The following is a 139,425-nucleotide window of genomic DNA, read 5'->3' on the forward strand; positions in this document are numbered from 1 at the left end:
AACATACCTATAAAAATCCACCATATAAATGCCTGTGTCCCCAGAAATGAAGCTAATAAGAAACACCACAACAGAAAGGAATCCAAACTTATCATCAACACCTAAACTAAAAAACACAACATTAAATAAGTAGAACATATACATTATTATACACCAACTACAAACAAAATAAAATTATACAATTACTAAAAATCACCTTAAAACCACTCAATAAAAAACTTTCAAAAATTGAAAACTGCATCTAACAAAAGCCACCTAATTAACACCCAAAACTCAGCTAACCAAACAAACCCTACCCAATCTGAACCCCTACATACAATAAACAATACCCAGTAATACATATCAAAATCTATTTTAATTGATTCTACCTAAAATACAAACCCATTCATAAAATCATCTTTATTCAAAAACCAAATTTCACTTAGTATACAACACAAAAAAAAATCAAACAACACACTATGTACCACCAAAAAAATCTAATATTGAATAAAAACCACATATAAATACCTCTGCTTACTAAATATTACTACCACTATTTATATTTACCTGTATCTGTATAAAAGCATATCTAAAATTAAAAAACATTATTTTGACCTCTAAGCCAAAGATATACAATAAAAAATAAAATGTCCTTAAATTACATTATAATATGATATCCCCCTCATCTGCTTTATGCCCAAACATAAATTCTGTAACTTTAAAACTAAAAAAGAAAAAAATTCTTTGAACATACAATCTATATTGTATGTGAGGCTAACACAGCCTCACTCAAATTCTCTCTCAACTCTATTGTCTAACACAGACAACAAAAAATCCATTTTTTACTTTTTTAAAATAACTTCTCATTGATTAGCGAATACAAAATAATTGCCAAAACTGTTACAACTTATAAAACTATTCAACTTTACTCCAATCCAAAAACCCAAGCTACCACCAAAACACCCCACGGCTCAAAAAGATCCACGCCACAGCCCAACTCCAAAAACATCCAAACCACACGTGCAGAAAAACCCTTCTAAAGCTCCTGAGCTTTTCTCCACAACAAAAAAAAATCTAACGTTATTCATCCTTTTTTTCCTCTTACCTACACCCTACTTATTAAAATAAACATTTTTTTTTTCACTTTTCCTCAAAAAAAAATTTCCTTTAAAATCAATTAAAAAACGGACTGAAACCTGACTTCTGTTAAGAAATACATTCACTTTAAAACATTTCCTCTCAGATTATCTCAAATCTTTCCGAGGTTTGGATCCTGTTCCAGTACACCAGAACCAAATCAACCTGCTCTGGCTCTGGAAACATCAGCAACACCAAACCCAGAGCACGAAGCACCTCGCCCTTCCTACCCCGCTGTCCCTCGGGCCTGTTCTCTCGCATCGAGCGCTGGGAGCCAGGTTCAGCCCCGAGAATTGTCACATCCATTTCCTCGGACATTCCAGCTTCCACGGGGATATTGCGGGGACCCCCTGCATTCCATTCCCTAGTACAGCACCAAGACAAAGTTCTCACTCGGCCCACGTCTCCAGAAAATCGTGTGCAAGGCTTAAACAAACCCCGAGGCTTGAGAAATACGGTCTGCCCAAAAAGCCCAACTCTGCATCCAGGGGAAATGAACATCACAAACAGATTCATGCACCCCGGATGCACGGGACGCTGTCAGCTCGGATCTGCAGTTAACTCGGCAATGGAAAAACCTGAGCTCGAAGCCCTCATGTGAGGGTGCAAAAGGTATTGGACACAGTTTCTAGAAGGCGCCACATCGTTATTTAAAGGCGCGGCTCGGCTAAAGAGCAACACCGACAAAGCCCTCAGACAAAAAGCCTGGACGGTCGGGCTTTTCCCCCTCCCCTCCTCCCAGCGGCTTTTGCCGGTGCACTCTGAAGCCGATAAGCCACCAGTGTCCCCCAGCAGCCCTCGCCGGGACTCGCTCCCGGGCTGGCGCCGCTCCAGGTGCGGGGGGACCGGGGGAGCCACGCGAGCCCCGGCAGCGGCGGCACTCGGCACCCGGGGGCGGCCCCGCGCTCCCGGCCCCGGAAGGAGCGCAGCTCCCGGCAGGAAAGCGGCTCCTCCGGCGGGCGGGGGCAGCTCCGGCACCGGGAGAACCCGGCCCGCCCAGGGGCACCGGGACCGGCCCGAAGGGGCCCCGGCGGTGCCCGAGCCCCGTGCCCGGGGCGAACAAAGAGGCCGGGACGGACACAGCTCCGCGCCGCGGCTCCCGCCTGCCGGCCCGGCAGAGCCCGCCTCTCCTCCACACGGCTCTGTCGCTCCCTGGCAAGAGAAAATCAAAAAGGAAAAGGAGAAAAGTCCCCCCTGCGAACCTGCACTGGCTTACTTGCTCCGATGCTGCTTCCAGACACAAAGGTTTGTCCCTCGGCACCTCCTTTAAGCAATGCTCCATGTCCAAGTGCATCCAGCTGTTCTCCCAGACCCTACAAGTTGCTCCCGGTATCGTTCCATACCCCCAGATACCCCCAGGGAGCCCACCAGAAACCCCTCTCCTCCAACTGCTCCGTGCCCAAGCGAAGTGAGGTAAACCCACCCCCTAAAACAGCCCCGGGCAGGACCCGCCTGTTCTTTACCTTAACTGTTCACACCTGGGGCTGCTCTGAGCGCTCATCAACCTCACTGCTCACACCTGGAGCTGCTCTGAGCGCTCATCAACCTCACAGTTCAGTTTGTGCTGTTGCCATCCTACAGGTGAGGGCAGGGGCAGAAGGAACTTGTTGCTCATTCCCTGGACGGCTCATTGTCTGCACCTGACACACTGGGGCACCAGACTTTCCTCGCTATGGATGAGGACACCTCCCCTCCTCCAGGTGCCCAAGGCTGAAAACGGAATTCCACCTCCACAATTCCATGTGTTTGAGTTTCATAATTCCCAGTGTAATTCCCCATGGATCATAAGCCATCACCTCTAATTTTTCCTCTAGAATCACTGCTGACTTGCCTTTCTGTGGAAGTGCTTGACACATCAATGCAGAGTTCAGGGGCTTGTTTATGGCTTATCCTGACGAGCACAAAAGGGTCATTGTTTTGGTTCCAGCTCTGAGGTTTCACCTCCAGGCCGAGAAATGCCACTCCAACCCCATCCCAACCCCAAAGCAATCTTTACTGTATTTGCAGCCCATCCCATTGTGTACCATTCTATGGTTGCTTCCCACATCTACAGTCACTATCCCCTCAGAATAGCGTTTGCCATCCCAGCCCCAGTGATTTCATCTTCAGTCCCACAAGCTTTATTTGACTGCCAGCTCTTGTGCTGCGCTTCTGCCTCCACATCTTCCCAGCAGTGCCACATCATGCTGCTTTCTGGCTCTCCAGGCAGGATCTCTGTTTTAGCTCTAGCTCTAGCTCTCTGTGGTTTGAGCTTAGCTCTTGAACCCACATTCCAGCACCAACCTGACCATCCTTACTGCAGGAACAGCTCTGCAAGGCCCTATCCCAGCCCTCACGGTGATTTCAGCTCCAGCCACGCAGTTCGCATCCCGGCTCCATATTTGCTATCCCAGCCCCACAACAGTTTCACCCTAAACCCTACCATATTTCTGTCTGCTCCAGCTCTGCTTCCTCAGTTCCAGCTCCTCAGCTTCCCACTGCCGGTGGCTAAAAGCTGCTCCTGCTTCTCACTGCAGCCCGGGGCTGTCGATAAGGCCACAAATCAGTTATCATCATCACATCAATGTCTCTAGGAGTTGTCCTACCCACCCTAATGGGAGCCCAACTTTGGGGACACTTGAGGCCTCAAGCCCAACAGGTACCTTCCCCTTGCCCCTGGGTCTCAGCCCAGCACTTGCCCAAAGGCCCCCTCACCTCCCCCAGGCAGCACCAGGGGCTGGGAATAGCCATTGGGCCCCTGCTTCCCCATCCCAAAAGGTGCCCTTGGGCTGGTTCTCGGGCCCTGGAGCCCTTCCAGCCCCCAGACCCTCAGCCTCTGCTTGGTACCAGCGGGCAGGGGCTGCTAAGCCCCCAGGCACCTCCTGCAGGCCCTGAGCTGCAGCTCCATCCCCTTCCCCCATGGCATTTACCCAGCTCCAGCCTCAGTATTTCCATTGCCCCACATTGGTCTAGGCCTGACTCCAGTGCCAAGGTCTTTATTCCACATCCTGGGGCTTTATGTCTCCACTGGCCCCACAACGGGTGTTTCAGCCCCAGCCCCACAATCGTTACTGAATTTACATCAGCTATCCAGCAAAAAAGCCCCTAAAATAATTAATAAATAATATTTAATAATTATTTATTAATATTTTTAATTAATAGATTAATAAATATAAATATAAAAATGTATCTTATTAAAAGTAATTATCATTATTAATAATAATTTTATTATTTTAATAAAACGAGCAAAACAAAATAATGTAATAAAGAAAATCATTATTATTTTAAATAAAAGCAAAATACAATAATAAAATCGCAAAAAACCCAGCTTTGTTCCCGATATTTTAAACACTATGTTCAATCCAGAAACTACGAAACAGCTTCTCTCTGTGTCGCAGAAGCAGGAGCTCGTCCCCCTGTGCCACTCCCGACCCCGCACCCGCCTCCGGCCGCCCGAACAGCCCAGGGCGTGGCGGAAAGAACTGGCCACGACCGGCCCCGCCGCCCCAGGACACCGCCGGCCCCCAGATGCTGGCCCCGGCAGCCGCGGGGGTCCCGTCCTGGCGCTCCCCGGATCGCGCCCGCGCAGCTCCCGCCGCCGCTCGCAGCCTCACCGCCGAACTAACGCCCGCACCCCTCCAGCGCACGCTGTTTGTGCCCCAGGGCCGGCCAGCACAGCCGATCAAAGCCCGAGGCAGCGCCGGGCCCGCGGATCCCAGCCCGCCCGTTCCCGCCGCGCTCGCCTCCGCGACCCCCCGCTGTCCCCTCAGGCCCCGCTCCCGCGATCTCGCCCGCTCCCCGCCTTCTCCCCGTTTCTCTGTGAGAACCAATGGCCGGGACCTGAACGGGGAGCCCCTGCCCACTCTTCCCAGGACCCAACAGCACCTGCCGGGGCTGCGGCAGCACGGCTCCGCCGGCTCCCAAAGCGACAGCGGCCGGAGCGGCGCCTCAGCAGAACGGGGGAGCGGAGCCGGGCTGAGGGGCCGGGCCGCGACTGAGCGGGCTGAGCTTGGCGGGACCGCGCCGGGATTCAAAGGACGGCTGTGATTGGCCAGAGCGGAGCAAGGCGGGCCGGGATTGGCGGAAGCTTTGAGGCTGCGGCCCATGGGAGCGCGAGGCGCTCAGGTGGGCGGAGCCAGGGGTGCTCGCAGGGTCCACTGCTGTCATTCTTCTCAGCCGCCGGCCTGCACGGCAGCAGCTTCTTTTAGCGCTGTGTCCCCGCTCGAGCCCGGCCGTGTCACTTTACACACTTAACTCTCTTTCACCCCTCCCTGCTATTTACAGACACCGCTCCGCTCACTCCCTCCCCAGGCTCGGCAGCCGCGGAACTCCCGTAGCTCCCGCTGCCGCCTCCCCCCGTCACCAAGCGGAGCAGGGCAGGGCCCCGGTCGGGGCACAGCGGCAGTACCGCTCTGTGCCCACAAGGCGGCAGCACTGCCGCAGAGCTCAGCATAACATAACTGAATCAAAGGGAGCTCACACGAGACGGGAAAGAGGAAAGAAAAAAAACATCTGTGGAGCCCAAAAGCAGAAACTCTGTATCCGTGTGCACTAACGTCCATCATTTTATACATTTCCATTTTTTCTTTACATTTGACTTCATCCCCAACAGTTGTCTAAGAAATAATGTTATTAAATCTTTGTTTCTCTTGGTACACGGTGAGAACTTGGTGTTGCTCTGTATGTGTGGCTTTGGCTACACTTGTGGACATGTAAAGTCAGTACTTGGGAGTCCTCTGGACACATAATGGGCAAAGTGTGTCAGAAGGCCCCGGTGGATAAATTGCTGTTCTGTACATCTGTAGTAGTGCTGAGTTTTCCTTTGGTTAAGGAGACCTTAACCACTTTCACTGTGGGGAAAGCTGATGGACCCCCGACTACAGGGTGGGGGTGATGGTGCTGCCTTCTGCATGCCTTTCCTTTGTGGACACAAACCAGTGGAAAAGCAAAGCCCTGAAGCAACCAGGATCCTCCTGTGATAAATGTAACCTTGGATAAAAAATTCGTGAAAGAATAAATAAGTATATAACTAGATTTGTAACAATGTAAAAAGTATATAAAATATAGTGTGGCCGAAGAATTTCCCCAAACCCAGCAGTAACTACCCATTCAGGCGGTAACGACCCTAGGCGATGTTCATCAGCCTGAAAGAAAAAGCAGGACACGAACAATTAAGCTAAACAAAGAAAGGAGCCAGGCCGAGATGGCCATCGACTCCACACCGCACCTGGGCACCCCTTCCTGCAAACCCCGACTGAAGATGCAATCAGGCCGGACAATAAGTGGAAGCCCAGCCGAGATATCTGTCGACTCCACACCGGACTTGGATACTTCACTGTGAGAGCCCAAACCGAAGATAAAATCAAGAAGCACTCAGGACTTTTTACATACGAGAGGACTCTGCCCAGTCGTCTATTGATTCAGTTCCACGGTTCCAGGAAATTCATTCAACCAGCCATCTAAACTCTTTGTTGAACAGTAACTGCTCAGAGTTTTGGCCTCAGGACACAAAATCCCTATAAAAACCCCGGACAGTCTACCCTTCTTCGTAGATTTGGGAACACCTATACCTTTGGGTATAGACCCCTGTCCACCCAGCGCTGCGCTGTTTATTTTATTGTGGTTTTTCCTCGTTGTTTATTTTTATTATAAAAATTGTTTTATAATAAACTGTTCTTTTATTTAACCTAAATTTGCCTTTGCATTTATAACAGATTGGTGCCGTGACTCGGATCGGAGAAACTGCGGGGAATCTCACTGCCCAGGATGGGTACCCCCGCTGATTTTGGTGGCCTGGTGAGTTGAGAGCCCCCGTAGCTCGTTCCGACGTCCGAACCAAATTTAGGCTGAGATAAAAACCACAATAAAAAAGAAAAAGATCCGGATCGGAGAGCTTGGGAAGGCACGGAGCCTTCGGGAAGCCGCGGCTTGTTTTGCTCGTAAAACGTCTATTGTGCACAAAGACACCCACGCAGGAAAATAGCTGTAAGTACTGCTGGTTGAGTGGGCGATCGGGCGAGTGTGTGAGACGTGATCTGATCACGGGGCGAGTGTGGACTTCAAGGCCGCGTTTCCATCCTCCCGCGAGGGAATTGGCCGGCCGCGAAGGAAGCGATCCAGAGTGAAAGCTTTTTTTCTCGACACACACTTGTAAAAACCTGAGGCCGAAGGGTGTCTCGGGGGACTGATCGCAAGGAACTAAAAGGGGAAGGATACGTCCTGTCGAGCTTGGGAACTGGTAAACCCTTTTAGTTAACGGACCCAGGTAGAGGTCCGGAAGAGGATCAAAAGTACCGATTACAAGAGACCTCAGCTCAGCTCGCTGAAGCGTGAGTATCGGCAAAATTTTGATTCCTAGAGTAAGTACACAACGCAGAAACTGATATCGACTCACGGAGAAGTCAAAGACAGGTAAGAAAATATATTTGCGAAGTATGGGGCAGAAAAAGAGTAAGCTTCAAAGAAGAAGCACAGGGAAAAATTCCTCCGATCAGGGGGAGGAATCACCAGACATCCCGCTGGAAAGTCCCTTGGGGTGGATGCTAAAACACTGGGAAGATTGTCCCCAGAGGAAGGGGAAATCAAAGGCAAGATTGATACATTATTGTATGGAGGTTTGGGGAGGACAGGAGTTGAGAAGTCATCTCACTTGGCCAGTGTTAGGCACATTTGAAAAATGGACGTGTAATAAGTTATTCTCCTATGTGGAGAACAAGGTCCCCTCAGATCCTGAGGAGAAGGAATATGCTATGCTCTGGGTAAACGTCAGAGTAGGGCTATTCCCAATAAAACAAAAAGAAAAACGTGAGTCGAGAGCTGAGTCCTGGGAACCCCTCGACCACTTACCACTCCCATATCATGGACCGGCGGGACCTTCCTCTGCAGATCAAGTGGTGCCTTCAGCACCCTTGGGCCCCCGAGACCAACCCACTGAGATACGTGTGTCTCAAGCGGGAGACTCGGGGCCGGCAGCAATGCTGGCAGCCCTTCCCCTTTCCCCGCCTGCAAACACCGTAGCCACAGCAGCCTCTTCGGAGGTTTCTCCTGCACAAGGCTGGGGATCACCCTATCCGTCCTTGCCGGTCCAGCCGCCACAACCGGGACCCTCCCATACAACGGAGGGGATCCCTCCCATCAGCCGGGTGGCGGCGGAGTTCCCACAATTGATAACGGGGAGGCAACCCACAATCACCAACTCCCCTCCCGCAAGTAGAACCCGTTTGAGAGCGAGAATGATGGATAATGAATGGGGAGAGAGTGAAGAGGGGCATCGGTTGTTCCCTCTTAGGGAAGTACCGACGGCCCCGGGAGTGATCAGTTTTGTGAATGTCCCCCTTAACTCTGGAGATGTAAGGGCATTTAAAAAAGAGATGGGGTGGTTGTTGGATGATCCTTTTGGTGTGGCTGAGAGGTTAGACGAATTTTTAGGGAGTAGTATTTATACCTTTGATGATCTTATGGCAATCCTGAGATCATTGTTTAATCAGGAGGAAAGAAAGATGATTAAACAAGCCGGTATCAGAGACTGGGACAGACGCAATCCACAGGGGATGCCAGGTAACCAGAAATGGCCTAGTGTAAGCCCGAGCTGGAATGCACAGACGGAGGAAGGCAGACGGAACATGAGGGATTTAAGGAGCATAATTGTACAAGGTATAAGAGAAGCGGTCCCTAGGGGCCAGAATATTAGCAAAGTTTTTGGAGAGTGTCAAGGGAAAGAGGAACCACCCACTGAATGGATCGAGAGATTACGGCGAAGTTTACAGATTTACTCTGGGACTGACCCAAACTCTCCTGTGGGGGAGGTTCTGTTAAAAACACAATTCATTGCTAAATCTTGGGAGGACATTAGGAGAAAATTAGAAAAGATCGAGGGGTGGCAAGATAAAAGTCTTCAGGAGCTCCTAAGGGAAGCTCAAAAAGTATACATGAGGAGAGAAGATGAGAAGCAGAAATTGCAAGCTAAGGTTTTAGTAACTGCAGTGAAAGAGGTCCAGAAACAAGAGCAGATGCAGGGTAAGTTTAAAACACTACCCGGAAAAAGTCGAGGTTCTCACCGGGCAGCCCCGGCCCCACGGAGAGAACCCCCTGAATGCTACTACTGTAAAAAGGTAGGACACGTTCAGTGGAATTGTAAACAAAGAATAAAAGATGAGAAAATTTTTCAGGAAGATTAGGAGTGTCAGGGGCTCTTTAATTTGGGGACCGGAACATCCAAGGAGCCCTTGATAAAATTAAAAGTGGGCCCCCAACGACAGGAGGTAAGTTTTCTTGTGGATACTGGGGCAGAGAGAAGTACCCTGCAAAAATTGCCATACGGATGTGTGGCTAGCAGAGAAAAAGTTTTTGTAATCGGTGCAAAGGGAGACCCCTTTGAAGTACCTGTAATAAAAGATGTGGAAATAGAATCTGAAAATAAAATTTGCTTAGGGAATTTACTATTAGTGGAAGAAGCAGATTACAATTTGTTGAGAAGAGACATGATTGTCGCTTTAAGAATTAATATCATGATTAAAAATTCTGAATTGGTGGTGAAAATATTTAAGTTGACTCCTAAAGATGAGGAGAAAATAAACCCTGAAGTATGACATTCAAAGGGAGAGGTAGGAAAGCTAGATATCAAACCTATCAAAATAGAAATCGAGAACTCTGAGGACCCTATAAGGGTTAAACAGTATCCCATCCCGATGGAGGGGAGAAGGGGGTTGAAACAAATAATTGATGACCTCCTAAAAGGGGGTACTTTAGAACCTTGCATGTCTCAACACAACACCCCCATCCTGGCTGTAAAGAAGACGGATGGCAGCTTCCGATTGGTCCAGGACCTACGAGCGGTAAACGCTAGGACCCGGACTAGATTTCCGGTGGTGGCCAACCCCTATACTTTACTGAATAGACTCACACCAGAAGATGTGTGGTATAGTGTGATTGATTTGAAAGATGCTTTTTGGACTTGCCCTCTGGATGAAAGGAGTAGAGATTATTTTGCATTTCAGTGGGAGGACCCAGATACAAACCGTAAGCAACAGCTAAGGTGGACGGTCCTCCCCCAGGGGTTCGTGGAGTCTCCGAACCTTTTCAGACAAGCTTTAGAACAAATGTTAACCCAATTTGCTCTTGAGGACAGGACAAAGCTTTTGCAGTATGTAGATGACTTGCTAATAGCTAGACCGACTGAAGAGAGCGTGAGAAAAAGCACGATTGCCTTGTTAAACTTTCTAGGAAAGAAAGGTTTGAAAGTCTCAAAATCCAAGCTGCAATTCACAGAGCCTGAAATAAAATACCTTGGACACTGGATATCTCAAGGGAAAAAAAAATTGGACCCAGAGAGGGTAGCAGGCATCCTTGCATTGCCTGCACCAAAAACAAAAAGGCAAATTAGACAAATTCTAGGGCTCTTGGGATATTGCAGGGAGTGGATTGAGGGTTTCAGTGAAAAAGTGAAGTTTTTGTATGAAAGATTAAACACTGACAAGCTGAAGTAGACTGAACAAAATGAGTCTAATTTCCAGAAATTAAAAACTATTCTTATGACTGCCCCGGTACTAACTCTACCAGATACGAATAAAGAATTCCAGTTGTTTGTGGATGTGAGTGGACAAACAGCACAGGGAGTCCTGACTCAGGAATGGGCAGGCAAAAGGAAGCCTATAGGGTTTCTTTCAAAAATCTTAGATCCAGTCAGTCGGGGTTGGCCTACGTGTTTACAAGCAATTGTAGCAGTGGCTCTGTTAGTGGGAAAAGCGAAGAAAATAACTTTTGGGGCTCCCCTGGTAGTTTACACTCCCTACGATGTGAGAAACATATTGCAGCAAAAAGCAGAGAAGTGGCTGACTGATTCCAGGCCTCTAAAATATGAAGCCATCTTAATCAGCTCACCCAGTTTAGAATTGAAAACCACTTCTGCACAAAATCCTGCTCAGTTTTTATTCGGTGAACCTCTAGAGAAATTAGTACATGATTGTTCTGAGATCGTGAAGCTGCAGACCAGAATAAGACCGGACTTAGAGGATCAAGAGTTGGAAGGGGGAGAGAAGTGGTTTGTAGATGGATCTTTGAAAATTATTGAGGGAAAAAGAAAATCAGGATATGCGATAATAAATAGTGCATCCGGAGAGGTTGTAGAATCTGGTCCTTTGAAAACAAGCTGGTCTGCACAAGCTTGTGAGCTCTATGCTCTCCTGAGAGCCCTCCGGAAGTTGAAAAGAAAGAGAGAGACCATATACACAGATTCACGGTATGCTTTCGGTGTGGTACACACTTTTGGGAAAATTTGAGAAGAAAGAGGTCTGATAAATACTAAAGGAAAAGACCTAATTCATGGGGAAATAATCCGACAGATTCTAGAGGCTGTCCGAGAACCAAAAGAAATATCAGTTGTCCATGTAAAAAGACATCAGACAGGGTTGCAGTTTCAAACCCGAGGTAACAACCTAGCCAATAAAGAGGCAAAACGAGCAGCTCTGCTCACCGTAAGTATTCCCGAGGTGACTCCGGAAAAATCGCCTGAAATCCCCATGCTCCCTTCAGAGAAAGAGATTGAAGAATTCAAGAAAATAGGGGGAGTCATGAAACAGAGAAAATGGTGGTTACCTGATGGGAGGGAACTAATCCCGAAGGGAGTGGCAAGGAGAGTGTTACAAAGACTACACAAACAGACCCATTGGGGAACTCAGGCACTGGCCGATCAGTTCCTGAAATTTTTCGGGTGCAAGGGGATTTTTGAAATTGCCAAGCAAGAGGTACAGGGGTGTGTAGTTTGCCAAAAAGTGAATAGATCCAACTCCAAACAAACTGTTTGGGGAGGGCGTCCTCTCTCATACAGACCATTTGAGAAGATCCAGGTGGACTTCACCGAATTACCAAAAATCGGTAGATATAAATTCTTATTAGTAATAGTTGACAAACTAACGCACTGGGTAGAAGCCTTTCCCAGGGCAAGGGCTACAGCCCAAACAGTATCAAAAATTCTATTAGAAGAAATCATCCCTAGGTATGGGATAGTGGATTGTATTGATTCGGATCAAGGAACTCATTTCACTTCAAAAATTATAAAACAAATTTCAGAAGCCCTGGGTATTAAGTGGCAATACCACACTCCCTGGCATCCTCAGAGTTCAGGGCAGGTGGAAAGAATGAACCAAACACTTAAATCCCAATTGTCTAAACTCATGATAGAGATGAAAATGTCATGGATTAAGTGTCTCCCCCTTGCTTTGCTAAATATTAGAACAATACCCCATTCTGAAACGGGTCTGTCCCCTTTTGAAATGTTGTATGGGATGCCATACAAACATGGAATGCCAGTAGGACACCCTCAAGTGGAGGATGTGCAAATACAACCATATCTCATTGCTATCAACAAAAATTTACAAGAATTGCGAAAACGAGGACTGATCCCCCAAAGCACCACTCTGGGATTCGCAATACACCAGATACAGCCTGGGGATAAAGTCCTCGTCAAAGCTTGGAAGGAGCTTCCCCTCACCCCCCATTGGGAAGGACCGTTCCTTGTTCTCCTGACCACAGACACAGCTGTCTGGACCGCAGAAAGAGGTTGGACACACTCATCTCAAGTAAAAAAAGTAAAGGAATACGACACCTCCAAGTGGAAAGTCACCACCCCTCCGGGAGAACTGAAAATTAAACTTCGGCGTCATCACAAATGACCAGTGACGACCAGATAAGTTGTATCAACCCTGAGTGTGATTGTTTTCCGTTTATACATTTTAAGTGCGCTTATTGTAACCAGATTTGGGTAACCCACTGTTGGGGAGGGTACAAACCTAAGAGATTGTGTACAAAGTGTCTAGAAAAAGAACAGGATTTGACTAGCCGTCTCTTAATACTTGCCACCAGGGCGGGATTGTTAGAACTCGACTCTCCTGAGTGGTTCCTACTTTTTCAAAAAGGGGTAAGGGGGAAGCTAGACTCCAAGGCAGAAGCTTTGGAAATCGAGTGCCGAAAGACAATAAAGGTACCGTGCAGGACAGACACGATTAAGTCGTCTCGGTGGGCTGCTTTCAAAAGAAGGTACGCCATAAGGACTACAAGGGCCCCTGAAGAATATCCTTGCTGCCGAGAAGATAGTAATCCCCGCCGTATATTTTTATATAGGCGAAGGGCAAAGCAGAGGGATACACCGGTAAGGAATCCTGATAGTCCTGAATCTAGCCATGTGCTTGACCAAGGGAATGAGTCCCGAGGTACCTCTGGGGGAGCGTCCCCTAGAGAAGTGTGAGCAGTGTCAGACTGCCACAGATGCCGGACGAATAATTGACTGTCCTCCAGAACAACAAAAGGGGTTTTGTTTATCCAACGGCACTCGGTATAATCTCTGTGAACTAAAGGGGGAGGTCTAGTGTTATCACTCAAGGGCAAGTTTTAAAGACGGGCAGTCTAAAACTCCTATGAGAAGAAAAACCAAAGCTACCCACTTCAGGTATAGGAGAGAAGTGGGAATGCTTCCTCCGATTCCAATCTGCAGCCAATGTAACAAAACTGTCTGGATAAGAGGAAAAAGACAATCCACCTTTTTAGCATATTATAAAGTCAACCCTTTATGTTACAATAAAGCAAACTTAAAAATGTGTACCATAGGGAGGAAAGTGTATTGAGAAGGTAAAAATTTAAAACATGAAGAGAAAGCCTCCTTTAGTAATGAACCGATAATTGATTTGTTGAAAAGTGATGATGACCGAGTATGTTTGCAATTCAACCAAGTGTTCTGCTTCTCCAGAGATGAGGAAGAGATGGACCCTGAAAACAAAATAAAACAACTAACCCTAGAATTAAAGAGGCGAGAAGTGGAAATTCGGAAAAAGAGACTAGAACAAGAGAGGCTTAACTCTCTTAGTGAGCACTATGAGCAATTAGAGAGACAATACAGCAATTGGGGATTGCCAGCCCCCAACCAGAATCTTTTCATAGACCTAATGCAAGAAATAGCCACAGAATTAGGTCTATCTAACTGTTGGATCTGTGGCGGTTTAAAATCGGCTGAAAGGTACCCTTGGAAGGGAGAGGGACTCACCCCAGAGCAACTCCTAAAATGAGAAAGCTCTAAAATGTCAAAAACAAAACGAAGACCCGAGGGATGGGTTATAGACCAAAAGATAATCGGTACCGTCTGCATTAGCAGAGAAAGAAAAGAATTCACTGATTTAGTAGGCTATACCCCGTGTGTAAGCACACTCACAGTGAATTCTGACAGTAAATCAAAAACTTGGCAACCTGAACCACCCGCGGGCTATTGGAGTCGCACCCGGGGTAATCACTGCGAATGAGTTGAAATAATTGAACTATGTTGGTACAAAAGCTCCGGGGCCAATCCCTTCCAAGCACTAGAAGGCCTGAAAGAATATTGGGATGATCCAGCAAGAACAAACAAAGGCTGGGAAGCTCCCGATGGCATTTACTGGTTATGTGGCAAAAAAGCATATAGTGAACTACCTAAGAAATGGAAGGGGTCTTGCACTCTCGGAATAATTAAACCCTTTTTCTTTACCCAGAACAGAAAGTAAATTGCTGGGAGCTCCCCTCTTTGAAACATTAAATAGACAAAAAAGAGAATTAAAACAGGAACTACCCATGGCAGGAGGCAGTCAGAAATGGAAAGAAGAAAAATGGCCTGCCGAAAGGATCATTAAGTATTATGGGCCTGCCACTTGAGCAAACGATGGCAGTTGGGGTTACAAGACTCCCATTTACCTTCTCAACAGACTTATCAGGTTACAAGCAGTAGTAGAAGTGGTTTCCAACCACACCTCGGAGGCCCTAGAACTCCTAGCGAAGCAACATTCACAAATGAGAGCCTTTGTGTACCAAAACAGATTAGCTCTCGATTATTTGTTAGCCGAAGAAGGAAGAGTATGCGGTAAATACAATGAATCCGAGTGTTGCATGGAAATAGATAATTATGGAGAGACAATAAAAGGACTAGCTGCCAAAATAAAAAAGGTAGCACATGTGCCCGTTCAAAAATGGAACTCAATTCTGCAAGCCTCCTGGTGGGACCAGATATTTAGACAGGGGGCTTGGTGGAAAAAGTTAGTGTTCTTTATATCTTGTTCAATTGCCGGAATCATCTTTCTCCCGTGTTTGATTCCTTGCTTCATCAGGTTGATTCATTCTGTTGTGCAAGGAATGCAAATTGCCACTCTTCCAATTGACCCAGAAAAAGCACCAGGGAAACCCACTCTTTTCTCTAAACTAATGAAGTTAGAGGAGAAAAGAGAGAACCAGAAAGCAGTTGAAGCCTTAAAGAAATTTGAAAATAAAAACAAACCTTCTCAAGAATACTGTGAGAATTCACTTACAGACTGGGAATAAGACAAATATAGTTAAAACTACGCAGTTCTCCCTCACTAAAAATGAATGAAATAACACGAATTTTAAATGTGATAAATTATTAGGCAGGGGACTGTGATAAATGTAACCTTGGATAAAAAATTCGTGAAAGAATAAATAAGTATATAACTAGATTTGTAACAATGTAAAAAGTATATAAAATATAGTGTGGCCGAAGAATTTCCCCAAACCCAGCAGTAACTACCCATTCAGGCGGTAACGACCCTAGGTGACGTTCATCAGCCTGAAAGAAAAAGCAGGACACGAACAATTAAGCTAAACAAAGAAAGGAGCCAGGCCGAGATGGCCATCGACTCCACACCTGGGCACCCCTCCCTGCAAACCTCGACTGAAGATGCAATCAGGCCGGACAATAAGTGGAAGCCCAGCCGAGATATCTGTCGACTCCACACCGGACTTGGATACTTCACTCTAAGAGCCCAACCGAAGATACAATCAAGAAGCACTCAGAACTTTTACATACGAGAGGACTCTGCCCAGTCGTCTATTGATTCAGTTCCACGGTTCCAAGAAATTCATTCAACCAGCCATCTAAACTCTTTGTTGAACAGTAACTGCTCAGAGTTTTGGCCTCAGAACACAAAATCCCTATAAAAACCCCGGACAGTCTACCCTCCTTCGTAGATTTGGGAACACCTATACCTTTGGGTATAGACCCCTGTCCACCCAGCGCTGCGCTGTTTATTTTATTGTGGTTTTTCCTCGTTGTTTATTTTTATTATAAAAATTGTTTTATAATAAACTGTTCTTTTATTTAACCTAAATTTGCCTTTGCATTTATAACACTCCTGAGAGGGCCACTCCGTTCCAGCAGCAGTGCTGAACACACTCCCCCTCTTCTCCCAGCCCTGGCCAGCACTACAGCAGGCAGAGGAGGGAGCTACCTGGGGAAAATGGAATCTTGGCCCTGCTCCACCAGGTACCAACCTCTTCCTCTGCCAGACAATGTGCCTTCACACAAAAGACGAGTCCCCAAAGGATGGGCCTTGCAGGCTCTTGCCTTGGAGTGGGAGCAGCTCCAGCCCGCTTTTATTCTGGTGGCAGCTTGCTTCCTCCCAAGGTAGAGACTGGTGCTCCCAGGGTGAGCACTCCCGGTGAAATGGCCAGGCCTCCCAGCCCTGCAGTTTAAAAATGACCACAGACACACAGAGAGAACCATGGACAGGTGAGAAAGAAATGCTCCGTGAGGCGAGGCTGGCTTGAACAGCTGCATCCTGGGCATTGCTTTGCCGTCTCCCATCACCCAGCTCTGCAGCCAAGAGGCCCCTGTGGTCTGTAGCACCCGCCTGGTGTACGTGGGACCGCTCGGGGAAGGCGGCCAGAGCAGGACGTACTGGGGACCCGGCTGCAGCAGCCACGTAGAAATGCTGTGAGGTCCAGAGACACCGAGCGGTTCGGCCAGCCCGGGTCACAGCCACGCTGGAAGGGGAGAGGAAGCTGAGAGTACGGGATGGGATCACACTTTGTTCCAAGGCAGGTAAATTCCCCATCATTTTTCCTTGTTATTTTGAACTCTAACAGCATCAAACACTTTGTGCTTCTCTGCGTTTAACATACAGGTTTCCAGTGAGTTGGCTGCTCACGGTTTTTCTCTGTTTCACCACAAAATCGGTTGTAAGATCTTTTGGATCAAATCCCAACATCTCCCTTTACTCGTGGATTAGGAAGGAAAATGTTGAAATATGCCTATAAAATACCTGTGAAGAAAAATCAAAAAGGGTTGGGGTGGGCAAGTTTTTAAAATGCAAGTAATCAGATTTCACTCCAATGAACTTGACTGTTCAGTGAAATGGTTTGATAATGAAATCATCACATACACACACACACAATATAACCGTAATACATCTACTAGACACATCTCAATTCTGTACTTGATTATATAATGGCTTACACCATTCATAAACAACAATGGGCCAAAAATCACATTCAGTTTTCTGACAGTGACATTAAGCTTTGGCTGAAATAAAAGTCAGGTTTGCTACACTGCATGTGCGCAAATCCACAGGTGAATCACGAGCCCCCGTCCTTATGGAGTTCCAGCTCCTCCAGAGAGGCTTCAAACCTCACCATCTCAGGCAGCAGTTTCTTGAGCAGTTCAATTCCCCCGGCAGGACCCGCTCCCTCCTCATCACCGCTGCTCACACCTGGGGCTTCCCTGAGCCCTCATCATCCTCACAGCTCCCCTGCCGGAGGATGTTTTAGGGGGAGGGTTTCTCTCAGCTCACTTAGGTATGGAGCAGCTGGAGGAGAGGGGTTTATGGTGGGCTCCCGGAGGTGTCTCATGGAACGATGTTGGGAGCATCTCGTAGGGTCTGGGGGATCACCTGGATGCACTTGGATGCGGAGCATTGCTTAAAGGAGGTGTCAAGGGACAAACCTTTGTGCCAAGAAACAGCAGATGAGCCAGCGTGGATTTGCAAGGGGGGACTTTTCTTCTTCCACCTTTTGACTTCATTTTGGCATTCTCTCCCCAGTCCCCCTAAAAAAAAAATAAAAAATAGGGGCTATCAGGATAAAAGGAGTTAAAATTGAGGGAAGAAACTGCTCCTCCATTATTGTCTGTGTTTAAATTGGGGGGAGTCCCCTTTCACCTGTGATTTTGAGGGTACAGATAGCAGGAAAACCTGCCTATTTCTGGGTGTTAGGTATATCAGTTGACAGGGAAACCCTTTGGTCGATTTTAATTGGAAGGGGAAAAATATTGATGCCATATAATGGGTTTGATTTGAGGGTACCTCCCTCATTGTCATCATCCTGCGGTTTAAACTGAGGAGGAAGCCTGGTTGTCTGCCCTTTATAAGGGTTTGGATTGTGGTAAAAATCCCCCTTTTCCCGTCATTTGAGCAATTTAATTCGAGGAAAATCCCTCCTTTTCTGCTGTTGTAGGGGATTAAATTGAAGGGTGGAGCACACACTTAGCAGCGGCTTTACATCGGGCTGTGCCGCTGCTTTTGAGAGCGCTTCTGCCCCCCGGCACCAAACGTCTTGCACGGGAGCACTCCTGGCATTCCCCGGGGAATTGCTGAGGTGCAGCAGGAATTTGGCGGCTGGGCAGCCCCCGGGGAGCGGCAGAGCCGTGCTGAGGCGGGGCGAGCTCTGCCGGGCCGGCAGGCGGGAGCCGCGGCGCGGAGCTGTGTCCGTCCCGGCCGCTCCGCCCGCTCCGGGCGCGGGGCTCGGGCACCGCCGGGGTCCCTTTGGGCCAGTCCCGGTGCCCCTGGGCTAGTTCAATATAGTATATAAATATGAATATAAATTTGATAAAAATAAGCATTAAAAATATTTAAATAACCATTTAAGGTGAAGGGGATTTTTTTTTTTTTATTTGGTTACAGGCCGGGCTTTTAAATAAATAATATAGAAATGAAAATATAGAAATCTATAATAAAGATATAAATATAGGGAGATATGTATATATAGACATAAAAAAGAAATAAATACTAGTAACAAATATATACAAATAGATTAATATTCAATATGAAAAATATATGGATAGATGTTAATATATTTTAATATCTATTATGCATTATATATGTGTATAAATACAGAAGATCAATATGATAGAAATAAATATTAAATACATTTAAATGAAGGGGTATTTTGTTTTTTATTTGGTTAGAGGCGGGGCTTGCTAAGTTTCGATGGGGGGTTTTTTGGGGCGTTCCTTGGAGAAGAGTTTTTGGAAGGGGGTTGCACGCGTTGTTTCTTGCCTCGCTTCTCTGCACTTGCGGGGGCGCGCCCCGCCCAGCCCCGGGCTGAGCTCTGCGGCAGTGCTGCCGCCTTGTGGGCACAGAGCGGTACTGCAGCTCTGCTCCGAGCCGGGCGAGTGGGGCCGAGCCGAACCGAGCGGAACCGAGCCGAGCCGAGCCAAGCCGCACAGGCCGGGCCGAGCCGAGTCAAAGGGGGCAGGGCGGGTCGGGCCGAGCCGAGCCGAAGCGGGCCGGGCCGGCCCAGGCCGAACCGAGCCGAAGTCGAAGCCGGGTCGAAGCGGGCCGCGGCAAGGATCCCGGCTGAGAGACGTCGGCACCGCTGCCTGTCGGCGCCCGGCCGGCTCGCGCCTGGCCCCGGCAGCGCTGAGCACACAGCCCGTGTCCGCACGGCCGGAAAATCCGCGGAGAATTGCGCCGGAGCGGCGTCGGCGTCGGGGCGTTTGTCAGGCAGTCGAATGCACGCACCCACCGCCTGGGGTCCTTGCAGTTCCCCGCCCCTCAGCGCGTCTGTCTAACTTACTTGCCTGAACGAAAAACCGGACGACGCCGACCGACTCCGAGCACTCCGCCCGATTTTCCGCCGCCTTTCCCGGGGCGAGGACGATGGCGGCGGGGCTCAGCGGCTCCGTAGCTGGGTGGCGGCCGCGCCTGCGGCGGCAGGCATTGGAGTCGACGCCTCTGCCGGGGTCCTGCCGGCCGGCCGCAAACTCCAGTGTGGCAATAAGCCCGACCCGGCTCCTGCGGGGGGGTTCCAGCTCGGCTCGGTTCGGCTCGGCTCGGCACGGCTCGGCTCCGCACGGCTCGGCACGGCTCGGCCCCTTCGGCTCGGCTCGGCACGGCTCGTCCCGCCCGGCCCGGTTCCGGCTCGGAGCACAGCTGCAGTACCGCTCTGTGCCCACAAGGCGGCAGCACTGCCGCAGAGCTCAGCCCGGGGCTGGGCGGGGCGCGCTCTGCGCGTGCAGAGAAGCGAGGCAAGAAAGGGCTTCCTCCGCACTCCAGGTGGGTTTTTTCTTCAAAAGCATGCCGCAAAGTGTTCCTTCTTGTCCCAAATCCCTCCCCGTTGGCTTCAAAAGTGATATTCCCATGGGTTTCGAGGCAAAGTAGTATGGTAAAATAATTCCTGTGTCTTAGTTTAGGGCAAATTTGGCAGAGAGCTTTTAAATGAGGTTCTCCTAGGAAAGCAAAATGTAAACGACTTCTTTTTTCAGCTGGTTTGGAAAAGAAGAGATTTTTTTGGAGAGAAGTGGAAAAAGCTGTTTATTTAACAGAAATTGAATAATATTAAACAATGAAACTTTTCAGTGTTCGATGGAATGGCAAATCTAGGAAGAAAAGTTTTTTTCATGTGGTGTAGCTCATCTCGCTCAGGTTCTTATCGGTCCCTTCGGCGCCGGATAGTATCGAGGCCGAGGCCCCGGCCTGAGTTCTCGGGCTCTGTCTGGGTGTTTTTCAGTCTAGAGCAGGTTTGCACAGATCTAAGAAAAAAGGAAAAAAAAAAGTCCAGGGAACTTTCTTGTCTCATCTAGCTAAAAGTAACTAAAAGCTAAAGAGAAGCTCTGTCTTGCAGTCTGTCTGTGCTGCAGACCCCACAGTCCAGGAGCAGCATGCGGGGGAGCGATGCTTTCTTTCAACACAAACTGCGCATTTCTTCTTCCTCTCTTTCGTTCTCAGAGCCAGTCTTAAAGGTGCAGAACTTAATAGATAGCATAAACCAGGCGATTTGGGATACCGGTATCATAAAGTCGCGCCCCAGGACACCTGTCATAAATGTTTTACGAAAGTGTTAAGGTTCAGTCACAGGAAAATGGGACATGAATTGGAGTGCTTGATATAGTTAAAATTCCTAAGAGAAGCTGACTCTCATGATACTACCAAACAAATGACACGGACCTCAGTCTTGTAAGGATCTGGCTCTTCACTTGGGGTATGGCATGTTTTCAGAAGTGGACCGAACAGTTGTCTGCTAGCCAGGCGTTGTTCACTGAGAATGACCTCTGAAAGGCAGAAATGCAGCTCGGGTACCATATTTGAGCGTGATTTGTCCTGTAAAAGCAAACATGAAGTCCAAATGGCTCCATAACACACCTTTCTTCGCAGTGGCGCTTGAAACATTGGCCCAGTGGTTCTGCCTGATGTCCAAAGAGAAATTTACTCACCGCAGCTTTGGGCCCAGGGCTTTTCTGTCTTTTTGCCATGTTCCTCTGAGAAGCATCTCTCCTTTTATGTTTTTTCGCAGACTTGTAAAAATCCCAGAAGGAAAAAAAAATCAGAGAAAGCAAAGGGTGTTAGATACATTGGTTCTCATAATGAAAGCCCAAAAAAAAGAGAAAACAAATCTCTAACCACCAGTATTAGTGGTCACTAGAGATAAAGAAAGGGGTCCCCAGAAACGTAATGGGTGGCTTATCACTTAAAAGTTGAGTAAAGCAGTCTCTAACTGGCACTGTCCCAGGTTCACTGTATCCAATGCCCCATTGTATAACCCAGCACACCTCCACAGGCTCTGGGCTGTGAGCCAAAGCAGTCTCCTTCTCAGCTTCTGGGAGTGGAGCCCAAACAGCCTCAGAATCAGGGAAACTGGTAACTCTGCCTCTCATGGGTGAGCAGAGAGGCAGAGGTTGGTTGTATTTAAAATGCTCACTAGAAATAACAAAACTGGAGACGTACTGATCACAGCAACAGTGGGTCCCAAACATGCGCCTATTACTTCTGTAGTTAACACTAGAGCCCAAATTTCTGTGTTGACCAATACAGACTAGTACAGGATTTGAGAGCAATAAATGGAATAATTAAAGATATTTACCCATTGGTAGCTAATCCTTGCACACTGTTAACATCCATAAAAGAGAAATGTAAATGGCTTAAGGTAGTTGATTTAAAAGATGTCTTTTTCTGCATACCCCTTGACAAAGAAAGTAGGAAACTGTTTGCCTTTGAATGAGAAAGTCCAGAAAATGGAAGGAAAACTCAGCTCACCTGGACACGACTCCCACAAGGATACAAGAACAGTCCAACCCTATTTGGAAGTCAGCTGGGGAAGGAGCTGGAGATTTTGACCAAGAATGGGCGAGTACTGAGAGAACAATACCTGCTGTTACAGTATGTTGATGATGTACTGATAGCTACAGAAGAGAAAATAACCTGCATAAATTGAAATTTTAAATCAGCTGGGAATGGGAAGATATAAGGTGTCTAAAGAAAAGGCACAAATAGCCAGGCAGACTGTGATTTACCTGGGATGTGAAATCTCACAAGGGCAATGTAAGCTGGGTACTAATTGTATTCAAGCTATTTGTGCTATTCCAGAACCCCAGAACCTACATGAGCTACAAGTTTTCCTTGAGATGACAGGGTGGTGCCGTGGATCATGGACTATGGACTAATTGCAGAACCCCTGTATGAAGCCCACAAGACGCAGCTGTTTACCTGGGGCAAACCACAGAAGGAGGCCTTCCTCAAACTGAAGGAGGCATTGACAACTGCTCCAGCGTTAGGATTGCCAGATTTGTCCAAAGATTTTCACCTGTTTGTGCATGAAAGATCACACCCAGCACTGGGAGTGCTGACCCAAGGTTTGGGAAGCTGGAAAAGGCCGGTGGACTGCTTTTCCAAACAGCTTGACAAGGTGAGTGCTGGATGGCCTTCTTGCCTGTGGGCAGTTGCAGCCACCGTGATGCTGACACAAGAAGCCAGGAAACTCACGATGGGGAGACACATAGATGTCTATGTGCCACACATGGTGAGCACTGTTTTAGAACAAAAGGGGGGCCATTGGCTATCTCCAAGCACGATGATGAAATTCCAGGTAATCCTGACTGAGCAGGATGATGTCACACTAAAGACAACTGACCTCTTGAATCCAGCTCTGTTCCTAGGTACCACAACTGAAGAAGGCCCATTAGAGCATGACTGTGTAGAAGGAATAGAGGACACCTATTTGGCAAGAGAAGACCTGAGAGACATCCCACTGGAGCAAGCAGAGTGAGAGCTATTCACAGATGGAAGCAGCTTGGTGGAGAACGGGACCAGATACGCTGGATATGTGGTAACAACAGTCAGTACAGTGGTGGAGGCAAAAGCATTATCAGCAAATCCAGCTGCCCAGATGTAAGAGACGGTCCGAAAATTCCCTCATCTGTCTCACAACCGTCTCAAGGACAGAGACTGAGACCCTGAATATCACAAGGGACTTGGTTTGGGGGTTTGGGCCTAGCTGAGATGGATGTTTGCCAAGTGATTGTTTGCAGGTGGTTGCACGGTACACTGCTCTCGTTCCTGCTGGTGAGCAGAGGCTTGTGCGTGGTACCCTGTGCAATGGGTTTTCCACGACACCTTGCCCTCGTTCCTGCTGGTGAGCAAAGACTTGCAAGACATGGATTGCTCTGTACCCTACACCTGCTCCCCACACAATGGAATTCATCACAATGATCACCAATCTCATCTGGTTTTGGCTCTGCGCCCCTCGCTTTGCGAAAGACTATAAAATTATACCCCAAACTTACCTGCCTTGGAGATCTCCCCAACAGACAGAAGGCTCTGCATCCTTGGACAGCTGAGTGGACTTCGACGTTGGTAGCTATAATCCCCTTACTCTCTTTTCCTTATGCTTTGCTTTCTCCTCTTTTCCCTCTATCGCATTTTAGTGCTGATGAGCACTCAGTAAAGTGTGTTTTGCTGTTTAAGTCCTTGGTTTGCTGATAATCTTTTGTACTCTAAGACTAACTAAAAGAACCACATCACGAATCCCACCTTGCGGATCATGACACAGGGTCCTGTACTTTAGAGGTGAACTTCTAAACATCAGAGAATTTCCCCAAAACCTGGCCCATTTTCTCCCATGTTTTGCATGTCTATTCACCCTTGGGAGCGAATCTCTGAATGACCTCCCTAGAAATCCGTCCCAACTCTCAACGTGGTATGGAGCCCACTGAGTAGGCCTGGCAGACAGCAACAAGAACACGCTTTCCTTAACTTACAAAGGGAATTCAAAACTCTCAAAAGCTCTTGTAACAGGCCTGAGGGAGGAAGAAGGGGTGAAAAGCTGGGGAAAATCATCCTTCCCTGTTCTCCCTGGATAGCAATACTGAATAGTCACCAAGAGGCCCTCACTGCCCTCAGTGTTGTCATAAACTGGTGTCCCATAATACAGCAACAATCCTGATTGCTCTCCTTGCTCTGAAAAAACTCCCCATAAGGAGCATGTATGGCAATATATACAGCTAGGGTCCACACCCACATGAACAGTCCAAGTAACATTGTGACCGAATATAGAAAATGCTTGGATCAAACCTGTTTCTAACCTGCTCTGGGCAGATCTGTGGTTATCTCACCCCTTTGTGCTCCCACACTGCGGCTGAATTAAGGCAGTCCTGGTTTAGGAATGTTTTTCCACAATTTAGCTGTTCCCACGGAAACTTCAAACCAGGCTGCCAATCACTCACTCCCTCTTCCTCTCTCTCTTTTCTGCATCAGTATAGAGAAGAGAACTGGAAGCACAAAACGTTGTAAGAACAATTTACTGGAAACAGCAATGAGATATGAAAAGGACTGGTAAACAGCAACCATGTTAAATAACAGAAATTATACAAAAGAGAGAGTTCTTCACATGGAAAAATGCTTACCCATGGAGCCTAATCCCATTCACTGCCACACCAACCCTGTCCTTTTGTCTGCTGCAAAAATTAACCCTGTCCTGGCTGGAACATATTACCAAATTTTCAAACATATTACCACAAATTAATATTGAATATAATAATGAAGCATAATAAACACAAAATAGCTTTTTAGCAATTTTTATTACAGTTTTGGCTAATTGTAGTACATAGATTATAATAGGTTTTTGTACCAAGAACAAGTAATTTTTGCTATCAACTATAAAGCTCTGCAAATTCAAAAGTACTTTTACTCCTAAAATAAAAACCTTCACAACACAGTAACAAAAAAAAAAAAAAAAAAAAAAAACTGTGGCCAGTTCAGCAAGCCACCAAACAGAATCTACCTTTTGTCTCCAGGTCTTTCTGGTTACTCATATCTTCCTTTTACCAGCAGCGTTTTTGAGAAAAGTAGTCTTGGCTTTTCATGCCTTAGCACAAAACCATAAATTTCAAGACCATCCCAAGAAAAGTGAAGGGGAAATAGACTTTCAGAGACATCAGGCACACTATGAACAATTGCCCCAAAGGCTTGGGAAAGAAGCAGTAATTAATTACCTGTCCTGAGTATTGCAGCTAAAAAGGCCAGTGCCATAAACTTGTTTTTTCCCATTAAATACCAAAACAGCATACAAAAATATTTCTCCTGCTGAATTTTTAGATCAACTAATTTTTGCTTAAGAATCACATGAAATGCTTTATCTTAAACAAATATTTTAATAGATATGTAAATATTCCAAAGAATCACACATTGTCTGAAATAATTTCACAGATGGTGACCAAACAGCACTAATCAAATGGACAATCTGCTCTTGTTCCCATGCTAAAAATACAGGAAAAAAACCCTATCAACCCAATATACGCAGCATGAGTGACAAGTACAACCAGGCCCCTGTGTAGACATTTTACATTTCACAGTTTTTCTTCAAGTACAGGCTCATGGTAATAGAAATAAATAAGGTGTTGGGGAATGTTCTGACAGCTCTACTACATTACTTTGGTCCTATACTTTCTTTTGAAAACGCATCTCAAGGATTTAGAAGCACATGTTCTTCCATCCGAGTTTTATATGTAGAGATTTGACAAAATGGGATTTAACTCTTCTGTGCATACAAAAGGGTTCTCATTTTTACTTTTGTCAAAGTTAGGGAAGGTCAAATGAGTCGTGGCAAACTTTGATTGTACATGCTTTTGAAAAGAGCTGGAGCTCCTCAGCAAAGGATACAATGCAGGGTTTTACTTCACATTTTGAAAAAAATTCAAATAAGACAGTAGTTTCAGGCAGGTAAAAATTTCAGTTGATTAACAGGTTTATATTTAATTTAGCTAGTGAAGTACCACTGGAATTATACATTAGCTGTAGAAATTCTATTGTTTTTTTCAAAGAAATATGAACAAAATTATAAAAGTCACAGCAGCACCTGAGCTCAAAGAGCCAAAAGAAGTTGCAATTCTACCTATCTGTTTATTAGCTGCTCAGATAAGGATGTTTTGTGATAGATCAGATGAAGAAATCTGATTGCTGGCTTTATCAGGAGCAGCAGACAACCCAGGGTGTGTCACTGCTTGCCCTGTCAGACACCACCTGGGCAGTTGTGTGCTGCATTTATTATTTGATGCAAACACAACATGAGGCATGATCTGCAGGACCAGTCCAGCCAAGCGAAAAACAGTCTCCTTTGCTACCAGGATTAAGAAAGTGACCTTGTCCTAATAAAATAAACCAGAGTCATTCCTGAAGTAATACTGCTGACTCTGTTCTGGAGAAAGAACTTAAAACACAGTTCACATTGATCCTGTCAGGAACAGGTCACTTTTAAAAAGAGAAGTGTACCAATATATATATATTTACTACATGTAACACTTTTCAATGCCCTAAAAATAGTATGGAAATACTTACTAGAAATTATAGAATTTATTATAATTTGAATATAGGAAACATCTATGCATAGAAAACTACTCTTTGGAGTTTACCTCATTCAATAAAATCAGCCTTATTCAAGTTTATTTGGCTACAATAATGCCAGAAAATAGCAGGAGTAATTTGTGATGGCCTACAAGAAACTATTCAAAATTAGCTGCAATAGAGTAAAAGATTCAGGAAAATAATAACCCCCAAGGTTAAATCCAAAATAAACAATGCCTGTCATGTACAGCGTGCCTCTCACAGAGGCATTTCCTCTTCTTTCTTTCACTAAGACACAAGGCATGCTTTAATTTTCATTTGATATTTTGCAGAGGCCAAGGAAATCCTCTGCTGTGAGCAGAAAGGGCTGCTGGTCTCCACACACATGTAAACACTGCTATATTTATAAAATTAACCTTGCAGGGGTGCAGCCTTAATGAGGTGACTGGCACTGAACAAGGAATCACTGACAGCTTTTTATTTCTTAATAGAATACAAAGTTAAAAGCAGTGAGCTAATAAGGTATATTAAAAAAATATTATTATCTAATGCTTATCAGGCTAGAAAATTTTCAATTACTATTTTGTATCCCTAATACGAAATTTAAAAGATAAGAAGGACTAAAGAAAACAAAAGTCAAATGTGTATAATATATAAAAACACCAACTGACTACATGTTATGAAATACATCTCACAAGATGTTACCACAAAACAGTCCCACATTAAACTCTACAGCAAGCTCCAGACCACATGGAGGCATCCTTTCTGCCTCCACCACTGCAATCCAGCTCCAAAAGGTCTCCTGCGAGTCAGGGGATAAAATAATCTAAAAACAAGACAGGAGAATACCATTTCAGATCAGCACTTCCCACATTAAGAAACCTGAAAGAACTGCAGACATTTCATAAGTCACAGGGAAGCAATGACTTCATCATGGGATTAAGATACCTGTTTAAATTATTTCAAAGACTTCTTCCATCATTCTTACCTGTATATATTGATCACCTTTCTGAAAATTTTTCACATATACACACACACACCACCACATTGTTTAATTTGACTGCAAGCCATTTAACTTTGCAAACAGCAGTTAATCCTTATAAATTAAAATTAAAACTGAAACCTATGGAACACCATGTGTAAACATTTTCCTAAAACTCCTTAATACCAAGCACATTAGAGAGCAGCTAAAGGAGAAACCCTTTAAACGTCTATTTAAGCATCTTACCCAAGACTTTACACATGGTGCCCATGAACTGCAGTGCTGTCACCTTCTCCACTTTGCATCTGCATCTGCATCTGGGCCTGCATTCTTGCAATCATCTCCTGCATGCGACGGAGCTGGAAAAGCAGCACAGATGAATTCTGTAGCTTAATCTCACTTCAGAATATAATTCTTCACTGTCACTACTCTAATATTTATTTTTATTAAAGAGGGATCACATATCTGCATTTTCTTTATCTGACAGGTAACGATCTCAGGTTATGGCATCTTCTTTTATTGCATTTCATCACTGAAGAGGCTGGCATTTACTGAATGAAATAAATAGGCTTTACTATTGTACTGTGGGATGGGACTTCTAAGGGTCCCTAAATGGAATTCTCTGATGTTAAATGTATAAAAATTATGGTTCTGAAGTACTGAACAAGCATTTACACTTACTAAAGTTTATCAGAAAAAAAGCAGCCTGGTAATGTCCCTCCAAACTACTCCTGTATCTGTCATAAAAAAAAATTGTCAGGATTATTCCCCAGCTCCCTGGCTAGGTATGACTAGGTGGAAGCAAGTATTACAGGCAAACCATCCACTGAGACACAAGCATAATTTCATTGCACTTTTTCTAGTCTTGCCTATCTATAACCTTTATAGGTTTGAGGAACAAGAAAAGCAGCATTAGAGCCACGCATTATGAATTTGTCATGGTGGCAGAATGAGAATTTCCATTTAATTTTTTATTTCTGACCATTTCTACCATTGTTCCCTCTTCTGCTGCAGAGCTGAACTGACTTTGTCCCAATCTGCAGTTATTAACTGCAGAACCCTTACTCCCATGAGGGTGGTTCTCCTTGCCCACACAGTGTGTGTTACATCCATTGCTGATCACTATAGTGGAATCATGTTTTACCAGATTCCACGTGTTCCAAAAAATCCCTATCCTATCCTGAGTCTCCTCTCACCTCTTCTCATTCTTATTTTCTTAAGTAACTTTATATTGGCATATAACTGGATTTCCTTTATGAATTACCAAGATCATATACATATTTGCTCTAAAGTAGCAACAAAAGAACAAAAACTCCCCCAAGAATATAAAGTTCTGTCATCTTACTTCTGCTTCCTTCTCAAGCAAAATCTTGTCTTTATTTACTTCTTCATCTTCTATTTTCCTAAAATAATATTAATTTTGTTAGAAAGATAAAATCATTAAGGTTGGAAAAACCTCCTAAGATGCTGAGTCCAAGCTTTAACCCAGCATTGTGTTCACCACTAAACCATGTCCTCCAGTGCCACATCCACAAGCAGTTTGAACACTTCTAGGGATGGCAGCCCTTGGGCAGCCTGTGTCAGTGCTCAAACACTCTTTCTGTGAAGAAATTTCTCCTAATATTCAATCTAAACCTCACTGGTGCAACTTGAGGCCATTTCCTGTTATCACATCATTTGTTACTTGGGAGAAGCCACTGCCTCCCACCTGGCTTTATTCAAGATTTCCTACCACTTTGCTAATGCCTTTCTCCTACTCCATGTCACAACAGGGAAGATCTACAAATGGATCTAATCAAGCAAGTGCCATCAAATATGCAAAGCAAACAAACTGGTGTTTGTTTAAAAGTTAACAGAGAAATACATTGTAAAAAAATCTGCTGTGCTTCAAAACCTCTGAGATCCTTAGTGAGTACAGTCAACAAGCATCTATTGTCAAGCACTCCTGGTAGCAGAAGTGCAAGCTTCTTGAAATAAATTCATATGAAATCTACCCTCACAGTAAACCTAACTACATTCCAGCACCACTTCAGAAATGTGAAAGCAAAGATATATGGGCCACTGAACTAGAAAAGATACAAAAAGATGTTTTAGTTTCACATACCAAATTTAACAGCAACTTGAAATCCTCTAAGAATTGGATGACCTTAAGTCACATTACTTCTAAGGCCTTTGTACACACCTGTTGGATAAGAGGCTCCAGAACTTGGGAAGTTTGGGGACTTTTACCTTGAATTTCAGAAAGCAGGATTTAAAGTCAGGAGAGAAGAGCATTTTGTGTTGCCTGTAGGCCAATGCTACAGGCATGAAACTGCAAAAGGAAAACACCTTTTGCTGAAAACTGACTAGACATGTGACAAAATCTCTGTCAACAGCAAGATGGGGAAACTTGCAAAATGCCCTAAAGCCCCCAAACTGTGCAATTTGGAACCCTCTAGTGGCTATAAGAAGAGATGCAGCTGGAACACCTAAACCAGGGAACACAGTTTCCCACAACTCACCAATTCATCTTTACAGACCTTGCTATTGTACTTAAAAATGGGGTGTTTTGCCCAGTTCTCTTTCCAGAAAAGCTATGCCCTCTCCAGCCCAGCTCAAAACAGGGCTAACAGCCATTACCCTGTGACTGCTACTATTTATGTATGTCATGTTTAATAAAGCATTGCAAAAAAATTCAATCATCTCTTTTTAAAGGCCCAATCCAAATATTCCAGCTGTTAATTCTGAAAAAAAACCCACACTCTTTTTAAGATATCTGCTCTGATCTAATTTTCATATTTTTAAGACATTTATCACAGGCATCTGTCCTACTTTAATACCTTCAACATTCCAATCCAACTTTGTTTAAGCCTCAGACAAAAGCACAGATCTATTCCCCAACTCCCTGACTCCACAACTGTCTCTTCAGATTTACCAAATATTTTTTGTTACACTCTTTGTAAACTGGTCAGTAGAATCATATTGACTGGAGTTACAGAGCTGCCCTTGGTCTACCAAATCCTAGCAATGCAATGGTAGACACAGAGAGAGCAAAATACAAATTCAGAAGAGGGAGAAGCAGCTTGTAACCATGAGATGACAACCTGTTGCCTCGTTTGAGCCTCTCAGAGCGGAAGTTCTCATAGTGAAGATCCTGCGTCACCTCCTGAAGGTCTTGCATATGGGTGCTGGAGGAAGAAAAAAGTAATTAAAAAATAAAACATCTTTGTGTCACATCAGTTTGCTTAAGCAACTCTCACATTCGACACTGTCTTGGATCAATGTCCTCAGCATGCATGCCCACTTAGCATACATAATTTAAAATCTAATTTCAGTTAAATTGGTGCGATAAAGGACACAGATCACCCAGCCCTGAGACTGCCCTGGCAGAAACTCTACTCCTGGGCGAGGCCTTTGATGAAGCTGAGGAGGCAAAACAGAGTAAGAAAGACCAGGGAAAAAAAACAACCAAAACAACCAGCTTTTCAAGTCTGCTCCCTTGCAAGTGTATCTACTTATAGATACATTGAAATAAGAACAACCTGTTTTCTATTCCGGGGGATCTGAGTAACAATGCAACACTATATTGGACAAAAGAATCAGACAAATCATTATTTTCACTGAGTAATTAAGATCAGAGAGAACCTATGGGTCCTGCATAGTCCAACTCCTGTGTGGTCCAACCTCTGACTAGGCCTAGCTCAGCTAGGTCAAGACTGCTCATGGCCTTCCCCACACAAATTCTGAATGTGCCCAGGGATTACACAACTGCTGCAAGCCCCCAGTGTAGTGCTTGATTATCTTGGTGATTGCTTTCTAAACAACTATTTAATTGGAATTTTCTAACTTACATTAGCATGGTCCTCAGCTTCAGGAAGTCATTATGCTCTGGATTCTCCACTTCAACTACACCCCAAGGGTAGAGACGACCTCTAACTTTTTTACCTTTTGCTTCAATGAGCTGATTGGACCCCACTACACAAAATGGAATGCTGGCCTGAAAGCCAAAAGTGCAAAAGTTACTTATAATGAGCCAGGACAAACAACTCCAAGAACAACTCTTTTTCTGCTCAGCAATGCATATTGTGGTAATAAGTTCATAACTTTTTTAAATTAAAGGTGTAAAACAAATAAAAGTAATTGCTGCCACCATCTTCCAGGCTAGGGAAGCCTGGGCAGAGACAGTGACTCACTCCAGGTTGCATTGTAGGCTTTGTTCTAAAGCCATCTGAGTGATCTGAAAAAATACAATATATTATCCATGTATATAACCTATTAAACCAGTCACACCTTCAGGAGTCTGGTCTGCTCTTTAAAATCTTCATCCTCATCTGATTCAGCATCAGGCAGGTGATAAATCTTGATGCCATGCTCTTCTATTTCATCCAGAATCTGAGATATGCAATAAAAGAAATCAATATAATGTACATGTAGAATCAGTACTTTTAAATCCTAGCATAAAATTACTTTATACACGTCTATAAAGAAATCTGGATTTATCTTACTGATCCAAATCACTCAATCAGGATTTGGTTTTGAATGCCGTATTTCTTCATGATAGACAAAAACTACTTGCCACAGACTTACAAACAAAAAACAGTGTTCACAAAAACTTTGTCCTTTGTGGAAACTGTGTTTTGATAAATCTTTGCAGGTTTTTTTTTGTAATAATAAAAGCATTGACTCACAAGTCATACTTATTTTCTACAGCTGAATCTCCTTGCTCTTATCTCTGAATTACTACTTGGGGGTAGAGGTGGGAGTGTTTGGAAAACTGAGATACAGACACAAGAAATACTTTTTTCTCCATGACAGTAATGGTATCTGCAGCAGGAATCCATTTGCTACAGACCCCAAATTTTGCTCTTGAAAATAGAAAAATCTTTATTTCTGCAGAATTCTAGCACTCTAAACATACCTATTAGAGTACTCTATATATATCCCTGATCGGGTAAGAGAGCTATAAGGATTTTCAGAATAACTGACAAAAATCATAAAGTTTTCAATGCAAGAGCTAAGACTGGAGCATGCCTCTGACAAGTTAATTCTAACACTTCTTTCTAGACTTCATAGCTGATATTAGCTCATGATGGTTTGTTGAATCCCGCCTCCTCCCAGCAAATGCACAACTGAATGTGTTAAAAAGTCTTGCCTTTGGAAGACAGAACTGGAATACTTTAGAAGGAGTAACATAGGGGAAGAAAAACAACTTCAAAATCAGAAACATCTCTGAAAATCCCATTTTTTAACCATTAGAATTCTGTCCAGTTAAAAAAAAAACAAATACACATATACTCATTCTATATGCAGATACTGTATCTGCTTTGGGACTGATGAAACAAGTAACAGAGCAATTATCATCAGAAAATGTATTTAAATATTTTTCCAAAGTTTCAAAATTCACTCATAATCTAATTGTAAATGTAGCCAGATTGCTATTTTGCAAACAACACTCTAAGGATAATTTCTCAGTTAAATACATCATAAAATAATTTACAAGACATCAAACTACATATTAAGTGATGCTACACTGTGCATGAGATTATATTTTTCTCAGCTAGGACAGAGTAAGGTTAATGAGAATGCCTCTCTACAGCCACCATACTGCCATAGCCAAAGCACAACACATTTCTGCAAGCCAGGAAATCACTCACCCTTTTCTTTAGTCTCTCTCGCTCTTTCAGAGAAAGTGTATCAGCTTTTGCAATCACTGGTACAATATTTACTTTGTTGTGTATGGCCTTCATAAACTCAACATCCAGAGGCTTAAGGCTAAAATTAAGATATGGAAAATTTTTACTCTAAATTACCATTTTATTTTCACTCCAACATAAATATCTATCTTTACACAGAGAGAAAGAACACAGCCAATTAATGTCAGCAGTTATAGCAGTTGCTGAAGTAGTGGCAACCCGATTCTGAAAATTTAAGTCAACAGGCACAAACCAATTCTCTAAAATAAAATAAAAAAAAAAAGAAAAAAAAAAAAAGACAGAAACACCTACCCATGACCAAATGGTGAAATGAAATAGAAACAGCAATGAACTCGATTATCTATGATATGCCTTCTGTTCAATCCACTCTCATCATGCAGGTATCGCTCAAACTGCTCATCAATGTAAGAGATTATGGTCTTAAAACTGTAAAATAAACATGGATTTGAGGAATCACCAAATGTTCCACTATTTTAGGACTCTCAAAGGTAATATTAAACCCCTAAGATACCCTGTTGATGGTCCAGTCTTATGATGGACAAAAATTTATTTACTGATTCTACAGAACGGGGAAAATAGAAGAGCACATATCTTAAAAATTTAACTGAATTCTAGAATAACAAACTACTATGCATATTTTATGCATATATATAGTAAGATAAAATATACATAACCCAACCTCAGTTCTACAACAAATTTCTCTTGGGGTAATGTTTATATATTGATTAACATTAACCACACATTTTCAAGACATTTTAAGGTTCTTGTTCCAAAATGACCTAAAATCATAAATGGTGTGCATTGGAAGAGACCTTTAAAGATCACCTATTTCCAAGATACTGGGCAGGGACACCTTCCATTAGTCTAAGGTGCTCTAAGCTCGTCAGTCTGGCCTGGAACACATTCAGGTATGGGGCAGCCACAGCTTCTCTGGGCAACCTATGCCAGGGGCCTCAACACCATCACTGTAAAAAAGTCTCTGCTACACCTACCTCTACTCTCAGTTTCAAACCATTGCCCCTTGCTCTGCTACTACAGGGCCTGGTATTAAGTGTCTTTCCATGTTTCCTGCGAGCCCATTTGAAGGCCTCAGTCAGGTCTCCTTGGAGTCTTCTCTTCCCTTTTTCAGATGGAATCCTAACTCTCCTAGCCTCTCCTTACTGCTGTTCTAGCCCTTGGATCATTTCCATGATCCTCTTCTGCACCTGCTCCAATAGTTCCATGTCTGTCTTGTCCTAGAGCCCCAGAACTGGATGTAGGTCTCACAGGAGAACAGGAGTGGGGCAGAACTCTCTCCCCCACACTTCTTTTGATGCAGCCTGGGATACTAATGGCTTCCAGAGACTGCCTGCTCATACCCAACTTTTTGTCCTCTAGTATCCTGGTTCTGGCCCAGATTAACAGGAGGGGGCAACTCCAAAGAGGAGCAACTTATTGCAGTGTGCTGAGCCCTGGCCTTTATTTACTGGACACTGCTCATCACTAGACAGCACCTTTAGGCAAGGAGGAGGAAAGCAGAGCAACAGGCACCATGGCCATTCCAACTGCAGCTGAACCCACTGCCACAACTTGTGCCATGAACAGCTGCCCCTACATGGAAGAAATCCAAGACCAAATCAGTTTGCTTAGCAAAGGATGAAGGGGAAGCAGGGCCCTCACAGCAGGAGGAAGAGGCAGGACCAGAGATAATCACTCAGTTGCTGGTGAGCTGCAAGATATGTGAAAGGATTTCAGCTGCCATTTGGGGGAGATCCTGGCAACCTGGCTGCTCTGGTACCAGGATATTGTGGCTCACCCATATAGAACCAGATCATAGGGAAGCCAAGCAACTGGGATCCCTGTCTGGGATGTAGGCATTGACAAGGGGATTGGGAAGAAGACAGAAACCCTCAGCTCTGGTGGCAACTTCTGTCAAACGTGAGGGAAAGGTATTCTCTCAAGGATCATCTAATGGTGTGACCAGGCAGGTGGAAGGCCATGGAAGAAGGTATCCACTACTGACAGAAGTAGCTGTACTGGAGGCAATCTATAGGGGTCCAAATAACCATCAGTCCCCTGTAGATCCAAATGAGGTCCACTGTACACAATCCACGTGGCAGAAGTTTGTACAGAGTGCACCACTCCTGTACATCAACTCATTGGCTTTGTTGCCAATGAAAGAAGGAGAGCAAACAGAGTTTCAGGTGACACATCTCTGGCAATGTGAATATCAGGGTTTTTTTCCTTACTAACCTGCACCTCAGCTGTGAAAAGACTGTCCAAGATTAAGAACAGATTTGAAAAACTTGAGCAAACTAGAGAGGAAATATTCCATGCTCCACCAGTATGGGCCAGTCTCTGCTACCGTGAACAAACACCAGCATCCTCAAGAGACAGGATATACACAAGGTAACCTGTGGTTTTACCTGCGTGACCAGAGAAAAGACATAAGGAAGTGGGATGGAAAACCCACCACTGCCTCAGCAGCATGGGTACAGGAGTTGAGGAGGAAGTGCAACCACCACAGGAAATTCTTCAAGCATAAACATAGCTCCAGTTTCCAGTGGGCAAGTACTCAGAGCAGAAGGGCCAATGTTACTTCTGAAGTGTAAGGCTTCAGAACACTTGCAGTACATTTATGACATCAATGTGTGGGAAAACATGGCAGAGGAAGTTTTTGAGCAAGGAGAGAAGATAATCCAGATCTTCCTGAAGGCTGGTTTTGCCATAAAAGAAAGTAAGGTCAAGGGACCTGCCTGGGAAATTCTGTTTTTAGGAGTAAAATGGCATCGTCAGACTCCAGTGGATGTGGTCAACAAAACATCAGCTCTGTCCCCAGTGACCAGCAGGAATGAAGCTCAGGCTTTCCTAGTGCTGTGGGTTTTTGTAAGGTGCATATTCCAGAGTACATTCAGATTGTAAAGCCTATCATGACCCAGAAGAAAAATTATTTCAGGTGAAGTTCTGAACAACAAGGTTTTGAACAAATGAAACAGGAGATTGTTCATGTAGTAGCTCTTGGGCTCACCAGGACAGGACACTTGGTCTTGAACATGATTTTCACTTTATCAGGAGGCATTGATTTCCAAAGTTCTGGGGAAAGCCAGAGTTTACCTTGAGGTTCAGGGGCTTGAGAGATGTGGGAAAAGGGAATACCACTGAAAACTGATTGCCACTGATTACTTCTCAGTATTTACTACAATGTAAATTTTAAAAAAAAACAAAACAAACCCAAGCAAACAAACAAAATCTAAGATGATGAAAAGCACTTAAAAATTAGCCACAGAATCTGAGAATGCTCAAGTGAATGTGGACAAGATCTAGGGGTGGATTTTTGCACTGAAGAGTAGGTGATTTACTTTCCCAGAGTATTATTAAGAGTCAAGGTCACTGTTCACTTAAAGCTCTTTCAAGCAAAATGGAAGTTAAAAAAGAAAAAAAAAAGTGCCACAAAATGTATTTCAAGTTGTGTCAAAGTTATTGATGCCTCTTCACATGTACTGGAATTAATTCATAACACTAAAATTAAGCTTCCTCAGAATTAGAAAACAAAAAATCCCACCTCAAATTCAGCATTTCACAGACACACACCATATTTCCACCCCCACAGGACAGATAAGAAATCTATGTCAGTCTCCACAGATAAATCAAGAGGTATTCTCTGTGCACATACCAGTCTCGACAATTGATGGCATCTCCATATCCTGGAGTATCCACAACTGTCAGGCGCAGTTTCACACCCCTCTCTTCAATTTCAACTGTTGAGGCTTCAATCTGCACAGTGCGTTCAATCTTATCTGAAAGACAAGAAACTCCATCTTTCAGAATCCAATTTGCAAGACCATGTCATTCTGAGATAAGCTCCAAAGATGAATTGGCAGATAAAACATCATAAATATTATTCTGTCGATTACATTCTAAGGCCTGATAACAAAAAGACTCAGAAATAAATTATTTAGCTGTTATTAGAGGATTGTATGAGATTTCATACTTTTCTTAAAAATAATGTAGAAATTGCGGCCAAAGGGACCAAGACAACATCGCTAAAGGACACAGAATGATTCACACAAACACGTCTCAGTGGTGTGACAGGAAAAAGAAGTAACTTTATTTTCTGACTCCAGTATTTATAGATTCTTGACTATGACCAAGGATTGGATAACTAAATTGCCACCTTCCCAATCACACTGGTCATGTGAAACATCCATCAAGGGACGTTTCTTAGAAGGAAAGTGTAAACAACTTATGTTTATAGTTACTTTCCTGGGAAAGTAACTAAAACTATGAAAACAAGATCAGAAGGTTTAGTTTTCAGGGTGACAAGACAAAACCATAGGTAACTGGAGAACAGTACAAAATTATATGTAATGGATTTTTTTCCTAGGGTTAGAAGTTATAAGTAATCATCCGCAAACATGATAAAACCATTAAAGCAAGTCATTCAACAGGTAGCAAAAAGAGAAAAATTGCATCTTTTATTTTATTACAATATTCTCTTTTTTTGGATTATTGCATACCTTGGTTAACAGATTAAAAATAGGACAAGGAAATGAAGAAGAACAGGAAGTGAAATTCTCATCCACTAAATATCAATCCAAAGCAAATGAATCAAGGTACAAGCAGGTATAAACAATTCATATGTTTTTAATTGCAACAGATTAAAAACTGAATAAATTCTCTGATTGTTTTAGTTGATTGTTTATCTCACTATGACACAATGACTGTTTTTAAGCAAAAGAAGGGATCAAACTTCTAGGTGTTAATATGAATACAGCCAAGGACTAAATAACAAAGACCCAATAGACATCCTGGGTGAGGGGGAAAATGGTTTTATCAAACAGCTCAAGTGTCAAGAAATACCTTAGAAACTATTACAGCTAGAAATCACTGCTGGCTGTTACCAAAATTCAAAGATAAAAGCATTCTAGTCCAAAAACCATTGAATAAAGATGTATTTACCAGCAGCTCCTGGGATTATCCTTTCTGGGTAGAGATCTGTCAGGAAGAGGCTGTTTATTAATGTAGATTTTCCTAATCCAGATTCACCTGTGATTCAATATAAAGATAAATTCAACATATTTACATAAATAATTTCAAGAGTATCTGATGGTATTATGTGACTACATATTTTTTTCATATTTCTTTCAAATTAAAAATCTACAATTTTTTATTTTGGATTAGCTAAGTTTGCACAAAAAGGTTGAAAAAATTTTTTAGATCTTGGCTTTGTAATGCACTTTCCCAGAGCTTTCACAGATGATGTGTAATTAATGCTTCTAGTCAAGTGGAGTTGTGACCTGTTTAGACTTAAGATTTCCCATTTCATGTCTCTTTTTTTTTTAAGACATGGTTTTCTGTTATGGCTCCAGAATGTGAAATATGCCCAGTGAGAAATCCTTGATCCAGTCAAGGCTTTATCATCGATTTAAACAATGAAAAATGCATTACTGACCTTCTGTACAGGCAGGCATCATAAAGTGGGATTTATTTCTGGTTTTTATGCCAATATGGCAAACAAGAACTCAAAGCAAGAGTAGTATGGCCACTGAGCAATTATTTTATACTGATGAACTTGGAGATCACCAAATTGTACTGTAAATATATTTTTGTTCTAGAGATACTGATGGCCATGTGGAAAATTCAGACGTCAGCTAATCACTTAAAGATCAAGATTTTAATCAGAACAAATGTTCATAGCATAAAAAAGAGCAGCAACTTGAAATGCTCAGTACTTGAGTTCACTAAAGAGATCTTTTTCTAGAATTTTAGTTTTATTTCAGGTGTTGATAGAATTAAATTAAAAAATTAGATGTCAAAAAATGATGGACCACAGAATCTCTGAGCAACACAGACTATTCTGCAATACAAATATGACAAAAACATCTGAACAAAAGAAAATAAAAGGATGAAAATTGTTTTAAAATGAAGATTTGACTAGGAGCTGCCAGTTTTTAATGCCCTATAAAATGCAGCTTTCAATATCAGATTGTGCCAGTGCAGCCTTCACCAGTGAAGATGACACGCACCCAGAATAACTCAACAGTCACATGGAATCATTTCAGCAAAACCAAAAAAGTTTGATTTCATCCAGTACCACATTCCACGGTTTCAGTATGAGTAAATATTACACATAAACCAAATCAGCTTCCATAGTCACTGTCAATGATTATATTGGCTACAGCAGTTTAATGACTCAACTGAAATAACAATTTAGATTAAGTCATAACTTAATAATGAGAATGAACATAAAAATAAATATAAGTGACTGGGATTTATTTAGGAGCAACACAGCCAAGCAGCCAAATTCTTATAAACTTCAGCTCATATTTTCAGATACCACAGTAAACAATAGCAGGAAAAAAAAATAACCAAAAGCTGTGTGAAAAAGCAAAATCATTGATTAGGATTCTGTCAGCACAAGCAGCTTTTAAAGTATTATCCTGCTCAGAAATGAAGAAGGATGGCAACTTAATGAAGAATGATAGTTCAAAACAGGCACTGTGACACAGCCCATGAGAGAACATAAACTCCGTGCATATTTGAAGAGAATGAATTCACATTCCAAACTGTTGAAATAATCAACAATTTAAAGCACAGTTTATTTTATCTTACATCAGCTGCTTCCCCCTGCTAGTGTATCTTAAAATACTACTCCAAATTTTCAATGAAATTATTTTTTTCCATGTCCTCTTCCTGTAGTTTTCATTTATCTCTTAAAATACTGACAGGCAGCAACCATAAAGTTCCACTTTACTCCAGCATGGGTGGATTAATTGCCTTTCTGTTAGTCTTACACCATGTAATTTCCCCTCTATTTCTATTTTACAAGAAGCTAGAAACAACTGTTGGTCTAAATAATTTTACATTGCTTTCTTCCAGAACTGTTTTATGTGGCACTATTTACAATTAGAATTCAAAGAGATCTGGAAGATAAGTTTAGTTACAGCTAAAAAGAAAAAAAAAAAGAAAAGAAAGCACACCTTTTATTTCTCAAAACTGTTCACACTTTCAGGATCACTTGTTGGGGAAGATGAAACAGGAAAACCTTATGAATATGATTGTTTAGCAAAAGATTCTGAAAATATGAAACCTAGGATCAAAATAGAATTGAAAACTAGCTTTAAGCTATAGGATACTGAGTGCTAGTTACTATATAAACAAAGAACAATAGCCTAGCCAGCTGAAAGAGAATCCCTGTTGATGAAACAATACCCTTCTGCTGATAGTGAATCCAAAGGTCAAGCAGCAAGAGAAGAATTTGAAAAGTAGCTTTTAGAGTTTAAAATGTAACACTGTATGGTAATGTGGTAGTTCTTAAAGGCTACATGTAAATTCTATAGGACGTGCGTAGTATACTGATTAGTCACTAGGAATTAGAATATCCACTATAGAAGAAGATACAATGTATTGTAAAAAGAACTTCGCTCTCTTAACTTACTGTATTTTACCTGCTCCTACCCTCTGACTCACTCATCTCTTACTCTCTCTTAGGCTCGTCTCTTAACTTCTCCACTCTGCTCTTACCCACTCCTCTCTTAACTTCCTCTGCTCTCTTAACTTGCTCTCTTCCCCTCTATTAACTTCCTTCTCTTACTCCCTGCTCTTTCACCCCCCTTGCCCCTCTCTCTCTACCCCCTTAATTACCTTCAGCCCTCATGCTCTCCAACCCATCTCTCCACTCTCTCTCTCCCTCTCTGAGCATGTTTACGCTGTGGCTGGCAGCATAAACAGATCTCTTCCACCCTCTACCTAAATAATAAACTGCTTATACCTGAACAGCCTGACCCTGGAGAAGTCTCTCACTATGAGTGTGTTTATTTACACCAATAATCACTGAATAGTAAATTCTGAGGAGTTAAAGTTAACAGCATAATTTGAAGCAGCTACTTATAGTTTGGTTTTCCTCTTAGATTTTATGAGATATCCTTTATGGTATCATCCAAATCAAATCAAATTAAAGATACAGTAAAAAACCATAATAAAATTCTAGGAAGACAAAGATAAGGGCAAACTGTACAACACTGAAGAACAAAATACAGAAGTAGGACAAAATCAGTGCTAGGGCTGTCATTTGGCAAAACTAATGAAAGCTTTGAGGATAGACTCTCCCTGTAACTACTGAAATCCAAAACAATTAGGAAATTAAACACCTCCTATCATGCACTATCTCACCTCTCCTGCTTGTTCTCACTGTGATCTCTCTTAGGCAAATCTAGCACACAAATGGGATTTATTTCTTGTGGTGCCAGGTAATGAAGAGCCTTATTCTATTATTCACTTTTTGAGAAAGCCTATTTAAAAGCAAGAATTACAAACTCCAAAACTCACAATTTATGGCTCACAGAGAGACAGAGAAGACACCCAAGCCTGATTTGGGAGTCCACTTAAAAGATTTCTCAAAGGATCAAGGCATTTCTTGTGCAGACACTAGACTTTTCTTTCCATTCCAGATACCTACACAGACTCCCCGTGAATTATCAAATAGAATAACACTTTAGATTACAACTGCTAACATATAATCATGATCAAAGTAAGAAGTAATACCTCACATCAAAACCAACTGGTCCAATTCTCAGCCTTTCTCACTCTTTTACAAGAGTCTTTGGAAGGGTTGAAAAGACTGGAGTTCAGATTCTTTTGAACTAAAGAAGTGTAAGCAACATTTTAAATAGAATGGTCTCCTTAATACTGGTCTCTTAATCAAAACACACAACTGAACTAAGACTGCATTCAAATGCAAAACCAATTTTAAACTACATTTTAAATGGAGTGCTGGAATCCTGTAAGACAGGGGAGAAGAAAGGAAGGAAGGAAAGACTGCTGAAGTGCACAATAAAATTTCTTCACCCACAAACTTATTAATGTATTCAAGCATGGTTTGTAATGTGGTAAACAACTGCTGGAAGAATGAACAAAATATAAAAGAAAGTCAAATGCAACAGTACAGGAAAATTTCTGCTGCAAGCTGAAGCCTAAGAATAGTGCAAGTAACATTCATTTTAACTTCAAATTCCCTGTGAGCAAGTACTAATTATGAGAAAAACTATAAAACTTCCTTACCAACCACCATAAGAGTAAATTCAAACCCCTTTTTCACAGACTTTCGGTGAACCTGATTGGGAAGGTTTGCAAATCCAACATAGCCGGGAGTTTCTGGATTGGTAAACTGAGCAGGCTGTTGCTAAAAATGAAATAAAATAAAAATAAAATAAGACATAGTAAGCAACCACTCAAGACTTACTAGTTTGTATAACTGATTTCCTCACTTAGCTCGAAAGGTTTGAAGCTATGTGACAGAGAGGAAACTACTCAGAGGTTCCTACTACTCAACAGTTTCACAAAGAAATGCAGAACAACTACATTGGCCTAGAGCTTAAAAAACAAAGCTTCGCTTGTTCAGTTATCCAGACAAGATCACCTTAAGTAAAACAGAAATAAAATCCCAAATAATTATTTTTCAAAGTATGACAAAATATGAATTGTGGGCACTAATCACTTTTTGAACAGTCTTTACACACAGTTAAAATAACATCGTATTCTATGGACTTGAATAAAGAGATTACCATTTCTGATCCATTTTTAGCACATCCAAAGAAAATCCCTGAGCAACTTGTGAAGTGACAGCCAGCTGCTGGAAGTGCTCTTCAGAGAGCTGTCTTCAAGTGTGGGGAAGGGGAATTTACATTTTCAATAGGGTTTAGAACGCTCATTGCTACAGATATAGCAGAGAAATCTTTACATGTCTTACTTCCCTCTTCAAACACATTACTCAAGCCCCCTTTCGCATTCATTTCACTCCAATAAGCCAAAATGGATGTTTTACCCATCATATCCAATGCTCGGGACCAAGAATTAAATGAATCCCAGCATGACAATAATGTTTTAGGTTACAATATTTTAAATGAAGGATTTTATTGGAAAGCCAGTTGATTCTATTAGTAAAGAAAGAAAAGAAATCTAAACCATTTTCTTAAATGATGCCTGCTCTAAACAAAATTGCAGAAAAGAAGTTTCAATGAAGATGCACCAGGGAGCTTTTACACAACTCTGACCAAAATTAAATCCTTCCAAAACTGTTAGTTAACTGCAGAGATTTATACTTGCATGAAACTACTTTAATCTATGTTTTACATCACTCATCTTTCAATATCATGTCTCCTATAGACAGTAAATTTAGAATACCCTTCACCATCAAACAGAAGCAAGTTGCACAATTTGTCATTGAAGATTAATATTTAAAAACAAAAAATGTGTTCCACATTGTTACATTGAAAGACAGAAATGTTATTCTTACCTTGGACATTTTTAGGGAAGGACAGGAAAAAATCTGAAAAAATAGTAATGTTTTTCAGCTTATTAAAAATTGTATGAGGAAAAATCACCCACAAACCACTGTAATATCTGCTGCTGCACACTAAACTGAAAAAGGAGCATCCCTGATTGGATGCCACATTCTGAAACGGTGTCAACTTCTTCACAGAGTATTTGATTCTTCTGTACTAACAAGGGGCAGAATTTTCAGCTACTGTTGCTCCTATAAACACAGTCAGACAATAAATTCAAGCAATATGAATGTGGGGAGCTGAAGACACCAGATACATGACAAACCATTCTGCAGCCTTGAAAGTCCACATCCTTTCCGGAAACTAACCAAACCAAACACCTTGCTAAAAAACACCTTGCCCTTTAGAGGAAACAGTTTCTTCAAAGCCAAAAAAACCCCTTAACTCATGTATTATTTTTTTTCAAGCCTCTTTCTCCTCAACATTTCCACCCATGCTCAAGTGTTTTGTAAAGAGCTAAAAGCTTCAAAATGAAACTTTTTCTCTTCCTCTTTTATCTAGATGCTTCAAACTCAGCTATTCTACCTTCTGTTTACCAATATAAAATTTCCATATGTAGCTAGCTGCATGTGAAATATAAAAGTCAGGCACAAAAAAAAAATTTTTTAAAATATTTCTTATCTAACATTTCTATGCAAAAATGTCTCGTAACAAAGACTCACCAGCCACTAACGTGCATGATTTCAAAAGATTGTGATTTACTGTGGCAACATAAAAATGACAGCATATGCTGTATCTGCAAGTGATAAGAGCTCAATTCCCCTTTCTAGTCCCTCCCCTGGCTCACTCTCTTAGCACAAGGAACCTGTTCCCACTCCCAAAGCCCACAGTCACCTCTTACCTAGCTCACTCATACTTTAATTCTACAGATTTGAAATTATCACGACCCAATTCTTTCCATCTTCCAAGCAGATTTTGTCAGCAAGTTCAGCTTTGTGTGAAATTACACCAAACTGCTTCGGTTTGCAGCACCCCTCAGTCTGTTCCTCCCAGCAGAGACATCTTGGAATCAAAACAAATTGCCCCAGCGTTAGACAGCAGAAGCCAAACTTTCTGTGTCAGGCACGAGATAAGGTTGTTTCAATGTGGGGATGATTTCCAGGATTTTCTTCTCAAAGCTACTATACAGGTGAATGTTTACACAATTTTAACCTCATTTGGGTTTGATGTGAGTTACAAACTGAAGATGTTAAACACTGAAGCAATTTGGTGTCCTTTCTCACGAAGCCAAATTTGCTGAGAAAAATCTGGCACCTTGGTTACTTACATGAAATAAAAACTGGATAACATGTTTCTCAAGGGAAGTTGCAAGATAAAAGTAAAATCTAGTATCTGCAACATCTGTGTTTCATGAAACATGAAACAGTCTGAATGCCTATGGTGCATTCAGCTAGTGAAGAACTTATCCGTGATCCTTTTATCATGTAAGACTGCGCTGATAGCAACTCTTCCTTCCAAGAGTGTTTCCTGTCCAGTGATGTCATTGATTCCTACTTAAGCATTCTCCATGAGAGGTTTTCAATGCCAAACAAAACTAGATCCTGCTGCAACACAGAGGAACATTCTTTTAATTTGTGAGACTTGTCTGTCACCCAACTATTTCCAGACGCGGGCTAAGAGCAAAGTTTCTCACAGCTACTGAGAAACGAAGCAGCGAGCAGAGTTATGCAGACGGCTACAGCTAAATTGTATTTTAACATAGGAACCAAGCACAGAAATCATGCACTAATGCTCTTTCCCACCGCGTTCCCGTCAGGTCTCAGCGCTCCCACACAGGCAGGAGCACACCCGAACCCGAAGGCCAAGGCCCCGTCCGACCTCAACCCGGCATCGCACGGGGGGCTTAGGGTTGCGCTCGGGGTTCGGGTGCCTCAAAGCAGCCCAGATGTTCCTCGGGAGCTGGTCGGTCACGTTCCTCATCCTCCGGTTTCAACAGCGCGCCTGGAGTTTTCTATGAGAGCGTGTTCAGAAGCGACTGCCTTTCCCGCTGTAGGAGGGGCCCCGCTCCTCCGCGGCCCCCGCCCGGGAGTCCCATGGCGGCCCATACAAGCACCAGGTCCCTCGCTGGGCGGGCGGCCAGGGCGCCTCACCTCCCTGGCACCACCGGCAGCGCCCATCGTCCCGCTCCCTCCTCACCAGCATCACCCAAACGCAACCAAACTCCTCAGGGTCGGGGGTCCGTGTAAGCGGCTGAAAAGAACAGACCCTTTCCCAGCGCTCCTGTCCGCCACCTCCCCTCATTCCCGGTCCCTTTACCGCCGCGCACATAGACCCCACAGTCCCCCGGGGCAGGGCGCGGCAGAGCCCCTCACCTCAGCTTAGCTCGATTCGCGCCTCCCTCAGCCGCCAGCTCCGGGCTCCGCTCCCGCGCGCGCATGGCCGGGGGAGAGGGCGGTGCCGCCCCGCCCCAGGCCCCGCCTCCGGGCGGTGCCGGGCTCCGCACGCATGCGCGCGTCCCATCACCCATAGCAACCCGCTGGGAGGGGGCGGGGCTACCGCATGTTGTAGGTCACGCACATCCCCTGTGCTGCACCAAGATGGCGGCCGGGTCGTCGGCCTCGTACCCAGCATAGGCTTCGCTGCGGGCCGACTAGAGGTAATGCCGGGCCCGGTGCGGGAGGGCGGGAGCAGGAGCGCCTCAGGTGAGGGGGAGGAAGGCGTGGGCCCGGCGCCGAGGCCGGGCGCGGTCTGTCGCCTGCAGCAAGATGGCGGCAGCGGCGAGAAGGGCGGCGGGCGGGATGTGCAGTGAGCGCCCGGCCCCGCTCTATGGTCGCGGCCGCTGCCATTGGCGCAGCGCGGGCCACGTGCCGCCGGCGCACCCCGCACCGAGCCGGGCCGCAGGGGCCGCCCCGGCGCCCCGCTCCGCCGCCCGAGGTCCCGCTCCGCCGCCAGCGCTGCCCTGGAGGCGGGGAGCGCTCCAGGGCCGCTCAGGAGCAGACAAAAGCCATGAGTCAAGTCGCCCTTCTTTCCCCGGCGGCGGGTCGGCTGCGGCTGGGCCTGCGCCGCCGCTGAGGGATGCGGCTGAGGAAGCGGTCGCCTTCCCCCACCTTCGGCTGGTGGTGGGTCCTGCCCTGTGCCCCCGGGCTCCTACTGCTTTGGGCTCTCGAAGTGCAGTAGTCTCCATTCCCACTGCTCCTGGTCCCTAAAGCTGAGGCTGCGCCATGGCCCGCGATGGGGGAGGGTTTTGGCCTCACCTCTAACACTGCAGGTAGCGTTAGCCGCCTCTGTGCATGATACGAGGGGAGATTCAGCCTCTGCTGACTTGCTCTCTATGCCTGCAGTGTGGTTTTATTTCGGGTTTTTTATAGACCAGGATGATTCAGCAGCCCTGAAGAGGGTTAACCACGGGGCACTGATGATTCTTGAGCTATAGCTGATATGGCTCATGATAAGTAGCACTTCCCATGATGGCTTTCCCCAAACAGTAGGGGAGGTTTTATAATAAGAATAATTTCTTCCACTGAAAGACAAGTTGCAAGCGAGGATATTATGTTGGGAATGATTGCAATATAGAGATCAGTTAACTTGTAAGATGAGGAAAGGGCCTTGAATTTACCAGGTTTAGGATTTGAAACATTCTCAGTTCTGTGTCTGTGAAGTTAAGATTAATGACATTCAGTTTCAAGGTGTTTGAAAGAATAATTTCTTGTCTTATCCTGTTGTGTAATGACAGTGAAAAATCTGCACACTCATCTGTGCTGTGTTGCTTTATCACATGTTTGCTGTTCAGTTAGGTAAGTGAAGAATCTGCCTGGTGATTTAGTTTCCATTTTTCCTACTGGTTCTATTCTGACAACTGTCTTCAATTAGAAGACAACAGATAGTAGTATGGTTTGTGTTTGTTTTTTTGGTTTTTTTTCCAAACCTGACTTAGAAGTGATATTTTGGGTATTGTTTAATATGTGGGTTGGTTATCCCTCTCCATAGTAAAGGAACATATATATCAGAGGTGAAGCAGGAAACCTGATCTGTGGCTGTGTATCTGCTAAACCTCTGTGTCTCTAACCCTTTGCCTGTTTAGATTCGAACTGTTGAAAAAAAAAACAGTCCTCTATTTGTACATGGATTTTCATAAAGCATGGCCCAAATTATAGGCAGAGCCATCCACAACAAAAGCACACAACCTTTTTCATAAAGTACAGTTTCACCAGGATCAGAATGACAGGCACAGGAAAAGCTCTCACTAGATATGAAAGTAACTGGTGGAATGTGACTGCAGGGTGGCAGAGGCAGTGTAACCAGCCAGCCTGAGATTTGCCACTGCTGCAAAGTCCGGATCATTCTCAAAGGACAGTTTTCCAACTAGATTCTAAAGGAAACAGTTAAAGATTGCTCCTGTTTGTTCTATGTAGATCATTCTGGTGTGTCCACAGCTGGTAGTGTGATACACGCTCCTGTCTCCACCTTTGTTGCAAGTTAGGCTGGTTTTTTTCTCTTGGTTTCTTTTTCACCTCTGCCCTGCTTTTGCTTGATAGGATGAAAAAGTTGACATATCTTCTTATGACTTTGAAGGTTATTATGGTCCCTACTTTTTCATTAGTCTCACTAATGAGGGAGGCTTCCCCTTGAGCTAGAATTGGATCATAATGTTGTTGTTGCACGGCGTAATGGTAACAATAATAACTTGATTTTGGTAGGTTAAATAGTCAGGCTTAAGTAGTTACTTAGTCAAGTAGCTGGTCTTTTTCCATTAAACATTAAGCCATCTCTGCAGGTAGTATGGTCTCTTAAAAGAGAGCTTTGTAACCTTGGGCTTTCCATGGCTGGTTATCTGAGTGGGAGCCATCCCAGACAAGGAAAACTGTACAGTTTGCACCTTTTTGAGGAAAAACGGAATGTTTCACTGGTTACAGTATTTTGGGTGATACTGCCTTTTCCAAAGCATATATTCTCTTTGTATATAGGAGCTTGTTAAGCTGGTACAAATGCAGTTAGGATTGTGCTGCTGTGAAAATTTGGGTAATTCATCCAATCACTACCGGTCAGATGGTCAGAGTAGTCAATGGCACTGGGACCAGTCCAGAACGTTCAAACTGAATGCAGGTGTGTGGTTAGAATCATAGGATCATTTATGATGGAAAAGACCTCCAACATCAACAAGTCCAACCATTCACTCAACACTGCTGCATTCACCACTGAGCCATTCCCCAGGTGCCATGCCCATACATCTTGAATGCTTCCAGGGGTGGTGACTGATGGGTAGCATGTGCAGCTTCCCAGTATCCAGTCTAAACCTCCCCTTATGAATGAATTGTTCACTTACCATAGCTGGAAGGCTTTTGACAATTTGAATGGTGGGTTTCTGTAGAGTATCATATTTATGTGAAAATGTCTCTCTTTGAAAAGAATCGCTTGTGGTTCAACTTTGTTTTGTATTCAAGAATTCTACAAAGGAAATCCTCAGGCCTATGTTGTGCAGAGCTTATAAAATAAACCTCAGAGTGAAATAACAAGACTGGCAAGTGTTCCCATTGAACCCATATGGGAATGTTGTTACAGTCTTGACAAAGAAATACAGCATAGTGGTGGCTTCCCCATCCCTGGAAATGTTTAAGGTCAGGCTGGATGAGATTTGGAGCAACCTTGTGTAGTGGAAGGTTCCCCTCCTTGACAGGGGGGTGGAATTGGATGGTGGTTAAGGTCCCTTCCAATCTAAACCAGTCTGTGATTCTGGGATTCTGTGCACTACTGAAGAAGTTGCAACAGAGTTTTTAAAGCAGACAGAAAGGTGTATTTATCCTGGAGGTAACAAGTCTGACATGTCCAGGAGCACTGAGAGGCCCAGAGCCTATAGAACTTCTGTAACGTGTGTCTGCACAAGAATTAAGTAGGTGTTACTGTGTTAAAATATGAAAACAGATAAAGAAGAGATAGGAAACTAAAACTGAGCTGCAGGATGCGGCCTTTGTTCCTCTTCCTAATTACCCTGCCTTTGAAAACAGAATGTTGTGTAGCTTCTTGGGCTTTACTCATGTTTATTTATTTTCCTTATTTTTTTGAGGCCTTTAGTCTAGTAGCTATTCCTACAGAGTCTGTGGTGTTGATTGTGGCCTGTAAAACTGCATTTAGAGTGGAAGAGAGGGCCCTGGTCAATAGGGCCTCTTGAGCAAGGGATTGCAGAGGACTTAAGACACCTGGAAGTGGTCTCGGGCCTCCAGGTGTTCATGCTAGACTGGTCATTAAGTCAAGAATCTAGTATTGTGTCAAGAATCTAGGGCTTGTTTTAAGATCACTTTCCATCTGAGAAATTCTTAGGTTTAGAAGAACAATTTTGGGTTACTGTCTTATCCTGGATATGGAATTACACCTGAGAGATTTATGTTTGTATTTATATTTGTATTTATCTATCCTTTAGCTTTAAGAGAAAGTAGATTTTTAGGATATAAACAGTCTATTAAAATCTTGTGATTTGCATTCCCATCTTTAAATGGGTAAGTCCTGAATGCCTAATGATCTTTTTTTGTATCTTCCTTCTGTGAGCTCATGTTGCCCCTTAGCTCTCATGGTATGACTTCAGTGGAAGGAAATCAGAAAGGTTGGAAAAAGATGTATCAATAAATGAGGAAAAGTTCCAGCCAAAGCAAGGGGGGAAATGTGAGTTGCTAGAAGATCTTTGTATTTAAGGTTTTAATTGCAACACTAATAAGCTGTGATTGGTGTTCTGAGTTTGTTTCATAAAAAAGGTGTGTTAAAGCTGAACTAGTTAATTTGTCCTTCATTAAGGTGATCTTTGGTGTTTCTACATACACAAGAGCTAATATTTTCCCAGCATTCTTGCAGAAGTACAGGAATCATTTCTGGCAGCTGCCATATAATACAGACACTTTTCTTTGATCCTGCTAGTGAAGACTTCACTTGTCTCTCATGGCTGATTCTATGTTGTTGAATCTTGCATCTGGTAGATCTTTCCAGCCTCAAAGATACCTACTAATATTTTTCAAATTCTTGCTAGATATATTAGCATGTAAGTAACTTAAACACACATCAGTACTCCTGTAAGTGCAGAGGACTGACCTTGGCCACAGCTGCTTGGCCTGTGGGAATAGGCTGTGTTGCTGAGGCAGCGAGGGAAGCATGTCCCTCTTTTGTGAGGAGCAGGGGTTGGAGCAAGGAGTTATGTCCAGCTAGAGGCACAAAAGATGCACTTGCAAAGCAGCAGGCAGAAAAGAAACCAGGGAGAAACCTGAGAGAAAAGATGGATCACAAAAGGCTCATCTAGAGGAAGTCATAATGAGTTTAACTTCAATGGAAAAACTGCACTAGAAGAAGGGAAGGGATTGGTTAGCTGCAAGAGACAAAGAAATGGTGACTCACAGGAAAATTTTTGCCTTTGAGAGGATTGAATAGTACAGTCATATTTATGCGACCTCCCTCAAATGATGTTATTTAATTTAATTGCAAAATAAAATGGGTTTACTTGTTGACGCAGAGCAGAAGTAGTACCGGATTCTCTTACACTCCACAGCACAGTGTCTGGAACTATTTTCCAGCACCAGTTTTGCTGTTTTACTGACAATTTTTTAGTAGTGAGAGAACCACTTGGGAGACGTTTGGGGATGGAACAGATAGATTTATTTAGCATTAATGGAAGAAAAGAGACACACCCATTCCCCCCTACCCCCCCCCCCCCCCAAAAAAAAAAAAAAAGGCCGTGACAACAACACAAACTCAAGCATGAAAACAAGGAAACAAAGCAAAACCAAGAAACAATTCTATAAGGAACTTGCTTATAAATGTATGGCAGTGTGATTCTGGTAAAAGTATCCATACACAACTTGTGTATCCATACAACTTGTGTGTATGCCACATCTTTTACCTGCATGAGAAATACCTGTGAAGGAGAGTTTTGGGAATCCTTATATCATGGTAATTGATACTTGTGTGCTGTAGCTATGAATTCAGCAACATCCCAGCAAATAACTGGATTTTAAGGAGGAAAGACTGGGAGCCCTGTTGTGTTTTGACTATTACAATCCTGTTTGGAGGATGCAGGCCTCAGCCTTTTCTGTGTGTTATTAAATTGATAGTTGCTTGTTGAGATCTCTCTCAAAGCCCATAAAAGTGATATTTGACCCCAGGTTCTGGTTTTAAATGAAGGTTACTGGTATCATATCTCCTAGAGGAGAGGCGGGTATAGCTGAGTGTCACAAAGGTAACCTCTGGCATGTTTTTCATCAGGGATTGGAAAACTGCAATAATCTTCTTACATCATTCAAGTTTCAGGCTCGGTTCCAGGTATTGGCACAAAGCATGGGCATCACTCCCCTGTTCGTTTTCCCCATCCATGTTAGTTTTGGTTGACTGGTATTCCAAAGGTTTTGCAGCAAGTTGCTGAAAAATCTGCAGAGGCTTTTCTTCAGAGGAACACTGACTGCCTTGATGGCCAGTGCTCATCTGAGGTGGTACCACCTGCTGTAGGATCACTTGATAGTTCCCTTCTGGTTTTTTGTAGTCTCGTGTTTTTTGTCTGTCCCTGCATTTCTGTCACTGGGAGTTGAACTGGATATTTCACAAAATAAACTGGACATACTTGCCAGAGATGAGTGGCAAACAAAGCCTAGGGCAGGCTGTGTGGCTGGAACAGGGACCTCAGGCATGGGGGTAGTACATGGGTCAAGTTAAGAAAAAGGAAGAAGTAAGGGATGGAGTTAAGATTTCCCCACTGGCAGGGACAAAAGCAAAGCCAGGGAAAGTCACAGTGGTGCAGGAGGCCAGGAGAGATTGCAGTGGACTTATTACTGCTTGCCCCAGAAGCTGGGGGGCATTTTTGTCTCCAGTGGGCATTGGAGGTGGTGCGGACTGCATGACTTCTTCTGCCTTTCCAAAGGAGAAGAGCGGGGTTGTGCTGTTTGTACACCAGGCCCCAGCTGTTTCCATTGCTCAGGAGAAAATAAATTTACTGTTATCTCTGTGTCAGTGATAAAGTTGAATGTAAACCTGGACTGGAGCAATTGAAAGGAAAGCTGAAAAGAACAGCTCCCAGAGCAGGCTGGGTGAGAGTGAGAATGGGAATATATTATGATTGATCTGCTAGTGCATATGCCTTTGTTTTCAAAGTGAATACTTCAGCATTTGGTGCAGGGATTTAGGTGTTTGGTCATTCCTTGGAATGTCTGGAGAATAGCAAGTTGTAGGGATATGACTATTACTTGAAAGTAGAGCTGGTTACGTAGCACTGAAGAAGCTTAAAAGTGAATTTTTACACTTGCTCTTATAAAAAGTTTTATGAAATTAAAATCCCGAGTAGATGGTTCTGTTGCATGCAGCATAGCTTTGGGTAAAATGAGAGCAAGCAGTGAGTATTTACAGAAGGTTAAAAGTTCTAGCAAATTTAGGAAACATTACCCCTCTATTTTATTTGGAAACTTATTTTGCTCAGGACACCATTCTATTAGTCCCAAAGACAATAACCAAATGGATGGAGGATTGCATAGCATGAGGTATCAAAACAAAAAAATTGTACCCAAAATGGTTCATGTTGTGTTCCAGTTCAGCCCAAAGATGAGCAGGGTAGAACTGGAAATGATTCAGTTATGAAAAGGGGTTTTAAGCGTAAAATAATATTATTTGTAACAATTAAGGGGGATAGTTTTACTCAGAGTTCTCCCTATCTCTTTCTCTCCTTTCATAGCAGGCTTAGAGTGGCCTTCCAAATTTGGAAGGGAAGACTGTCTGGGTTTTTCACTGTCAGTTTAGATCACTGTGATGTCATTCTGTCTAACACATGAAGAGCCTTTTGCTTGGCCTAGTAGAGATTAGGAATTAGTGCTTGTCTGCGGATATGCTGAGCCCCTGTTGCATGTGCTATGAATAGGACAAAGGGAAAGCAGTGCTTAAATGGTGAGGGTCCTAGCATTGCTTTTCCAAAGTAGCAGTAGGAATCAGATATTTACTTTAATGCTTTTTCAGAGGAATTGTTGCCAAACTGAAGGTGGGGGTTTTTTTCAATTTTAAATAGTTCTGTCCTGCTCCAAACAAAGCATTAGCCTCCCTGAAAGTTTCAGGCTTTTATTCTTTCAAGTGTTTTGTTTGTCACAATGCTGACTTATCTGGGTTGTAGTTTCAAGCTGCTTATTGCAACTGAAAGATAGAAATAAAGAAAAATAAAATTTACAGAATTAGCATCGAGAATCAATGTGACTTGGGAAACTGGAACTCAGAGCAAAACATACCAGAGCATGTAGAACTTTATAAAAATGGAGCTCTGGCATTCTCTTGAGTCTTCATTATCCAATAAACATTATGAACTGAGGAATCTTTAAAATCTTTCAAGGAGCTTTGAACAACTTTGCTGAGTTTTTTTTATAAAATACGTCAAATCAAAGTAGGTAAGCAAGATTAAAAAGAACTGTAACCCAAACAAAATGAACAAAACCAAATGTCTGTTTACATTTTTGCTTAAGTTGCAATTTTTCTGCTCCTCCCCTGAAAAGGGGCAGTGGGGAGCTCTCATTTGGTTTGCCATGCTTCTTTTTATTTTCTTCATTTTATGTATATACTTATCTAATCAATCTCAAAAGAAGTGGTTGTTGTCATCTTTATAAACTGCTGTAAGTACTTAAATTCTGCCCTGCAAAACATCAGCTTAAGAGTACCTGGAGGAGGGTCTTAGTGGGTCTGGTGACAGATTTGAGCTAAGGGACACAGTTCACTTTACATTTTATCAATATATGACAGTTAATGTGGAAAAAGTTAAGTTTAGGGCTTGCAAATCCCTTGCCTTTTCAAGCTAGGTGATGTATAGTGCATGAGAGCTGCTAGCAGCATTTCTTAAAAAAAATTGCCACGTGTTCATTTTATGTTGCAGTGGCCAATGGAGAGAGAACAGGAGACACTGAAAGGTAAACAAAAGAACTTCAACCCAGTAGCCAAAGGAGAGTGAAGTGAAAGTTTCCATTTGAAGAACAGAAAGAAAATAGTGCATGCTTTGTCCTACAGTATCTTCAAAATCTTCATTTCTTGGGTAACTGAGATATTAAGAGGCTTTGGGAAGTGCCTCTCAGCTTGCTAGTTGTGGAAGATTTTTGTTTTTCTGCAGTGTAGAATGGCGAGCAGTGCTGCAGCACCACTCCAAAAGCACCTGGGAGTGATAAGTATGTGGTGAGGTGGTGATTTAAACTAAAAAGCAAGTTCAGACCAGCATAAGGAGCCAACATTGAAATTTGAAGTTCTAACTGCAAGTAAGAAACCTTTTTTTCACTGTAAGCATAGTTGGGTGTTGGAATAGGTTGCCCAGGAAGTTTGTGCAGCTCTGAAGGTTTTCAAGACCTGAGTGAAGAAAGCCCTGAATACGTTGGTCTGACCCTACTTTGAGGTCTCAGAGGCTCTGACCTCCATGTGTTGCCAGATATTCTGAATTTCTGTGATTTCTGTGCTGTTCCCACTTTCCAGGCAATATATTTGGAATCTTTGTTTTCTGAATCACTTTTTCCATTCTTGAGTCAAAACAGTGTGTTTTTTTTTTCCTTTATCCCTCATATTTATTCCTTGTGAAAATGTTTATTGGCTTCCCAAGGCCAGGAACCTGAAGTTTGCTTATACTCTTTAAAAATTCTACTCCTTTGCAACTTCTTGAAAGCCAAGTTTATGTTAAATCAGATTTCTCTCACAGTGCAAGTGGAAGGGCAGACTCAGACTGGTCCTCTTTGCCTTCCTTCTGCTTTGCTTTTGAATAGATTTAATTAAACTGTCCATTGATTTTTTTCTTCCTCATCTCTGAAACGGCATTTATTTTGTCAGAGCACCTGACGTCTGAGGATCACAGCATTCTGAACAACTTGAAATAATGAGCTGTGGTGGTGTGGAGTCCACAGAGAAAATCAAGATGCTGTGTGCACAACCAGGGCAACCAAGAGAATTTTGCTGGTCAATTCACCAAATCTAAGAGCAGACCTTGAGTCTCTTCACTGGGTGGGGTTTTTTTCCTTGGTTGTGTTTTGGTTTTTTTCATTAAATCTCATTTTCTCACAGTGTCCCTGTAAAACCAGCAGCTTTTCTTCCCTCTGCAGTTAAAAGGCCTGGTGCTCCTTGTTCATACTAGAGCTCTGTCCACACCAGTAAGTTGTTCCTGTTCTTCCTACTTATCCTGCATGCCCCTTATAGAGCACCCTGTGATAGGCTAGGAAGTGCAGTGTATATATTCTTTGCTAGCTAATGGTTGCATAATTTTATTGTCAGAATGCCCAGGAAATAAATCTTTTAAAGACCCATATTTGCCTGAGAACCCTGCTGAAGTTTGTCATTTTCCTTCAATATCAAGTCAGCTTTTCTGTTCCTGCAAGAGCATTGCTTCAAACCACGTAGGCTACCAGGAGAAAGGCAAATGGTGTTATACCCACTTGCTATCCTGTATTTTATACCAGCCAGATCCTGTGTGAGACAAACGCACATAGTCACTCATCTTCTACCACCCTCTCTTCTTCACAATATCACTAAGTGGTTGGAGCTGGGATTAGTGTCTAGGCCTGGGTAGATTTTTCTCTTTCTATAATTCTCTAATTGGGTATTTACAGTGGGCCTCTGAAGATGGTGGGGCTGCATTAGGTTCAGCCTAATGAAGGGCAGAATTTAGCCTACAGAATCATTTCTTCTCAGCACTGATGTATAATAGGGAAGATAGGTGTCTGATTTGCACATCCCTGGAACTTTTCTTCCTCATGGCAAATAAGTAAAAACCAGTCTCAAAGTCACAGAGACACAAGCAATGTGGACTCATGTTCAGTCATATCTTATGATGAAACTTTTTTTATTCTATTAGCAGAACTGTCTATATAGTTTGACTCATAACTTCAGTTTAACAGAGATTTTCTGTAGAAATGCAAATGTTCTGTTGGAAGATCCCCTGGTGAGCCACAGTGATAGCTGTAGACATACATAGTGATAGCTGAGAGACATATCCTGCTTTGGCTGAGAACCTCAGTTCTCTCTGGCATACAAGTGCCCTGAATCCTCTTTTGCTTGCTTTTTCTAGTGTGATGCAAAGTATGCCCCCAGCCCTTTACTCTTAATGCCACTGGCAAAGGATGTGCTGTAACGGATGCTTTCAGGGGGTAGCTCTTTTGTAGTGTTCTCTGACTTGATTGTGTGGGATAAGCACCCAGAGTACTAAAAGGGTGCTTATTTGTACAGTTTTAGAAATCTGGAGTTATATTTAACAGGAAATAAAATCACAGCACATACTGTTTGAAACATACTTGGGTTGCTTTCCAAATAAGGCTTTTGGTTTCTGGCAGGAAGAATGGGACTCTTATAACAACAGAAAATACAAATAGACTAGAAGAAATGCTTTGCAAAATCCCAGCTCAGCTGAGGGTAGATGTGCCAGGAAAGACCAACCTTTTTGCTCCAACAGTTTAAGGTACAGTTTCTTTCCTTTCCCCAAGAGCTCTGGGGTGAAGCGATCATGGAAAGCTTCTTAACTCCTCAACCTTGCCTTCATGTGGGTGAACACATGTTCCAAAAAAAACAAGCCCCAAACTAGTTCAGTGTTAGTTTTATCTCTGTGCATGTTTGATGTTTTTGCTGGTCCCATTTCTGTGTCCTCCCTCAGACTGGTGATATGAGCTGCCAGTCTGGTAAGCCATGGAAACTATGCACAGCCCAATCCTTTACCCTTTCTGCCACCCTTTGGTGTTCTCTTTGGGAGGCTTCTTTTTCAGGTGTTCTAACAAGTCATGAAACTGGGGCCTGTTGAAATGCTGCCAGAATATGGGTTGCTTGAGGGAGAGTGGTAGGTTAGTGTTTGTCAAGGGGTTGGGTACCTCCTTCTGTCTCCATTCCCCTCAGCTACCAAAAATTCCTGCACCTGCTTATAGAGGAACCATTTTACACACCTCTCCATGGCAATTATATTTTAAATTTATTTTTTAATGTGAGATTGCATTTTTTGGCAAGTAAGTAGACAGAACAGACCTGAAGCAATCCCTGCAAACCCCTGCCTGCCCATATTCCATAGCCTCATTGAAGAAAAGGTACGGGATGGAACACAGATGGTCATTGTGCTGGTGGGAGCAGGAGGTTGAAATAAGCCTCCTGGTACCCTCTAAATGTGCTTTTATCCATGCAGAGGACACTTAAGTACTTAGAAAGGTGAGCTTTCCCCCCCCCCATACACACACCTCTTTCCCTGTGGAAGATCTTCCCCTGAGGAGAACAGCCTGTGACAGGTTTCCTTCAGCAGAAATCATTATTGGAGGGTGGCACACGGTGAGGTGCTCTAGGCTTTCCAGTAGCTTCTGGGACTGACAGGCTTCCCTCCCACCACTTGCAACTGCAAATAAAGGAAGAGCAACAGGCAGAGGAAGATTTGCCTCTTAAGCAAACCTGGAGAGTAAGCTGTGATAGAAGCCAGAAATCCATAATGATCTGGCCACCCATGGCTGCAGCAGTACTACAGAGAGAAAGCAGGAGAGGGCCATGCTGTTATCCCAGAGGCACAAGGTGGTATGTCCCCACAGAGGGCCCCTGCTAAACCAGATAATGAGGTGGAGTTGAGGGAGAACAATGTTGGTGCCTTGGTAAGATGCTTCCCTGGCACAGGGGATTGTGGTACTTACTCATGTTAGAGTTAATTGGAGGTTAGAGTGTTGAGAGGAGCCTGCCTCCTTTGCACTGGGGACATAAACAGAAGGGAGCAAAAGCACCTGAAAAACATCCTGCACCTTAAGCAAGGTTCTGAGTCCCAGATTACAACACCCTGCACTGCAGCTGCTGCCCAAGGTCTGGAGGTGCTGCAGTTTTCCCAGGTCCCTGGAGCTCTGCTTTTGCATGAGCTACCAAATGACCTGGTGGCACCAGCCTGCCTGTGGGCCTTCCAGCTGCTTATGGCATCCCAGTCCAGGTGGTTTGTGTCAGAGCAGCCAGAGCCAGCTCCTGGAGCAGGTATGACGTGGCAGCAGTGGTCAGCTGGTTCTCTACAGCCTGCCTGTAGAGAACCCCATGCTTGGAGTGGTATTCCTGCATCCTCACAGAGATAACAGGATTTCTGAGACTAGGGTGGGGGAGATAGATCATGGAGGTGCCTGGGCATAGTGTCACTTCTTGACAACTGTTCTCCTCTGTTCAGCAGGCTTCCTGATTTCACTCACAAGTGTGTCTTTATTTATAGTTACAAATTGTTTGTGTCAAAAAATTGAAGTGTTTTGATCATGTCTTCCCAGCCATAAGATAAAAAGAGGAGACATGGAGAAATCTACTCTTGTTTATTAATAAGTAATAATTTTAATAAAGGCTAAATACCATCCATGTTTCCATAAATACAGTGCATGAAATCTCTAAAATTTACTGCACATAATCAAAAGCAGTTATGCCAAAGGCCTCAATTTTTTTTTGTGGTCAGAGCTCCACAGAGCAGTTTCTTTTGTTTTGTTTGTTAGGATCTGGGAGTGCTCTCTCAAAGTGGGAATGAGAAAACCAGTCACTAAGTTATGAGGAAGATTAATGCTGTGCAGGAAAATGAGCTAATGCAAAAATCAGTTCAAATTCGATGTATTTGTACAATGATGGGACAGGGTTTTTTCCTTGGCTCCCTGAGAGTGCAGAGCTAATAATTAAAAACATCTATATTGCACAAAGTAATAAACATCCTCTATGCAGGAAAGGAGGGTATTGTGCTTGATGGTTTGCCTTTCCCCTCCTTCACTCTTCCCCATTTCCAGTTAGAGACTGGAATAAGACGAGGGGTTCTTTTTTTTATTATTATTATTTTCTGGGGGATAAGGGAGTGAGTTGTGATTTTGGGGTTTTCTGTGGTTTTATTTATTTTCTTTTTTTTTTTTAACTCATACCTTGTCCCTTCTGCCTGCCTGCAGCCTCGCTTCCGGTAGCTGCTGCCCTGGCACAGTCTGTGCCAGAGCAGGAGGAGGCGGATTACGCGGCCACCTGGGGCTGAGTCCTCGCTGTCCCTCTCCACTCGCGGGACCCGGCAGGAGCCCCAGGTGCTCGCTCTCTTCTCTAAGCCGTGGCTTTTCAGGCTGATCAGAGCCTTCATGAGCCACTACTCATTAACCCTGCGCGAAACCGGGCTTGACCAAAGTGGGTAATGCTGAGCTCTGGGGCCGTCGCGGGGCTAGGTAGGAGCCCGCGGGCGGTTCGGTGCTACAGCAGCCCCAGCCCCCTCTGCCGCTGGGCTGCGGTCGGGAGGCGCGTTCCGAGGTGAATCCGCAGAGAAGGTAGCAAGGTAGCAAGGGCCTGTACCACGGATAGCAGCCGAGGAGCAGGCGGCGGTGCAGTCCCGAGGACGCAGAGCAGGGCGGGAGCCGCCCGGGAGACTCGCTTCCCTTGCCGTGCGCCCCGCGGGCCCGCCAGCAAAGCCGCAGGCTCCCGGGCCGCTCGGCCGCGGCAGGGCGTCCCCGGCGGCTCAGGGCACGCGTGGCGGGCCGGCCCCGCCGGGAAGCCGGGAAGGGGCATGTCCCGCTGACGTGCGGGCCGGGGATTGGCAGCGCCCCGGCCTATATAGGCGGTGGGGCGGGCGCCGCGCCGCTCTCCCAGGAGCGCTCCGTTTCTCCACAAGGGCGGGCGAGCGGGCACCGGCCGGAGTGAGTCACGGGGGACGGGGGGCGGCCCCTCCGCCGCGGCCGCGGCGCCGACGTGGAGGGTGGCGGGGCGGCCCGGCCCGAGGCGGCCTCGCATCCTCCCCAGGGCACCGACGTGTCGGCGCTGCCTGGAAAGTCAGAGCTAACTTCCCGCCGGCCGGGCCGGCCAGGACAAAGTCCAGCGAGGGAGGGCATCCGGCGGCGGGAGGTGGGGAGAAGTCCGGCCCCGCGGCGCGGCCTCGGACGGCGGTGGCACGGCTGTGCCGGCCGGCAGCAGCTGCCGCGTATCGCCGGCGTGTGGGGCTGGGCCGATGGGGAGGCCGGGCCCCGCGGCTGCGTGGGGAGGGGGCGGCCGGGCCGAGGCGCGGCGTGATTCCCGTCGTCAGTGGGAGGGGGTTAGCTGCTCCACGCCGATCCCGGCGGTGTTAGGGTTTGATTCTGATAGGAGCCAAAGCCGCCGGCGGCGAGCGTTCGTCCGGTGTTGGTCAACCCAAGGAGCGCCGGCGGCGGGCAGCCCAGCCTGCCGCGGGGCCGAGGGCTCCGTTCCTGCCATGGCTATAGAAGGACGAGCGCCCTGGCCACCGTCGGCGGGGGGAGGTGCCACGGCCGGGCCCGGAGCCGGCCGTGCCTGCCGCGCTACCGCCACCGGCAGCGTTCCGGCGGCCGCGGAACCGCGCTCGAGGCTGACACTGGGCCCCGCGGGAGCGCCTGTCCCCTGCGCGCCTAATGCGGCCGCCCCCGGCCTGCAACCCGCAGGGCTGCCGGAGCTGGGGCTGTAGCTGCCCTGTGGCACTGGCCGCGCCCCGGCCCCGGTCCCGCACGGTTCTGGTGCGCTGGGCGCGCCCCCGCCGCCCCCTCCCGCTGGGCCCCGCGGGGGGGCGCGGTGACAGCGGGGCCCGGTGAGCCCTTCAAGGGGGTCGCCCCGCCCCGCCGCCCCGCCCCCGGTGCCGCCAGTGCTGAGCTGGCGCGGGCGGCCCCCCCCGCCCGGCCGGGCCCGCGGGGCCTGGCGCCTCCCCCGCCCCTGGGCCGGGCACAGGGGGCCAAGCGGAGGGGCAGACCCCTGCCGCTGCCCCGGGTCACGGTGGCGGTACGGGCATGGGTAGGCTCAGGGCGCAGGCAGCCCCCCGCGGGAAGCTCCTCTGCCCCTGTCGGAGCGCGGCCGGGCAGCCCCCTCCCAGCCCTACTGAGAGGCACTATCTCTGCTTGCCCTACCGGGCCGGCCGGCAGGACGCGGTCGGGTGCACGTCCTCGGTGGCGGGGCCGCCACAGGGCTCCTCCAGTCCGAGGCCAGACGTGGTGGCGGGGCCGGCGCTAGTGGAAGAGTAAACATGGGGGATGGGGCAGGGCTGCCCGCAGCCAGGGCTGCGGTCCTGTTGCACTCTGATGCACTGAGTCGGGAATCGCTACGAGAGACTGCATTCTGCCACACAGCAGCTGTCTGTCAGTGTGATTCCCCCAAAACTAGGGGGCCTGGCCTCCAGTCTCTGAGGGAGCCCGCTGGTTTTCAGAAAGCAAGTATTTTCATCTGTGTCTACTCATCAACCAAGAGATTGCCCTGTCCTGTGTAAACATTTGACAGAGGACAGTGTCGACCACCATCAGCCCAGCCCTCTTGCTGTGTATGCTTCTTACTGTATGAGATTAACAAAGTGATAATGCTTTTATTAAATATGCTTTTAAATAACAGGTAACTGACATTTCCATCCACAAGAACTGATTGTATCAGCAGTGTAACTCATGGCTTTGCCTTTGTTTCTCTTCGTACAAATGTTTCCTGTGTGCTTAGGTCTGGCCCTTGCTGGAGGTTATTTTTAGGATGATTTAATTCTCTTTATTGAAAGTGTGCTCTAGACTTCTGTAACTTCTTTTGGTGCACAAGGCTAGCACCACAGGCAGTGTGTCAACCAGGCAGTTTGAAACCTGTTGACCCAGTCAGCTGCACGCTGGCATGACATAGCTGTAACCTTAATTTCAAAACCTAAGTGGGAAGCCAAGGAGGTATGAGATCCAAATGCAGCACTTGAACTGCTGGTTTTGACATTACATTTAAAATACCTTTCTAATGGTTGCCTCTGATTTTGGCCAGAGATAAATCCCTGAGGCCTACAATATACCAGATGCTTGGGACTGCTGGAGATGAGGAGTAGTTGTTCTTAGCTTCTTGTATGGGTGACGAAGCAGAAATTCATATGGATAAACACTGCCCTTTAATTTTGCTTTGAATGTCTGGTTGCTGTCTGAGGTGGAGGCTGCAAGGAAGATCTCTGCAGCTGGTATGTACACAGTGAAACCAGCAGCTGTGCCTTGAGGTTGTGTCTTTCAAGTAGGTGCTATATTGGGTGTCGTGCACTGATTTCTTGTCCTTACCCTCCTCCTCTAAGGGAGAAAATACGCAAAATCAGCCAGGTGCTGTTTTCTGGAGAAATGAGAGTTATAAGCACATCTGTGCCTTTAGGAAGGATCCAGCCAGAGCCTAACAGCTGTTTGTGGTATCTTAGGATGCTTCTCCCTCGTGCCTTCCTTTGGAGCTTGCCATGAGGTGGTGGCACTCTCGTTAGTGACCCAACAGGCTGAAGAAGCTGCCACAGAGTCTGCAGGCCTTGCTGAGATAGTCTGGAACAGGTGCCGTAGCACTAACTTGCTTTCCTTGGATCTGCAGCAGCTTGAGCAGTGCAGGCGTGTGCCATGGACATGTAACCACGTCTTACACTTGTGTAACCCTGGACAGCAAGGAGATTGCTCCAAGATCAGGTTACTATCCACCCTTTCTGTACACAGCAAATGCCTTGCAGAGATCTGCATTGCTGCAGCAGCTGTACTTCAGCAGCATGACTGGCTATCCCAATACCTGCTGCCTCATTCCAGGCTTAATTGCAGTATTAGCTCTATTGCTCTGACAGCACAATTCATGCTGCCTTCTGCCTGTTAAAGGCATGTTGAAGTAGGGGAAAACAATGGCTTTGGCTGAGGTGCAGATCAGGCCTGTAAGACTGTTTCATCACTGCTCTTGCTGTTCCTCCCTCCTTTCCTTCTGTCACCATCAGCCTCCCTTACTGCATCACAGCTCTAGCATAATGTGAGACACCTCATCAGCAACACTGAGTTTTTAGAAGTGATACTCGTTTTAGGAGCCTTTTCTAACATATTGGGAGGTCAGAGATTGCAACCGTCACTTTCCTGAAAAGCAGTCAAGTTTACTGTACAGAAGATGGTCCAAGCAGCGCTGCAAGGGTGTGTGTGGGAGAGTGGCCTCTTGTCCCATGAGCAGGCAGAGGCACTGGGTTTCAGGAGAGTGCAGGCTCTGCAGAAGCATACAGAACAGTTGTGGGTGACTCTGGGTGTGGCTATTGTACAACTGACAGTGCGTGTACCGTACTAGCTTTTACATTTTCACTTGTATTCCTAAGCACTTTTTCAGTAAATCTGCAGATCTAGATTAAGGAGATGGAAATCCCTTCCCAGCAGTGTATTTTTCTTCCTGGTTCTGCTTGTGTACATGTTTAAAATAGTCCATGTAATAGTTAAAATAGTCCATGTAAAAGTCAGTGTAAATTTTCTTCTTCCAACTTTCAGATTTAGGCCTGGAGACAAGATTTAATGCCTGGTGCATGATCTTATTGCAATAAAAACTGCAGAGCTGGACTGCCCAGCAGCTGGGTATAGAGAGCCCTGAGTGTTTGCCTAAGTTTGTGAGGATGTCTGTGTTGATTCACCCAATCTCCACTGAACTACATTCCTAACTTGTGACTGATGGCAGTGTTGTTGGCAGGTTTTCAGGTTGTTAGTCTCTTCTGACTAGAGAAGGTCTTGCTTGCAACCCTGAGATTTCATTCTTGAACATCTGTTATTGATTGTATTTTTGCCTGATGTTGGATGGCTACTCTTGTAGCCAGTGTGGTGAAAGAGTAAGTACTCCAGACTTCCTGCTGTGAAGTTTGAGTAGTTTGTGGTGCTGCCTGCAGAGTAAGTAAAACATGACAGATGTCTTGTGTGGGGAGATACAATTGGGTTTGAGAGTGTCTTGGGTAAGGTGCAACTTTGAAAGGTACAGGTGGTGCTCTGTTGGAAGTTACAGTAACAGGGGTGTCATGGTTCTTTGTTGTCTTGGACCTAATTTATTTAACTTTTTTTTTTTTTTTCTTTTAAAGCAAAAGCTGGCAGGCTGACAAACAGGCAGCTTACAGGACGGACTCTCTGGCTACTGACCATTTAGCTGGTAAGTTCTTATTTTGGGAGATCCAAAGATCTTGCTGTTGCTGAGCTTGCTAGTCAGAGTGGCTTTCTGAGTGTCTCCCTAAGTCAGTCACCTAAATAAGTTTCTCATGAAGAGGCAGTTTCCTGGGTCCTTTCTCTTTTATCTCTAGGGATGAAAAATGGTCTTGGACTGATTGTCCAGATATTCACACACTTGTGTAAAAATTGCACACCATTAATAATTAATAGATTAATGAGACTGTACTTTAGATTAGAGTATGCTTTAAAAATTTGTGGTGTCCCCCTTTCCAGTGACCTTCTTAGGTTACACATGCTCTGCCTTCTTAGGGAGGAGCTTTGGTTTTGGTGACCTCTATGTAGGGAGAAAATATCCCCACTAAATTCCTGTCTGTTTCAACAAGGAGACTGGGCAGCCAATGGACCCTGTGGGTGCTTTTCAAGAGGATGACTGGAAGAGTGCTCAGTAACATATACTTTGTCTTCCTGGGCTGACTGTGCATCCGGAGTGGTGTTGGTAATACTGTTGCCACTTCCATCTCTTCCAGTGGCATACCCGGATTGTGTGTGGGTGGGAAGTCGACAATGAGCTCTGTGGCAGTTTTGACCCAGGAGAGCTTTGCTGAACACCGCAGCGGCCTGGCCCAGCAGCAAGTGAAAGGTGAGTTCCTGTGATGTGCCTCTAGATCCAGACTGCACAGACCTCTTACCAAGCTTACTCCGTGTGTCTGGTTCCCCAAAAGTGTAGTTTTTCCTTTCCTAAGTTAGTGTTTTGCTAGACTCTAGCTTTCCACCGCCAGCAGCACAGTGGTGATGCTGCACAATGCAGGGCTGTGAGGAGATGGACCTGAACACTTCAGAGAGTTCTTGCTAGCAGTGCTCTCAGCCCTGGGATGAGTGGGGCACTGAGCTACATGAGAGCCTCATGGATCAGCATGCTGGGCTGTCATTTCCACCCTTTGCTGAGCCAGGTGCTGGGGGCGGTCACTAACCGTATGAACTGACTCAGTGATGGGTTTTGGCATCCATTCCCAGCTGTGAACTGCCCCATTTGGTATGGCCCAGTGCACAAGTGAGGCAAACATAATGTACAGGCATGCAGGCTTTCCCTAGACTTTGCCCTAACGATAGTCCCTTTCCTGCCTTTTCTCTGGGTTTATGTTTGTCTTATCCCCTTCTGATCTGCACCCTTGCTCTGGTCCTTTCACGTCTTTCTGCTCAGCCTGTTTTGCCCTAATTGAACCCCTCTTGACAGAGTTGGCAATAAGGTGCTGTTTGCTGCCACCATTCACTTGCATGTTCACTCCCTGCACCCTCTGTGCCAGCTCAGGCAAGGCTGGTGGTTTGTGGCATCAACTGCATGTCAGTTGTGCTCCAGACTTAGCAGCCTCATAGGCATAGTTGTAATAGGATTAACAGCAGGGCACAAGCCATTTGCTCTCCCTTGTTAGAGGTGCCTAATTACAATTGCACTGCCTGTGAAGAGGGGCATTTCTGCAGGTAAATTGACTCATTTTCCCTAATTGCTTTCCAGTTACAGCTTTAAACTCTGAAGAAGAGAATGATCCTCCAACCTACAAGGAAGCCTTCCCTCCACTCCCTGAGAAAGCACCATGCTTGGAAACTGCCCAGGAACCCACTGGTCCCTGGAGCAAAATTCGACCAATAAAGGCTTCTGTTATCACTCAGGTTGGTGGATGTCTTACTGTCTTTTCCCCACTCCCAAAGTTGGGTAAGTAGGTGAAGTGAGGCATTCCCTGGATTATGAAATCCTTGGTGTGTCAGCCTCTTTGTTTTATTTTACCCTGGTACTGCAGCTGAGAGCTAGGACTGCTCTGGAGGGGAGGGATATGTTGGAAAACTATCTGGAAGGAGCTCTGCATCCCTGTTCCACAAATAGCTGAAGCAGGCCTGAAGGGAGGATTGCAGAATTCCTGTAGTGAGTGCTAATCCCCCTTTAGGAAGAGTCCTAGTGTGGGACAGACTGGCTGCTGCAGTGTTCCTGCATTTCCCTGGGCACAGCTGGTTGATGTGCTGCACAAACCTGGGAGGTCAGCTTGCCACTAACGTCCTGTGTGGCCACGGGAGCAGGAAGAACTGTCAGACAAAAGCACACTGACAGTTTGCTGTGCTCTTCTGTGTGTCTGTGGCTGAGCAGGTGTTTCATGTGCCGCTGGAGGAGAGGAAATACAAGGACATGAATCAGTTCGGAGAAGGCGAGCAGGCCAAGATCTGCCTTGACATCATGCAGAAGACAGGAGCTCACCTGGAGCTGTCTCTTGCAAAGGACCAGGGACTTTCCATCATGGTCTCTGGCAAGCTGGAAGCAGTCATGAAGGCTCGGAAGGAAATTGTTGCTCGACTGCAGACTCAGGTGAGGGCAGCTAACTGTTTCTCACTTGATCTTTGCTCTTCCTCAAGACTCCTGAATGCTTTTGAGACCCTTGGGTGTGTGTGCTTATAAGCCAGAGAGGTGTTATTAGATGACTAATTCAGCTTTGCCATATATTTTCAAAGCATACAGTTGGCAATTTGGAATGGAAATGAGGCTTAAAATAGGGTTCAAAGCTAATTACTGGTCATGGTGTTGCATGAAGGGTGTAGTCTTCAATCTGTGACTTCGTGCTGAGGTGCTGGTGCTGGCAGGGCACAGGCCCCTCATGCAAAATTCATAGTGTGTGAGAATGGAATGGTGCTTTTTCTGAAGTCCTTCAGAGAAGAATGTACAGGGATGGGAGAAAGAAAAGTAGAGAAGAGGGAGTTCTGCCAAATGCTGGAAGCTTCAGATTGGGATTCTGAGTTGTGTAACTTGAGCCCTGTTGGTAAGTAATTGCAGACTCCTACCTTGAGTTGCTTCTCCTTTCAGCCCTCTGCATTTTGATTTCTTACCTTCAGGTTCTTGAGTTCATTATCACAGTGGTAGTTCTCATTAAGATCCATCACAGCCAGGTGTCGTGGTATGTTTTAAAGTGTAATGTCCAAGGTAGTAAATGCAATAGTTAATACCATGTCTGCTCAGAGCTGTTCAGCCTGTGTGTCATACCCTGCCACAGGGAAGAAAAGGGGACAAACCCTACATAATGTGCATTTGAAAAAATAGCTTAGGTTGTACTACCACAGATCCATGCCCCACTGCCCTCAAATATCCCTCCTACTTGGCCTCACATCTGAAAGGTGTGTCTGTATTGCAACTTATCCTAGGCTTGGCTGGCATCAGTATGTGGACAGGAAGTTGAAGGGTCACACTAAGTGATCTGGTTTTGATTTGATTTATTTCTTTTTCCATTGTAGCTTGAATTGTAAGTGCCTAGTTAGTTAGTAGTTACATATTCACTGGGATCAAGAGCATAGCAGCAATCCTAAGCTCTCAGGTCAGTAAAAACTCATTGAGAAGGGAAGAAGTCAGGAATCCCTGTTACAAACCAGCCGTCTAATGCTAGATTGAGAAAAGTTCTGGAGACCCCTCTTTTTCAAGAGGAGCCATCCAGAAGTGGTCCCTGAAGCAGCGTGTGCTGCTTTGAAGACACCTTAGTACTCAGTAATGGTAAGCATAGTTGAGCTCTCTGCCTGCTGGAATAAGTTTCAGGTGTTGAATTTCAGTTTCCTAGGAGTCAGACTATGTCTTCTTCTCTGTAGCCTTGGCAGCAGATATCAGAGTTCAGATAAACTCTACCCCAGAGCCATCATCCCAGTTGCTCTCTGGTGCTGAGAGACTGTGAGACAGTGGAGCATAGACACCTACCTCCTCATCTGTGCCTGAAGGCCTTTGCTTATCCAGAGTACTGCTCCTGGGAAAACAGAAAGCTTTTTAGGGAACAGTGAGGTTTAGACTCCTGGAATACAGACACCTTAGATCAACTCCTCTGGTGTAGTATCAGTGGTGTGCTAGAATGCATTGTTTTTACTCCTCAGTTGTAGCACTAAGCAGCATCTGATAAAGCTTTCCCTGTACAGGCAAGGGCTCTAATAGATGCTTGGCTTTTGTATTGCAGGCTTCAGCGACAGTTGCCATCCCCAAGGAGCACCACCGTTTTGTCATTGGAAAGAATGGTGAGAAGCTGCAGGACCTGGAGCTCAAAACTGCAACCAAGATTCAGATCCCCCGCCCAGATGACCCCAGCAACCAGATCAAGATCACTGGCACTAAAGAAGGGATTGAAAAGGCCCGACACGAGATCCTGCTGATCTCTGCTGAGCAGGTACTTCAGTATTGGGATCTCTCTCATGTCATTATCTGAACAGCCATTTTGGTTCTCCATGGTATTTTAGATGTTTGTAGTCACCGTGGCCACAGCCAGTGGTAACGCTGTTAATGTGAACAGAGATGTATACTGTTCCACTGGCTGGCTGAGCACTGCTTCCATGTTCTGCACCTTCTGAATCTCGCTTTTGTCCATATCTCTAAAGTCAGATAAGCATTTCTGATATTTTGAAGTGAACCATATTATATGCCAGCTGAGATAAGACAAGAGATTAGAGGCTATCATAAATTGGGAACAGCAGTATTTGTAGATGGAAAAGGATGGAACCTGCAAACTGGAAAGGGTGCTTGGGCTAGAGTGTCAAGTAAGACAGCACTAGGAATTCAGTTGTATGTGGCAGAGATGGTAGTATCAACAGCAGTTTCCACTGAGGACTGTTTTGGATTCTTCTAGGATAAGCGTGCCGTGGAGCGGCTGGATGTGGAGAAAGTGTACCATCCCTTCATTGCTGGCCCTTACAACAAGCTGGTGAGTGAGCTCATGCAGGAGACAGGGACACGCATCAACATTCCTCCGCCCAGCGTTAACAAGACAGAGATAGTCTTCACAGGGGAAAAGGAGCAGCTGGCCCAGGCTGTGGCTCGTGTTAAGAAGATCTATGAGGAGAAGGTATGGATGGTCCCTAGAGCTTCCTATCTTCCCCCCACCTGCTCACAGCCCCTCTTCCCTTCTTCTACTTTTGTGCATCCTTCAGTTGCATGCTCCTTGTGTCAGCTCTTGTTCAGTGGCCCTTGCAGTATGTGGACCTGGGTCTTACCATTTCCTTGCTCAGCAGAGTGGGACTTGGGGTGATTTTGCCGTGAAGGTGACAGATCTCCTGTTTTTTGTAATGGTAATTAGCAGACCGCAAAGAACTCTCTGGGTGCATGTTTTCACAGGTGCTGCAAAGGAAGGAGGGAAGTGTGAAAGCTACAGTGTGGCCAACTAACAGTATCAAAATTGTTACATGAGTAGAAGTTGCTGAAAAGTAAATTTCACTTCAGTTTATTTTCCATTGCTAGTGTCACTGGGAATATCCTTGTTGTGGGTTGTTGGTCTGTTTTTCCTCATGGTTACATCTGTATTTATACCAGTCTGAATTTCAACACAGATAATCAGCTTATAGCATGGTGTTGCATTACAGCACTGCCTGGGGACAGCTGGGCATTGTGCAAGGGCAAGGGTGTGTATGTGGTCTCTTCCATGTAGTGTCCCAGGGATCTTAATCAGAATTTTACAGATAAACTGTAAATGTTTGAGAATAGGATTTTCTGTAGGCAGGTCGCAAAGATGCAGATGCTGGGGTACTGAAGAACTGTGCTCACCTTTGCTTTGATCTTTCCTGGGTGCTGAGCTTCACTGCATCTTGTGTCTCTTCCTTTCACTTTTGTCCTTCCCTGCTCCCTTGTGATTGATGCTTCAATGCCTCTGCTTCTACAGAAAAAGAAGACTACTACCATCGCTGTGGAGGTGAAGAAGTCCCAGCACAAGTATGTCATCGGCCCCAAGGGTAATTCCCTGCAGGAGATCTTGGAGAAAACTGGAGTCTCTGTTGAGATCCCACCCACTGACAGTAGCTCGGAGACGGTGATACTGCGAGGCGAGCCTGAAAAGCTTGGGCAAGCATTGACTGAAGTCTATGCAAAGGTATTGGCAGGATTGGCCAGGACTCCTTTGAAAGCCCCACAAAGATACATCCCTGGGCACTGATAGGTGGAGGGAAGTGGTTGCTGTCAGAGGATGCAGCTTAGAACTCAATAAGGAGGGTGCAGCATGGGAATTGGAAGTGAATTTTTGAGAAGGCCTCTTCTGGTCTGTCCATCAAACAGCTTCTCTGTCTCTCAGGCCAACAGTTTTACCGTCTCCTCGGTCTCAGCCCCCTCTTGGCTTCATCGTTTCATCATTGGAAAGAAAGGACAAAACCTGGCCAAAATAACTCAGCAGATGCCAAAGGTATGGATGAAGTATTAGCTTAGCACCAGTTGAAGTAGAATGTGGTTTAATCCAGCTCACTCTTTGTGGAGAGAGAAATGTATTCTACTATGGATAAAACCAGGGAGGAAATTACACATATCTTAAAATATTCAGGGGAACTCCCAAATTCTGCTGCCTCAAACACTTCCCATCCTATATTACTTTCAAGCATTGAGTCCTTCAAGGGAAGCTGTATGTGTTAGTATTTGGTGAATTGATGTAGAAGAAAACCTGTAAATGCTGACCTCAATGAGGCTTCTCTCTCGTGAGTTAGATGGTATCTGGAGAAAGGCTAGGTGAGGAACTTCTCCAAAGCCCTTGCAGACTCCAGGATAGCACCGAAACCTTATGCTCCAGATGACACTGATATGGTCAAAATTGTAGGTTGCCTACTTCTAAAATCACATGTACCCTATGTGGTAGGGATTGATGGTGTAGGCCTGACTGACAGCATTTACCTGGTTTGTGTCTTGGAAAATTCTTAGTGGTTTCCTTGCCTTGTGTCTCAAGGTTCACATCGAATTCACTGAAGGAGAAGACAAAATCACTTTGGAAGGACCTACAGAAGATGTGAATGTGGCTCAGGAACAGATTGAAGTCATGGTCAAGGATCTGGTAAGTTGGTGGTACTAGTTATGGTGTATAAGAAGAAAATGGGGAAAGGTGGGGCCACGAACAGAGATGTAGTGTAGCTCATGTCTGTGGGTATCTTCAGAGGCTTAACAGAACTTGCAGAAGACAAGTTGTGTGACAGATAAACAAAAATCTTGGTTATGAAGCTTTCCTTAAAAAATCATGAGTGTATCTTTAGTCTTTTGATGCAGAGAAGGAAAGATTCTCTTTCAGTCACAGCTGGAGAGGCATTTAAGTCCCTTTAAAAGTTTCACAAGCATGGTGCTCTCAGCTCAAAGCAGAAGAGTGTTCTGCTCTGCTCACTAGCAAGGCTGCTTGTAGCTGTCAGCTGGAGTCAGTGCCTGCACTGGCAGTGGGCACAGGCAGCAGCAGAGGGGGCCTTCCCTGCCTAGCTCTGTACAATTCTTTGTAGATCAACCGGATGGATTATGCAGAAATCAATGTTGACCACAAATTCCACCGACACCTCATTGGCAAGAATGGAGCTAACAGTAAGTGGGGTTCCTTTCTCATCCTTCCTGTGCTCAGATTCTCTGTGATTAGTCAATGATATTGTGGCTCTGCAGCTCAGCCAGGGTGCTGCCTCCATTACACTGCCTCTGCCCTTCTAGAGTGAAGTTGGCACAAGAAGATAAATGGGCAGTGAGGCCTTGGGATGGCTTTAATGTCTTGGAAAGTTGAACAGATTACTTTGTTGTGTCCTGGCGGAGTTTTTGTGTTTTGGGGAGGTTGGAGAGTTGTCATTTTTCCTTTTTTTCAGATTGGTCTATGTAAATTTTGTTTTAGAACTCAGTTGGGGTGGGGGGGAGGGGTAGAAATCTGCATGGTGAGTTTCCCTGCAGAAGAGAATTTGGGATTAGACATGAGTGAGTATCTTCTAAACTAAATATAGTGCTGTCTGCGGAAGAAACAGATGCCTCGCTCTGGCAAGTGAACTAGTGCCTCCAGATGCTGTAGTATTTAATTGTACAGATTCCTGTGTAGCATGGATCTACTCTTGCTCGAACCCCGGATTGAAGAGGCACTTTCCCCTGATTCAGCTCCACCCCTCTGGCCTTTCCTCAGAGCCTGTTCTCAAACAGCCTCTAGTCAAGGTGTCTTTGCTTCCAAATCTTGCCCTAGCAGAGTGTGTCACCACAGCCCTTGCCTTGCAGTTAACAGGATTAAGGATCTCTACAAGGTGTCTGTGCGCATTCCCCCGGACAATGAGAAGAGCAACCTGATCAGAATTGAAGGAGACCCACAGGGGGTCCAACAGGCCAAGAAAGAGCTGCTGGAACTTGCTTCCCGTATGGTTAGTGGGATGTGATGCCTGTGAGGCCACAGGGTTTGAGCTCTTGTGTTCCCTAGTAACCTCCTGGCAGAGGTGCATGCCCCTTGCCCACTGAGCACTTGGATCTCCTAACAAGTGCGAGTTCCTCTATTCCCTTGGATCCCCTTCTCTGTCAGCCTAGAGTGAATTATGTCTGGAGGAAAACATTGATGACAAGCTGTCGGGCAGCAAGCTGGTAATTACAATTATGTGACTCTCCTGCTGAACACTCCATGCAAAGTCTGTTTTCTACAGGAAAATGAACGCACCAAGGACCTAATCATTGAGCAGAAATTCCACCGGACCATCATTGGGCAGAAGGGAGAGCGGATCCGGGAAATCCGGGAGAAATTCCCAGAGGTAAGGCTTTCTAGGAGATACGGGATTCAGAGGGCATATTTCCTACATCAGTAATAGACACAGGGTCAGTAAAGTCATGAATGTAGTGTCTCTGTGACTATGAGAAATATGTAACTGATAATGTGTCTGCTCATAAATCTAATACATGTGAGAAGGTGGTTCTTCTGGCCGGAGACTGCTCACGTGGTTACCTGCTTCCACATGGGAAAGGATATGTGCAGGATCCCCCCAGCCTTTGCATATACCTGACATGACAATTCTTGTATTTGTTTGAGCTGACCATAAGTGACCGATTTCCTGCAGGTTATCATCAACTTCCCAGACCCTGCACACAAGAGTGACATTGTCCAACTCAGAGGTCCCAAAAATGAGGTGGAGAAGTGCACCAAGTACATGCAAAAGATGGTGGCAGACCTGGTAAGGCAGACTTCATCTGCTGTTCTCTCTTCCATGCTTGGATAACCCTGGAGTAGAGCAGAGCTTGTGTAGGGCTGACACACCTCAAGATGAGGGAACTGTGGACGTGATTCTATGTGTATTGGGCAAGTAATACCTGTTATTTAAGGGCTATAGGAGAGGGTACATGTCTTTGCTTAATCTTGGAAGTGTCCCATATGGAGAATTCCTCGGGTCTAAGCCTGTTATCAGAAGCTTGTTTATCAAGTTCCTGGGATGGGGCCTCACTTGCCAGAATGGTGTAACCTTCAATTCTCCCTTCCTCTCTCTCTTAGGTTGAAAACAGCTTTTCTATTTCTGTTCCCATCTTCAAACAATTCCACAAGAACATCATAGGGAAAGGAGGTGCCAACATTAAGAAGGTGAGATATCTTTCCTGTCTTCACTGCTTGTTGTGGTGACTTCCTGCAGCAAAATCTCATTCACTGGTCTCCCCTGCTCATTGGCAATGTAAAATAAAACCTCCAAGGCCTTTTTATCTGACATGGGACACCTCTCAAATGATTTTGCTGAGATTTTTTTTTTTTCAGATCCGTGAAGAAAGCAACACCAAAATAGATCTCCCAGCTGAGAACAGCAACTCGGAGACAATTGTTATCACAGGCAAAAGAGCAAACTGTGAGGCTGCTCGCCACAGAATTTTGGCTATTCAAAAGGAGCTGGTAAGTGAAACAACTGGCCTGTGGCAGATTAGGGACTTGAAAACATAAATATAGGAGTTACAGGAGATAAAAATATAGAAGTGCTTGCAGTGGGGTGCAGAAGTGGGGAGACAAATATGGATGTCAGACTGTTGACTCTTGTCAGCCCACGTGTTAGGAGTGGCCAGTCCCAATTCCCTCTGGTCAGGCATTTCTCACACTCGCTCTGCAGAGCTCCTGGCAATAGGGGAGTTAGAGGGCAAGCAGAGTCTGTGCAAACATGTTGCTACAGCTTGACTGACACCCAGTACTGTCCTTGCTTAGGCCAACATCACAGAGGTGGAAGTCTCTATTCCTTCCAAACTCCACAATTCCCTCATTGGCGCCAAAGGCCGCTTCATCCGCTCCATCATGGAGGAATGTGGTGGAGTCCACATCCACTTCCCTACAGAGGGCTCTGGCAGTGACACTGTGACCATCAGGGGCCCAGCCCAGGATGTGGAGAAAGCCAAGAAACAGCTGCTACATCTGGCAGAGGAGAAGGTGAGCCTTGCCTTACAGGGGAAGGAACAGGTTGGTTTGACCAGCTGTTTCTTTTTGGAGGTTGAAGTGGTTCCCTCTTTTCTGCATGAAAGCCTTTGGCATCGATTGAACAAATCCTCTTTTGAGGGATCTGAGTACAGTTTGGATGATTAAAAGAAAGCTGTACTTCATCCTTGTGACAATGAGCTCTTCTCTCATAAATAGAAGAACTGTCTGTAAAGCATCTCTGGCCAGACTGATGATACAGTCAGAGTTAAGGCTCCCTGTTTCTGTGGTTTGAATGTTCTTGGGTAGCTAGCTGCACTTCTCTGAAACAGTTTACTCTGGCCTTCACTTTTTTCATGATCTCTGCATTTCAACTCCAGTTCTTCCATTTCACTGCATGTATTCAGATGTGAGAACTTTTGGTTACAAGACCTTGCTCTGAGTTGTGGCTGACTGGTCATTTTAATAGCAAGCTTTCTGGGGTCAGCTTGTGAACAAGTTCTCCCTGGGAATTGGTTGATTCCCTCTGTGAGCCTGGCTTGCAGTAGTCAGTTAGCAAATGATTGTGTTGCTTTTTGTGTGGGTCAGACCCTTCTCCTAGGGAAGGCTCTACTTATATTCTCACTGGTCGTGCTGAGTGTACAGTTAGTTTTTTGGCCCTGAGAACATCTTTGGGGTAGTGTCTTTAATTTAAGTCATTGTATACCTTTTTTACTTTCAATGGTGCACTGCATCTACCTTGCTTTTGCAGCCCTCTGCATGTGGATGCAGGTAACATATCTACATGCTGACTGTTGGTGCTGATGGATATTTTCTATATATTGACATGTTCCATGGGTCTCTGGCTCCTTTTAGCAAACAAAGAGTTATACTGTGGACCTCCGTGCAAAGCCAGAGTACCACAAATTCCTTATTGGTAAGGGTGGTGGCAACATCCGTAAGGTGCGAGACAACACAGGGGCCCGCATCATCTTCCCCACCTCTGAGGACAAAGATCAGGAACTGATCACTATCATGGGAACAGAGGAGGCTGTCAAAGAGGCACAGAAAGAGCTGGAGGCCCTCATCAAGAACTTGGTATGAACTTTTTCTACTTTCTTGCCTCTCGCTGTGGCAAGGTGTTAACGAGTCACCATGAAGGAGCTGCTTGTCCTAAAACCATTTGCTGCCCTTCGTGGGAGCTCAGGAAGTTCCTTTCTTACCTTGGAGTGAGGTTGTAAGCTGATTGCTCTTGAGTGCAGCCAACTCGTGCCTGTCACCAGGACAGATGGGGTTGACTGGTCATTGTATGTTGGCAGGATAACGTGGTTGAAGACTCCATGGTGGTTGACCCCAAGCACCACCGCCACTTTGTCATCCGTCGAGGACAAGTTCTCCGTGAGATTGCAGATGAATATGGTGGTGTGATGGTCAGCTTCCCGCGCTCTGGTACCCAGAGTGATAAAGTCACCCTCAAGGGAGCCAAGGATTGTGTGGAGGCAGCCAAGAAACGCATCCAGGAGATCATCGAGGACCTGGTATGTTGCAGAAAAACTGTTTCTTCTGCACTCTGTTCCTTCAGCAGTGTCGTACTTGAACTTGCTGTATGACCAAGCTTTATGTGAACAAGTCCCATGGTAGTTCTTGGATTTGAACCTTTGCTGTCAACATACAGGGTCTGCAGACTTTAGATCCTGGTCTGGGGGTAGCAGCTGGCTCCAAAATGGCAATGCTGTAGGAATGAATTTCCTCCTCTGACAGTCTTCTTGGTTTTTAGGGGTGGAAGTAGGAGACCACTCCTTGATATACATCTAGACATTAAAAGATTGGAGCCTTCCTGTGCGTTCTGTGTCTGGCCTTTGGCAGTGATTGCTTTCAGGGGTTTCCTGCACTGTGAATACTGGCTTTTGGAAGCAGTCAAGTGTCAAACCTTGACACTTTATTCCCTTCTATCTTTATTTTTTTTCATTTCTTCTAATGCTTCCTCCTCTTCAGGGTATTAAAGAGTTTGAGCTTTGCTCTTGGCAACCTTTAATGTCCTGAGTTGAAGGAAACCTTCTTTAAATCCTCTGCTCTTCTCAGAGAGGAATGATTCTACGAAATTTTCAGTTCTTCCCCTGTCAGCCATTGTTATCTTTTCTGACTCCTCTCAGTGTCCATTTTGGATTTCACCATGCACAAATATCCTGTTTTCTGGTGTGAAAGAGGCTGTATCACAATAGAGCAACTCTGCTTTCCCACAGGAAGCTCAAGTGACAATCGAATGCACCATTCCACAAAAGTTCCACCGCTCCATTATGGGCCCCAAAGGATCCCGAATCCAACAGATCACCCGGGACTATGGTGTTCAGATCAAATTCCCTGACAGGGAGGAAACCCCAGGTATACCTGTGGATGTATGTTTGGATGGTAGTTGAGATTATTAAATAAGTGTAGTGTAGCCTACACTCTGTACCAGTGGGCATGTTCTACTTAAAATTTATGGAGAGAACTGATCCCTGGTGTTCCTGCAGTGTCCTTGAATCTGGGCTTAGCATCAACCTTGTCCTCTTGGGAAGGGGATGGTTTCAGAAGGTCAAACTGCAGTGTGAACTGGGTGTTGTGAACATGTTGTCATTGTAGAGTACAATGGGAGAACAAGGACTTACCCTGACTTAAAAGGCTCTATGGACATAGTGAGGTCTCTCTGAGCTCTCACTGGTGGCTGAGCCTTAGGATCTGGAGGACGGAGATGATAAGCAAGGAGGGGGCTCAGTGCATTGAACACAAGACTTTCCATGTTTTCAGCCCCTGTTGTGGAGCCAGCTGTGCAGGAGAATGGTGAGGAAAGTGGGGAAGGCAAGGAAGGGAAGGACACAGATCCCAGCTCTCCAAAGAAGTGTGATATCATCATCATCTCTGGCCGCAGGGAGAAGTGTGAGGCAGCAAAGGAAGCACTCCAGGTGTGTGGCTTTCTCAGCCTGTTAAGGTGGTGATGCTTGGATGTAATTTTTGGTGGTGGTAGTAAAAGCTGCTCAGTCCAGCTGCAATGCAAGAGGTCAGTGATGCTGGTTACAGAGGCGGTCTGCACTGCTCAAGGGAAGCCACTCTGCTTTGTATCTTAGCCTGGAAGCTTGAATCATAGTGCCTGACTTTGCAATTACTAGTGCTTGTAAGCAGCCCCAATAGCTGTAAGTGTATGACATGATTGTTTTACGGAGCACAGCTGGGAAGAGGAGGAGTCTGGTTGAGGCTGAGTCATTCCAGGTTCAGCAGACCTTGCTGTGCTTCTGTAGTGCTGTTTTGCAAGTCTCTGCTAGACTAAAGCCAAGGATGTGAAAACAACCTGTCCCACAGGTGGGGTTTCAGATGGCTTGTTTCGAAAACATGCGTCAGGTCATTTTGGTGTTCCCAGCTGTCCTCTCTTCCTGTGAAATTTGTATCCTGACTACAAGGGAATGTACCTCTGTTCAGCAACATGTTCTTTTGGGCAACTATATGGCAAGCTGGAAGACAGGAGAAGTTTTTCCACTGGTAAACCATGCTCCATCCCCCGCAGGCTTTGGTTCCTGTCACCATTGAGGTGGAAGTTCCCTTTGATCTTCACCGTTACATCATAGGCCAGAAAGGAAGTGGGATCCGCAAAATGATGGATGAGTTTGAAGTAAGTTGTTACTCTTCCTTCCATCTCCTCTGTCCTGGAGAATTTGTAAGTGACCATGTTGGAGGTTTGGACAGTTACAACATGCTCAGGTCTGCTGTGCAATACAAGGCTCCATAATAGGAAAATGATCCCTTTGTGTTTTGGACCCTAGATCCAGGGCTTGGTAGGTTTGTGCAATCAGTGTTGATGTTGTGAGTGTTGCATGACTTGTTTGATATCTGCAAGGAATTCCTCATCAGTATGAGAGTTGTTTTCCTCCTTGGCCCTGGGAAACAGCTCTGCTGTGCCTACCCATTCAGGAGAATTCTCCAGAGCCTCTGGGGCTGATGCAGGTTGGCTGCAGTCAGTGTTGTTGAAAATATATTTGTTTCCTGGCCTCTCTAGGGCAGTAGAGCGGCTGGAGAAAAAGAGTTCTATTGAAAAACCATCTAGAAATGGTCCCAGGCAACTGACTCCAGATGGCCAGCTTGGTGACCTCCAGAGGTCCTTTATAACCTCAGCCATTCTGTGGTTTTTAGGCTGCCGGGGTGGGAGCTGGTCTTGGTGTCAGGTGAGACCAGTGAGATGCTAGCTTGCAGTCAGAGGAATCACAAGCGATACAGAATGAGCAGTGATACAAAATGATAATCACTACTTGTTATTCAGGTGAACATCCAGGTGCCTGCTCCTGAGCTGCAGTCAGATATCATCACTATCACTGGGCTGGCTACCAACCTGGACCGTGCCAAGGTTGGGCTCCTGGAAAGAGTGAAGGAGCTGCAAGCTGAACAAGAGGATCGGGTAAGGCCTGTGCCTCTCCTCCTTCCTTCCAGCCAAACATGGCCTCAGCCTCTGGGTGAAGACTCCTGGAACACCTCATCTTTTAGAGGCACCCTTAGCTGCTCTGTGGGTGTGCAATGGTCATAAATGGGTTACTCAAATGCAGCTCATTTACCATGAACAGACAGAGTTTGGGAACGTAGCTTTGGACTGACCAGGTCTTTCTCACACCTTCTTGTACTTTTGAGACACTGGCAGGTGGGAACCTCACTGTGCTGCCAGTCTCTCTCTGCCTATCCTCACTGAATCCTTATCACAGCCCTGAATAATAGGTTAGGGATGAGTTGGGTGGTTGTTTGCTGTTAGCAATTTCCTTCTGAACTTGGCAAAAGCACAAGGCTCCAGTGGATGGATGGCTTGGGTGATCAGGCATGGCCCAGCAAAATCTGTTCCATGGATTTCAGATGCCAGAAGGAAATGCTGTGACTTAAGTGGACATCCCTGGAACAGCCACAGTGTGTTCACTGTTCTCACTCTGCTTCTCTTCCAGGCCCTGCGAAGCTTCAAACTGACAGTCACTGTAGATCCCAAGTACCACCCTAAAATCATTGGGAGGAAGGGAGCAGTGATCACCCAGATACGCACAGAGCATGAGGTCAACATCCAGTTCCCTGACAAAGATGATGAAAGCCAGGTGAGAGATCGGACAGAGTGCAAGGATGGCTAGTGATTGTCTCTGAGCATCTTCTCAAGAGTTCTATACTCTCTCCACTGCTTTTGGATAAGGTGGATGGTAAAGGGGGTTAGCAGGGAGAAAGCTTGCTCAGCTGCTTATGAGCTTGGTCTCACACATTTCTGTCCCCAGGCCCAAGACCAGATCACCATTACTGGCTATGAGAAGAATGCTGAGGCTGCCCGGGATGCCATCATGAAGATCGTGGGTGAGCTGGAGCAGATGGTTTCCGAGGATGTGACTCTGGACCATCGTGTTCATGCACGCATCATTGGTGCACGTGGAAAAGCTATCCGCAAAATCATGGATGAGTTCAAGGTGAGCAGCGGGGCAGTGCCACACAGGTCAGTGCCAGGCTGGGCCTGGGCAGCCACGTTCTCCTGTGTAAAGAGCTTGGTGATGAATGAGGCTCACATCTTGTGGTTCTTGTGTCTTGTGCCTTTTCAGCATCTTCAGTTAGAACAGACATGAAACAATGCCAGTGCTGCCCTGCTCACCTTCAGCTCCCCCAGCATATGAGCTGCATCCCTGGCCCAGGGCACCCTGGTATGCCCAGGGCAGCCAGGCTGTCTGGACACTGTAGGCAGACACCAGCTAAAGCATCCTCACACCTCAGCTCTGAGTCATTTTTCTCTGGGAGCCGGGCCAAGCGCTTTTCCTGTTTTGCTGGAACCCAGACAGAACTGGAACCTGAGAATGCTTCCTTGGTGCTCTGGATTAGCACTGGATTCTGTCCCTCTCTAGAGCCCTTTTCTTGGGTTTCTTGTGGACAGGGTCCCAGTTGATCTTGAGAGAGGCAGAGCTACTCTGATTACTGGAAGTGGGCAGCCAGGCCTCTTGCTGGGAGGCTCTGTGAGGAGGCTGTCCCCAGACCCCCCCAGCTATTTGAGCTTAACTCAGGGAATTCCTCTGGCTTTTCTCTAGGCCACTGTGGATCCCCTTGACTTTAGGAATCATGGTGTATTCTCAGGGCTGCGGATGTGGCAATGTCAGCTGGCTCCAGGAAGGTCAGGGACCTCTGCTCTGATAATGTATTGCATCAGCAGCAGGCTTCACTGCAAGGGCCGCAGTGAATGTGAATACTGAGGGATGGGATTTTGGAGACTTGCATTTTGGCTGGGCTCAATTACTGAAACAAACTGGTTCCCAAATGAGCAGCCTTTGGGTTTGGTCCTGTCCTGTTTAGATTTCTGGCATCCATCTGAAAGGCAGGGTGTGAGAGAGCACAGTGCTTGTGCATGGGATGCACTAGGCCAGCTCTGTAAAGTGATTGTCAGCCAGGATTATTTTGTGGCAAACACAGAAAGCTCATTGTGCTTTGTAGTGATGGCTCAGTGGTAAAAATGCTTGCAGCAGTGTGAGGACACTGTCTGGAAATGCAGCCACTCTCCTGCTGCTGCTGCAGAGGTGCCCAGAAAACAGTGAGCCTCTGGGAGTGAGAGCAGCAGGGGCTGCTGGAAATTAGGTCCTTACTAGAGTGCTCTGCTCTCCCCTGCAGGAAACTGGGCAAGCTTTGGGGCCAGCTATATACTTGCTTACCCCTCAGTGTCTGAGCTGTGAAGGTCTGAAACAGGCTTGTGTCTGTGAACAGACAGTAATTAGGGCATCAGTGATCTGTGATTCCAGTGACATGGGTCATGAGGAGTCTCTGACATTTCAGATGTGCAGGTCTAAGTCTTGTGCTGTTCCTTGTGTTACAGGTGGATATTCGCTTTCCCCAGAGTGGAGCTCCTGACCCCAACTGTGTGACTGTGACAGGACTCCCTGAGAATGTGGAAGAAGCTATTGATCACATCCTGAACTTGGAGGAGGAGTATGTAAGTGTTCAGCAAATCTGTGATGGGGCTTAGCAAGAGCTTCCCCTGCTACAGAGGATGTCTGAACTATGTCCATGTGGTCTCTTCTTCCACTGCATTAGAGAAACTGAGCCCTGTGCAGGTGGCTGTCAGCCTCCACTGCAGCTGTCCCTCAAACCAGCTGGACTGCCCCCTGTGTCCAGGAGAGGACAGTGAATGAGAATGCTGGGACACCCCAGGATGTGCGTGCTCTTGCCTTGTAGGAGCTTACACCAATTAAAAGTTGTATCCCTCAGACTAGTGCAGACACACCATTTTTGGTCATTGTAGAACAGGCTGCTGAGCTTGAACAGGTTTCAATGTGGTGAGATGGAAGGGTAGGCATTTTATTCCAGTTTGAGGAGCTATCCAGATCCCCTCTCACTGGTTGTGTTACTGCAGCTTGCAGATGTGGTGGACAACGAGGCAATGCAGGTGTACATGAAGCCCTCCTCACATGAAGAGTCCAAGGCCCCATCCAAGGGCTTTGTGGTGAGAGATGCCCCCTGGGCCACCGTCAACAACGAGAAGGTGAGTGCTGCTTGTGCTGCAGGCTGGGGGTACAGGGTATGGGGACGCTTCTGTCTGTGCTGGGGACACAGAGCACCCTCTCTCCTTGGTGACAGACAAAGCAGCTTTTTGCTGCTCTTTGTGGCCTGAGCATAGGCCTGGGCTCTCCTGTCCAGCTTTCAAAGCACTTTCCCAGTGTCTTGTCCACTCTGATTACACCACTGTGGAGCTGTTAGGGAATGGGGGATCTTTACCAGAAAGTGTCCTGCCAGGTTGTGTTATTTTTAGGTGTAGGGATAGAGCCTGGGACTTGAGACTCTTGCTGCAGCTCAGTCACTGGCTCAGTGTTTGCAGCTCTGAGTTGGGACATGTGGTAGCTCATCCTCAGCTGCCCCAGTGCTGCTGCAGGGCTGGCCTGACCCTGCTCCAGTGTCTCAGTTACTGAGCTTTGGAGCCCTTTGCACCTTATCTTCACCCTCCTCACTGTTAACCTCTAGCTGTTCTGGGGCCACAGTGATCCTCTTTATCTTCCCAATTGTCTCTCCTGGGATATCAACGATGCTGCTTAGCTCAGGGCCTCTTGGTGTAAGTTCGCAGCAGGGCAGGAGCTTAACTTGTTCCCTTTTTGTTTGCTCTAGGCCCCTGATATGAGCAGTTCCGAAGACTTCCCCAGCTTTGGGGCTCAAGTGGCCCCCAAGACTCTTCCCTGGGGACCCAAACGATAATGACCTGGAAGCAGAAACTCCTCCAGCCTGCTGACCTGACACTAACCTGCCACAAATACTTCCTGTCCGAAATCTGACCCAGCGGCTGGAGCACAAATCAATTGTCCCAAGAGGTCTCCTAATGGTGTCTGGAGTGCTAGACCCCATCCTGCTCCCCTCAGCTAATCACCGTGTCTAGGACCCACCCTCATCTCTTGATGGATATTCTTTCCTCCTTTGGAACAAGACTTCCACTCAGATTCAAACACTAAATGTGTGTGTTTTTGTTAGAACCTTCATAATTGACTTCAAGTGGCTAAGATTTGCAGCTTCCCAAGCGCTAGCAGAGCAATCTGCTCTCGAGCATGTCTGACTAGGCATTCTCGCCTTCATTAGGAGACCTCCTTTACTGTGGCTAGGAATCTACTTCCTGTCTCATGACCTCAGGAAATAAATTTCCTTGACTTTCTAAAGCCAAAACGTTTGCCCTCTTTCCTTTGTGTTTATCCCAGGCCTTACCTTACCTTTGTAGAGTGCAATCAACTTTTTTTTCCTTTTAACTGCCAAAAATTCATTTCATGCTGATAGCTGACTGTGGGGAGAGCTTAAAATATAAGGTCAGAAATCTGCTTTTTAAAGAAACAAAACCTTCAATAGGCTGTAGAGACAACAGAGATGGAAGGGGCCAGAACAACGTATGGCTACCCTGATCAGGAAAACACCAGTGAGCGCAGTGAGCGCGTGTTCCTGCGCCGCACCAAGCACAACCCCAGCCTGCACGCTTGACCAGTCTTCCAGTGCTTGATGACAGACCCCACTCCTTGTTCCCTCTTCCTAGCAGTGTGAGCAGGCAGGAGAGCCAGCACATGGCAGTGTGGCTGGATGGGACAGGTTTGGCTCGGCCAAGGTTGCTGCAGTGACTGGATCAGGAGCAGCTGGTGGGATGCAGAGCCTGGAGAAGCTGTAGTCCGCTGTGAGTGCTGCAGCAGCTCGGCACGAGCAGCAGTCACACCGTTCCTTTTTGCCTTCTTTCTACCTCAAACATCAATACGATGGGGGCCTCTCAATGGCCATGGGTTAGCAGCTACTCAAGCTGTCACCTGAGCAGCCATAGCAGAAGCAAGAGGAGCCTTGTCTCCGCACAGCTGTGAGAGCTGCTCCAGAGGGAAACAGAGCATGGTGGTGCTGAGGCAGGCTGTGAATCTGTAGGAGTGCATGAGCCAGCACAGGGCTTGGCCCCAGGGCTGCGGGTGCAACTGTGCCGTAGCCCTGGGCTGCAGAGGTTGTGTGAGCCAAGCTTCTGCTCCAACAGCACTGGGGGTTGATGAGTGTGCTGAGCCTTCCTGAGACCTCCATCATGTGGTAGAGGGTGATCCACAATCTGTACTTGGGGCTGCTTGCACCTGGGCCCTGCCACAGCTTGCTCAAAGGGTGTTGTGTCTGAGCTCCTCCAGCAAGTGAGAGGAAAATCACATCTTTGTGAAGGGAGGCATGTAGCATGGGGTTTTTGTATGCCCCTGCATCGGTCCTACAGAGCTTGTAGTCTGAGCCATTCCTCTGTCCCAGCTGCTTCAGTTCTTGGACGAGCAGGAGTCCCTAGCCTCTCTTCTCTAGTGCTACTGACAGAGCACAACAGGCAGGCTGAGCCCAGCCACCTTGCCTTTCCCTCCGTGGGACAGGCTGAACATGCTGATGCTTTTCCTTCCTGCTCCAGCTCTTCTTGGCAGAGACTGCTATGCAGAAGTCAAACCAAACCTCACAGTGCTCTCCTTTAGTCTGAGAATGGAGTGAAACAGACCGTGGCCCATTGTGGGGTGCCTGGTTGCCCCTGAAAGACAGGGTGGCCTTGCCTCCAGCACGGGAGAAAGAATTAGGGAGGTACCTTCCCATCTGCGACTGTCAGGAAATGGTTAATACCCTGTAGTTTAGATCTGCCCTGCATCACCAAGCCTATCACCCCCTCCTCTTTATGCCCCCGTGCCCTCTCCAGTTCCACAGCAAGGCTTGAGTTACATCCAGGGCATCCACTGCCTTGGGCTTATGCCCCACAGCCCAACCTTCCACTCTAAAGAAGGTCACAAAGTGATTGTACCTAGTACTGTCCCCCCACCACCCTCCTTCTGCAGCAGACTGTGGCATGTGTCCATTTCTTCTCTTTGACGTCTTCCATATTGTATGTTTCCATAGCAATGATCCCTTGGCCTTAACTTTGGAATTTGGAGACTATATGCAAACATGTAAAAAGGCTCCTGAGTATGGATGACACTGGAATTTTATAAATTCTAAAATAAAACCTGAAACAGCTTGGAGTGTGGTGGGTATTATTTCTGCTGGTGGGGTGAGATCCAAGACAGCCCATACTGGGCTGGGTTCAGCCAGGCATTCAAAGACTAGAAGTTTGTATGCCTGAGCCTTTGCTGTGGCCACGCCCTTGAAGGGGTGGGACTCACATGGCAAGCAGTGGATCGATGAAAGGGGTGAGAGCAGGAAAGGGGCAGGGGGCTGTGGAAACACTAATCTGCTTGCCTCCGGGTAGCTGGTGCCAGGGATGCTGCTGGTGTAAGGCAGGAAGGGGAGGCACCAGCCATGATCCCTCTTGCTCAGCCACTCCACAGCCAGAGCCTCTGGCCAGGTACTGTTCATGCTTCATATTAACCTCCACAGCCTCAGGAACGCCGGGTACCAGCCATGCAGTCACAACCAGTAACAAAACCCAGATGCTGGAAGTGGATGGGAGGTGTGAGTTGGCTGCCATGGTGAGTCCTTACCCCTACCCCAGCCCCACACCCTGGGCCACCCAGTTGGGCTCAGCAACTGGTACCTCAAAGGTAATGATGAAACCCGAGCATGCAGCCAGCAGCTGCCACTAAGTCAAGGTCAGGCTGCTCTCCTGGTCCATGAATGCTCTATCTGAGGGAGCAAAGTGCAGCAGGTACTGACTCAGCTTCCCAGCCGTTACTCCTGCTCCCAACCTGGCATGCCAGAGCACAGCAGAACCAGCCCTCAGCCAGCTTCTTCTGGTACCCAAGTCCCACAGGTAACCTGGCCCCAGGGCAGTTTATTCTGAACAAAAGTGCCCCGTGGTGTCCAGTGGCCCTCCCCACTGCCCTGCACACAGACGTGTCCAGCACACACCCAGCCCTGGCATGAGTGAGGGCTCCCAGGACCTCAAGGAAGTGATTGGACAATGTGGATTTGGCCAAAAGTTGCTCTGCTGAACAGAACGTTTGCTGTGGCAGAGGCAGAGAAAGGCAAGAGCCGAGGCTAAGGAAGGAGGAGCCAGCCGAGGCAGGAGCAGGCTCCCAGCTGTGTGGGTGTTGCTCTGCAGGACAAAGTCCCATGGTGCGTGCACCAAGGTGAAGTTCATGTTGAAGCTGCTGTTGTGGATGTACCTGTAGTATGCATGGGGCAGAAAATCAGAGGTGAAGGCTATGAGGAAGGCCTGGAAGCAGGGAGATGTGCTGCAGCAGATCCCCATCCCCACCCTCCTTCATGCCCTGTGCTTCTGGGGTGGCTTTCTGCTTCTCCTTGCCCTCAGCCTGACAAACCAGACATGACACTGGTCTGGGACAGCAGACAGCTGTTCTCTTCCCCCAGTTATTGCCAAGCAAGGCCCAGAGCATGACAGCTGCCCACTGCCCATGGCTGGAGCTGCACCTTCTGCACAGGCAGAGCCAGCCTGAGCACTGCTGCTCCCCTCATCATGCTGCATCCTGCAACACCCAAACGAGTTCTCCCCCAATTCCCTTACTCCACCTGCAGCCTCCTCATGCCCCACTGCCCCCCCAGCACACGTTGCTGACAATGTCCAGGTGAGTGATGACCTCCAGGAGGGAGAACCAGATGCCAATGCCACAGGCCACTGGTAGTCACAGATGCGCTTGTGGGCACCCAAGCAGATCTCCACCCAGTTGCTGAGCAGGGCAAAAAGAGGGGCCAGGGGACAGGCTGCCATCTTCCTTTTAGTTCTGCAGTTTGGCTTCATCACAAAGATGAAGAAGAAAGAGGAGGAAGAGGAGCAGGGAGGGGCAGACTAAGATGGCATCATTAACCAGCATCTTGCAGTCCCAATCCATGGGGAGTGGGGCAGCCCTTCTCCCTCCAGCCCCTGCAGGCTGCTCAGGGTGAAAGCTCCTTTGTCTGGGGGACTCCTGTAGTTCCCGCCTCTCTACCCCAGCTTTCTCTCTCCCAGCACCTCTCAGCACTCCCCAGCCTGAGGCCAATCCCTATCCATCTCCAGGTACTCACCTATCAGCCCTTTTAACCCCCAGCAGTGGTTATGGGTGGGCCATAACCCAGTGTGCCTGCTCCACCAGGCCAACTCCCCCTCCTCACCCACCTTCTTGCTTGACAGGAGCTTCCACTCGTGCCACCAGCACTTCAGCTTCCTGGAGGAGAAAAAGAAGGGCCACGTGTCCTCTGCTACTGAACACGCCTTTGGCATCCTGTGTGAGCTCAGGGACACATGATGGCCCTGGCAAGCCAGGGTGTACTCACAGGACATCCACCTCCTGCACGTTGTTGATGATCCGCTTGCCCCTACGATGACCAGCAGCTCCTGTGGCAGCTCCGTGGAGCATCCACTTAGGCTGCCCAGCGGGACCCTCAGCCTGCTTGCACACAGAGATCAGCCCCTGAGCATGGGAAGGAATTCCCACAGCACACACCAGCTGGGAAGGCCAGTGTAGGGTCTCTCCAAGTTGGCACCCAGCTCCTCATTGCAGAACTCCAGAAAGCTCAGGTGTTCTGGGACAGCCGACAAACGTGCAGGAGCCATTTGGAGTTGTGAGTGAGCACCCCCGGCATTGAGACCAGGAATGCATCCAGAGCAGCCCCAGGGAAAGAAGGGCTTATCTGGTTCACACAGAGCCCTCTTCTTGTTTCCCAAGGTAGCAAGGGCTGATGAGGGGTCCCAGAATGGGACCAGTTAGCCCACAGCACTGCCTCAGTCCCAGTATCCCAGTCCCATCCTGTGGCCATGGGAGGGCTCCCACTCTCTGATGGGACAGTCCCCCTGCCACAGCACTCCCCTGTCCTTCAGCCCTGCCCAAAGGCTCAGGAACCTGCTTTTCAGGATCCAGGGAAAGAAGGGCTCTGGAGAAGTTCAGAAGCAAAATTAATGCTACAGCTGTCCATGGGACAAAAGTGGTGACTGGGATCACTGGGTCCCCTGGAAAGCAAGGAGGCAGCAAACCCCATCAGAGCCCCGCAGAAATGCAGCTGCTCATGCAGTGGGACAGTGAGGAGCACTGAGGCACTGTCCCTTTTCCCCTGTAAGCTTGGGCACCACAGCCCCTCATCTGCAGAGGCACCCAGAGCTGGAGCTGCTGCACAGGAGCAGAGCAGGCTGCAGGTGCCCTCAGCAGCAGGTAAGGCACCACTTGCTTCTCCACATGAGTCGTGATGACTCCAGCAGATGATAAAAAATAAGGCTGCTGTCACCTGCACATGTTTATGTGGGCAGCACTGGGGTGACTGTGCTGGTGTGGATCAGCCTGGCAGCTGACCTTGAAGATGAACACAAACACATCACACCCCTGCAAGCCCTGTCTCCCTGCCTGTGAGAGGCCCCCATGGCTGGGCATATCCTCCCCTGGCCCCCAAAATCCACAAATCAAGGCTGCATTTACAAGGGGATAGAAATCCAGAGTCAGATCACTGGGTACCTTTTCTACGTGTATCCCAGCAGTGAAGCTTGTCCAGAAATGTCTTTCTCCAAGTCCTGTGGATGGCAGCAGATCTCTCCTGCAGGTCCCTGTTCTCACAGTTGTCCTGCTGCCAGCTCAGCTCCTGGGGGATGGTTTCCCACACCAGGACCAAGTCTGATACAAGGAAAGGGATTTCAGCTGTGTTTTGCCTGCTGGGTGCTGCCAGTCAAGGGGACACAGCCCAGGAACAGGGTGGGGGTACAGCACCCATGTAAGAGAGTAACTGAGACACTGCTTTGACAGACCCCAGGAAGGGTTTGTGGCACTTTGAGGGACTCAAAGAAACTCACCACATTCCCAACTCAGTGACAAGATGGGGTGCAGGTTCCCCAGTCAATCCCCATCACCACACCACCTCCAGCAGCATCACAATTCACAGCAGAGCTGCCTGTGAGCAAATGCAACGCAGCCCACAAAGAGGAAATAAAGGAACAAAGAGGAACTAAAATATTTCACAGGACCACATGGTCCTGCTTAATATTCCTGGTCTCCAGCTGAAGAAGGGACTCATCCCACTCTTTCAAAGATTCAAATTCATGTCAGAGCAGAATGAATCAAACTGACCAGGAGCATTTTCAAGCACCCCTCCTGTGTTTTCCTTGTTCCCCTGGACTGATGACATGCCTGTTGGACAAACACAGCAGCAGATGGCAAGTGCTTCCCAGGGTTTTTCAGCTGGAGAGATGATGCAGTTCAATGGCCTGGATCAAGCACAGATAAAGAGGGACAGCAATGCCACACTGCCACCTTCAGTAGAAGCAGGATGTGATTCAGATTTTCTGACTGCAAACACTGTCTGCAACAAACCCCTACCTTGCTCACATTAATATATTAACACCAGTTTGTCCCCAGTCCTCTCATGAGCTCGCAGCTGTGCTTAAAAACATGAGTACAAGAAGGCTACTCCCCCTGCAGCCCCATGTTGTATCACCAGATATTTAGAACTGACTCATACCTGCAAACTAACCTGGGTGGGGATCTTCACCAGATCTTTATTTCACATTTTTACAGGCCACTGTTGAGCCTTGATCCGTATGTGGTGTTTGCAAGGAGATTCCTAACCTGAACGTGTGGCACAGAGTCAACAGCTGTCAGCAAGTGGCTCACATGGCTTCAGTCTGCTGCAAACACCTTCTGGTAAAACTTCCCCCAAAAAATAAAACACAGGCACACTGAAGGCTCTTGTGTCAAGATTTAATAATAATAATAATAATAATAATAACATTTCAAAAACAATGAGTGCATTGTACACGAGACCTGGTTTCAGTGGTTTTTTTTGACTGTTTGCCCTGTAAGTGTCAGTGTACTGAAGACCTGGGGAATGGTGAGTGGATAAAAAACCCTGCTGGGACATTTCTTGGAGGAGGGCAGGGGAGAGAGGGCAGCAAGAGCATCAGAATCGAACGAATGTGGCATCGATCTGCCGGACAGTTGGGAGGGCCAGCATGATTTTGCGCCGGTACTGGGGGTCCTTCTGCAAGGGGTTTCGCTCCAGGTATACAGTCTCCAAATTCTTGGCTCCTTTCAGCTCATCCAGGTCACTCCAGCTCTCAATGAGGTTGTCATTCATCTGCAGAGCACACACAGGCACATTCACACCCACAGGTACCCCCAAGAAAAGGAAAGCAGTCATGGTACTGCGTCACTGCTACTGGGGCACCACTGCTGCACAGGATCATAAACACTTTGTCTACAAAGTAGAACCTCTGGAACCTCTGAGATGAGCTTTCCTGTCTCACATCCCAGGCCTCAGCACTAAAACCAACTTCCCCTACACTGTCCTGGATGCTGGTCAGATGCTCCACCCTTCAGACACCAGATCCAGTCCAAACACTGTGCTGGGAAAGAGCCTGCAAGGCACCAAGCCAGTCTCTACACCATCTCCCACTCCATTGTGCATTTATGGACTGGAAATGTTTATATCATAATTTATTTCCACTGTGACATCCATCTTTACTTTTATGACTTCTCAGGAGACATTAAAAAATGTCCCAAGCCATCAAGAAAAGCAACATTTTCCTCTCTCCTCTACATAAATTTCCCTGCAAAACCTGCTTCTGCACTCCAGAGGAAATGCCAAGCTCTCTGATTTGGGTTCTTCTCCTGTCTTTTTGTTGGCTTAGCAATTGCAAAGGAATGAGTGCTTCAGCTGCCCAACAAGGAAGCAAAGCTGCAATGTGGCCACATGCTGCTCAACCTCGAGACAACAGCACCCTTCACTTTTGGATATGGAGTCACTGCAGCAATGCTACCTTCATATAAAACATAAAAAAGCCCTCACTGGATTGTCTCACTCTGCTACAGCTCATCAAAATGGTACTTCAGCCAAGTCACTCAACCTTCAGATGTCTCAGTCCCTCCACTGGAGATGTGCTACTGGGAAACTGCTAGAAGACTATCACAGGGTCTAGGATTTTGAATTCTGTTTACTTAAGGTGTTAAAGGACATTTTTATGTAGCTTCAACTGTGCAGTCAGTGAAAAAAATATAACTTGGGAGATATAACACTGGTTTCCATTGAAAATTCTGCCCTGCTCCTTTTCAAACAAGTCAGTATTTTTTAAACATGGTGTTGAAGTGGAACAAAGCCAGGAGGGCATTTTCCATGCTCAGCTAACAGGTCTTGGCCAGTGCTCTGCTCTGACAAAGAACTCTAAACACCCTAGTGTTTTTGCAAAGGAATCCCGCCAAGTTCAGCTCTGGCCTGTCCTTTCAGGTGCAACCAGTGCAGACACCTCCTATTAGCAGAGCAATAGCAAAGAGGAAGACAGAAGGGAATTGCACGGCCTCAGGACAGGCCCCACACCAGACACACTGCCCTGCCTCACCTCTGCTGCCCAAAAGATGCCATGTTAAATGTCCTGCTCCTTAAAGAGTTCCTTACAGACACACATGACCAGGTAACGCTGCTGGCTGTCTCCTCAGCCTCACTGCAAGATGATGAAAACAATCTAAGGAGCCTGGGCTCCAGACTCCAGCTGGGTTTCATTTGAAGCAGCTTTCTCCTCATTTAATCTCAGTATCTGCCAAAGAGTTTAAATAGCTCCAAATGACAGACACTGTACAGCACAGCTCTTATTCTCTTATTCTTGAATGCAGAAATTCTACAAGAGCTAAAGCACATGCCAGCTCATGAACATCTGCAGCTTCTTCTTTTTGTCACATGAGCACATTTGTACACAGCTCCCAAACATGGCACAGTGCTGCTGCTTCAGGATAGGATATCACTGAATTACCTGACCTGACTTAGGGAAGCTAGAGAGCTCAGCAATTCAGGGTACTAAAAAGAAACAGAAGCAAACCTAAGCTGTTATTTGCCTCACAGGAATGGAACCAGAGGTTGGTTTAATTTTCTTCATATTTATAACACCATAAACATATGAACTCTGCTCTGAACAAGCTCTGTGCTTCCCCTGGTAGTCTGTCATTCTCACTTAGAGAAAGAAGAGCTGCAGAAATAAGACATGTGGGGCTGTTTCATAACCAACCTGAGCGTGAAGGCAGGGCCCATTTCAGAGACAGGCTTCTTACCACTCATCACAAGGCTGGCAAAGAAATTTTTAAGCTCTGCATCTTTCCTAGGGAAAACCACCACACACTCCATCCATGCAGACTGTCAAGATCTTAAAGCTGATCACCAGAACTAGGGGAGTTCCCTCCAAGGCACACATGTCCATATGCTGGCCATCAGAAGGGTTTCCCCCACTGTTGCACAGAACATTTTGGGGAACAGCTCTGCCTTGTGCTTACCCAGAACTCCTGGAGCTCTGTTAGGTGACTGATATTCTCGATCTTCTTAATTCTGTTGCATGCAATGTCCAGCATTGTGAGTTTGTTCTAGACAAAGCAAACACAAAAATATTAGATCTGATTTCCTTTCATCTTCTCTGTACCACTTTTTCCAGGCCCAGAGTTGGAAACTGTCAGAAGCAGACACATTATTGCCAGCTGCTCACATTCAGCTCAACTCTTTCTGCCTATATAGAACAAGGAAGATTGTTCTCAATCAAGCTGGGCTACTGACCCCCAGAAGCCATGTGACAAAAATGAAGGCAGTTACTGGCTGGATGGCAGCTGCCAGCCAAGGGCTCCTAAAAAGTGAGCTTTCCTCAAAGTACATTAAGAGGAAGATTAAAAATCAGATCCAAAGTGTCCCCTTGAGCAGCAGAGTTGAACAAACTCTTAGCAGCAGGAAACTCAACAATTTTAGAAAAACTTTTGCTGGGTGAGAATGAAAATGATACAGGCTTCCAAGAAACCCATCCCATCCAAAAAGACAGACATGTACACTGACAGGAAGGCAAGCTGCATGCCATGGCTGGCCTTACTCCCAGCTCCAGTTTTGTCCCATTGAAAAGCACTCATGGTCATCACTAAGCTGTTGTCTGAAAGGCTGCAGCAGCCAGCCAGCTGTGTCCAGGAGCTTTCCCTGAGGATCAGCCAGGGTACTGCTTCAACCACGTCTCCCTTCCCCATGTGATGGAAGTAATTCTACTCCAGAATATCTGCAGCATCTTTACCCACACGAGATACTTTAACATAAAACAAACTCTTGGATATTTGTGGTCTCTCAAGAGACTCAGGAACCCACACCTAACTGGGGAAAGCAAGGAACAAAAACTTCTAGAAAAGCCACTAACACAAGCAGCTCACGGCAACAATTGTGTTGCACAGTCAGCAAAAGCCTGCTCACATTGTTCTCCAGTCCCTCGATGACTTCGATGCCATTGTGGCTGAGGTACAACTCCCGCAAATTCACCAAGCTCTGCAGCCCCTCGATCTTGGTCAGACGGTTATTCTGGAAGTGTAGCAGGCTGTTTAGTACCACTCCAAACAAACCCAAACCCTTGTGACTCCCCGGAGGAAAACCATTTCTCTAAAGTATGCCTGGGAAGGGGAAATAGTCTGCTTGGCCCCAGACTGATGCTGTGAGCTCAGCTGTTTGATCTCTGCACTGCTGATGCATCAGGAAGTCCCATGGGAGTCCCAGTCTCCAGCAAAAATCAGACTCTGACCTTTCCATCAAAAGTTGTAGCCTGAAAATTTTTTGGCTTGGTGTCTTAAACAACAGCACAAATAGAGTTCATTTTGTAGCTCTTCACAAGTGGGAAGGTCAGAGAGGAAGTTCCACCACCTTAATCACACTGCACTCTGCTGTAGCTAATTCTTTATGCCCTGCAGAATAATGGCACATACAGGTACCACAACAGGTAGTCAGTGTGTCTTGCCAGCAGCTTTAACAGATGCTAGAATGCACAAGAATTGTCATATGGATAAGGAGGAGACTCGGTGAAAGAAAATTAGCTGCATTATCTTTTATTCCACCTTTTTAAAAGGAAGAAGCTTTCTGAAAGCTCATTCAGGACAGATTGCATTCAGCACAGTCTTGTTCACATTTCCTGCCTCTTCAGTAGGAAGGCAGTGACACTGAACCACTGTCATTGTAAGGACTACCTGGCATAACACTTCCAGTGTTACTGTAACACTCTAGGAAACAGTGTTTCAGGAAGGAAGTAGGGGATTACAGTAATTTCCTGTTCTTTTTTCCATAAAAATATGGAAAAATGTATAAAACAAATACTTGTTTGATAATTTTATCAGTGTCTGTCAATCTCAAGTAGCATGAAAGGATGAAAAAAGACAACACAAACAATATCACACTTCCTTCCAGTACAGGAGTTTGACTCTAACACTGCTGACCTGCTAATGGGGGCTTACAAGAAGGCCGGAGAGGAATTTTTCACAAGGGTGTGCAGTGACAGGACAAGGGGGAATGGCCTTAAACTGAAGGAATACAGGTTTAAATTAGATTTTAGGAAGAAATTCTTCTCTGTGAGGGTGGTGAGGCCTGGGCATAGGATGCCCAGAGAAGCTGTGGCTGCCCCTGGATCCCTAAAGTGTCCAAGGTGGAATCTTGGGACACAACCTGGGATGGTGGAAGGTGTCCTGCCCATTTTGGGGGGTGGAGCAGGATGGTCTTTAATGTTCCCTCCAACCGAAACCTTTCTGGCATTCTGGGATTCAAAAGAGCTGATCCTATCTCACAGGGTGGCTCATGCCACTGAGGCTTTTCAGAACACAACCAGTACCTGTATACTGAGCACAGTCAGGTTTGTCAGCGCATCCAGGTTCTGGAGCTTGGTGATTTTATTCTTTCCAAGGAACAGACTGTCAAGATTAGCCAAGGTGTCGATGTTTTCTATCACCTGTGAAACGACCAGAGGAGACAGTGTTACTGCAAAACTCCAGCTGGTAGATGTGGCTGTCACTTTTGTAGCCACATTATAACCATGTGGTGTATCCTGGGTAGAAGATATTCATTTATAAAGCAAACAAAATCTGTCGCTAGTGAATAGAAACAGAATCTGGGAAGAAAAAAACACAATTTGTAAATTTAGTCCTGTACATCAGTGACTGCATAACACAGAGGTAAGTTGTTCAGCTCCTGTGCCATAAGCAAAGTTAACTGTCTCACAGGTGTGTGTGGGTGTCGGTGTTAACAGATTTAACTACTGGCTATACAGTCACGTTTCAGGCAGAACACACCCACACCAGTCTGAGTGGTGTACACTTTTTAAACATCCTGGCAGAATATGGACACTGTACCAGTTTAGCTCAAGCTCAGCCTTCAGGAAGAGGAAATAAGGATCCTTGTGAAGCATCAGGGATATTACAAAGGAAGGGAGAAAGTAGGAACAGAAGAGCAAAGACAGGGAAAAAAAAGGGAAAAGGGTAAGATTACAAAAGGCTCCTGCAAACAAAAGGAAACATTTTTATTTCTCAGGGAAAGGCCTCTGAATTAAAAAACCAAAATGCTGTTAAAAGTGACAAGGATTTTACAACCAGAATTCAGCTCACAGTAAAACAATAACATGGACACAGACACACCCAGAGCTGTGTGTCTGTGCTCAGGTAGGCTATGACATCTCAGCTTTTCCACATGCTACTTGCCTGCCAAAATTTCAAATCAGTAGTGCTGGGGAGCCAGGCCACTGAGTCCTAGCACCACTTGCATGACTCTGTGTTTACCTGTGCATGTAATAACAAAGAAGAAGAAGAAGATGATGGATGCTCAGGAAAGGTAAGAAGCTTTTCAGCCTCTATCCCACTACTGCCAGAAGACTGAACAGACAGTGTTAATCAACTCAAAATTGCATTCACCCCCCTTCTAGACTAAGGACTTAGCCCTTTCTTGACCTTGCAAGAAAAATTATAGATTTGTTGCTCATTGGCAGCTTCTCCAGCCCTGAGAAGGAAATACTGATGACCCAGTACAGGGAGAAAAATGGAACAGATGGACATGAGGGGACAAAAATATAAGAACAAGTAAAGAAGTGCTTCCATTATAGCTGCCTCAGTCCAACTTTAAGAAAAAAAGCATTAAATATGTCAGCTCAAGCATAAAGTTCTGCTCCCCAAAAGAAACAGAGCAAAAAGTGCTAAGTCCTGAGGGATTCCAAGATAAGGGTACTCCAAGAGGTTTAAGTGTGCAGAAGAGTAGGCAAGAACAGCCCTGCTGCAGCAGCTTTAATGCACAGCAAAGTCAATCAGGCACCTCAGAGCCAAGAACACTGCCTGAAGAGTCCACAGGCTTGTACCCTAAAGAGTTAAGGATAGGTCCAGCTTAAAGCATAGAGCCAAGGCACCCTAGACCAAGAGAAAACTAGCCCAGGAGTTCTGGGTATCCCTGGCAGCATGAGATTTCTTTGTGCCAAGCCAAGTCACAGGTTACTCACTCCAATAAAGCAATTAGAAGCATAGAACACTGCTGTTTGAAGAAGTCAGAACAGAATTAACAGACAAATAGAAAAAAAAAACAAAAAAAAAACACTAAAAAGAAAGTAATTTAAGAAGCTTGTGTTACCCATAGAGTGACAATTTTGGGGTTTTTTTTTTGTTTGTTTGTTCTGTTAATATGCTCAGGCTCAACACTGAGAAAACACACGTAAAATAAATCTAACCTCATTGTTAAAAAGATATTCCTTGGCTTGACAACGTTATTGACAATGCACTGCCTAAGTATCAGTTCAGAAACCTAGCTGGATTTCTTTTTTTCCCCAGATGGTAATGATGTTTAGATACAGAATTGTCACCGCAGGACAAGAATACAGTACAGTTTTGCTTAACACAACTTTTGTGATGTAAGGATCAGTGTGCTGAGCCTGCTCTGCTTCTGAAAAAAGCCAAGTGCTTCTCTCCATAACTGCTGTTCCCCCATCCCATGCAATCTCTGAGGTTCCTAATCCCTCATCTGACCTAGCTGATGTTCTCACACCCTAGATTTATTCCCCTAAATAATTTCATTTCTAAAGCAGAAATTTCTGGAAAACAATTCAGTCCGGTTTAGCTTTAGGAGCAAAGCAAAGTATTTCCTCTTCAAAAGAGTAGCACATATTTCTGCCTTAGAAGGCTCTTTTTAAAAACTGAAGTTTCCTTCTTTTCTACAAAGACAAGCATTCTTCTACAAGTCCTGAAAGAAAAAGATCTTTTCCTAATCTTTCAGCATAACAAGTAATTTCTCAGAGACTATAAATGGGCAGCACCAATTTACACCACACTGATTGAAATGCACTCATCTTTTATGAGTATTTTCTAAAGAGCATGTAATTAAAAAAGCTTTAAAAAAAGGCTTATTTTGTATGTTGCAAGTCTTTTTGTCATCTGTCTGACCAATTCTCTTTTGAACTGAGCAAATACAGAGAATCATAGCTTAGGGACAGGAGAGACTACTCATAACTGCTCTCCTGTAAGTGGCACAGATTTTAAATTGAAAAAGTCACAAACAACAAAACCCAAAAGCAATCATCAGCAGTACAGTACCAAGTTTTAGGTTTTAAAGGCATGTCAGAGCAAAGCCTCAAGAAAATCTTTTTGCTGAACAAGACTGACTGCCATAGCAGACAGTCAATTGCACCTGCAAATCAAACTAATTTTGTTTTCAGTAGGTTTCATGGACTCAGCAGCAGTCTGTAGAGAGGTAAGAGAAAACAATTGCCTGTTTTGATAGGCTTGGCTGTCTAGCAGGAAGAAACCATAACATGAGAAAGGAAACACGTAGGGGGATATACGAGTTCATTAAAGACAAATTCATAAATGGTGATTTAGTAGCCAGGCACTAATGGATAATAAAAGGCTCCAGCATGCAATAAGCACAGTGAATGACTGGAACAATAAAAACCAACAAAATTGCAAATCAAAGTCAATGCAGTGCACTTTCAGAAAATGCCAATATCACACCAAAGAGCTGAAAATTCTCCAGCCAACATCTCAGAGCAAACCTACCCGAATTCGGTTGGACCCCAACTCTAACATCTGTAGCATCTGCAGGTTGCTCAAATTTTCAATTTTGCTGATTTTGTTGTTGACAAGGAAGAGTTTTTTAAGCTGAGTAAGCCGATCTAGTCCTTCGATGTGTCGCAGAACATTAAAGGAGATGTCCAGGATCCTGAGGTAAAACAAACCAAAGGTCTCATCAGTCCATCAGGCATCAATGATTCTGAAAGAGGCACCTGTCAATTGGTGGGGAATCTCCCTCTCTGCAGAGATCAAGCCTTTGCTAGGCCTTGAAGCTAAAGTCATGGATGCAATTTCTTTTTAGCAGAAAATACAACAAATAAAACCTTCAAAATACTTCTTCAGTGTGTTAGCAAAAACAAAAATCATCTGCCACATGCAGAAGACAGCCATTATTTTGTCCAGCCATGGAGCTGCCACGGTGGGAGGAAGGCAATCTGCATTTTCCTTGGGAAAGGTACCTGCCTACAAGATCTGCCTCTGATAGGACCATGTCAAGGGCTCCCCTGGGCAGGAAGCAGTTGTGATGGTGAGAAGTGGGCCAGTCCTTCCCCAGTGGGAACAGTTTTGTAATGTACCTCTGCCTCCAGAGTGATCCAGGCAAGTGCCAGAAACTCAGAAACTTGGAAGGGTACTTACCCCTTCCCCAACACTCTTCAAGAAAAGAAAACACAAAAAAACAAAGACAAAACAAATGAAAAAAAATCCACCAAAAAACCTTACATGAAATCTCTTGTAATTTTTGCAGGAATAAAAACCTGTTAGACAGAGCTCTTGCTACAAGAGCAAAGGGGCCTGAGAGCTCCCACACCTGTGTGGAAGCTGCAACCACCTGCCATTCTCACTGCCTTACACAGCACATGTTTCATTTCCAGCTGCCTCTCCCTGGGGAGTTTCAGGACAATGGAACTTATTTACTGCACGGGTCAAATATCAATAGAGTAGATATTATCCTTCACAGAGCACCAAAATAAATTCTGAGAGGGGCTTGGAATAAGCACAGCATGAGTAACACAGTGAGTAGCAAACCACCCCCAACCTAATCCTGGTGATTCCCCTGGACTCACTCAAGTTCCACCAGAGACTCCAAATTCTCAATCTTCCGAATTTGATTGTCATAGAGATCCAGCTCCCGCAAGGTCTGCAATTGCTCCAGGTTTTCAATGTGCTTGATCAAATTTTGACGGAGACACAGAGTCTAATTGTTGAGGAAAAGTTTAAAAAGAAACAAGAAAATGGATATGAAGGATTGCATATAATGCCTTTTGGCTTAATGACAAAAAGGTGTGTGAGAGGGTTTCCCCATTAAGTTTTGCTGGGAATTTGTTGGGTTGTTAATGGCTTGTTTGGTTTTGTTTATTTGTTTTTTTAATAGTCTTTTCTTGGTATACTTCTATTCTACAGAAGGAAATCTTTCAACCACAATGGTCAGACACAGTAACAGCAGCCCAGAGAGGCTACATAATCTCCATCCTTGGAAATACCCAAAAAATTAACTGGTGAAGGCCTTAAGCAACATGTTCCAACTGGGCCTGCTTTGAGGGCTTTACTGGAGACCTCTAGAGATCCTTTCCCATCCATGTTATTCAATGATCAGTCTGCTGTGCTAGTCCAGGATGTGCCCTGACATATTGTCTCTCATCCACTTCCAAAAACAAACTTGCAAAATCCCAAGGTTTTTGTTACTACTTGACAAATAGGTGAACACGACCTTCTTCAGCTAAAAATTAACTCCCTAAACGTCAGCCAAAAAGATACTTTCTATCTGTCCTCTTATAGGTTAGATCTACAAAATCCCCAGTTCCCAGAGGCGTTCTCTACTCCCCAGGACTGTTACCTTCACTTTCTTGAGCACCTCAAATCCTTCAATCTTCCCAATTCGGAAATGATTCAAGTCAACATCCTTAAAGAGAAATGGAGAGATTTAGCAGTTGTTTCAAAACAAATCTGGTCTTTAAAGATCAACCTGCTACTTTGTTCTAAGGAAATGATAGTCTTACAAAATGTGTAGCTCATTAAAACTTCCCTTCCAAGAGCATTTCTAAAATGGGTTTAGCACGTGGTTTTACCAACACAACTGACACACAAGGCCTAAACTTGCCAACTGCAAATGCAATACCTGCAAAATGCAACATCCCTTTCCTAAGCCTGAGCATTACCAAAATTAGAAATCTTCAGAAATTTATTAAGAAAAATTCTTGCATAAATAAAGTTTTGCATAAAGTTCTCTTAACTACTTTTCTAGGGTTTAACCAGAACACAAATTGCCATTTCCAGTTCCAGGCCTCAGATGAGCAGAAATCACTGACAGTTTGAATAACCAGTGGTTCTGTCAACGTTAATTCTTCACTGGCAATCAGCTGAGGCACTTCACATCTGTGCTGTTCAGCCCCAGATGCTCCAGTTTTGAAAGTCAAGGAGAAACAGAGCACTTCCCCACCCCAGCTCAAACCCTCTGCTGCTAACAGGTTCACGAGGTTGCTGTTGCCAAGGCAGTGGGCTGGGTAAGTCACTGTGCCTGTTCCACATCACAGGGCTCACAGCAGCAGACAGCTCACTGAACATACTCTCTGAAGCTTGTAGCAATACCTCTTGCAGCACAGACACACCTTCAGTGCATCTATGCTAAATTTAAAATTCTAAACAAAATCTTTCAGCTAGTGAAAAAAAATGAAACACCTCTACTTCTAGTCTAAAGGCTCTGAATCAGTTCTGGGGAGGATCACAGTAGCCAGCACCAGAATTAGATCTTTTAATCAGGTTTCAATACTTGCCTTTGCCTACCTTTGCTTCCTGCCGTATAAAGCCCCTAAGGACAAAAATCTGCCTTTACCTCAGCTTCTGGATCCAGGCTAATAGTCTCCATGTCCACTGGTGTCTCTGCATCTCCTGCAGGAGAAGCAAACACATTATGAACTTCTGTACCAGCCAGCCAAAGACAGGGTAACAGCCAACATCCAGAGAGCAAATTCTCCTCAGGAGAAGAAACACACGAGAGGCAGAGTTCAGACATCCTGCTTCATTAAAACCATGACAACTCGTTATGGAAAAAACTTCCTTATCAGCAGGATTTCATGCTCAGATGCAAAAGACACACAGATCAGCACCTTGCCCAACCTGCCTGTGTGTTTGCTGAAAACTGCAGGCTCATGAGAGGGCAGGATGCCTTTCTGTCACACCTTCAATCATCCCTTTAAAGATACCCCATCCAAAGTGTCTGTGCTTCTCTGACAACATAATAAAACCTTGCCAAGAAGGAATTGTAACTGTCTAGTGAGATGACCAGGAATGACCAAGCATCTCAACAATCTCAACCTTCAGGGGTTTTTTATTAGCACTGCCACTTTATCTCACCGTTGTGAACACTTTTGCATGGATCTCCCTTCCTTTTGGCTGAACTCTCTACTATGCCAGACAACACTGTTTATCCCACTACATGAATTTCCTTGGGAAATGCTTTTATAGCTCTGGAAAACAAGACAGCATTTGCTGTGCTTCTACCACAGCACAGGAGGAAGGGAAATTTACTGGAGAATTCATGCTGAATAATTCATGTCCATTCCCATTTGTTGGAGATGGTGTGTTGGTTGAACCAATTTCTGATTCAGCTTTGCAAAACTGACATATGACATGCAAGATTTTTCTACTTCATGTGCAAAGCTTCTCTGGGTGCTACCAAAAACTCAAGCAACTTTAATTGAAGTCACATCCCAAAGGCTTTGCCTTTGGGATTTTACTCCTGCATGTATGCAAGCTCATTCCCTCAACCCAGCAGCAGTGACTGTTTTCACAGCCCAGCATGGTTAAAACATCCCTGTAAATGTCAAGTGCTCCTATTTAATGAGTGTTTCTCCTGCTAATGCTTGGCATTGTAAGTAGTAATGAAGGCACAAACAATACCAGCATCACCATTTTTAATGCTACCATCCAACTCCAAGGGCTTGGTGGTCCACAGATCTTCACTAACCTTCCTATATTTGGGCTGTTGCTCTTGCCTGGACATTTAAACAGGAAAGACTCACTGAACTGATTCACAGAAGTTAAGACTATAAAAACAATCCTCATATTTTAGATTTATTTTTTTTTTAAACAGCACAAATCAGCAGGAAACATAAATTATAGTTTGGGAATGCAAAATGCGCTGGTAGTCTTGGGGATGTTGAACAGAAAGATAGAAATGCCACCAAAAATTGACACACGTACATGTGCCTGTCAGCAATTAACAGTGAGCAACGCCTGCTTTTTTTCATTTTAGCTCCATATCAGGAGCTCTGCACTTCAGCAATGGAGTGGGATACCCCATCCTGCTGCTATGAAGGCTCTACCTCTTTTACCTGTTTCTTGGGTGCAAAGTCAGTGAGAAGTGCTCCAAGCCAAACAAGTGGTCTTGCTGAATTTACAGCCCACAGAAACAGTGCCTGGGTTGGAACTACAGTTATTTGAGATATCAATGAAGAAATCCAAATTATACCCCTTGTATTGAGTCATACTGGCAGCAACTTAGTGTTCATGGTGATGGAACTTTCTGAGTTTCAAGGCTTTTGAGGCTTTAAAGTTGTCCAACAGTAAAGCAAATCACGCACTGGGTAAAAAAATAAATCTTCAGCAAAAAACCTCATTCAAGAAAAAAAAATTCTTTGGCTTCATTTGGCTAGCAAGCTTGAATGTTTTAATTTACAAACACTTGATTTAGGTAATGTGTTAAATACTCTGTTCTGGGGCCTGTCAAAGGGTAGGCTCCTCTTAATTTTGACATATGGCTTTGTGAGAGCACTCATGATAGCCAGTGTGGAAAAGAACACTCAAATTCAAAGCTGCAAAACCAAATCACACCGGATGCACATTGAACTTGCTAAAATAAAAGAAAAAAAAATTAAAAATTAACAATAAAATAAATAAAGGGGAAGATTTAAAACTGAACACACAGGCACTTTATTACTCATGCTGTTGTGTAATAAAGCCAACTGTCATAAAGCCCATGCACTGTGTCTAAAGCAAACTGCAGCCTGAGGGAGCTGTGTATCTGGTATCAGCTGCAAATCAGTATTGGTATGAAAATGTTAAAATACACTTTCTCTCAAAGAACAGAAAAAAAAAAAAAAAAAAGCAAGAGAAAGAAGAGAACAATGGTTCTAACAAATTTACAGTCATTTATATGTAATTTTATTTATGAACTGACTGGATATAGGAAAACTCTTAACTGATCGTCCTACCAGAACTTTACAGCCAGGACTGCAATTTCCCTTGGAAATTGCTTTACTCCACACTTCTCAATGGGAAAAAAAACATCACTCTGGCAATGAAGTTCTGTAAGTTAATTTTTGTGCAACCTATGTCTGCAAGCCACATGCCTCTGCAGAGGTGGAAAGAAAATCCACCATTCAGAAAACCCAAAGCCCACAGCAGGAACAGTCATTACCAAGTTACGTAAGTTCACAGTACCACAAGCATTTCAATCAACAAAAAGTCTAACTACACTTTTAAAGTGCATATGCATGAAGAATATTATAAATAGCTCAGTTATAAGCTTTCTAACCCAAGGCTCTATTCCTCAGAGAATTAGCTAAATGATGAATTTGAAATTTCAGCTGCTCAAGCTCTTTCTGCTTAACATCATCTGTGAAAAAAAAATGTGGAAAACTCATCATTTTCCTTTCAGCTGAGAAACTCAAAGCTGGCCGTGGAAAATATCTCGAATGTTCAAAAATTATTCCTCTGCTTGGTTCCTGCCCTAGTTTTCTGAATGCTTACAGTTTGGAAAAAGTAACAATACAGTCATTATATTAAACAGTACACAAATGTAATTCAGCAGACAAATCTGAATGTGTTTTTCTTGCTTTCACTAGAGTAAAAGTACAGCACTTCTGTATTTCCTTTCATAGAATTCCCAGGGGAACAATGTGCAAAATATAACCTCCAACACACAGCTAAATCATGCCAGCTGAGCAAACACTCAGGATTCCAGGCAGGCAAAGATGGTTCTATCAATTACATAGTGCTTGGGATGCACGGTTTGAAAAACCATGACTGGCCTATGGAAGAACATTTCCTTATTAATATTTAGGGGGATTAAATTATAAACAATTAAACCTATATAGAGTGCATTTAGTTATGAGATGAGATTTAAAATTCTAGTAACAATTCACTAGTTTGAGAAATACTTTGGCAAATCCCAATGCACAAGGTTAAGACAAGGAGGGATCCACTGTAAGAACTATTTCCCTTCCAGTATCCCAATAAAAATAACGTGGACATCTCTGTCAAAAGAATGATGTTACACTTGAGATTGCACCAAAAGCACAGCTCAAATCACCACACAAGGTCTGCAGAAATGGATCTGCTCTGACAAGTTCCATGCAAGCCACTGAAAACCCTTCCATCAAACACAGGCTTTAAAGTCTGTCAATATTTCTGCCCCATGTTCTAATACAAACAATGAGATCAGGAGGAAGAGTTTAAACCCAAGAGGATTCAAAGATATAATTTTGAGGTGTCTTAGGACTTCTAAATTAACACAATAAAATGGACAGGTTCCTTCAATCCATCTAGAAATAATCTTTGTTGCCTTCCAAAGGAACCTGGCAATTCTTTAGGCAAAAAACTACATTAACTAAGGTAGAATCATGAAAAGTTCATCATGATAACTTCTAATGAAAATTTCCAGCATGTTTCCATATAAAATCTCTAATTTTCCATAAAAGAAAATAGAGAATAGAACAGAGATGAATAGAGAATTAATAAAGATGGTTTGCATTTTGATATCAAATATTTCAGAGAGAAACAAGGATGGGTAAATAAACAAGAAAAAAAAATCAAAGGTCTAATATTAATGGTTCCATAAAAAGCAGGCAACTTTATTCTAGCAACGACAACACTACAATTTATTGAAATTTCAAGCAGATGGCTCTAGGGCAGAATCCCATGGATACTCAGCCACGAGGAGCACAAGGGGCTGACGCAGGCTGCGCACTCGGCTCCTGGAGGCAGCGGTGAGGCTGACACAGTACCTGCGGAGTTCTCACCGTTCTGCTCATCCCGCAGGCTCTGCTGGCTGAGCTCTGTCACCAAGCGAACCGCCTGCTTCCTCCCCTCCTCGTCTCCCGACTCCTCCGACTCGATCCGCTTATCAACTGCACAAGACACAGAACGGCAGAATTAGGCTTCTTCCAGCAGCGGGGCACAGGGAAGGAGCAGCAAGCAGATGGAATAACCAGGATTCAAATAAACGACTAGGCAGTTAGTAGAAATCCTAAGTTAACTAAATGAAAGGTTTAGTCTAAAATAAAAGGCCTCTTACCCCTTGTTTCTACTTTGATTTTGGATGCACTTTTTCCTCCCATCACATCTTCCTAAAACCAACAATCTGGGAAGAAGACTGGAGGAAAAAGGAAATTTCTTAGATCAATGAAGTGCAATTCCAAAGATTACGGAGATGGAATTAGAACTATTACATTTTAAGAGCTTTTAGGAAAAAAAAAAAAAAAAATCAGTATCATGTACAATAGTACTAATGACACGAAGAAGTGAAGGTATCAATAATAAAAAAACCTAACAGATAAGAGAAACCGTATCCCCAGAACAACCTGCCAGATCCCTTCACGTTTACCGAGACCCAGCTCCGGTGGCCACCCTGAGCCTGGACCACAAGAAGCTCCTCGCTGGTCCCCCCTCTATTTGCTCTCGTTTCACCAAGGGACTAAGGAAAACCAGCGCCATCCAGAAGGTTTCTTTCTTGTTATCTATTTTTTTTTTGCGTCACGGCCATCTCCGCAACCCCACTCCTTCTCTTCCTCTGGCACACGGAGCCGCCGGGCATCACGGCGTGCAGCAACACACACCGGTCTCCCGGCAGGGCCTGGCCCCCCGGCCAGTGGCCCTCGGGCTGGACGCGCGGGGGCTGCACGACCGCGGAGGGCCCGCACGCCCCCTCTCAGTGCGCAGCTGGCAGCCGAACCGCCCGGAGGCGCCGGTCGAGCAGCCGGCCGCGCCACCCCGACCCCCTCAGCCTCCGCGGCAGCCCCAGCGGGCTCTCACCCTCCATCATCTCCTGCGGCCCCGCTCCGCTCTCCGCCGCCATATCGCTCCTCCTCCCACCGCCCCTTCCGGAAACTGCCTCCGCCGCCGCCCCGCCAATCACAGCCCGGCGCTGCCGACAATCGCCCGCAGGTGGCGCGCTCAGGAGGCGGGGAAACGCCCCTCCTGCCGCCCACCTGTGCGCACGCGCACCGGCTGCGCCCCCCGGCCTCCTGGGAGTTGTAGTTCTCTGCAGGAGGGCTGGGCAGTGGTCGGGACTTACTCCTCCTCCACCGTCGCCTGCTTTCGGCCTCGTTCTTCCGCCTACAAACCCTTGAGAGGAATAGCTATTGCCCTGCGGAAGGGCCTTCTACCTGCAGCTTTCCGCTCCCGGAGCAGGTGGGCCGCGTTGCCTCGCGGAGCGCGGGGTACCGCGTGTGGCGGCGGCGGGCGAGGGGAGGCCGGCGGGAGCGACGAGCGCCTGGGCCCCTCGAGCTGTTTTGCCTCCTCCCGCGCTGGGCTCCCATTTGCTCCTCTCGGCACCGCTCTCACGTCGCCTTTGCTCATTGGGTGCCGCGGCTGTGCTGAGTCCCGCCTGCCCTTCCCTCCGGGCCGCCCTGAGGAGCCGGGATCGGACTGCACCGTCCCGGTGGGGGCCGCTGGCCGAGGGCGTCCGGGCGGCACCCGGGGTGGGAGGGGGGGGCCGCGATACCCTTGCTGATTCAAAACTGCGAGTGACTTTCCAAATTACCCAAAGCTTTTGGTTTCAAAACCAGCAGAAAGGGGGAGAGGGTGCTGGCTGGGTGGTCAGCAGCTCTGACAGAAAGAAATGTGGTGGCGACGGTCACACGTATCCTGCAGAATCGTCTGAGTTGGAAGGGACCGAGAAGGATCCTCGAATCCAGCTTTTCAGTGAATAGTCCATAGAGGGATGCTAAGTCAGCAGTCACCTGTGGGTAGTAACCACACAGACCAAACAAGCGCTCGACAATGAGCGTTTTGCCGTCACTTGCGGTGTTGTGACTTGGGTTGGAATGCATCCTTACCTGCCAGCGTCAGTCCCTGCTGTGGGCCTGAGCTGGTGTCCTTTGTTTCTGTTGCAGATGGTGCAGATGGTGACCAGAGTGTGATCATGGCAGCTGAGGCTTACTGCCACTCTGAAGAGGCCCTTCTCTCTCCATCAGCAGGCTTAGTCCTTACTCATTTGAATGACTCTGATACGATAAGCAGATCCTTACCCTGTGGCAACAAAAGCAGGAGAAGTCGTCTCTCTGGGCTCTGTCAGCTTGGAGCATCGCTGCCTGGTGAGCACACTGTTGTGAGACTGAGTTCCCATGAAGCCTTCAGGCAGTTTCAGATCTTCCCCTTCCTCAAAGGTAGAAGTAACAGCAATAAGTATCTGCCAGATGGACTTATTCAGTAAACACCTGAGCCATGGATTACTGCAGGCTGGGAGAGCTTATAGGGAAAACATTACTAGATAGGTGCTCACAAAACCTTTGAAAATTGTAGTACAATCACTTGGCACTTGGCAGCCTAAAACATTGGTGTGGGCACAGATATTTCAATGTCATATACTGTGAACAGTTAATTAAGTGGCTTCCAACTAATGCAATTTTTAATAAGGGCTTGAGCTCTTACTGCAATTATTTAATGACTGTTTCATTTTTAATTTGAGATATTTCAAACCGTTTTAAATACTGCTAAGTGAAAAATAGAAGTTAACTACTCTGGTTAAAACTTATGAATGTTGGCAAGTTGTATGGACTAAGTTTATGTGTTCCATATTCAGAAAGATAAGGTTATGTTTTCTTTAGTTTAATTGATTTTATTTTCTTGTAGTTTCTTTAAAAATCTAGCAGTATGTATTTTGTGATTACTTGAAGGTTGCTTCAGTTGACAGCTTTTTTTTTTTCTTTAATTCATTCCTCTGACACTGTTGTTGCAGCAACATTGCTGACCTTTATGTTTCCACAGGGGAGAAGTGGAGCTCTTACTGTTTGTCTTCTCTGACAGCTCGTAACATTTGTACCAGCAAAACTGATAACTCACAGGCTCGGTGGGATTCTGCCTCTCTTTCTGCTTCCATTGGAAGTTCTGCTTCTTGCTCCTTTTTACACACCCCAGCTGTGGAGGAATCCAGCCAGCACCTCCCAGCTGCTGCACGCAACCCAAACCAAGCCATCTTCACTGTGGATGCCAGCACAACAGAGGTATTTGCAGCAGAACCTGCAGCACTAAGCTCCCCATAACTGGTGCAGGTTGTGTGATAGCAGGCTAAAATGACTGTTCTTCTCTTGTGTATCTGCAGGATAATCAGAGTGTCATGAAGGCATTTTGTAGTCTGCTCCAGCTCAGTAGTCTTCTTAAGACTGAGTTTATTTCCATTGCAGGTTGCAGTTAGCAAAATACACAGAATAATAGCAGAAGCAAGGATGTATTGAGTCTTTTTTCAAGGAGGTCAGGGAGGTTGTGGACTCCCCATTCCTGGAAATGCTCTAGGCTGGGTTGGATAAGGCTGGGAACAACCAGGGCTAGAGGAAGGTGTCCCTGCCCATAGCAGGGGGGTGGAAGTGGATAGTCTTTAAGGTCCTGTCCAACCTAAACCATTCTGTGATTCAATGGTTCTATAAGAATGCAGCTGTGAAGTGACATGAGGGAAGAAAGAAAGAGCAGAATGTGCTTCAGGCCTTCTCTCTGTGAAGTACTAACCCTGAAATGTGTTTGTGGTGGCACAAGATTTGTTAATCTACTCCAGTAAACTTCCCATTTACTTTGGGAGGGAAAGAATTTCTCTCTTCCTGACCTGAGAGGAATCTAGAATTGGGTCCTGAAAACTTTAAAGAGCTGTGCCATTTTTTTAGCTTGATCTGACAATTTAAAGACACTGAGTCCTGACATGCTCCGTTGCACAGGTTCCAGTGTGCCAGTGACTGGTGTGATCACTGCACACCTTTGAGTTTGGATGCAATTTTGTGGCTTGCCTGGGTTCTGCTTGCAAATACAGCTTTGTAGCTTTGCCTTCATGTATGTCACTGTTTACAGTTAAAAGAAAGCAGGAAACCTAAAAGGAAAGCAACATCTCAAAACCTCTTAACCAAAAAGATATGTGGGCAAGGGATGTCCTAGAATAAAAATCTATAATGAACTCAGAATTGCAAAAAAACATTTTGTTTCCACCAAGAGAAAGGGATAAGACATTAAAGCAACAACCTGAGGAGATGATGATATCTTGAAAAAACATACAGCTTTTATTCTTTGTTCAGGTTTTTTGGTTTTTTTTTTCTGTTCTTTTCTAGATCCTAGTGGCCAATGACCGAGCTTGCAAGTTGCTTGGGTTCAGTAGTCAGGAACTCATTGGTCAAAAGCTGTCCCACTTGATATCCAAATCTGATCAAGAGGCATGGGAAGCAGTGGGTGAGGAGTACCTAGAAACTTCTGAATGTTCAACAGTGGTTTCAGGAACTGTGGTATGTGAAATGTTCAAGGAAATATTCTCCACCACATAAAGTAGTTTTCTAGGCTTTGGTTTGGGATTTTTTTGTTTATTTTTTTTTTTTACATTTTGTATATAATTTCCTGATATATTAATCTCCTTGGTCATTTGGCAATTATGTCATTTGCAGGACTGTTTGGTTTAAAAGTTTACAGATGTGGGAATTCAAAGGGCAGAAGATGATTTAAGGGGACGCCCACGAGAACCTTGCAGCTGTCAATACACTGTAGTCACTGTGACTTGACCAAATCAGAGCCTAAACGATATTAGATTAAAAAAAATTTGCTTAACATGGAAAAAGTCTATTGTGGAAATACCCAATTGTCTGGTCCTTAAAAATATATTATAAATTATCTTAATTTGGATTGTGCATATTATAGAGGTTGAAGACATTGAAATACTGTGAAATGTCTGTGCCAAAACACCATAGTTAGTGCAAAAGAGTGGAATTGGTATTTTGCCTAGAATGGGGTTATTTATAAGAGAACTGCATGAGAAAATCTCCACATTATTTTCTTTTGCTGCTGTTGTGAGTTGTCACTAGAGAACCCTTGGTAAATGAGTTCATATTCTTTCTGGTGCTATTTTTGAACTGAAATTGTCGGTATCTCAGAGCCTTGTCTTCCTGAATACTCAGCTGGATATGGGGTGGGGACAAAGATCTAAGTTTGATTCAGTGAAACCCGAGATTAAAATTAAATGTCTGACAGAGGCACTTATTCTAAGCTGTTCCAAATACTTTATAGGAGTCACTGTGTAAGTCATAAACCCATTCTGTCAAGATCATAAAAATCATAAAAGGCTTGGGATGAGCCTTGCAGGCTATAAGATAAATAAACATTTTCTGATCTGAGAAAAATCTCCCATAAGAAATTAAATTGCTGTTTTTGCAGCTGAAAGTAAGGACTGTGTTACTAATGGGGTTGTTCATTTAGCCCCATGGGACATCCCTTAAATAAGACATCTCTGAGAGGCATTTCATACTAAATGCAAGGCTTTAGAGTATTATATTTATTATTCTGAAATCTTTATGCCTTTAGACTTCCTGAGGCGGGGAGAGACAATACCAAAGTAACAACATTTTGTGTATTATTTTCAGACATTTTGATCTCTGCATTAAAACTGTTTGTTGCCATAAAATACTAGTAAGTAGTCAATAAATTGAGTTTTTCTAATAATGATAAGGAGGTATCTTGGCTCAGTATCTTACTTCTGTTTGAAATACATTCTAAGTAAGCATTCATTCTAAGTCTTAGTAAGTCATGTCTCCATTTCTGAATCTGGTGGGAAGGTGGATGTTGTTGGCCACCTCAATGAGAAGATCCCTGTCTCAGTCTGGTTGAGGCAGATAAGAAGCAAGGACACCCAGCATTGTGTGGTTGTGCTGGAACCAGTGGAAAGACTTTCAGCTTGTGTTTCCTTCACAGTTGACGTAAGTGTTTTCCTAACAATCAAACAAGATTGCAGTTTGTGAGAGTTTGTGTGTGAGTGGAAGGTGTCTGAAAGGGAGCAGGCACAGGTTGCTGTTTGTGAACATGGAGTATGTCCATGGCAGGGCCTGAAACCAGGGCTGTGCATGCAGGTGTGGATCTCCTTGACCTGTTTGACAGCCCACACAGAAATACACTCTCCTCAGGGGACAGCTTATCCTTGAACAGTGTTGTTTTGGCAGGGGGTTGGTACTTTGGGGTATGGATGCCCTTGTGAAGGGATCATCTGGCTGAGGAGCAGTTGTGTGGAGCGCTGGACACCACTGCCTCTCCTGGGCAAAGGGCAGGCTCCCTGCACAGTGATATGGCAATATTGTTTTATGCTGTGTCTGCTTTTACTGAGTGAGTTATGTCTACCAAAGGACTGCAGAATGAAATTTCCTGCCATTGCTTAGATAACTGCAGAAACCATTGTCAAAACATTGAGTGACATATCTCAATTAACAATTGAGATAAAATTTTATCAGTCCTGTAAATTTTCCTCCCCAGGGAAAAATTATATCATGTGACCTCCTTTATGCTCATCTCCATGGCTACCCAACATTGGAAGCAGTAGTTGGACTCCACATAAAGGACCTGATTCCTTCTGTGCAGATCCCTCCTCTAGGAAAAAAAATCCCAAAGGTACAGTATGAGCACCAACTTCATTCTTCCATAGCCTTCCCATTTGGAGTGCATGCTGTTTTCCCTCCTTGCATAACAGAAGAAAGCCTTTTAAGAGAGAAGCCTGGTGCCCCTGGAAAAAGGCTGCCTTTTTGTGGAGCTGCTATCTGAAGAGTTCCTAACTAGGGATGAGACCATGCCCTGACCTCTTACTGGAATCTGTCCTGGTGAAAGACAGTTTTCTCCAATCCTAGCTTTGTAAGACACTGTGCTCTTTCTGTAAGCTCTTTAAGATTCCTTTGAATTCTTTAGCCCATTTCAATCATGTCACACATAAGGAGTGAAAGAATACCCAGGTCTTGCAAATGCAGTGAAAGTGGGCAGATAGGGAGTTGAAGGAGGCCTGCTTATGAATGCCTAATTTGTTGAAAAGCTGCTTCATAGACTGGTCTTCATCTCCAGGATATTTATTTAGTTATTTATTTATTTGGATTCCAAATCCTTAGCAAAACAGGTGTTGTTCATTTTGATATTCACAAGATCGGTTCCTTTTCTTTTCCTGTTCCTTCTTTCCTGTGTAATTTTAATGCAATAAATGTGTAATTTTAATGCAATAAACCCAAAACATTTGGTTAGTTAGAGGTTTTCTCTTTGAGGTTTTTTTTTTCAGTTGGGTTTTTTTGCTTTAATTTAGAACCTCAGGATCCAGCGAGCTGCAGGCAGATCCAGAGAGGGCACCATGTTTCCTCTCAGTTTAAAGCTGGAAGTCAGCCACCTGGAGGAGAATCAAGCAGCAGTACAGAAAGATGAGATTCCACAGACAGAAGGCTCCCTCCCAGGCTATCAGTACTCTGCTACAGTTGTGGTTTTCTCCACCATCAGTGGTCTTATCACTGTCCAGTCAGGTGGAATCATCTGTGGCATCATGGATAGTCTTGCTTTAATGCTCTTTGGCTATGAGAAGAAAGATCTTCTGGGAAAGGTAAGTTCATACCTCCCAGAAGACTGATACATGTGGCAGCATATCCACTGGAATTGTGAAGCTGTTTTACACTCCTTGCCATCACAAAACCCCTGTGTTTCACATGTTCAGTGAGTGAGGTGTGGGATGACATGCAAATTCCTGTGCTGGAATTGCTGAGACCTGCGGTGCTGAGGAGCTGCTATGGATTTCAAGTAGCCCAAAGCACAGTTCTGTGTTCTGCACTGGTCACGTGGAACACTTTTGCCTGGCTGTCCATGAGAATCAGGTCCACAGACATGGGTTGTCAGCATTTGCCCTGATCCTGTAAGAGTTGGCTTAGCTTTATAAGGTTTCATTCTTTGTTTTAGAACATTACATTCCTGATCCCTGGTTTCTATAACAACATGGAAAGAAGCAGTGGCTGTTCTGTGCCTTTACCTCCTCTGGGTGATTTCACGGGGACAGAAGGTGAGTGCCTGGTGTCAGTGCCTGCCATACATCTGGCTCTGGCTGCTGTAACCAAGGGGAAACGAGCAGAGATAAGAGGTTCACCTGCAAACATGAGAACATTCTTCATAAAAGCAGTGCCCCTCCATGCAGTTTTTAAATCAGGTTCCCACTATAGCCTCAGGTAAAGAAAGAGAACTGTTCACCTAAGACTGAGCTTCTCTCTTTGTTGCCAAGAAGATAAAACTGAATATCCAATTTGGAAATTACAGTGAGAATAGAAAATGCTTTGTACTTAACAAGCACTTTCTCTCCCTCCCCTGCTAGGACCCTGTGGTATTTTAAAATGTGTAAAATATAGCTTTTGTGACAGTATTGCAGCAGAGCTGTAGCTACTTAGGATTAATATTTTAAGGGGAAAATATAATATTATGATTTGGCTTGTGCTGCTGGCTAATATTCAATGTTATGGTTGCTGTATTTCAATCAGAGAGGCATGACATATTCCTCTGATGCAATTTGCATCAGAAATTATCAAAAATTTACTTCTCTGAACACAGCACCAATAAACAGAAGCAAAGAAGCCTCATGTTTCCATATCTGTCTTTTCCAGCTAGCTCTGCCCAACACAGAGAACACCAGCCAGTTAATGCTTTCATCTGTATCACATTTTAGACAGGTTTTGTCTCCTTTTCCCCCCTATTTTCTTTTTCTCCTTGCTTAGATATGCACATCTGAATGGTGCTGAAACCAGTGAACCCCACTGGAACAAAGAAGAGTTAGTGACAGTGTACAATTTCTTAGGTAATTGTTTGATGAAATGCTTCCTTTAATCTAGGAGTAGTTCAGTTCTTCAGTGAGGAAGCATTGTTGGCACTCAGCCATTATTAATTAAAGGATTGTTCTAGATTCACATCTAGATTTGTTCACTCATTACCTTCTGCAACAATAATACTAGGTTTACTTCATCTTCCAAACTCATGTTTTTCTTCTGATTTGTTGTCACTGGGAAAGAAAGAACTTCATCTCCTTTCAAACATGCTTTTTATCTTACAGCTTCAGTGAGTTACATACATCCAGTCCAAACCTTTTCATTACATGGGTTTGGAATGGGCTGTATATGTGTGGTTTGAGTTTGGTGGGTTTTTTTGTTTGTTTGTTTTTTGGTTTTGTTTTGTTTTTTTTTAATGCTGATGCTGTATGATCATTTTAATTTCAGTCTTTTTACATTATTGGCATTTTTTTAGGCCTCTGAACTTCAATTCAAGTAGCTAAGGCATGATACCAATATCTGCCCAAGAGCTTTGCTAGAAAAGCAAATTTTGGCAGCCCTAAAACATATAGATTCCTTCATGTGGTGATTTCTCAAAGTAGAGTGGAATGCTTGTATTTTGACTGTTTTGCCTCAGTCAAGCCTTTTATACTAAATTCCTTAGGAAAAAGACAGACCAAGGCAGTTCCAAGTTTATTTGTAATCACTGTAGCCTCTGAAGCCTAAACATAAAAGTTTAAATTGGTGTGGTTTTGTTTCCTATTTGGTACAGAGAGCAGCTTCTTGGCTCCATCTTTAGCACACCTTCTGTCAAGAGATGAAGAGCAGAAACTGGAGCAACAACACAAACATGACAAATTAATACATGATGAGAATAAACAAACAAATGGGACCAGTTTCTTTTCTCCTCCCTCACCTCCTGAAGCAGCATCCACCCCCACTAATAGGTAGGCATTTCATAGACTGCATTTTCACCTGGGAAAATGAAGAGTTGTGATGGCAGTCACCAGCAAAAGCTGATTTTTTCACCTGTTTGATAAGGGAAGGTGTAGCAAGGGCCTTCCATGCTTTGCTTTCTTTAGAATCTGAGTGCTGTTTGCAAGACAAGCTGGGCTGTCCCTGCCTTAGATTTTTATTTATATCTGCACAACCTACCATTGTAAAGTTACAGAAATTCCAGCCTTAAAGGGGACCAAATATTTCATCCAGACTTAGGAAGGTAATTAGGCTCTATCTTCACTAATCATAAATAGTGGATGTTTATCTCCTTCCAGCTGGTGTTGCACTGAAATCAGGTTACCTGGGGGGAATTCTGAGTATTATTCCTTCTGGTGCTTGGCATAAGTGGTCAGGTCATCCATTAAAACAGGGTAATGCATTACCGAAGTCCAGCTATTTTTTCTTGTACATTTCCAGGTCTTTCTCCTGTTACAAGGTTAGAAATTCTGTAGAAGTATGTATCTAATGCACATGGCTTACCTTAAGTCAAATTTTAGGCCTTCCACATTAACAATTCTAGCCTTCAGTTAGTACTGACTATCCATTTTAAGGTATAGACTATGACAGCATAGCTCTTGCTGCTTTTTAAAGCAGCTGATCGTGTCATTTGTTGTGCTCTGGTTTACATCTCTCGTATCATACTTGTAAGTAAGTAAGGATTGTAAGTGCTGTGCTTCATTGTTTTTCTATGCTGCATTTTTATTAATAGAAATCTTTGCAAAATACCTTGTGCCATGGGCTTCAGTAAACCCTGATAGATGGAGACATGGAGACATCCATTTCCTGTTCCAGATGAGGGAACTTGTTTTCAGGACTGGAAGCATCCTGATGATGTACTAAGGCCTGAACAGCAGGCCTAAGCACCAAATTGCCTTGCAAGATGAATCTTGAGCATGATGCTATTAATACCATCAAGGTTCTTTAGATAAAAATAGATGATCAAAACATTTATATTAGTAGTTCTTAATGCCAAACCTGCTGTTGTAGAGACATTTGTATAACTTTGTGTAAGATATGTTAAGAAATTGTCCCAACAGATATCCCTAGAGGCTTGTTAGTAGAATATTTTACACAAAACCCTCCCAGCCCTGGCCCTGACTGGTTGGGAAGTGGGTCATTAGTACCAGATGTTTTCTGCACAAAAAGGTGAACAAGTTATTTGGACTGTTTTATTTGGGTCTCTAAAGCTGGCCCCCTTTTTTTGGGTGAACTTGGAGACCTCACCATCAAGTAATGATTTTTTTTTAAATTTATTTTGCTTATTTTTGCTTGTTGCTGAAGCTGAGTGAGTAATAAGCTTATTGTTTTATCAGATGTATCCCTTTAGTTCTGTGTTGCCTCAATATTAATAGTAAAATAAGATCATTCTTTCCATTGGTGTCTGTGCCCACCCCATCCCCCCCATCAACTGGCAAAACACCTTCCATGGTGTATTAGGTGCTTTTTTCTGCTGGTAAATGGTTTATGATCTATATTTAGAAATTAAGCTAGAGAAGGAAATTATCCGTAGGGAAAAAGTGCCATTTGAGTGTACTTGCTGTTCTTTGGTAAATTTGCCAGGATTTTGGATGCCTGTGCGAACAGCTTTCTGCCTTTTGCTTTTAAACTTGAAATAAAACCATTGGTCCAGGTTTTAAATAGTGACCATATTTAAATGGATATTATACAGTAGGATGGTTTTCTTGTTTTGTAATCATGATGTCACTGATAACCTTGAGTATTTGTACTGAAGTCAGCCTTGCTACAGATGGGCTCCCAGCCCACCAGAGAGCCTTATCTCAAAAGCTGGCTTGACACAATCAGAGCAGTGGCACAGTATAGAACAGTGGAAACTTCAGGATCAAATAATTCTCAAAAGATGTTCTCTGCAAGCATCTCTCACATCACCTTACTCAGGACAGTGGGATTTAGGTCAGAACTTGGAGATTCCAGAGAGAAGCAGTCATAGTGCAGTATCTCCTGCAGTAACTATTGCCAGGTTGCCTGTTTGTTCCAGACTAGAAGACCATCTGAACGCATCATCCTGTGACCCAGTGAAGCCTTCTGAAGTTACTTGTAATTCACCTGGAACACCAACAACGGATGAGCCATGGCCTGGGACAGCCCTGAACTGCAGACAAGACTTTAAAAGCCACGTGGTTCCAGGGCAGGTGTCAGAAACAAACTCGATGTGTGATGCAAAACATTCCACATTGAGCCTTGAGCACATTGTTCTTGGCAACTGTCTGCTAAATGATCCTTCGATCTTCTTTGCATGTGAAAGAAATAATCTCTGTGATGTTTGCTCAGGAAATGAAACAGGCTGCTGTGCTTCTGCATCAGGAACTGCCAGAACCTCTGAAGATGTGAAAAAATCTGAATGGAACTGTATTTGCTCTGGTCTTGAAGTACTGGGACTGAATACCAAGGGGAACTCAACTGTCAAGGGGAACTCAGACAATTTTTTAGGTGTTACTGCAGTTCTTGTAGGAGGATGTTGCTCTGATGCAGCAGACTCCAATATGCCAATTGAGACAAATGATGCCTTTTCCACTCATCAAGGAAAGCAGCTACTGAGTGGTGTTGCCACAGAAGCTGATTCTGGATGGCTAGTCACCAGAAGGCATTTACAAAACTCTGAGGAATCCTCCAAAGCATTTCCTGAGAAACATGAATTCCTTGCAGAAACTGTGGGGGACAACTCCAACAGAAATCCCCTGAAAAGCAAAGGTAGGCCTGAAGAACACTGCCAGTTCCTCAGGCAGCACAATATGGAGATCAAAGTAACATCAACCCCAGTGAAACAAGAAGGCAGGCTAAATCCAGCAGCTCCTTTGACCTGGGGGATTCTGGAAGGCAGCTACATGGGGAATTGCTGCCACAGAGATGGTTCACAACTCAGTAAGTGAAACCTTGTCTCCTTCCCCAACTCATATGAGGGTGCTCCTTTTCACACACACTTTTGCAGAATGCAGACATTTCTGGTTAGAAGTTCACAGTTGGAGAGGAAGGAAAAAGCATCTAGAAGAAAAAATGGTATTTAAGTCTACCCAGAGGGTATTAGAAAATGAGGTAGTATAAAATACAAAGCTGGTAAGAAATTAATCCCCACTGAGAAGTCAGAAATACTCTCAAAACACAATTAAAAAGTGTGAACCTGAAAACTTTTTCTGAACAGAAAATACAAACTCCACTGTAAAACTGTAAATTGTATTAAAATTGTATAATGGAATTTATTTTATTCACTCCTTCAGCTGCATCCAGTGGCTTGTTGAATATGTAATCTAGAATAATAGTGTGAAATGAATAAATCACAATTGGACACTGCTGGAGGTGGGAACTCTGGAAGTAGCTGATAGGTACCTCTAGAATAGTTGTGCTGCTGTCAGCCCCTCTGATGATTCTTTACTGAGCAGGTGTTCCCCAAATTTGGAACTTTTTGTCAGGAGCTCAGAATTTTCTCCTAAAACCTCCTCGGTCTTGTTCAACACTGCAGCTACATTCTACCATTTTAATTTCCTCACCTCTTTCTACAGGCATACTCTTCGAGGTGAAATGTGCAGAACTGCAGGATCCCACTGTACTTTTCTGTGTCTGGGTGGTGAAAGAGCTTTCACAGAGCCAAAAGGAAGCTGTAGCAAAGACTCAGCATTTGTTTGCCAGCCTAGCAAACTCTCCCCAGTCTGTTGCTGATCTTTCTACTAAAAGTCTTGGAGAAGTAAGAAATCCTACCTTTGAATATTGAGCGTTTCTCTCCTTGTTTGACTGTAAAGCTGAAGCTAAAGTCAAGAAGTTTTTCAAATTAATGACATGAATTGGTGGAGAGGATGTTGCTGTTTCTTTTTTTCCCCACTTTTTAATATATTAGGACAAAATCTCAGTTGCTATTTTGTAACTCTTCTGGTGTGGGGCTTCCTTTAGTTGCCTTTCCAGCCTGAAAAATGCAGTTCCAAACTTCAGGATACTCAAATAGTGCAGTTCTCACTACCAGAACCAAAGATTACTCCTTTTATCTATTCTTGCATGTCTGTATATTTTTTTCAGTATTTATTAATTTTGTAAATGTGATTCTATGGCTGGTCATTTTTTGCTGCTGTTGTAACCTGCATATCTGTACTTAGGCCATCAGATCAACTTCGCTTTTTGACAACTCCCGAAGAGCTGAAGATCTTGAAGGATTAAGAGCATGTGAAGGAGAATATGCAAAAAATTACAGCACTCTCAATCTTATTGGCAAAGGCTCTTTTGGCTTTGTCTGGAGTGCCAGGAGCAAGAAGGATCACCAGGAGGTAAAGTATTTCTTGTAGTTCTATTGCAATAATAATTTAGGATGAAAACTAAAAGGTTAGAGCATTCATATTCTGTTAACATTACATTGTCAAAAGCTTCTTTTTGTTAGTTTGGGGTTTTGCATGGTTTAAACAGAAATCTGTAGTAATGGAAACAGGATAGAAAAACATTTGCATTGATGTTGTGTATAAATGTTACCTGAGACAACAGGTGCAGAATGGGTTAATAAACTAATGAATGCAGCTAATGGAACCTGCTGAAAGAAGTAGACAATAATTTTAACAGAACTATAGGTTTTAGTCTTCTATTACTAAAGATAATAGCAAACATCAAAATTTTTATTGTGCCATGACTCAAGAATGGGGAGTAGACGTGTTGAGATTATGGCACCTCCTCGTTTTCAGAAGAATTTTGGGTGCTGAGAGGGCAAGTTCCGGTGTTTCCCTTGCATGGATCTTAAGTGCTCATTTCCCTCCACTGCACCCATGTGCTGTAACTGGTTGATAAGACAGCTGGCTTGTCAAAGCCTTTGGAATTCAGAGCAGCAATAAATATATTTCATTTATGTGTATCATTTTGGACTAAATTAATTTAAACATTTCAATATACTATAAGCTATTCACATTGGGTTACTTCCATGCCTTTAGTAATAGGAGGCACTAGCAGATTTCCTGGAAATCAACTTACCTGACACTCAAAGCCATGCTTTGGCAGGTGATGCTGAATGCTATTGTCTACGTAGGTTGTTGTAAAGTTCATCTGTAAGGAGAGGGTGCTGGAGGACTGCTGGGTAGATGATCCTGACCTGGGGAGGGTCACTCAAGAAATTGCAATCCTGCAGAAGCTGCAGCACCCCAGTATCATTAAGGTACAGTGGCTCAGAGTTGATGCAGTTTGGGTGTGGGTGTTCCTCTTCAGGAGTGAAGTGTCCTGTACCGAATCTGTCTTTTCAGGAAAGAAAGTAGCCTGTTCATCCTGCTTTGTTTTGGAGGGTGTGTGACAGCAGACTGTTGCTTGCTTCCAGACTTTTACCCCAAACTGATCTGAAGATGTGATTCTTAACAGAAAAAAAGCTATTTCAAGATAAGATGCATATCTTGGAAGTGTGATGTCACATCTGAACATGTACTAGTTCAGCAAATAATCTGGGCACATCTTGTTTTATACTCTTTGTTTTGAGGTTGTTGGTTTTGGAGAGGGTTTTTTTTTGTTTGTTTTCTTTTCTTCATAAAGAGAATTCCTCTTGGATTTAATTCTGCTTGCAGTTTTAATTCTGTACTCTTTCCATGAAACATTTGTGCTCAGTGAAATGAGACTTTAAAGATTATAATATACACCAATTAAATCTCCAAGAGGAGAGCAGTGTTTGTTAAAAAAAAAAAAGTTACTTTTTTGAGGATGAAGCACATGATTAAACAGGTCTTTTATTTATAGGTGCTAGATGTATTTGAAAATGAATGCTTCTTCCAACTGGTGATGGAGAAGCATGGATCTGGTCTGGACCTCTTTGCATTTATTGATAATCAGCCCAACTTGGATGAGCCATTAGCAAGTTATATATTCAGACAGGTGAGAGCAGAATTGCTACATGCAGGTGAGAATTGGTTAATGTAAGAACCAGGATTCTGTGTCACTTAATACTGGCTAATCAACTGGTGGACTGAATTGGAGTTGTGCTCAATATTTCCTCACCATTCTTTAGGGCTGATTGAAATGCTGCCTCCAGAAACCTTGTTAAAGTTTACTTAGGAACAACAAAGCATTTCCAGGAACTTACTTGTGAGGGTTTTCTGTGGAGCCATGGCCCCTCAGCTGTTACCAGGACAGCACGCAGCCCCTGTCACCCAGATACCATTCATGTTGCAGTCACATTTCCTCTGAGGAAGGAGGAAAACTCACGGAAGCTGCCCCAAGCCTACAAAAGGCCACATTTTCACTTCAGTGCTTAGTTTAGACTGGTTACAGGAGTAAAGGGCTCTGCTCTTTAAATCAAGACATTATCTTGGATTTTAGGTGGCATAATGCAAAGTAACTCAGGGTAGTTTCCTCTGAGTCAGGAGCTTGCCTGAGGGCTGAATTGCCCTTTGTTTAGTGAGCTAACCACAGCAGCATGCCCCAAGTAATTTCCCCTGGAGAGTTTTGGAGTAAATTCCTTGCTCTAGGTTGTGCAGGAATTGCTGTGGTAACCCACCCACACCTTTGCTGTGCCCACTCTGCCCTCAGCTGGGGTGCTGATGGAAGATGGAAGCCAAAGGTGTCTCTTCAGCCTTGTGATGGATCAGCCCTATCCTTAACCTAGCCTGGGGTTTGTAAGGCTGAATTATTCCCTCATATCTGCGCTGCATTTCTCTGCAGAGGCAGATTTGTATTATAAATAGAAACTTTTCTCCCTCAGCCATCTGCTTTTCTTGTTAAAAACATTGTAGGAGTCAGGATCATCTCCAAGGTGATATCATTCTCATGTTATCCTTAATTATGGCATTAAAGCATGAATCATGCAGGAAAAAGAATGGAGTTTAGGAGTGATTATGTTATTTATACCAAACTTGGTTCTTAAATGCTTCGTCATCCTGAAGCATGGAAGGAACACACCAATATCCTTCTGGAGAAACCAAAGGACCCTCCAAATGAAGCTGGGATAAAAATAGGGTAACTTGCAGGATTGTAGCAGTGAGCTCCAATGCTCACAATCACATCCTGACTGCAGCATCCCCTCCTCCTGCACATCTGTGAGGTGAAAGCATCAAAGGCTCTTTAAAGTGTCTCTTCCAAGAGCACTGCAGCAATGATGAGAGGCAGGCCTGGGGCCATTTCCAGTTACCATAGTTAGGATGTGTATCTTGTTTATGTAGTGTCAAAACAAACCAAAATGTGACTCATCATGTTGATGATGCCACATCAACTCTCCAGGGACTCTGCGTAGTAACACCTAGTTCTTTCTGTCTCTTCCAGCTTGTATCAGCTGTTGGGTATCTCCACTGTAGGAACATCCTTCACAGAGATATCAAGGATGAAAATATTGTCATTGCTGAAGATTTCACAATTAAGTTAGTGGACTTTGGTTCGGCTGCCTACCTGGAACCTGGGAAATTATTTTATACCTTCTGTGGGACAATTGAATACTGCTCACCAGAAGTGCTGTCTGGCAAACCGTATGTCACCCCCTGAAAAGTAATTTTTATGCCATCACACCAAAAAAAAAACATGTGGGCAGGGCTGGAACAGAGAAGCCAAGCTGCTGTGCCATTGGAACGCTGCTAGAGTAACCAACCACAGGAAACTGCAGCTCGATTTAAGGCACTGCAGTGGCAGAAGTCACTGTGAAGGTTTTTGCGTACAAAGTAGGGCAATCTAGTGACAGAAGTCAAGTTGTAAAAGCTTGAATATGTACTAAGTTGTTTCTAAATCTGTTGTCAGGCTTTCTCTAGCAAAAGCTGCTCTTTCAGAGAGGTGGAGTAAGCAAGTATTGCTGTTGATAGCACCTTCTTGCATGTCTGTGCTTTGTATCCTCCCACTCTCATCTTCTCTATGCTTTTTTCTACATGTTTCCCTCTGTTTTTGCAGTTTGATCCTTGTTCATCTCCCCACTGATTTTTGTACTCCTTGGGACTCAAGGATTCTTTTCTTGCTGCTGTTTTGGATGTGCTACCTAAATCTTGGCTCTTTTCCCTCTTCTTTCCCTCTCCAAGAGCTCTGTACCTAGCAGCTGGTGCTCTCATAGCTGCTCCACAAGGAAGCCTCCCCAACACAGGGGTGGCACTGCTGTGATTGTACATGCCTGGATGGATCTTGCTCCTGCTTCACTGCTGTTTCCATGGATCCTTCAGGCAGCTTCTCCTAAAGGAGTGGGGGAAAAAGCAATGCAAGGAGGAGAGGAAGTTCCTGCTGGGAATGAGCTGAAAGGTGAAGCAAGCAGCTCTACCCTGAGAGTTCCACCTCTTACTGTGTGAAAGAACTAGCATGTTTTCTCAGATGGAATTGAGATGGTTAATAGTTATTTCCAAATAACTTTTGTTTTGAAAGGGCTGGGAGGATGTTTTTGCTCTTCCAGTTAAATATTTACTTCACAGTTTTGGCTGATGATGAAGAAGGTGGAGGGGTAAGTTCTTGTCACCAGCTTACATATGTGGAAGTTTGGGTGCATGTTACACATACTCATCAACAGAAACTGGTTAGCTGTTCTGTGGTTGGTTTTATTTCCTGGAGAAGGATAAAGGTCCTCAAACACATGAGGACCTTTTTAGAATTCTCATAAACTTCCTATGTTAAAACAAAAATTGGAAACAAGGGCTGTCAATGCCCTTTGCACTTTCTTTAGCATATAGCTATATACTTGCAATTTGAATTATCTCTGAACAGGTACCATGGCCCTGAGCTGGAGATGTGGTCGCTTGGCATCACCCTTTACACTCTGGTGCTTGGGGAGAATCCCTTCTGTGAGCTGGAGGAGGCCTTGGCAGCTGTCCTGAGTCCTCCTCACCCTGTGTCAGAAGGTGAGTTCTTCCCATTTGCTTTTCAAAAGGAGCAGATCTCTTTGGAAAGTATAAGCAGTGTTTTTTCACCCAAAATAAAGAGGAAGACTGAAAAAAATGCTCCCTAATGTGTTCTGTGATGATTTGGAAAGCTGCTCAGTGCAGCAGAGTTTGGGAGATTTGTCATTCTTTGAACATAGACCATATCTCTCATTCCCAACCTTCCTGAGCCATCTTCTGCTGTTTCTGCCCAGGTCTCATGGATCTCATGGCTGGGCTCCTGCACCCTCTTCCAGAGCAGCGCATGACTCTGGCCACGCTGGCACAGGATCCTTGGCTGCGACAACCAGTGAACCTGGCAGATTATACCTGGGAAGAAGTGTTTGCCTCTGCTGAGCCAGCTCAGACCTCAGGCTAAAGGCTTCCTCATCTAGGGATGACTTAGAAAAGTCTGAGCTCTGTTAGCAGGATAGGTCCCATTGGAAGGTTACCTGCTGATACCCACATATTCTCAGTTTATTAATGTTCTTACCCAGGGCATGTTTCAAAGATGTGAGGCAAAGATTTTAATGTTTTTTTTTTAATTGTTCATAACTTAGAATGTATTTTTATTGCCTGGTTTTACTTTTTATATGTAGTTTATATCTGTTTCTGAAAAGTGAATGAATAAATGAATGATTACATGTCTGTTGGTTTTCTGGAGTATGTGTGCTCCAAAGGAGACTCAAAACCAGATCTGTAATTGCATGATTTGGGTGGGATGGCTAGGTTGGTAGTGTCCTTTTTTTTTTTTTAATATCAGCATCCTGTCTATATTCAGGAAAATAGTCCTCGATTTTGATGAGACAGAGATATTGGGAAGAAGAAATAGATCAAATAAAGAGAATTTGGTCGAGACACAGGTAACAGGAACATTTTGGGGTACAGGTCAGCCGGGATGGAAGTGCTGGGGAAAAGCAGCAGTTTGGCCGGCTGCTGCAGCTCTGCAGAGAAGCAACAGGACTCGGCTTAATTACTAATTAGCTTTGGTCTCTGCTATCAGAATCACCTGCGTTCTGCAGCACCGTGCCCCGGCTCTGGCCGCGGCGGGGATGACGAGCGGCGGCCCTATCAGCTCCAGCAGCGGGGCCGGGCTCTACGGGCGGAGGGTTCGGGGCTGTTCGTGCCCCGAGCGCTCCAGCTCCGGCCTCCCACCCCGCCCCTCGCTCCGCCCGCGCTGCCCAGGGCGGGATAGGGGTCGGGCCGGGGCGGAGCGGGGCTGGCCCTGCGGGGCTGGCCCGGCCCCACCGCGGCCATGGCGGGGCTGCTGGGGCTGCGCGGCGCCGGGAGGGCGCTGGTGGCAGCCCGGGCGCCCCCCGCCGCCTCCGGGCCGTGTCCTGCTCGCGGCTGCGGGGAAGCGGCGGCGCTGCGGGCCATGGGCTTCAGCCGGGAGCAGGCCCGACGGCTCCTGGCGCTGCAGCCCCGGCTCGGCCTCGAGCACCGGGAGGCGGCGGCGGCGCAGCTGCTGCTGCTCGGACTGAGCGCCGAGGCCGCCCTGGCCCTGCTGGAGCAGAGCCCGGCGCTGTTGCGGCTGCCCACGGTGCGACTCCGGGAGCGCGCCCAGGAGCTGCGGCGCCTGGGGCTGGACGGAGGTAGGGCGGCGAGCGGGGGTTCGGGGGGGACACCGGAGCTCCGCCGCTGACCCGCTGCCCGCAGGCCGGCTGCGGCGGGCGGTGAGCCGCTGCCCCCAGCTCTTCCACGTGCCCCGGAAGAGGCTGGAGACGGCGGTGCGGCTGCTGCGGGAGCGCTGCCTTTTCACGGCGGAGCAGCTGCGGGAAGTGCTCCGGACCTGCCCCACCGTCCTGCTGGAGGAGCCGCGCACTCTCCATCACCAGTTCCAGGTGAGGACCGGGGCCCACCTTCCTGCCAAAACCGGCTACGGGGATAGGGCTGTGCCTGACACCCCCCGTTCTGCCCGCAGTACGCCTACTTCAGAATGGGGGTCCAGCAGAAGGAGATGGTGAAGGCTCGGCTCTTCCAAATGCCCTTTGCCGAGCTCCGGAATCGGCACATCTTCCTGGAGCGCCGGGGGCTCTACGTGACCCCACACAAAGGGCAGACCCAAACTAGTAACCCAAAACTGAAGGACATCCTTCAGGTCCCAGAGAAAGACTTCCTGGCCAGTCTGGCCTACTCAACCCCAGAGGAGTATGAGGTCTTCAAGAAGCTGCTGGCTCGAGAGGAGAAGAAGGAGGAGGAGGGTGTGGACGCACTATACACAGAGGATGATGATGATGATGATTTGGAGAGTGATGAAAGTAAAACAGCCTGGGAGTGAGGAGCGGCAACGAGGTGCCCGAGCCCTCCCCTGCTGTTGCACTCTCTGGGTGCTTTGGGCTCCCACCCCACACCAGCACAAGCTGGGGTGGGTGCAGGGCCTGAGTGGTGGGGTACCAATAAATCCCATCTGTCAAATATAACGACACTCATTCCTCCTCCTTGACCAACTACTTCAAAGAAAACCAAAGAGTTTCCATAAAGTGTTTTTATTTAAAAAAAAAAAAAAAAATCTAACAAAACCCCCTAATTTATTTCCAAGACTAGGTTAAAACCTTCTGGCTGCATTACACACTGGGCCAGCTGTGGGACAGGAGGCTGTGGGCTGCTCTGCTGGCTGGCAAGGACCAGGCTTCCTGCTGCTGTGGGGACAGGTCTTGTGGAAACAGAACTGTCCCATGGCAAGGCCACCTCCACCTCTACAGCCCATGTTAGTGCTGATCTCGTGGCTGACAGAGCAGGGGTTCAGTACTTTCAGACCATAACTCCATACCTCCTGTCTGGGTTTCCCCTTGCCCTGCTCTTCCTGGTAGGGAGGGCTGGCTTCTCCTGCCCTGGGAAGGCAGAGCTGCTGTGCCTGCCAGGCAGCTGTAACAGGACCAGGCAGCCTTGGAGGAAAACAAGGCATGTCTGTCCTGTGGGAGCTACGCTAGAGCTGGTGCAGGAGGGGAGCAGCACGTTGGCCAGCTGGTAGTGGCTTCACATTGTCCCTGCCTCTGGAGCTGTGCCTGCAGGCTGAGCACTGTTACACCACTCCCGGGAGGCAGAGGGTGGTTACAGGAGCACTGAAACTCCTGGGCCTATCCTGCTCTGAGAGCATCTTCCATGCTGCTGCTTGAGACATGTGGCTGAGCAACAGAGGATATAATAATAATCCCACTCTGCTGGGGACATGACGCTCTATACCATAACTGCGATATATCTCTGGTATGTATTAATTTATAATATACACTGTGTATGTTAATACACAAATCTATGTTTAACTAGCGTTGTCATACAAACTCACAAAACTAGGAATGTTTCTAAGCTACACTTTTTCTTTCCTTGCCTGCCCTGCCACAGTGCTGGGTGCTGGTCCTCTCCTCCACATAACCCTTCAGCACTGGTGCCACAGAGAAGGCAAATTCCAGGTACAGTGCAAGGGGATGGCATGTGGGGCTGACTTCCTCCCCAAGCCTCTGCTGTGCCCTGCACTGCTGTAGAGGCAACTACAAGTGTGGTGGTACTGGCACACCTCAGCTGACAGACTTCACCCTACAGATCACATTTAAAATTATTTTTAGGTGCTCTATTGGTTTCTGAGCTGGAAAATTGGTTAAAAACAGGGCTTGTTTACAAAGCAAAGAAAAAAAGCAGGCAGTAGAAGCTGCCTCAGTTTCCCCTGCTAATGCAGAGGAAACAGGAGTGCTCCTCTACTGCCCATGCTCCCCTCACCACTTGGAGCTGCTCACTATTTCTAATTCATCTACAGAGGCTGCTCCTCAGAGCATATTTTTGGGGGCCAGATTTCAGGTGATGGCTAAGGCATTTTGGTCTGCATTAAACTGTTTTATTTGAGGGTTATAGGCAATTTATAACCTTGGATTACGAAAATAGATTGGTGCAGATGCTGTTGTCAAGGAGCTGGGCTGATCCCTGAGTGAAGCAGGGAGCCCATTGCTTGTGCAGAGTGGCTGGGGGTGCTGAGCAGGGCTGGCCTGGTGCTCAGCTCCTCAGGGGAGAGAGGGGGCCAGCAAAGGCAGTGCTGGGCCAGTGGGGGGAAAGGGAGCACTACTCAGTATGCTGATCCAGCTGCGTGTCCCTAATGGGCTGGAGGAGAGGGAGAGGTTGACACCAGGCAGGAAGGCTCCCCTGCTGTGTTCAACCAGTGAGCAGATCTGATCTTCCTGGTGTTCAAAAAACCCTTAGATGTGGAAAGATGAAGCTTCTACTGCTTTAAACCCTGTGGAGGAGCAGGAGTAAAATGAGCTGGTGTGCAGAGTCTGCCAGATGCCCCACAGCTGGCCTCTTCCCACCCTGTGCACCAGTCTTGTGCTGAGAAAAGGGGACCTGCTGTCTCCAGGACTCCAGCCTTTGCCTGGCCCTTTCTGTGCAGGAATCTCTTGTTCATGGAGCTGGTAATCAAAGCATTGCCTCCTGCTTCTCTACCTCATCCACAGCCATAAACCATAAGCCCTCACACCCCCTCAACATGGTGGCATGAGCCAGGGTTGTGCTCTGACCATCTCCCCAACTCCCTGCATGAGAACTGCCCCTGCCTGCATCTGAGGAGAGCTGGAGCAGGTACTTACTTCTATGGCTTCTTCAGTGTGTGACTGTTGCTTGGCTTTCTGGAAGAGAAGGGAGGACAGCACCATCAACCCCTGTGAGCCATTGCTCACAGGCAAGCACATGGCAGTGGCATCCAAGCCTTGGTCATGTCTGTACCCCTTTACCAGCCCACGCCCAGCCTGGGTGTCCCCATGCATGCTGGGGTACACCAGCCAGCCACATCCTCCTGTCCAGGATCACAGGAAGACTGGCACATTCAGTGCGTTGCTGTGTGCTGTACCTGCTGCTCGTCCTCTTGGAACTGGTGCTCTCACAGCTCTCCTTGTAGCAGATGTCCTGGTGTACCTTGTATACTCTCCTGAACCTACACACACACAGTGGAGACATGAGTGTAAGGAACAAAAGGGAGAGATGTGCTTTGATGAGAGTGAAGGGGAAGTCTGGGTATTTCCCCTATTTCCCCCATTATTTCCCCTATTTCCTTCCAAGCTGCAGTAGCCAACCTTGGCAGAAATGGTGCTCAGCTGGCTTGTGCTGGAGGACTGATCCCAGCCAGGCCTTTGTGCCTCCATCACAGAGAGACCAGGGGCAGAGCAGTACCCCCCAGGCCCTGGCACTGCACCAGGGCTCCCCCAGCCCTCTGCTCGCAGATGGAGAGGCAGCCAGGAGCTGGATGGGATCCGCTGCTCTCTGGGGGTCACACACACACCAAATCCAACCTTGCTGCCACGTGGGTGGGTAACTCCAGTATGGAGCTGTCCCTTCAGCAACACCCTGCCCTGATGCACAGCTGGGGGCAGCCACAGGGGTGTGCCAGGCTGCTCAGCCTGTGCTGGGGAGGGGGCAACTGCCAGCTGGGGTTGGAGACGGCCTTGTGCTCGCTCTCCCTTCCCCAAAGCTGAGCTGTAGGGACACATCCCCAGCTCAGAGCACAAGGGGAAGGGGGGAGCATAACCTGCAGGCAGTACTCACAGATAGTGGCAGGTGCCTCCTTCCCACACTGGGAATGACCTGGTTTCCGAGTACAGCCGCGTGCACGAGTGTGGCACCTTCTTGCAGGCTGCTTGGGGAATAGGAGAGGGGAGCTATCACTGAGCCCATCCCTGGCCCTGCCTGCCTGTGCCTTGTGGCAAGGGTCTGGTGAGGTCCCCCTGGCTTCTTGGCCATGCTGGAGGCCTGGCCTCAACAGAGCTGACCCAGCAGTAGAAGCAGAGCCCCCAGCCTCACACTGCCTATGTAACTCTCTGAGTAAGGCAGGGGCCTGGCTTGCCAGGCAGAGGCAGAGAGCTCAGCCAGGAGCAGGGCACTGCACTCATACCTCCTCAAACTAAGAGCAGAGCCCAGCCCCTCTCTCAGCTACCAGCATGACACAGATCTCTAGCAAAGCCTGGGCATTGTGGGTGCTGGCAGGGTGTGCTCAGTGACCTACATCCTAGGGGACCTGTGACAGGGACAGCCACCAGCCTGGCACTGCAGGAGGGAGCTTGACTCTCCAGCACAGCCTGGCACTCACCCAGTTGGCAGACCCGGCCCTTGAACCCTGGGCGACAGGCACAGTGGAAGGACTCGTCATCTCTGGTACAGGTGCCTCCATTCCTGCAGGGATTCTTGGAGCAGTTCTGCCCCTCTCCTGCAAAACACGCTCGACCATCAGACCCCGGGGTCACAGCTCGGCCCTGCCAAGCCCCTAGCATTGCCAGGGTGCTCCCAGGAAGAGCAGGTGGGCCTGCCATGCCTCCAAGGAGAACAGGCTGGTGCTGAGCACACTGCCTGTGGGGCCGGGGCCGGGTTCCCGCTGCTGTGGGTCACCCCTGGGACTTACTCTTGCTCTTTGCCTCATGCAGCTGCAGTGCCAGACTGTCCCAGCTGGACACCTCTGTGTTCTCCAGCTTCACTGGAGCCTCTGTCTCTAGACAATGAGATGTTTGAATGTCACTTTCCGGGCCAGAGCCAGACCCAAAGGCAGCCCCTCCAGGGGAATCCAGCCTGCCTGCAGCTTTGGAGCACTGGTCAGGCCTGAGGCAGTGCTATAGCCCTTCCCAGCTGGCATCCCCAGAATTGGGGTGACACTCTCACTCCTCCTGGAAGGGTCTGGGACACAGAGTCCTGGGGAGGCAGGGGAAGAACCAGAACATGCAGTGAGGCCAAGGGCTGCCTGTCCTCAGGTTTGCCAGGCCCCTTCCCTATCCCATGGTGTGGGATTTGCTGGTGCTCTAGGGTATCTTGGGTTGGCACTTCCATCCCTGGTCTTCTGGGGATGGAAAATGGGGGCTAGGTCTGGACTAATGAGGGGTTTCTCACCCAGGCACCCTCTTTGAGCATGAGGTCTCTTTGACAGTTGGGGTCTGAGGCTGCTGGGCAGGGAGGGGCCACACTGAAGGGCTATGAAGCCATTGCTCAGGCCCCTGCTGCTGCTGGCAGGGAAGAAGAGCACCGGTGCCACAGTCACCATCGCCTCCCATCAGCGAGGGTCCTTCTCTGGGCTCCCCCTGCCACTCACCCCTCTCCTTGGGCAGGGGTCTAACAAGCAGAGCAGATGTTTGCCTGCCCAGGGCCAGATGAGAGGGCTCCACCCTCCTCTATAGCTCCCCCAGCCCTACAGCAGCCTGCCTGGCTGCCACCTCAGCTTGCAGGGAGGTGCAGGAGATGGTACTGGATGACAGGAGCAGGACACAAAGGCACAGGAGCACTTACGTGTCTTCACAGTGAGGGATTTTCCAGGTGCAGTGCCAAACCTGGCGCTGATCCTCCCTCTGCCATCCACCAGCTCTGTGAACCTGGGACAGGACAACCACAAGGGTAGGGGGCACTGCAGTTTCCCCAGGCTCCATGTGCTGGGGCTCATGGCATCAGCATAAAGCATTCACTGGCATCAGGCTCTGTGCAAGTCCCATGGAAGAGCTGCTCTCAAGGGTAAGGTGCCTGCCTGGCTGAGAACCCCAGTGGATGGGCAAGAGACTGCACACCAGCAGGAGCATGGCTTGACCCTTGATCTGCACACACCTGGGTATGGAAGCTGGTTAAAGGGACTGGCTCAGCCTAGTGCTTGGGCCAAGAGGAAGAGCCAGGAGTGCTGAAGCAGTGCCTACCTGGGGGCTGGCGAGGGCTCCTCAGCTGTGTCATGATCTGCCAGCAGGCGGAGCTCAGGCAGGAAAGCTGGGGGCAGCCTGTTTCGAAGAACCCGGGGGTGCCCAGCTTGGCTCCACCGTCTGTCTGGAGCCCCATCCCTCTGCACTGCAGACCAAAGGATGAGGCTTAATGGAGGTAGTGTGAGCCAGCAACCAACCTCCCAGCCAGTCCCATCATCCCATCCCATCATCCCCAGGTGACACACAGACACTCTCCACACACCAGGGATGCAAGTGCCCATCACCAAGCTGGAGCTCTGCATCTGCCCTTCACTAACCCTACAACGCCCCACCTCCCATTCCAGTGGACCTGTGTCTTGTCCCCACAGCCTGGTGCAGACACCCAGTGCTGGGGCAGCAAGGGCTCATCACTCTGTTGGCCAACTGGTTTCCACCCCCTACCCTCCTTCCCTTTCATCCCATGGCCTCCCTTGTGCTGCAGCAATCCAGCAGAGCCCCGGGAGCACTTACAGGTGCTGATGTAGAGGTGGATGGGCTCGCTGTGCACCTGGCCTTGCTCTGTGTTCTGCACAGCTGTCAAGGACAGCTGGTACCGCTGCCCAGGCAGCAGGTCCCGCACCGTGTAGGACACGAGTTTCCCGTTAGGCACGTAGCGGCTCTTGATGCTCTGAGCAGTGGTGACATTGATGATGTACCCCTCCATGGTGCCAATGGGCGGCTGCTCCCACGCCATGGACACAGAGGTGGCGGTGACACGGGAGGCAGTGAGGTTTTGTGGGGGGAGAGGCCCTGTGGTGGAGACAGGATGGGAAGGAAAGAGGTCAGAGCTGGTGTCCCTGCTCACACCACCTAAAAAGTGTGCCAGGGTTTCAGCTTGCCTGGCACTGCCCAGACCTACCCCAAGCTTGCTCCAGCCATATGCACAGTGAGGGGATGCTCAACACTAGGTCCTTGCCAAGACAAAGAGAGCATCACTGCACCCTGGCACCCAGGTCAGCCCTTGCCTTCTGACTGCCAGAGAGCAGGGGATGAATCAGGCGCATGCATGGGGCTGGGTTCATGCTGGTCTCAGAGACTGAACAACATTTGGCAGGGGATGACATGTCAGTGTCTTTCCTGGCCACTCCAGGCCTGCCTGCACACCTCCTACCTGCTGTGCTGGCCAGACAGTCTGGCAGCTCCCACACCTCTCCCTCCCCACAGCTTTCCTGCCAAGCCCCTGTACTTGCCAAGCTGGGATGGCAAAGGCAACCTCACTCACTTGTCCACACATGAAAAGGGGCTGTGGCCAGGCTCTCTGAGGGGTGGTCTTCCACTCCCAGGCCGCTCAGCGTTGTGACATGGATGATATATCTCTCTCCTGGCTGCAGGTCCCTGTAGAGGGAAAAGATAGGGTGGGAAGGGGTAAGCAGGGCAACCTGAGGGAGCCAGTGCCCTGGCACCCACCAGCATCCCACTCACAGGAAGGTGTACTTGGCCACACTGCTGTTCAGCTCCACGGTGCGGCCTGCCAGGTCCCCCATCTGGCGGATGGAGACCCTCACCCTACTGACAGTGGAATGCTGGAGTTGGTGGAGAGCCCATTGCACCGTGATGGCACTGGCAGTCACATTTGTGATCTCAAAGCCTTCCACCGGACGCGGTCCTGGCCGGAGCAAACAGAGGACTGCAGTCATCATGGGTTGCCTCATGTGGGCAGTCCTGCTGGCACCTCTGGATCACCTTCCCCAGTGGAACAGCTCAGTGCTGTTCCCACTGAACTGTGAGGTCTCCTGTCCTTACAGCCTCCAGGCAGGTGGAAGGCACAACTGTCTGCCCACCCACAGGGCCTTGTGCTACTCAAAGCACCCCCAAGGCTGTGTCCTCTGCCCCAGCCCCCTACCACAGCTCCAAAGGGGCTGTAGTGCCTGGGCCTGGCCCTAACCATAGAATCAAGGTTGGAAGACACCTAGGAGATCATCCAGTCCAACCATCCTCCCAGCACTGTCACTATAACCCCTAAACCACCTCACCCAGCACCAGATCCAGAAGCCTCCTGAACACCTCCAGGGATGGTGACTCTACCACCTCCCTGGACATCCTATTCCAATGTTTGACCACCCAAAGAGTGAAAAAAATTTTTACTAGTATCTAATGTGAATCCCCTGTCTTGACTTTAGGCCATTTCCTCTTGTTCTCTCTCTGCAGAAGAAACCAGCCTCCACTGCTCTACAACCTCCTGTCTGGGAGTTTTGGAGAGCAATGAGGTCCCCCTGAGCCTCCTCTTCTCAAGGCCAAACAAACCCAGCTCTCTCAGCTGTTCCTCCTAAAACATATTTTCTAGACCCTTGACGAGCCTTATTGCCCTTCTCTGGACATGCTCCAGTACCTCAATGTCCTTTTTAAAGTGAGGGGCCCAGAACTGAATGCACTGCAGCCTCAACAATGCCAAGTGCAGAGAGATGATCACTTCCCTAGTCCTACTGGCCATGCTGCTCTTGATAAAGGTCAAGATGCCACTGGCCTTCTTAGCCATTTGGGCATGCTGTTGGCTCATGTTCAGCCAGCTGTCAAACAGCACCCTCTAGTCCCTTTCTGTTAAAGAGCTCTTGAGCCACTCCTCCCCCAGCCTGGAGCTGCAGGGGGGTGCTGTGACCCTAGTACAGGACTCAACACTTGGCCTTACTGAACATCATGCAGTTATCCTCAGCCCTTTGATTGAGTGTGCCAAGGTCTCTCTGCAGAGCCTTCCTACCCTCAAGCAGATCAACACCCCAATCCAATTTGGTGTTGTACACAGAATCCCTAGGTCCAGACCATCAGTAAACATGTTAAACAGGACCAGCCCCAAACTGAGCCCTAGTAACAGCCACTAGTCCATGGCACACTTCAGGTGGCCATTCTGACCCCAGCATCCAGCCATGGCTTGAGGCCCCATGAGATGCTGTGCCCAGCATTATGCTGCCGTCTCCTCCCCTGGGCTTCAATTGGTCTCAGCCTGCTGTGGAGGTTGTGGCTTATGGGCACCACCACCACCACTCTCCTCTCCTCAGAGGCCATCTTTCCTACGTCTAATTGGCTCCATCCTGTTTGCATTTGATTTTCACACCTGCCTGCCCTAGAAAGTGGGATTGAAGCTGCTCTGCCTATCCATGCCCCAGAGGCATCACTGTGCCCCTTCCTCTGCCCATGGAGCAGAGGTCCCTGACAGCCTCTGCCCTTGCTGGCAAGTTCTCACACCAAGCCCAGCAGTATGGCAGTGTGACTGGTCCACAGGATTGCAGAAGCCCTGCTGCCTGCCTTGCATGGGGGTCCCTCATACTATCCAGGGCACAGTGACAAGGAGTAGAACAGCCTGGCCTCAATGAACAGGGTTCAGAAGAAATCCCCACTGCAAACTCCTGGACAGGGTGAGCCACAGGGTGTCAGGCCTTTTACTCACAGCAAAGAAAACAGCAATTCTCTGTGTCAAGCACTTTCCAGAGGCCCCCAGCTGGATTTTAGGATCTGCACCAGCAAACCTGCCAGGTTTGATACCATGCTGGAGCTTGTGGCAGGCTGGGAGCAGCAGCACAAACCCTGGCACCTGCAGGGGCCGCGCACGCTCACGACTGTGATCCCCCTGGGGACGCTACTCACTAGTGCGCGTGGTGAGCATGACGGGCCTGCTGATATCATTCTTGTTGTTCACGTTGCGTTTGACTGAAAAGACAGAAATATTGTAGGCTCTGCCGGAGGTTAGTGCCCGCAATTGGTGGGCAGAACGACTTCGGTCCACAAAATCTGTCCTGCGGTAAGAGCCGTCGAGGGATACGTACGTCACGGCGTAGCCGTCAATGAGTTGCCTGGCAGCTGCGTCCTCAGGTGGGTGCCAAGAAATCAACACACCAGTGTCCTCCACCCTTTCCACCTTTAATGAGGTTGGTGGCAGCAATTCTTCACGGTGTGTGCAAAAGCAAAGGGGAGAGGTAATGCCATGAATCTTTAGAGAACAGACCCTGTCAGCAAGCGGCAGAACAGCGGTGATAAGAGGATAAGGTCCTCACTTGGCACACTTGCCCCACCTAGCAGGGGCTCTCTGGGTGTATGCCATCCCTGTCTCAGTGGGCACAGGAGGAGCCAGGGCACCAGGAGCACTCCCTGGTACCACTGGTGGCCAAGCACTTGCCACTGCGGGAGGGGGTGAGGGGTTCAGGAGAAGCCAGTGCCGAGAGGTTGCCCTCAGACACCTCTGCCTCCCCTCCTGAGGGCATCCGAGGGATTGCCGTTGCTGCAGGGGAAATCTGTGCCCCATGTCCTGGTGCCAAGCTCGGCACCTGCGGCAGCGACTCCGTGTGCTAGCACCCACCCATGGCATTAGTGGGGCATGGGCTGCCCCCCACAAAAGGCAAGCCCCCAGCCCTGCCCGCCTCAAGGAGTGCTGCTGGTCCCGGCTGGTGTTGAGCCCCTCGTGGGCGGTGGGCACTGCCAGGCTGGCATCAAGCCCCACATCCTGTCCTGGTGCCACTGCTGAGGGCCTTTACCTTTTTCGCAGTTCTTGCCTGTGTAGCTGACTTTGCAGGTGCAGCTGTGGGTGCCATTGCTGGGCAGGCAGTAGCCTCTGCTCCCACAGGGGCTGGAGAAGCATGGGTCACTGGCTGTGGGAGAGGTACCAGGTTTGGCAGTGTCAGCAGTGCCACTGACCCCAGGCCCACCCTGTGCTGCCCTGTCTGCCTCACCTGTCTCACAGTGGTAGCCGAAGAAACCCTCTGGGCACACACAGAGGTAGGAGCCCCCGTAGCTCTCACACTCCCCTCCATTTCGGCAAGGGTCTGACTCACAGGCATCCACTTCTGGAGGTGGGAGAAGGCTGGCAGTGAGCGTGCCAGCAGCCAGCTTCCAGCTTCCATGAATGAGCAACAGTGACAGACCCTCGAGGGGGCAGCAGGGCAGATGCATAGCCCAGGGTTTGGCACAGCTGGGCTGGATACTGAATCCCCCACCGTGCACCATGGTGCCCACATCCCCTGGAACAGGTGAACACCTTGGAAAGGGAGTCCATCACTGGTGGACACCTCATTGCTTGCTCCCTCCCCATCAGAGGGGTTTCAGCTCTGCCCCCAAAACTACAGACAAGGAGGTGCATCAGTGAGCAACCAGGTGATGGCTTGGGATCAAGGTGCCCAAGACAGTAACCAGCCACCTGGCATGGTGCCAGCCCTAGCAGTGTCCTGGTGCTCACAGTCCAGCCTCCCACTGACCCAGGAAGGGAGAGCTCCTACCTGTCTCACACTGGGTCCCCAGGAAGCCCTTGGGACAGTAGCAAGCAAAGGACCCGGGGAGGTCTTGGCAGGTCCCGCTGTTCTTGCAGGGCTCTGACTGGCACTCGTCAACATCTGGGGTCCAGCAGGAAAAAAGGCGCCAGCTCAGCACAGAGAGTGCTCGGGACAGGGGCTTGGAGAGGCAGCACTTCTCCCACAGGGCATGGACCCTTCCCATGTCATTTGCTTCCCCAAGCCCAGTGGCCAAGAACATCCCTGCTCCTGGATGCCCACTGCCTCAGGCCTGCCCCTGAAGCACATGGTATGGGGACATTCCTTCAGGGACACCTGGGGACACAACTGGCAGTGTGGGACTATGTCAAGATATCCATCCCATAGGGTGCCTGTGTCATGTGTCATGTCCCCTTGTCTAACTTCCAACAGCCCACCTTCTCCTACCACTGTCCTCTGCCAGATCCCATGGAACTGGGCTGGAGCCACCTGCCAGAGTCCCACCACCTTCCACGCTGCCCATTGTCTCCAACCAGGAGCAGTGTTTCCTTGTTGGAAAACCCTACAGTTGGCTGGGAGCCCCAGGAGAGAAGCCCTTGCCTCAGGCCAATCCAAGCAAAGCACACACAACTCCTGGTAACCCAGCTCCTTTCGATGGAGCTGGCAATCCCCTGGGGCTGGCCAGCTGGCAAGGGCTGGAGGGTGAGGAAGGGATTGTGACAGCCCTGGAGCATTCCTGGTATGGTCTCTTACCCAACTCGCAGTGGTAGCCGGTGTAACCTGGCTCACACAAGCACAGGAAGGCAGAGACACGATCCTTGCACTGGCCACCATTCAGGCAGGGCTGTGACTGGCACTCATCAATCTCTACAGGTATTTGAGCAAGGGAGAGACAAAGCGAGAGACATGAGCACAGGACAGGGATCCCTGAGGGGAAGGCAGCAGACAACAGCAGTACATATCCTGGCGTCACCAAACCATGGTCGTGACCACAGGCCACTGGGACGGTGCTCCAGGGCTTGCCCACTCCCCAGCACTCTCACCATCACATTCGGGGGGGTCACTCCAGACACCTGGCACACGGCAGACACGGGGATGGTTGTGCTGGCTGAGGATGTAGCCCAGTTCACACTGGTATTCAGCCAGTGAGCCCACCTTGGTGGAGTTGAAAGAAGCCTGGGCATGCTTCACCTCACTGGGGATGCCACAGTCGACCTCTGTGGAGAGACAGGGGATGAATGGGGCCGACAGAGGCACCCCAAGTCCCCAGGTGGCAGGGGAAGCACAAGGCCCTTACCAAACTGGCAGTGCTTCCCTACATAGCCCAAGGAGCAGGTGCAAGCATAGCCCCCGCTGAGGTCCTCGCAGGTAGCCCCATTCTCACAGGGGCTAAGAAAGCAAGGGGAGGGCACTGGAAGAACAGCAGAGCAAGGAATGAAACCAGAGCCAGCCCCCTTCCCCTTCCAGCAAGGCACAAGGAAGAGTTGCAGGGAAGGGGGCTTAAAGCAAGCAGAGAGTTCCTGACAGCCAGGCCCATCATCCCCCTAGGTAGTGGCACACCCTGTTCAAACCTACCAATCTCGCAGTGCCGGCCAGTGTAGCCTGGAGGACAGTCACACTTGTACTTGCCGATGTAGTGGAAACAGGTGCCTCCATTCTGGCAGGGCCCCGATGCACAGGGGTCCGGCTTACCTGGGGACACAAGGCGGGTGTGAACCTGGTGGGGCAGCTGCCACCTCTCCCCCCCATGGGGGCCGGGGGGCTGTACCAATCTCGCAGTGCTTGCCGGTGAAGCGGTAGGGGCAGGTGCAGTGGTACTCGCCATCCGCCTCCCTGCAGGTGCCCCCGTTGCGGCAGGGCCCGGTGCTGCAGAGCCGAGGCTTGGCTGCAGAGAGAGCGCCCAGAGCGGGGTCAGCACCCCACCAGCACCCCACCAACCCCTCGCTGTGGGAAGCCTGACTGCTTCCTGGGTCCAGCAACACCACAAAAACTACACCCGTGCGGACAGGTGCTGGGCTTGGCTTGGCAGCCAACAAGTGCATGATGCTGGGAGACAGCTGGCTGCTCCCAAGGGCAGAACCTGTGGCATGTAAATAAAAACACCAACACCAATGGTGTTGTACAGGAAACAACTGGATCTGCTGCTGCAACTGTTGGGTGTCATGAAGGGAGTTATTCAATCCCTCCCTCTACTCTGTAGGATGGGATGGGAAAACCTGCACCACCTTCCAGCTCTGCAAGTAACTGTTCATCTTCCAAAAAGGTTCAAGCCCTTCTCCCAATCTCTGCCAGGTGCTGGGACCACAGGGAGCACTGTGGAGGTACCTTTCTCGCAGTGCATGCCAAGGAAGCCTTGAGGACACTCGCAGACGTACGAGTCATCATGAACCTTGCAGGACCCCCCATTCAAGCAGGGCTCTGAGTCGCAGGGGGATGGCATCGCTGCAGAGCCAAACACAGGCATCACCAAGGACATATGGCTAGGGACACAAGGGCAGCTTGCCTGCAGCTGAAGGTACCCCATGTTCACCCCCTCCACCCCAGGGCTGTTCCCACATCCCCGTGGAGTCTTACTGTGGTTGGTGCCGTAGTTGGTGTGGCAGACACAGAGGTAGCTCCCGCCATACTCCATGCAGTACCCACCGTCCGGGCACTGCGTGTTCATGTTGCACGGTGTCGTGGTGACTTCTGCAAACACATGGCCAGTGCCAGCCTCCTTCAGCCAGTGGCAGGAGGACACCCACAGGGAAACAGGAGTCTCCTAACTTTGCAGGGTCCAATGAGACAGGACAGATCCTCTGGCACAGACACTGCAAATGGCAATGTCCAGCCTGGATGCTCAGTGAGCTTCAGCAAGAGCTGAAATTCCCTCCCCACCCATGGGAACTGGGCTGAGGCAGAGGCTGGGAGAGGCACAGCTCAAAGCGGGGAGTGGTGGAGGTGGAAGCATTGCCATCTCACCAGGCAACAATATTTCCAGGCTCAAATTCAGTGTGTGCCTGGCACTGTGCTAGGCTCAGGCATGGGCAGTGTCTCTTTGCTGGCCCACAGGCTGCCTGACTCAAGCAATCCAGAGGGAAAGAACACTGTAGGCAAGAAGCTTTCACCTACCAAATTCACAGAGGAGACCAAAGAACCCAGGAAGGCACTGGCAGACAGTAACATTCCCCTCCAGACAACTTCCCCCATTACGACACTCACAGCCCTCAGAGA

At 46.4% G+C, this 139,425-nt stretch overlaps 6 protein-coding genes across 32 annotated transcripts in view; 3 read left to right on the forward strand and 3 right to left on the reverse strand.

The window, feature by feature from the left end:
- Positions 1-25,520: 25,520 nt before the first annotated feature.
- On the reverse strand, positions 25,521-46,123 carry SEPTIN2 (septin 2). Its single transcript, XM_005529639.3, has 13 exons — positions 46,039-46,123; positions 43,678-43,710; positions 42,444-42,564; positions 38,343-38,429; positions 37,057-37,180; positions 33,696-33,830; positions 33,345-33,462; positions 31,981-32,082; positions 31,542-31,687; positions 30,795-30,878; positions 29,057-29,114; positions 27,958-28,070; positions 25,521-27,555 (listed from the first exon to the last, which is right to left on the reverse strand). Exons 2-12 carry the CDS (start codon positions 43,684-43,686, stop codon positions 27,966-27,968), a joined length of 1,089 nt encoding a protein of 362 aa, XP_005529696.1. The 5' UTR covers positions 43,687-43,710; positions 46,039-46,123; the 3' UTR covers positions 25,521-27,555; positions 27,958-27,965.
- Positions 46,124-46,200: 77 nt separating this feature from the next.
- HDLBP (high density lipoprotein binding protein) lies at positions 46,201-85,082 on the forward strand. Of its 4 annotated transcripts, none has more exons than XM_005529637.3 (28): positions 46,201-46,322; positions 64,407-64,474; positions 65,019-65,131; positions 66,005-66,159; positions 66,629-66,844; positions 68,463-68,669; positions 69,126-69,341; positions 70,152-70,358; positions 70,557-70,664; positions 71,196-71,300; positions 71,731-71,809; positions 72,473-72,612; positions 72,886-72,990; positions 73,294-73,407; positions 73,722-73,808; positions 73,977-74,108; positions 74,412-74,630; positions 75,471-75,692; positions 75,914-76,132; positions 76,838-76,976; positions 77,382-77,536; positions 78,133-78,237; positions 78,883-79,017; positions 79,547-79,690; positions 79,862-80,047; positions 81,430-81,546; positions 81,967-82,095; positions 82,713-85,082. In XM_005529637.3, the coding sequence occupies exons 3-28, from the start codon at positions 65,056-65,058 to the stop codon at positions 82,797-82,799; spliced, it is 3,804 nt and encodes a 1,267-aa protein (XP_005529694.1). In that variant the 5' UTR covers positions 46,201-46,322; positions 64,407-64,474; positions 65,019-65,055; the 3' UTR covers positions 82,800-85,082. The 4 variants fall into 4 exon arrangements, with proteins under 4 accessions (XP_005529694.1, XP_014113855.1, XP_087916904.1 ...); XM_014258380.2 differs by lacking the exon at positions 46,201-46,322 and adding an exon at positions 60,191-60,261; XM_014258381.2 differs by lacking the exon at positions 46,201-46,322 and adding an exon at positions 60,344-60,466.
- Positions 85,083-89,666: 4,584 nt separating this feature from the next.
- Positions 89,667-106,268, reverse strand: PPP1R7 (protein phosphatase 1 regulatory subunit 7). Of its 5 annotated transcripts, none has more exons than XM_088060905.1 (11): positions 106,168-106,268; positions 105,078-105,155; positions 104,788-104,910; positions 100,614-100,669; positions 99,618-99,683; positions 98,848-98,978; positions 97,769-97,931; positions 94,576-94,692; positions 93,180-93,284; positions 92,237-92,323; positions 89,667-90,056 (listed from the first exon to the last, which is right to left on the reverse strand). In XM_088060905.1, the coding sequence occupies exons 2-11, from the start codon at positions 105,118-105,120 to the stop codon at positions 89,880-89,882; spliced, it is 1,068 nt and encodes a 355-aa protein (XP_087917031.1). In that variant the 5' UTR covers positions 105,121-105,155; positions 106,168-106,268; the 3' UTR covers positions 89,667-89,879. The 5 variants fall into 5 exon arrangements, with proteins under 5 accessions (XP_087917031.1, XP_014113870.1, XP_005529692.1 ...); XM_014258395.2 differs by lacking the exon at positions 106,168-106,268 and adding an exon at positions 105,815-105,880 and having other exon boundaries at positions 104,803-104,910; XM_005529635.2 differs by lacking the exon at positions 106,168-106,268 and adding an exon at positions 105,815-105,880.
- Positions 105,999-123,917, forward strand: PASK (PAS domain containing serine/threonine kinase). Of its 13 annotated transcripts, none has more exons than XR_015773434.1 (17): positions 105,999-106,192; positions 106,897-107,169; positions 107,771-108,006; positions 109,093-109,263; positions 110,581-110,721; positions 111,269-111,403; positions 112,077-112,364; positions 112,715-112,814; positions 114,338-114,512; positions 116,543-117,444; positions 118,080-118,261; positions 118,665-118,832; positions 119,576-119,701; positions 120,268-120,402; positions 121,786-121,985; positions 122,523-122,932; positions 123,193-123,328. XR_015773434.1 is itself a non-coding variant. In XM_088060897.1 (17 exons), exons 2-17 carry the CDS (start codon positions 106,926-106,928, stop codon positions 123,721-123,723), a joined length of 3,501 nt encoding a protein of 1,166 aa, XP_087917023.1. In that variant the 5' UTR covers positions 105,999-106,192; positions 106,897-106,925; the 3' UTR covers positions 123,724-123,917. The 13 variants fall into 13 exon arrangements, 10 of the variants coding, with proteins under 10 accessions (XP_087917023.1, XP_087917024.1, XP_014113865.2 ...); XR_015773435.1 differs by having other exon boundaries at positions 122,523-122,736; positions 123,193-123,291; XM_088060897.1 differs by lacking the exon at positions 122,523-122,932 and adding an exon at positions 123,560-123,917 and having other exon boundaries at positions 123,193-123,326.
- Positions 123,918-124,599: 682 nt separating this feature from the next.
- On the forward strand, positions 124,600-125,764 carry MTERF4 (mitochondrial transcription termination factor 4). The gene is made up of 3 exons (XM_005529633.3): positions 124,600-124,936; positions 125,001-125,185; positions 125,266-125,764. Exons 1-3 carry the CDS (start codon positions 124,600-124,602, stop codon positions 125,620-125,622), a joined length of 879 nt encoding a protein of 292 aa, XP_005529690.2. The 3' UTR covers positions 125,623-125,764.
- An 85-nt stretch (positions 125,765-125,849) lies between these two features.
- Positions 125,850-139,425, reverse strand: part of SNED1 (sushi, nidogen and EGF like domains 1) — a 22,091-nt gene continuing 8,515 nt past the window's right edge. For 2 of the 8 annotated variants that reach the window (XM_088060916.1, XM_088060914.1), the window contains exons 11-33: positions 139,324-139,425; positions 138,787-138,900; positions 138,538-138,654; positions 137,981-138,097; positions 137,788-137,904; positions 137,510-137,623; positions 137,256-137,429; positions 136,966-137,079; positions 136,222-136,335; positions 135,679-135,966; positions 135,484-135,597; positions 134,600-134,896; positions 132,443-132,626; positions 132,243-132,355; positions 131,492-131,770; positions 130,982-131,126; positions 130,587-130,669; positions 129,715-129,801; positions 129,406-129,522; positions 128,865-128,955; positions 128,173-128,256; positions 127,913-127,951; positions 125,850-127,563 (exon numbers count right to left, since the gene is read on the reverse strand). The exon at positions 139,324-139,425 is cut by the window's right edge and continues 3 nt beyond it. In XM_088060916.1, coding sequence (XP_087917042.1) covers positions 127,915-127,951; positions 128,173-128,256; positions 128,865-128,955; positions 129,406-129,522; positions 129,715-129,801; positions 130,587-130,669; positions 130,982-131,126; positions 131,492-131,770; positions 132,243-132,355; positions 132,443-132,626; positions 134,600-134,896; positions 135,484-135,597; positions 135,679-135,966; positions 136,222-136,335; positions 136,966-137,079; positions 137,256-137,429; positions 137,510-137,623; positions 137,788-137,904; positions 137,981-138,097; positions 138,538-138,654; positions 138,787-138,900; positions 139,324-139,425 — 3,002 coding nt within the window. In that variant the 3' untranslated portion in view covers positions 125,850-127,563; positions 127,913-127,914. Of the gene's footprint in view, positions 127,564-127,912; positions 127,952-128,172; positions 128,257-128,864; positions 128,956-129,405; positions 129,523-129,714; positions 129,802-130,586; positions 130,670-130,702; positions 130,896-130,981; positions 131,127-131,491; positions 131,771-132,242; positions 132,356-132,442; positions 132,627-134,599; positions 134,897-135,483; positions 135,598-135,678; positions 135,967-136,221; positions 136,336-136,965; positions 137,080-137,255; positions 137,430-137,509; positions 137,624-137,787; positions 137,905-137,980; positions 138,098-138,537; positions 138,655-138,786; positions 138,901-139,323 lie in introns of those variants that run through there. The other 6 variants (XM_014258413.2, XM_088060915.1, XM_088060920.1 and 3 more) reach the window with 6 other exon arrangements.

This window comes from Pseudopodoces humilis, chromosome 11 (genome assembly GCF_049639895.1).
Source record: "Pseudopodoces humilis isolate 2021_Gansu_Grassland_sample_001 chromosome 11, ASM4963989v1, whole genome shotgun sequence".
Classification (NCBI taxonomy): domain Eukaryota; kingdom Metazoa; phylum Chordata; class Aves; order Passeriformes; family Paridae; genus Pseudopodoces; species Pseudopodoces humilis.

Coding starts and splice junctions, on each gene's coding strand:
- SEPTIN2 (XM_005529639.3), bottom strand. Junction 38,430..42,443: donor ATTTACTCTTATGGTGGTTG/GTAAGGAAGTTT, acceptor ATTGAATCACAG/GTGAATCTGGATTAGGAAAA. Junction 32,083..33,344: donor GAGAGAGACTAAAGAAAAGG/GTGAGTGATTTC, acceptor TGCATATCTCAG/ATTCTGGATGAAATAGAAGA.
- HDLBP (XM_005529637.3), top strand. CDS start 65,056: ATGAGCTCTGTGGCAGTTTTGACCCAGGAGAGCTTTGCTGAACACCGC. Junction 68,670..69,125: donor TGCTGATCTCTGCTGAGCAG/GTACTTCAGTAT, acceptor GGATTCTTCTAG/GATAAGCGTGCCGTGGAGCG. Junction 74,109..74,411: donor TGGCTATTCAAAAGGAGCTG/GTAAGTGAAACA, acceptor GTCCTTGCTTAG/GCCAACATCACAGAGGTGGA.
- PPP1R7 (XM_088060905.1), bottom strand. CDS start 105,120: ATGGGAGGAAAAAGTGCATCCAAAATCAAAGTAGAAACAAGGG. Junction 98,979..99,617: donor AGGTGCTCAAGAAAGTGAAG/GTAACAGTCCTG, acceptor CTCAACAATTAG/ACTCTGTGTCTCCGTCAAAA. Junction 93,285..94,575: donor TGACTGTGCTCAGTATACAG/GTACTGGTTGTG, acceptor CTACACTTCCAG/AATAACCGTCTGACCAAGAT.
- PASK (XM_088060897.1), top strand. CDS start 106,926: ATGGCAGCTGAGGCTTACTGCCACTCTGAAGAGGCCCTTCTCTCTCCA. Junction 111,404..112,076: donor TAGGAAAAAAAATCCCAAAG/GTACAGTATGAG, acceptor GCTTTAATTTAG/AACCTCAGGATCCAGCGAGC. Junction 117,445..118,079: donor CAGAGATGGTTCACAACTCA/GTAAGTGAAACC, acceptor CTCTTTCTACAG/GCATACTCTTCGAGGTGAAA.
- MTERF4 (XM_005529633.3), top strand. CDS start 124,600: ATGGCGGGGCTGCTGGGGCTGCGCGGCGCCGGGAGGGCGCTGGTGGCA. Junction 124,937..125,000: donor GCGCCTGGGGCTGGACGGAG/GTAGGGCGGCGA, acceptor CGCTGCCCGCAG/GCCGGCTGCGGCGGGCGGTG. Junction 125,186..125,265: donor CTCTCCATCACCAGTTCCAG/GTGAGGACCGGG, acceptor TTCTGCCCGCAG/TACGCCTACTTCAGAATGGG.